At 33.8% G+C, this 133584-nt stretch overlaps 4 protein-coding genes across 6 annotated transcripts in view; 2 read left to right on the top strand and 2 right to left on the bottom strand.

The window, feature by feature from the left end:
* Positions 1-4618, top strand: part of gan (gigaxonin) — a 36349-nt gene extending 31731 nt beyond the window's left edge. The window contains exon 12 of the mRNA XM_073929911.1: positions 1-4618. This exon is cut by the window's left edge and continues 709 nt beyond it. The gene's annotated coding sequence lies outside the window, so the exon portion shown is untranslated.
* Positions 4619-19537: 14919 nt separating this feature from the next.
* Positions 19538-73052, top strand: cmip (c-Maf inducing protein). Its single transcript, XM_073929910.1, has 21 exons — positions 19538-20339; positions 37469-37594; positions 37680-37730; positions 41069-41230; positions 43866-43907; positions 44219-44281; positions 46250-46330; positions 46428-46531; positions 49753-49857; positions 52183-52554; positions 56232-56297; positions 58423-58449; positions 60534-60582; positions 60735-60842; positions 60940-61056; positions 63054-63194; positions 63396-63443; positions 65303-65449; positions 66901-67006; positions 67893-67963; positions 70415-73052. Exons 1-21 carry the CDS (start codon positions 20001-20003, stop codon positions 70466-70468), a joined length of 2379 nt encoding a protein of 792 aa, XP_073786011.1. The 5' UTR covers positions 19538-20000; the 3' UTR covers positions 70469-73052.
* Positions 73053-74468: 1416 nt separating this feature from the next.
* On the bottom strand, positions 74469-99145 carry si:ch211-260p9.3. 3 transcript variants are annotated; one of them, XR_012393983.1, is made up of 32 exons: positions 98575-98881; positions 96220-96431; positions 95686-95877; positions 94326-94419; positions 94173-94220; positions 94006-94090; positions 93753-93836; positions 93579-93622; positions 92676-92748; positions 92359-92460; positions 91877-91995; positions 91703-91788; positions 90182-90299; positions 89924-90092; positions 89805-89840; positions 87464-87544; positions 87276-87347; positions 87081-87161; positions 86865-86996; positions 86214-86420; positions 85943-86062; positions 83844-84024; positions 83684-83722; positions 81846-81912; positions 81575-81732; positions 81354-81444; positions 80939-81160; positions 78225-78349; positions 76910-77027; positions 76656-76826; positions 76131-76213; positions 74469-74693 (listed from the first exon to the last, which is right to left on the bottom strand). XR_012393983.1 is itself a non-coding variant. In XM_068214884.2 (32 exons), the coding sequence occupies exons 2-32, from the start codon at positions 96374-96376 to the stop codon at positions 74688-74690; spliced, it is 3408 nt and encodes a 1135-aa protein (XP_068070985.1). In that variant the 5' UTR covers positions 96377-96431; positions 98575-99145; the 3' UTR covers positions 74469-74687. The 3 variants fall into 3 exon arrangements, 2 of the variants coding, with proteins under 2 accessions (XP_068070985.1, XP_073786005.1); XM_068214884.2 differs by having other exon boundaries at positions 86818-86996; positions 98575-99145; XM_073929904.1 differs by lacking the exon at positions 80939-81160 and having other exon boundaries at positions 86818-86996.
* Positions 99146-102985: 3840 nt separating this feature from the next.
* The window catches only part of plcg2 (phospholipase C, gamma 2), a 38437-nt gene continuing 7838 nt past the window's right edge, over positions 102986-133584 (bottom strand). The window contains 30 exon segments of the mRNA NM_001044968.1: positions 102986-103227; positions 103321-103478; positions 105305-105393; positions 105461-105625; positions 106525-106636; positions 106739-106878; positions 109498-109701; positions 110020-110122; positions 110378-110544; positions 111476-111542; positions 111680-111764; positions 113323-113432; positions 115022-115090; positions 118079-118259; positions 119959-120078; positions 121512-121712; positions 124186-124367; positions 124441-124518; positions 124611-124706; positions 127145-127313; positions 128485-128602; positions 128692-128777; positions 128868-128986; positions 129060-129161; positions 129625-129685; positions 129778-129821; positions 131262-131345; positions 131538-131622; positions 131708-131755; positions 131831-131924. Coding sequence (NP_001038433.1) covers positions 103179-103227; positions 103321-103478; positions 105305-105393; positions 105461-105625; positions 106525-106636; positions 106739-106878; positions 109498-109701; positions 110020-110122; positions 110378-110544; positions 111476-111542; positions 111680-111764; positions 113323-113432; positions 115022-115090; positions 118079-118259; positions 119959-120078; positions 121512-121712; positions 124186-124367; positions 124441-124518; positions 124611-124706; positions 127145-127313; positions 128485-128602; positions 128692-128777; positions 128868-128986; positions 129060-129161; positions 129625-129685; positions 129778-129821; positions 131262-131345; positions 131538-131622; positions 131708-131755; positions 131831-131924 — 3386 coding nt within the window. The 3' untranslated portion in view covers positions 102986-103178.

Below are 133584 nucleotides of genomic sequence, written 5' to 3'. Positions count from 1 at the left end.
TGTCATCCATCCCAGCTGTAAGAGCACCAAATAATAACTTGACTCATTTAGAAAAGTGGCAGAAGGTAGATTTTTCAGATAAATCATCTGTTGAACTGCATAGTATCGGAACCCGCATGGACCCAAAATTCTCACACAAATCAGTCAAGTTTGGTGAAGGAAAAATCATGGTTTGGGGTTACATTCAGTATGGGGATGTGTGAGAGATCTGCAGAGTAGATGGCAAGATCAACAGCTTGAGGTATCAAGACATTTGTTCTGCCCATTACATTACAAACCACAGCAAAGAAGGTCAAAGTGCTTCAAGATTGGCCAGCCTAGTCAACAGACATGAACATTATTGAGCATTCCTGGGGTAAGATGGAGGAGGCAAAGAATCCAAGATGAATTCAAAGAATCTTGATGAACTCTAGGAGTCCTGCAAGAATGCTTTCTTTGCCATTCCAGATGACTTTATTATAAGATATTAAGTTATTGCAGAGATTTATGGATACAGTCCATACGCAATATTAATTTTTTTTGTCCACTGCACCATGACTTTATATTCAAAACTGTACATTATTTCTTTTAAGTGACAAGACTTTTGTCCAAGCAAAGTCAGACCTTACTGTCCTAATTAAATAATTAAATATCAAGGCATGATCACATTTTATTTTGGTAAAATAAGCGTAATCTAGAGGCCTTTGCCTTTCATATAAGCCACTTCATTCCAAATGATCACCTAGAAGTCAAGTTATTATTTGTTGTTCCTAAAACTTGGATAGCCGACAAGACTTTTGTCAGGTAGTGTATATATATAATTTTTTACACATAAAATAAAACGTGGAATTGTACATGTTTGCCTGATGCCTTTTTTTATATCCCATTCTTATTAACGTTTCCATTATAAATTGTAATCTTAATTAACTTTATCATTAAGCAAATTCTGCCTTACAACGTGCAAGTATCATTACTTTGTTTTAAAAAAAGCTCCTTATGTTTCATTTATGCAAAAAAAAATGCTGTTAAAAATCCAGCTATAGGATTATTTGTATTGAACATGAGTATTTTATTTCAAAGAGTGTTTTTAAGGTGAACATGATATAAATAAGCACTTTTAGTGTTAAGTTTGTTTAATAAATGTTAAGCATCTTAAAAGTTAGCCCTTAGTTAAATAGGAAAAAGCAAGATATTTGGAGCTACAAGGGCAAGAATATAACAAGTTTACATTTTTACCTTTTCTGTAGGTGTTATATTGTCAAACTGAAAATAGGCAGCGGTGGATATTTGCATATTTGACGTGTCTGCCTGTCTGAACTGATTCAATTTTGCTGTTGGTCTTGTATCCAGGGACTCAAAACACCACAGCATGTCAGAAATAGCTGCAAGTCGCTGGTCTCACCCTTACGCGGCGAGATGTATTTTGTGAATGACCTCTGAACTGGCTTTCCTGTCAGTGTGGACGGTTTTGGCATCTGGTGACCCCATTTGTTCTGTGCATGATTCAGCTGCTGCTGTCTGTTCTAATTGAAGCGATGAACATTGCATATTCACTACCGTGGAAATGCACACCAATAGCAGGAAGAAATACACTACCCGGTCAAAGGTTTGGGATCAGTTTATATTGTTTAAAAGACGGCTATTCTGCTCACCAATGTTGCATTTATTTGGCCAAAAACACAGTAAAAAATTGGGAAATATTAGAAATGAAATATATATTGCATGTAGTTTAAAATAATATATATTCCTATGATTTAAAAGCTAGATTTTCAGAACTCTTACTACAGTTTAGAGTCACGTGATCTTTCTGATTTGATGATCTGCTGCTCAATTATTATTATTATTATTACAAGTGGTGAAAACTGTTGCGCTGCTTCTTTTTTTTTGTGGAAACTAACATTACTACTCAAAAGTAAGATTAAAAATATAACAAATTAAATTGTTCAATACATTTTAATAGAATTGTTTCATGAATGAAAATAAAGATATTTATAATGTTACATAATTATGAAATAATTAATTAGTGCTGTTATTTTTAGCTTTCTTTTCATTAAAAATATCTTAAAAAGTAGGGCCACATGTTTATTGAAATTATCAAAATATGTACAGTATATCACAATAAACATGATTGCAATATCACAATAAATTAGTGATTTAATACAGGAGTATCCTATGCCATTGATATCCTAAAAAGTAGGGCTGTGCAATATATCAAAATTATTGAAATAATGCAAATGTGCCTATTACGATATACATTTTGCAATGGTTTGCGATAAATTTGTGATTTAATACATGAATATCTTTGTGTGTCTTTGATATATTAAAAAGTATAGCTGAACAATATATCGAAATAATCGCAAATGTGAGTATCCTTGTGTGTCATTTGATATCCTAAATTGCACAATGTATCAAAATTTTTAAAATATCGCAAATGTACTTATCACGATATAACTACCGCAATGCTTTGCGAAAAATGGTGATTCAATGAGTATCTTTCGTCTAAAAAGTATGGCTGAACAATATTTCGAAATATCGCAAATGTACTTATTACGATATTCATATCGCAATGATTTCCGCTGAATTTGTTTTTTAATAGAAGAATTTCTTTGTGTCATTGTCATTGATATCCTAAAAAATATGGTTGAAAAATATATCAAAATGTTTTAAATGTGCTTATCACGAATATCGCAAAACTCTTGCGTTAAATCTCAAATTTATCGCAAATCATTTTAACGTGATTTAACTTGAGAGTATCTCTGAGTGCCATTGGTATCCTAAAAGTTTGGGCTGCGAAATGATCGAAATATAACAAATGTTCATGTCGCTGTGGTTTGCGATTTTTAAATTCGCTAAAAAAAAATTTCTTTTTTTAAAAATCTGTAACAGTTTTAAAATGGATGCTGAAATATGATCAAGCGATGTTAAGAAAACAATAAGTCTGCAAAGAATTAAGAGATTTTTATTTATTTATATATGTTGGTATACATAGTTACAATGCCTGATCTGTTTCATCTTCTAGAAGATTGTAGTTATGCTTTCTTTTTCTTCAAATATTATGAAACGTATGTTGGTTATAACATTCTTTAAAGTAATAATAATAATAATAATAATTTCTTACATTTATGTTGCACTTTTCTGGACACTCAAAGAGCTTTACATATTTTTGGGTGGACTCCCATATTGCACCAGAGCAGCCATATTGCACCAGACCGCACACCAGCTGATTGGTGGAGAGGAGAGAATGTGATGAAGACAGTGTGTTGTTATCATATGGGTATGTTAGATGGCCATAATGGACAGGACAGTGGGCAAATTTGGTCAGGATGCCGGAGTTAAACCCATACTCCTTTTCGAAGGACATCCTGGGCTTTTTAATGACCACAGAGAGTCAGGACCGCAGTTCAACGTCTCATTTGAAAGACGAGACGCTGAAGGACACTGAGCAGTTTAGACTCCTTTTCACTATACTGGGGCGCTAAGACCTACACAGACAGCAGGTTGAGCGCCCCCTGCTGGTCTCACTAACACCACCTCCAGCAGCAACCTAGCTTTCATATATATTCTCCCATCCAGGTACTGACCAGGCACAGCCCTGCTTAGCTTCCGTGGGCGACCATGTGAGAGTTGCAGAGAGCTAGCTGATGGCTAAAAATATCATATCGCATATCGAATATCGCTATACATTTAACATCCTAAAGCATATCACTTTTTTTTCAATATCGTACAGTCCTAAAAAGTCAAATGAATCACAGTCTTCACAAAACTATGAAGCAGATGAAAATTCAACATTGATAATTACTGTATAATAATCATTATTAACGACTGAGTACCAATAATAATTGATCATAGTAGAACAGCAGATCGACATAATTAAATAATTACTGAAGAATCATGTGATGCTGAAGACTGAGGTAAATTCAGTTTTGAATCACAGGAATAAATAACAAAGTATTGTAATAATATTTCCCAATGTTTTACTGTCGTTTTATCATAAGAAATTTAGCCACGGTGAGCTGAATAGGTTTCATTTTTCAAACTTGAAGAAAATTGACTTATCGCAGATTTTTTGAGACTACTAGTGTACATTAATGTAGTAAATACACACTAGGCGACACTAACCTTTCACAAAAATGAATCGAATGTACGCAAAACAATATTTACAGGACCACAATATTTGCAGTGTCTGCACCAAAGCACTAGTCACTATTGAAGATGTCCACTTATCAGCAAACGTTTGTGTTGTAAAAAAAATGCTGTTGTTATTGACATCTAATGTAAAATTGATATGAAGTGCTGTCCAACTATGCATGATATGTGGTGGGTTTTTCTTGCCAAGACTTCACACACTATATGTGCTCTTGAAAATGGTCAACACACTCGCTTGACTGTAAACATTGTCATGACTCCATTTGCACAAACACTAAAACACTTGGTGTCTGCCAGAACATTGAGATGAAATGATTGTAGCACATAATGTTTATGTTATGCAAGGTGATGTTCTGGTATAAAAGGGAGATTTTTTTTTTTTTTTTCACTGTGGATTCTCATTCCATTTTTGTGATGTTCCTTTTTTCGAAGTTTGCCTCTGAGGTGCAGTAATGTTGAAATCTGCCTTGTAATAAAATCTCATGCAGAAGTCTGTGGTGCGTCTTTTATGTCGTTATTGAAATGTGAAGAAATTAAAACTAGCTTTTTTGTTTTTGATGAAAGCAAAACCAAAAATGTGACATTTCTTCCCTTTTTGTTGGGGGAAATCACACTATTTAATAATATAAATCTAAAGATATCACAACTAAATCATTTTTAAATAATCAACAAAATTAAAAACTGTTAAATTAATAAGCATAAAGTTAATAATATAATATTTACAAAAGAAATGTTTAAATATAATTGTAAATCATTTACACTATATTACATGGCAAAAATGATTTAATAGTTATTAGTGGAATATTACAATTAATAAAAAAGTTTATTCAGTTAATTTAAAACATAAATGTTTACAAAACATTATAAATAATAAAAAATATTAATTAAAGTTTTAGTTAACCAGTGATGCCCACTCAACTTCAACAAAATTATATTTGAATTTATTTTTATTGAGAACATGATTATTACATTGTTACAACAATAACAATGATGTTTTTACCCATTATTTTCTATAATTATTTAAATCTGTAAAAAAACATTCCAGTATTTTTGTGTCATTGTTCATTTGTGCTTATTATTTTTTTTCAATTATTTTATATTATGTGTCAATTATGTCAGTAAAATATAGAATTATATTTGTGTTTGCTGATTATTTTTTACAACAAAAATTTTAATTTTCTATAATGATAATAAATGTATTATTATAATTGTGTGGATTATTTACAATTATTATTTAGAATTTTCATAGTAAATTTATATTTATAACTGTCAGTGCTATTTTTTTTCAATTATTTTTAGAGTTTTTTTATAACAATAATTATATAATTAAAATTGTGTGAGTGCTAATAATTTTTTTACACTTATTGTTTAGAATTTAAACAATAATAAATCTATACTTATAATTCTGTGAGTACTGATTAATTATTTAAAATTATTTTATTAGAAATTTCATAATAATAACTATATATTTATGTATGTGTCAGTGTTGATTAATTTTTTACAATTATGTTTAGATTTTCTATTTATTTTTTAAATATGAGAATCCTATCACTTATTTTATTTAAAAAAATAAAGTATATTCATTTTTGTTGATGTGCAATGATGTAATATCAAATGTAATACATTAAACACCAAAAATGTTTATGGATTAATACAGTTACTTGAATTTGATGTTATTTTATTTAAAATATGAAAGTTGAAATTTGGTGTATTGTTGTACACTCACAATAGTAGTAAAAAAAAGTAAACATCTGGGTTTTGAAAGCTTATGTGCTAATTTGTAATAATGTCAAAATAAATGTAAAAATGCAAATTGTGTTAAAATAATGCAGAAAGAATAAGCGTGTTATCATTTCATATCATATCATTATCAAAATTGTGCTTCTGCTTTTACATTTTAATTCATATCCACTACAGTAACTTTAAAACTATTCAGATAAAAAAGAGTGTTGTTATGAAAACTTATGAATTAAAAAATTAAGATCAAACTCAAGATCAATTATATTACCAAATAAACATTTCTTCGCCCAATAAAGGGTTAATATTGATTCCTCTTCATTACAAGGATTAAAAACTTGCAGGTTTACATTCCACGCAGGTAAACACATGATCAGACAGTCAGTATCTGAGTCAGAACTACATCCGTTTACTCACTATGCCATCTCACAAACCTGACACATATTAGGAAATTTAAACTGTCATAAGCACGTCTTGGCTATTGCATAACTCAGGCATGTTAGCAGAGTGGGGATTTTTTTTGTGGTGTCATCATAAATTGTGTCTCATGGGTGTGGAAGACAGGCATGGGATTAACAGGATTACTGAAGATAAAGAGGATGAGGTAAATTCACTCAAACTGAGCGCTCACATGACGGGACTTAAATTTAACCAGAGGTCTTGTGACTTGGGACGTTAAAGGGTCGCTAGTGCTGTTCATAGGGGTTTACTGGGATCTGCTGGTGTTGTTAACGTTTCGCTCATGACTGCAGATTATACCTGCATGACCAACAGCAGGTGTCCATTTTCAGACAAAACAACACTGAATATGTCTGTTGTTTTTAGCTTAATATGATTCTTTTGTTGTTGTTTTGATTTAGCTTGATATTTATTATTTTTTGTCTTCTCGTTAAATTGTGGTTAAGCTATAAAATTGTATTTTAAAACTGTAACTGTTATTATTAGCTATTATTAAATAGCATTTTAATTAAAAAAAAAAGCTTTTATGATGAAATTAAATAATGAAACCTGTGTAATTTAATAGTCCTATATTTACGCATTCATTTTTTTGTCGGCTTAGTCCGTTTATTAATCTGGGGTCGACACAGCGGAATGAACCGCCAACCTATCAAGCACGTTTTTATGCAGCGGATGCCCTTCCAGCCGCAACCCATCTCTGAGAAACATCCACACAAACACTCATTCACACTCATACACTATACGGACAATTTAGCCTACTCAATTCACCTGTACCGCATGTCTTTGGACTGTGGGGGAAATTGGAGCACCAGGAGAAAACCCACGTGAACGCAAGGAGAACATGCAAACTCCACACAGAAACACCAACTGAGCCAAGGATCGAACCAGCAAACCAGCGACCTTCTTGCTGTGAGGCAACAGCACTACCTACTGCGCCAGTAGTACTATCCCTATTTTTACATTTATTATTTAACTTATTCTAAAACTTTACAATGTCCAAATGTATTTATTTATCTTTATTATTGTTTTTTTCACAAATTATTACTCGAGAAGTCCACAAAAAAATTTAAAACTTAACATACTTTAACTTATTCAACTTGTTTTTTGTTGTTGTTGTTGTTGATTTTTAGCTTTTAAAAATGACTTATTACTGATTAATAATTGTAATAAATTAAGTTGAAAATAATAATTCTTGTAAATGTAGCAAGTTGAAGTAATTGGTAAATATAGTTAATCCAGTGTCTTGTTTTTAATCATTTTGAGTAACTGATCTCATTAATTTGAATGCATGTGTGTATTAATATATACATCACACGCACATATATATTGTCAAAAAAATGTTATTTTGGATGTAATTAATTGCAATAAATTTTTGCCCATCACTAATGAATGATGAAATGTGTGGTTCTTTTTTTTCTCAAAAATACTGCATTTTTTACCTGGATTAGCTTGTCGAGTGGTCATCATAACCACACTTTTTGAGGTACCAAAAACACTTTCTACATATGAAAAAAGTACTTATTTTAAAATTACAAATTTATTACACCATATATCACTAAAAAAGTCTGTTAAAAGTTTTAAATGTAAAAAAAAAAGCCTATTGTCATTTATTGGGCAATTAACAAATTGGCCAGCACATTCAACTTTCCTCAGTCAGAATCTGGCCATCTGAATAATAAAAAAATTAAGGCATAATAATATTAATAATGTAGAGCTTCATGATATTTCTAATTTCTTTTGTAAAAAAAAAAGTACATTTTGAAAGTTATATATAACAAAAATAGCCTAATTAGTATTCAAATTTACTTTAATATGGGCCGGTTTTGGTGCTTTGAACCTTTTTATTGGTATTTTTTTCTTTCAAGAATAAGGTTCAAGATACACTGAAAAAAAAAGACTCAAAGATGATTCCTTGGATTTACTAATTTTTTAAGTGGTTGAATTTAAACAAATTAAGTTTAACATTAATACATTTATTAATTTTTGTTTTTAGTTCAACACAAATTGTTTGCAACAATTTTGCATACATGATTTTTTTTTTCAGTGTAGGGCTAGGCGATATGGCAAAATTGAAATCTTGATATTTATTTTCCATATTGAACGATAACAGCATATATTTCGATATATGTTGTTAATGCTCCCAGATTTAAAAAAAAAGAGTACCCCAACATTGACTGAAGCCACAAAAAGTAGAGGGTGCAATAAATGGCATAACAAATTTTCGGCCAATACATTTTCGGTGGCTGAAAATTCAGTACATCTCTAAATAAACACACTTTTAGATTCCCACTGTTGCACATTTCTGCTACGTGATTGGCTCTTAGATCAATATAGAGTAAAAAAAAAGTCCAGAGCTTAGCATTGTTCTTGATATAAATTTGATCGCAATTCGATATGAGCAATTCCAGCGTTATGGATGTGACATTTGCAGTAAAACTCAAAACATAAATTCACAGATTAAGTATATGTTAAAACAAGTATTTGATTAAAACATCTATTTATATATTTTCAAAACAACTAACCACAGAGTTATACGAGCAAAAAAAATATCAATCTGTAAACATGTTACATATTGTAAATGAGGAAAATAAACATGCATTATAGATGTGATAACAAAAGGTAGCGAGTTTACAGTATACAACATACTTTGTAGAAATTCTATGAATTAAACTGCACAACCCAAAAGAAATAATGCTCATTTAAAGCAAAAGAATTGTCTCACTATAGAACAAACATGATTGATTTTATTTTAGTTGGCAATTGTGTGACTTTGGTAAATCAAATATAATAGTAAGAAAATATTAACAGAGACGATTTTAAGTATTTTAAAGCACTATAAAATAGTTGCTTACACAAAAAAAGCAGACATGGTTTCGATATTTTGTGAAAAAATAAAAATTATTCATGGCAAAGTTAACATTTGCATGGAATTTCATAGAATATCGTTTATCTGCCCAAACCTAATTCAAGATTCAGAATAAAAGTTACTTGTAGTGACAGATGACTTCACTTTTGTCAGATTGTATGTTTTCTTGCACACCTCATAAAAAACAATTGTTTCCATTCATTGGAAGCCTTCTTTGATGGGTTATTTTTAGTTTAGGATGGCACAGAAGTCAAAAAAAGACAAATAAGCTTATGTATGGGACAAATTCTGGAACTTTTATCAGTGCGGGTGAGTCTTTCAAAACTCCTGAACCCCCTTTGGCTACGGGCCTGAATTATATGCATGTTTGTGTGTGTTATTAATAATTTTATTTTCTTTTTTTCTGTACAAAAATATTAAAAAGACAATAATACGGATGGGACACCTTAAAACCTAAAACATCTAAATACATAATCGCAATAAAAATATGCTTGATGTTAATGAAAATAATGCTATCATCAGTGGTGTGAAGTACCAAATTACAAATACTCAAATTACTGTATTGAGTATTACAAAAATTGTAGTTTTAAAAGATGTACTTTTACTTTATCTTGAGTAAAATTTTAGTGCAGTATCTTTACTTTTACTCAACTACTTAATTTCTTTCTTGTCTATGGGGACTAGAAAAATTTGTCCTTTGATTCCTGTCCAATCAAATTGCATATAGAAGGTAAATCACATCATAATGAACTACATCAAGACATGTGCCATTTATAATTGCAGCAAACTTAGTTGAAGTATTAAACATTAATCCAACAGTAATCCGATTCCGGCCTACTCACTCTTTAGTACTTTTGAAAGGTCTACGTTTTACTCATACTTTAAATAATATTTACAACAGATACTTTTACTCTATTGGCTCTACATTTTTAGGTAAGTAATGGTACTGTTACTGAAGTTGTTTTTTTTCAGTGCTCCTTCCACCACTGGCTATCAAGTCTCTTAAACCAGACTTTGTATGAACAAAAAGTTACAGATGTTTTACAGACCACTTAATAAATAATGTATACTGACAAAAAAAAAACTTCCATATGAAGGGGTTTTCCTGTAAAAGCCTCATCATAAAAAACTCAAGCAACCAAAGACAGCTGTTTCACTTTCAACTCAAGTTTACAGCATGTGACTCTATTTAGTTTATGACTAACGGTTGCATACAGTATATGCTCCACGCAAGCGGGGTTTTAAAACTGGTGAGCCTGAGTAACGCAAATATGACAGATGAAAAAAAACGTTTTATGATTACAAAACTTCAAAACCTCTTACATCAATCCCATATTCACTCGCTCAGACCGTAAACAAACGACTTCCTCCTTTCCATTTGATTTGTGAATGACTTTGTATGATCTGTTTGAGGCCTGATTCACTTCCTCAGTCTAACAGCTGGTCAGGAGGTTTGCAGATCGCTGCGTTGAGGAGGTTGTCAAGTGATACATTTAGCTTTTTACTAACCATTTCGGTTGCTTACAAAGCACAATGTTACTTACCACGGTATTCCCAGCAGGGTTGTGTGATGCCTTCATCCCAGCAACCAATACATGGAACAGCAGGGTTGTGTGATGCCTTCATCCCAGCAACCAATACATGGAAGAAAAAAATCGTCAGCGAAAAAAAGGCAGGCCAGTGTGAATGTTTATCCATCTCTCCTGGGGTTTATCAGGCTGGTATCAGTCCTTGAGGTTGTGATATCATTGTCTGTACTGACTCTTGCATTACGTTTCATGTATCAGCAGAAAACGCAGTGGAGGATGACAGTCTCGACGTCTACAAGTATGTTGTGACGAATGAATGTGGTCATTTATCATGTGAGGAGGTCTTGAAGGGGTTTATTGTGTGATAAATGGGTAGATGTGTACATCATTACCTTTTTTTATACGAATAAAAACTAGAAGTAAATATAACTACATATATACTTAGGTGAAATTTTTTGTTAATACAGTTTAAAACAAATTCTTGTCGTCTTGAATTTTTGAGTTGAATCAACTTGTCTAGTCATCTCAACTTGCATCAATCAAACTGATTAAAATATTAAGTTACTTAACTTGATTAACTTATTAAAATAAGTTTACGCAACATCAAAATATTTGTTGTCTTGACTTTTTGCATTATATATTTTTTTGCAGTGTACATAATCTACTATAATAACATATTAATCATTGTAAAAAATTAATGACAAAAAGTAAAGACAACAAATATTTTAATACTGCTCTAACTTATTTAATAAGTTAATCTGGTTTGAACTGATTTTTTAAGTTATACAAAGTTTATTAATATTTTACTTGGTTGATGCAAGTTGAGATGACTTGAAAAGTTAATTTGATTCAACTAAAAAAATTAAGGCAGCAAGATTTTTTAGTGTAGTAATATAATAAAATAGCCCAATAATGTAGTTTTCTAAAAAAACAGGATGCATTATGCTACAATACACTAGTTTACTGTAGTAAAAACTAAAGTATACTACAATATTTAATACAGTTTTCCAGTTCAGAATGCTACAGTATGCTGCAGCATTCATTAACAAAGTGTTGAACATACTATAACATGTCCACTTTACTATATTATTATTTTTTTATATACAGTTGAAGTCAGAATTATTATCAGCCCCCAATTGAATTTTTTTCTTTGAGTTTTTATTTTTTTCTTCTTACATTCTCTGGGTGATTTAAAGACACAAACATTTCGACACAATGCCTTCCTCAGTATGTCAATTTTTTTTAATATTTCCCAAATTATGTTTAACAGAGCAAGGAAATTTTCACAGTATGTCTGATAATATTTTTTTTCTGGAGAAAGTCTTATTTGGTTTATTTTAACAAGAATGAAAGCAAATTTAAGTTTAAAAAAACATTTAAGGTCAAAATTATTATCATCTTTAATCTATATATTTTTTGATAGTCTACAGAACAAAACATAACCCTAACCTGCCTAGTTAACCTAATTAATCTAGTTAAGCCTTTAAATGTCACATTAAGCTGTATAGAAGTGTCTTGAAAAATATTTAGTAAAATATTATGTACTGTCATCTTGGCAAAGATAAAATAAATCAGTTATTATAAATGAGTTATTAAAACACTATTAAAACTAAAAATCTCCTTTTCATTGAACAGAAATTGGGGAAAAAATAAAGGGGGTGGTGGGGGTCTAATAATTCTGACTTCAACTTTATATATATATATATATATATATATATATATATATATATATATATATATATATATATATATATAACTAATTTTTAGTATTTACTATATTATTCTTTAAAATCACTAGTATTTACTATACTAATTTGTCACATCTGTGACCATGGTTTTGTTAAATTATTCTTAACCATTAAAATACTCACCAGCTTGTCAAAAAAAAGTTACGAATGAGTAAATAATTTAAACCCGATAAACACAAAAAAAAATAAAAGGAACAACTAGACAATTCTCAAAGATTCAGACCATTCCGTTTCTAGCTTAATGTTTTAAGCTGAAACCAAGAAGTTCATGCAGGACATAAAATATGTAATGAATTAGCTAATACAATTAACTCTTACCAATATTAACAATTGTTAGTAAATATGTAGTAATCATTTATTTTGGTGCATTACATTTGTGTAACAACAGTTTTACTACAAAAATAATTAAAGTAAATGGTGTAATAAAGTCTTGGTGAATTGTGGATTAAACTAAACAAACCCTGTTTTTGGTTTGATGAACATGATTATTTTCTAGATGTTTTCGCTTATTCGTATGAATAATATTTTTTAAATATTTTTGTCTCATAACATTGGGATGTTAAAAATTACACAAGGCAAGTAAATGGTAGGCCACTACCATAGTTTGCATGAAAATTATATTCGTAGAATGAGAAAGTGTATTTGTATATTACCTGACAGTTACTTTTAGTCAAATAAGATTTCTGCTGTAAAATAGTTGTCATTAAATGGGTTAAATACTTCTATTTTAGCTCTCTTAATGCTGAAGTTTCTGTTAAAAGGAAACCCAGCCTTCCTTAATTTGATTGGCCATCTCAATCATTTTAAAGCAAATCTTTAAAATCTGTCAAAACAGTAATGGCTCAAGTAACAAATGAACATTTCAGTAAAGGGGTCATGACATAATTATAATAATATTATTATTATTATTATAAATTATTATACAGTATTATATATGATTTGTTTCTATAATGTTTATATAATAATCCTTGCACATAATAATAATCATAAAAATATAGCTAAAGAGGATGGAGGCTAATATTCACAATACACAGCACAGCCTCCCATACCTTACTGCTAGCAAAAAACATGCGGTGTCATTTACTCACCCTCATGTCAAACCAGTTTGACATGCTTTCTTCCATAGAAGGTAAACTTCTGAAGAATAAGGCCGGCCCACTTTTAACTATAATGAACGTGTGAAATTTTACTATATGGAAAAGAGTGACTTACATAATGTCATATAGTGGCTTGGACTGACTAGCATGAATGACACAGTCAAAACAAATTTGATCCCATAAATATGTCATAATTTGATAGCCTATATAATTTCAGTAATGTCTTTTATGGAAAAGGTTGTAATTTGAGGAGATTTCATGTCAAATAAAAAAGAAAAACAAACACTATTTTAGTTTCAGTTAATAATGTGCTTAAATTAAATATAAGTTAAGTAAAAGTAATCAAGTTTTGTAGCATCCCAATGAAGCTAATAAGAAAAAGAAAATTTTAAACTGAATCTCTGTGTGTCTGAAATCACCAACCAATCCAGAAGAGTAAGTAAAACAAAGAGGCTCTGCTGGTGCATTATAATCTATGACACAACAACAGAGCAGATAAGAATCTCACTTCCCTTTAACTTGCTGATACAACAGACCATTTCATAAGTCATTTTGCATCTGTGCACTGGTGCGATTCAAAGTTGGATTTTACCGCTTAAATTTGGACAAGTAAGAACAAACATCTATCTATGATGGGTTTTTTTTGGTCATCTGCAATGCACTTCCATGGCTCGTTCTGATAAAATATGTAGTCACTAATGCGTAAGCACAATAACAATGTTGTAAGAGGCGGGGGTGAGTTCATTTTTGTGACTGAGTCTTTGTTTAGAATGTGGGTGGCCCCGCTTGCTTCGGCTTCCAAACCTTGTGCACTTTACAGTATATTGGGGAAAGAGAGCAAGCGGTCAGAAGAAGTATCCCAGTTGAATAAATATCCATCTCGATTGTCCAAATGTGGGTCTATTTATTTTCAGACTTTGCTGTTTAAGCCAAACAAAAGTTGGATGGAGGGCTGTGAATTGCAACACAAAGAAGGGATTTTTAAACGTATCATGACATGTTTTGGGAACATTTGGTCATCACAATGTAGGAATGTACACACATACACACACGTCATCATTTGTTACATGGTTGACAAATTTTGCATCTATACAATTACATATTTACAATTAATAACAATGACAATTACTGACAAGTTAACATTTTAGAACATCCACACACACACACACACCAGGCCGCAGGCCAAGTGCCTGACCGTATGTTCACACCGAAAGCGGCGAGAGCATCCAAGGTTGCTCTGGCCGCCCTGGCGACAACGCTGTCTGCCTTCAGCTCCGGCGGCGAGAGCGTCAAAACTCGCTACATTGATCTCATATTTAAAGGAGCCATTGCAGCATATCAGTTACATTTCTGGATAAAACATGTTTCTAGTGTGAAAATGTTGCGCACTTCTTATCAAATTCATATAACATTGAAAGATCAAGTTGCATGTGGTGTGGCTTTGCTTTATTTATCCAATATGTGTCCGTATGTCTGAAATATCCTGAAGCAGCTATACTGTTTTGTACTGTCACGTCGCGCGAGTTTCACGCTTTTTAGAGATAAATTTATATAACTTTAATGAACATCAGTAACTCGCCAGTTACTTATTTAATGCATGTTGCTGTAAGAAAACATTGTAAATCCGGTGACCGCAATTATCAAACCCTTGGGAACAACTGTGGTCAGAACTAAAGTTCACAGTTCTGTGTTCTCTGAACTCCTATCAAGCGGTGGACGTCTTCATACTGATTGCTTGCTGCCGAACCGCGTCATAGCTCATTACCATAAAGTTGATTTGATTTCAACTTTCCTCGACACCCACGCTGGAAAAGATGCGCCGCGCTGCTCCTCGCCGCTGGCTCTCATTGAAAATGAATGACTTCAGGCTACTTTGAAGCTCTCGCCGCTTTCGGTGTGAACATTGGTTAGTTCCCCCTCCAGTGCCGATATACAGCCATATTGCACTGCTACTCATGTGATATTGCGTTTATACAACAGTTTGACGGCATAATTGTGTATATAAAAACAAAATCAAACATGGAGAGTCTCAAACACCCTTTTGTATGAGGAACTACTTTCTTGCGGATTCAAATCATAAGCTGACAGTTAAACAGCTGAGCGTGCATCTTTTAAACTTTAGATCTGTAGTGTCTGCTTTTTGCTGGCTGTATGTGGGCGGAGTAATACACAAAGGGTAAAAAGGCTGTACGGGTGCTGATATTACTTAAATATATCATGGCTATCAGCTATTCAGATTCGAGAACCAGACAGAACTGTTGTGTAAATATGTATATTGGGATAGAAAATTATATATTGGGAACAGAGAGAGGGGAAGGACGGCAAAAAACCTCGAGCCGAGAATCAAACTTGGGTAAACGTGAACTCTATGGTGCTATATGACGGCGCACTTAACCACTAGGCTATTGGTGCTGGCTTAACACAAATTTCTAATCATCTAATCACATGGCAGGACGACCAGCTGCAGTTCAAACCGAGCATCAGAATGGGGAAGAAAGGGGATTTAAGTGACTTTGAACGTGGCATGATTGATAGTGTCAGATGAGTATTTCAGGAGCTGCTGATCTACTTGGATTTTCACACACAACCATCTCTGGGGTTTACAGAGAATGGTTAAAAAAAGAGAAAATATCCAGTGAGCGGCTGTTCTGTGAGCGCAAATGCCTTGCTGACGGCAGAGGTCAGAGGAGATTGGCCAGACTGATTCAAGCTAATAGAAAGGCAATTGATACCTCGTGACAACCGAGGTATGCATAAGAGCAGCAACACATCCACAACACGTCCATCCTTGATGCACAGGCTCACCAAAATTGCAGAAGATTGGAAAAACATTGCCTGGTCTGATGAGTCTCCATTTCTGCTACAACATTTGGATGGTAGGGTCAGAATTTGGCATCAACAACAAGAAAGCATGGATCCATCCTGCCTTGTATCAACGGTTCAGGCTGGTGGTGTAAGGTTGTAGGGGGTATTTCTTTTTGGCACACTTTGGGCCCACTAGTACCAACTGAGCATCGTGTTAAGGCCACAGCCTACCTGATTATTGTTGCTGGCCATGTCTATACTTTTATGACCACAGTGTACCCATCTTCTAATGGCTACTTAAAGCAGGTAACACGCCATGTCATAAAGCGCAAGTCATCTCAGACTGGTTTCTTGAACATGACAATGAGTTTACTCTACTCAAATGGCCTCCACAATCAGCAGATCTAAAACCAATAGAGCACCTTTGGGATGTGGTGGAATGGAAGATTTGCATTATGAATGTGTAGCCGACAAATCTGCAGAAACTGCATGATGCTATCATGTCAATATGGACCAAAATCTCAATACATTACTCAATATTTCCAGTACCTTGTTGAATCTATGCCATAAAGGATTAAGGCAGTTCTGAAAGCAAAAGTAGGTCCAACCCGTTACTAGCAAGGTATACCTAATAAAGTAGCAAAAAATAAATAAATAAATAAATAAATAAATAAATAAATATATATATATATATATATATATTCTTGCCACTTTATTTTATTTATTAATTTTAATTTTAATCCAAGAATCAATTTTTTCGTGAATCACTGTGAATAAATAGCTGGTTCAGCTTGAGGAAATTTTCCCTAGAAAAGACATATGTGTTTTTAGGATCATCGTTTGTGGAATATTATAATCTGATTGTGATCAGTTGAAAGAAACATCTATCTCTGTTTTCATTTTTTATATATTTAATATGATTTTTTTTATTACTAAAACTAATGCAAAAAACTTTTAACTTTATATTTTTCCATCCCCCAAAGAATCAATTTTTTTATTCAACTGGTTTTATATTGCGAAAGCTTGTGAACCACAGGACAGATGGCTCATCTTCAGCAACAAAGAAGCCTTACAGAATGAATGTGTTCAGAAAATGACAGTATGACATAAACTCCTGAGTCCATATGGCAAGCCTCTTTAATATTGATTCTTTCAAATTAAATATTTTTTTTATTACTAATAATTAGGCTTCCCAATAGTATGAAAGTTTAGAAAAAATAAAACGCCCATTTGAGTGATATAACTCAGAAATACAAGAAACTATGTTAAAATGGTGAGTAAACCTATGAATTTGCAATGGCGAATTAAATCCATTAAATTCATATGTGCAGATGCAACCTTAAAATTTGCATTTGCAAGTTTACCTTTAGTATATCTGAGTTTATATCTTGCAAATCTGAATTGTTATTTCACAATTCTCCAAACTGTGATGAACACAAAAAAAATAGTCATAGATAAAAATTGCATTTGGCGACACAGTGGCGCAGTAAGTAGTGGTGTCGCCACACAGCAAGAAGGTCGCTGGTTCGAGTCTTGGCTGGGTCAGTTGGTGTTTCTGTGTGGAGTTTGCATGTTCTCCCTGCGTTTGCACGGATTTCCTCCAGGTGCTCCGGTTTCCCCAACAGTCCAAAGACATGCAGTACAGGTGAATTGGGTTGGCTAAATTGTCCGTAGTGTATGAGTGTGAATGAGTGTGTATGGACGTTTCTCAGTGATGGGTTGCGGCCGGAAGTGCATTCGCTGCGTAAAACATGTGCTGGATAAGTTGGTGGTTCATTCCGCTGTGGCGACCCCGAATTATTAAAGGGACTAAGCTGAAAAGAAAATGAATGAATGAATAAATGAATAACCAGTAGGCAAATATAGTGTCTTAAAACAATGACATCAGGGTTCATATGGTCATGGAAGACCTGGAAAAGTCATGGAATTTTGACTTGGCATTTTCCAGGCCTGGAAAAGTTTAGGGAAAACAGAAAAATCCACAAAGTTTTGGAAAAGTCATGGAAATTAGTTTAACAAATATCCACTTTAATATAAGTTAGTTGTCTTTACCTATTTTCTGTCATTTTCTACCAAAAGCATGCTTTCACATAATATAATATAATAATCACCAGATTATTTGAACAGCTCTACTTAGGAAGATTTCATTCATATAGATCAGGGGTGTAAAATTGGTCCTGAAGGGCCGGTGTCCTGCAGATTTTAGCTCCTACTTGCCTCAACACACTTCCACGGATGTTCTAGAAAGCCTAGACCTTGATTAGCTAGCCCGGGTGTGTCTGATTGGGGTTGGAGCTAAACTTTGCTGGACACCGGCCCTCCAGGACCATGTTTGTGCACCCCTTATATAGATCAACAGGGATATTTAAATCTTTTTCTATGCAGTGCATCTGCATAACATAATAAATTACAAGCATATAAAAAGACAACAGAGCAAAAATAAACAGTGCTTTATGGTGTTCTAAGAAGTGTAAAAGTAATCAAATACAATATAATGTAAAAAAAAAAAAACATCATTGTAAATAACCTAAAAAAATATAAATAAATCTTTAATAGACAATCTAATTTTGTGATGTGGCTATTGTGGATACACATATCGATGCTCACACTATATAGTTTAGCCCTACTCTCTCATTATTAGTGCTGTGTAAACATTACCTAAATACATTTACACTTACATTAATATATATATATATATATATATATATATATATATATATATATATATATATATATATATATATATATATATATATATATATATATTAATACTTAGATAAAAAATATATATTTTAATCTAAAAATACTGTTGAGTGTTTTATTATATGCTGTAATACATTTAAATGTGCATTTCTTTTCTTATTATTTACCACATATGTGTAGACATGAAAAATTAGGTCATAAAATTTACTTGAATTCCTGGAAAAGTCCTGAAAAAGGCATGGAATTTTAGTAGAAAAATATGTATGCATCCTGTTACATGCAACATAAAAATAGATACAACTTAGTTTAAGACATAGTGCACAAAAGCTTGCCATATGCCCTCTTTCTTTTCTCCATTTTGCGCGAGCGAGGGGAAGTGCGCGCTCCCTATCAAACAGCAACGCGCATCCGTTCGCCTCCCCATTGACGTCACTCCAGTATCACATGAACGAGCTGGGACCAATCCACACACAGCCCTATCGAAGCACTCGGTTCCTCCACCGAGATAGGGAGGAAAAAAAGACAGAAAAGGGAACCATGACTCCGAGCATCTGAAGAACAAATAAAATAAGGAGAATTGAACTCGGTGTGGATCTTGTACACGGTAGTTGTTTCGTATTCGGAGCGCGAAGACTGGAATAATATGCTGTGGAGAGAGGCGGAATGGATACGGCAATGGCCCGAACATATTGAATAGCTCGCGACGCTCAAAGGAAAGACATTATAGGCTACTTCAAGCCTTCTTCATCTTGACGGGTTTATTTAATGGCTTCAGCCTTCGCCGCCGCCGACGCTTGGTCTTTTCCGCACCACTGCTGAGGTCGTGTGAGCCTCTATATGCCAAACACTGGAACGACCATTATTCGGCCTCGAAATCAAAAGACAGCCACCTGATCTGATCCAACACCGCCGACTTTCGCAGAGGGGAATCATGGATTTTAACGGGAGCGGTGGAGGAAACGAGCTGCACAACAATCAGTTTTATCCGTCCGAAGAAAGCAAGCCGCTGCTGGGGGAAATGTCAGCGCAGCAGCCGCCGCCACCGCCGCTGGAGGGGAATAATAATCACAAAGCGGGGCCCTGCAGCAAGAGGAGCCTTTTACACAGCAGCAGTGGCATGAGATACAAACTGCTCCAGGAGGGCGACATCCAGGTGTGCGTGGTCAAACACCCGCGGACCTTCCTCAGTAAGATCCTCACCTCCAAATTTTTACGGAGGTGGGAGCCGCACCACCTCACCTTGACGGACAGCAGCCTGGTGTCTGCCACGGTAAGAGCCGCTCTGCAGGGGTCGCTTTGACTTCTGCCTGTTCAATGGCCGTGTTTGAAACTCTTAATCATATTGTGTAGGTTAGCTACATTTTCTTACTAATATATAGGTAATATAACGAGAGCCATACATATGTAACTAATGCCATGGAAATGCGTGAGCAGTAAAGCATAATACTGACTTGTTATAGGATCAGTACTAGTGTAGCCCACCAAGCGTAATTTACAGTTTAACAGTCAGATTAAATTAATGATTAATGTTGGGTTCTTTTTTTCTAATGTACATTTTAGAAATGGAAAGTTTCTTTTTAAAATGGTTTTGTCTTCATATATAATTATAGTAATGAATGGCATTTACCCGGAACCAGTGTGACATTTACAAAGAATTTGCCATACTATCTTGCAGGCAGCATCCTGAAAATAGTATATATTTTAAAACATTTAGGTAACGTTAATTTAGGAGGAAATGAAACGTGCACTCAATTTAATCAAACGTAAGTCCTCAAAAATGTACCTTTTTCAGCGGATGTTTCGAAATGGAGTGGAAACACGCCATGACGTCATAACAACAACAACTTTACAGCTTCCTCCTCGTTGTTTGCCATTTTCCGGGTTTACACGTTACGATTTCTCGTTTAATAAACTTGCAACACATCTCATTTATTATTTCATTTTCAGTGAAAAAAAAGAGTATTTTAGGTGTAAATAAAATATATTACAGTTAAAAGATAATATATCCATGCAATTCACTTGATATGTCTGTCTGTCCATCCATCCATTCAATTTAATTCAATTCATATCTATCTATCTATCTATCTATCTATCTATCTATCTATCTATCTATCTATCTATCTATCTATCTATCTATCTATCTATCTATCTATCTATCTATCTATCTATCTATCTATCTATCTATCTATATCCTTGCATACATACAGAGTCCAGCATAAATGAGTACACCCCTCACATATCTCTCTTTTTAATGTATATTTTTTATATATGCTATACAATAATATATACATATATGTTCAATTTGACAGTTCCAAAGCTAAAACTAATCAAATAACTAGTTTTGATCACTCTCCAAAAAGGGTACAGTAATATGTTAGGGAAAAATATAACTAAAGAAACATAAAAAATCCCTAAAAAATGTATTTTGTAAAATAAAAATTAGCAATAGTTAATTTAAATTTAGTTTTTAAAATATTTCTATTCCTAAAGATTTTCAGTAACCAACAACTTTTATTTGAATGGATGTAACATTTAATTAATATAATGTTTAATTTAATAGTTTTCTTTAAATGCTGTAAAATGTATATTCACTGAGAAATAGATAAAAAAAATATTCATTTTTAAAAGGGTGCACATATTTTTGCTGTCGTCTGTCTGTCTGTCTGTCTGTCTGTCTGTCTGCTTGGATACATACACAGGGTTCAGCATAAATGACTACTGATCTTTCTTTTAAATGTGTTTTTTCTATAGATGCTATACAATAATATATGCATATACGTTTATTTAGACCTTTCCAAAGCCTAAACTAACAAAATAACTTAAGGTCACTCTCCAAAAAACAGTACGGTAATAGGTTAGGGAAAAATATTAAACAAAAAATGTATAAAAAGAAAAAATATCAAAATTAATTTTTTAATTATATTTCTTTTCCTAAAGATGTTTGTTCAGTGATCAACAACTCTTATTTTAATTAATACAACATTTAATTAATATAATGTTTAATTTAATAGTTTTGTTTAATTTCTGTAAAATGTATATATTCACTGAGAAACAGATTAAAATATTAATTTTTAAAAGGGTGCACTCATTCATGCTGTTATCTATCTATCTATCTATCTATCTATCTATCTATCTATCTATCTATCTATCTATCTATCTATCTATCTATCTATCTATCTGTCTGTCTGTCTGTCTGTCTGTCTGTCTGTCTGTCTGTCTGTCTGTCTGTCTGTCTGTCTATATGTGTGTGTGCACTATATATAATATTTGGGTATTTTGGCATTAAACGGTTAATCTATTCTGTTATTTACTGAACAAAATCATATAAAGAAACAAGGAACTTACTTCTCCCTCCCAGCATGGAAGAATGGTGATGTAGTTAGTTATGACAGTTGTTTGTTTCAGGAATTCTTCATCATTTTATTTTAAGGGAGATTTCAAGATGACATGACGCACTTGCTGACATTTGAATGATTCTTAAATGATGTCAACTAAATAATAAGACATTACATACAGAGTCATAACATTAATTTCCATTCAAATATATGCAAGCATTTTACTTTAATTAATCATTTGCCATTTCTAAAGACTATGATCAAGAGTCCAGTGTATTGGTGAAATAACCCTAAATAAAGACAATGTCGATGTTTACAAGGTGTTTTTAACATTATAAAAAACTCAAGCCCACTTTCATTTGGGATGTTGACATTTTACTACATTGTTTATGCTCCTCTGATTAAAAACCTTGGAAATAAGGCAGATTTAAAGTACAGGTTTTTGTCTGTGTAACTAAGAGGAAGGATTTGGGCCTATATGCAGGCATTGAAGGATTTTAAGGCAGCAGAGTTGCTTGAATAATATCTGAGCCTTTTGCAGGTGCATGATCCTTATGAATCACACATGCTGTTTAGATCTTTGAAGTAAAAGACCTAGATATGTCCTAAAATCAATGTATTAATTTACATGTTTTGACACTTAGGGGATGCTCTGAGGAATTTTAATCGGTAAAATTCAGTCATTGCATTCCATTACTAGTAATTCATGCTATCAGGAATGTAAAATTATTAGTACAAGCTGATCGTCATGTGAATCCACAGCTCTGACCAACAATGAAGCTGCATGCTCTGAAAGTGACTTCTGTGCGAGTTGCTCACTACACATTCTCTGCACACGCTATTGACAATAGACTCAATTTGTCTGTGAAATTTCACTAATGTGACCTTTAGCCTCAACACGTCTACGTGTTATTTTCCTCACTGGTGTTTATTTGTATCTCTACAGATTTTAAACCTCATCAGATACTTCGTTATTCAAAAACATAACTGCATACATCTTAATTGCGGCTCAAGAGGCCTGCCAATGGAAAAGTAGTGTCACGGTCACAACGGATTCACCCACCTGGGAGATTTCTAGGAATCCACTCAATGGCGGTCATATTTAAAAAGTAAAAACACACATTTGCACCTAATATCTATCTGTTTTATTTTGCACGTGAAGAAGGCGGCTTTTATTTTACCATTTGTCATTTTTGGATGCGAAATCCCATCTTAGATGCACCAACGGACTCTTGGAGTTTCTCAGTTCAGGATATCCTGCTCATGGAGTCATCATCAAACCGCTGATTGAATTAAAGGTTTAAATTTTACAGCTATATTTCATCGTTGTGATATGATTGAATTAGCCGTTGACTTCTTCCTGAAATGAATGCTTCAGAATGAATTAGATTGCTTGTTTTACAACGGTCTGACTGTCGGATGAAGCTCAGCCGCTGACACTGAGAGGCCCTCGGGATTTCTGAGGCTAGCTGAGATTAACCCAAGCCAAACACAGACCGTATGTTTATGTTTGCAGCTCTATGCGGTCATTTTGCTGAAGTTTATACCATTCCAAAGTGTTTACAGATGAAGGATACTTTTAGTGTTCGACACTCCTGTCACTCAGTATTGGTTTGCTCCTATAGTCAAAAGGTCTCTAAAAGATGTTTAGCTAGTGACCCGTGTTCAGTTGACCATAGCTAATGGAGGTAGTTGTCTGTGGCTAATGTTTTCTTTTGGCAAAGACTGGCCTGTTTGTGATTCTACTGTGCATCGAACCATTGTGCTTCAGAAAGAGGTCAGTATATCAGCAGAAAGGCCTTATTGTTAATACCGAGCATGAAAATCGTTCGATTTTAGGGTTTGCTTTCCTCACCTGGTGACAAACTAGGGTGTCATTTGGGTTGAAATTCCATTATCTCGCCCAGATATTGCTGAAGTATTTGACCTCGTTTGCGTTGGAGATGTAGCACATGACGTCTGTCTGATGATAAATACTTTATTTCCCCCCTTTTTTCACTGTGATTTGGTTAACAAGCCATGTGCTAAGCGAAGACACAACAATTGGCATTTTGATAGCTCGTTTTTCGATAAGTGCAGTCGCTTTGGTGGAAAATGATCTCACTAGAAGGTATGAAAGATGTGACTCACCCTTATTTCTAAGCTCTTGGAGTCTACATCATATTTGCGTAACAGCAAGGCATTATAAATACTTCCTGTCAGTCTTTCGTTTAAACGATCTACCTCTAAAGGCACATTCATGCCAAAATGCCCTCAAGCACACCATTTTGTTTGTATAGTCGCTGTTCAAGTCAGGTCCTGTTAATTAGATGAAGTACCAGATGAGACAGCAGCTCATATAGAACATAACACATCTTTTGTATAAACATTACATAGCTAGGTGAGAACAGCGCGACTGTTTTTGGGTGCCATGTTTTGCTGTTTTGCGATTGGGTTAGGCGCTGAACACCTGGGTACATCTGGATTTAGCTTGAGGACATGTTAGCTACAGTACTGTTCATGCCTGAAGAGTCATCGCAGTTTGAGCAGCACTGATGACTAAAGCTGAACAAGTCTGGTTTTGATGAGTTCTGCTAAATATGACCAGGTCAGGGAAGAAATAAAGTTTGTTTACTTACAAACAAACCATTTTAACGGTACTGTTGGGCTTTCCGCTGTAAACAAACTGGGCTACGGTGATGACTGGGCACATAAACCATTGTGGCTCCCTGAGATCCCCTCGGCTACCATCCAAATATGCTCTGTAATTGAGATGTAGGAGCTGGCTTTGTTTTTGTAGCACAGAAAAGCCATTAGGAGGACATTTTCAAACACTGGCAGGGTTTCAGATGAATTGTTTTGCATGTACTGGGTTGTTTGTGTCTTGATATTGCAGCGATTTTTCATTATCGTCGCTGTAAGGATGGATGGAACTGGGCGATGTTGTTGCATTACAGAGAGATTATTTCAAATATGCAAGAGAAACACACAGTGGAGCCATTTAGATGAAGTATGTTGGAGATATTTTTTCATTAGAGAGTGCCAAACGCAATGTAAAGGGCTTTGTCCGTGGCCATCCACATGATCTGCTCCGGGGCAGTTCGAAGGCATCTTGGAATGGGATTCCCAACATTTTTAAGTCCATTTTAGCTGACAGTGTCAGATTGGTTTAGTGTGTAGTTGATGAACTTTAATAAAGTTAATGTAAGTTAGCACATTGTTTTGCTTATTAACTTTGCTTTTATTTGTAAAAAAACAAACAAACAATATTTTTAAATGTTTAATTAAGTGAAAAATTATAAATAAGTCACATCAGGCTGTCATGTACCATTTGTGTTCGCTTCACTGAATCACACATGGACATTAGTATAAGTTCACCCATTGTCAAATCTGATCTCCGTGTACTGTTTTAGTAAGTGAATAACTTGGGAAATTAGTTTATTTCAAGTCAGAGGGGCTATCAGGCATGTTAAAAAGTAAGTTGTTTATGGACAAGTGCTTACTCAAGACGTGAATTGTTTCAAATGATTCAGTTTGATTTGTAATTTAACTGGTTCACTTAGAAGATCCGGTTAAAAAGAACGATTCGTTCATGATCAGAATTACTTATACAGAAATGAAAGCCATTATTGGACACAAATGTGTTTAATTAATTCTTTTAAGTGTCTGCTCGTATCGTATTATTGTTGTCACCGTGTTGCTGTCATGTCCACTTGTTTTTTGTTTTTTTTTTGTCGTGGAAGCAACAGCGAGGATTGACTGGACGAGGACCGGCTTGATCCGGCCAGTGGCGTTAGGATTACAGACTCCGATGTGCCATACGGGTCAAACACCTGGCGTAAAACTGGCATCGCGAAGTAAATACATTGACTTCTAAAAGGCTTATGTATTAAATACATTTACAAAGACAAAATTTAAGGATGTAATTGTTATAATTTCAGTTAATTTTGTATACACAATACAGGTTCAGTTAGTTCTAGTTTTAAAAACTCTAATTTTAATTTTTATTTCAGATTACAAAATAGTTTTTTCAATTCCAGTTTTATTTTTTTCATTTGTTTTTTGTTAACTATAATAACCTTTTTTAAAAACTGGGTATACTAAAAATTGGCCATGAGTTAAATGGTAAAAAAAAACCTGTAAAGCTCTGTAACCTGTTAAACAGTAAGTTTCCCTAAAACATACAGCGAATCACCATTAGGGTTGTAACGGTATGAATTTTTCACGGTATGATAATCGTCTAAAACAATACCACGGTTTGACGGTTTCGCGGTATACGGTATGTTACAAATGTTACAAAATAATAGAACAGTGAAGCAAATTTGACTTTTTCCAAATAATATATTTTTAGTTACTATAAACAACACCACTTACAATGAACAAATAAAAATAAGAAAATAATAAATAATGTGTCAAAAGTCCAAATAAAGTCCAAATAAACATGGTGCAAATCCTCAGTAAAAAATAGATATAAATATTTACTATACTATAAATAGTTACATAACAAAACTAGATTCAATATGGAACATCCTTAGGTTTTATGTGCCAGCATGGATATGGTTGTCTATCGATATGGATTTGGATATGGTTGTCTGCAATGCAGACAAACAGCTGCACCTTCATTTGCGTCTTTTGAAAACAGCAAGAGCAGCAGTTCGTCTTTGCTGTGTCACTGTTTTGTCATGTTTCTGTGCTGCTGTGCATGCAAAAGTACTTAGTATGAGAATTATTTCATGAAAACCTTTTTTTATGTAGCCGCGCATAAATGTATGCCTATCTCTCATTCCGTGTTGTTCTAAAAGCTTGGTCCACAAACAAAAGCGAAACCTATGCTTATTGGTTGTGATATGGCGAGTTTGAACCAATCTGGGCATGGAGGAGGGACAATGCATCAATGTATCATGTCTGATTTGTCCGGAGACACAGTGACGAGCGTTTCTTTGTCAAATCAGCGTTGTCAAATGTTGATGACGTAACCGCACTGATTCCGGAGCCTCTGAAAGTCCGCGAATGTTATGTGATACAGCACTGGAAAGCTGAGTCTCTCTTCTTTATGCCAATCTTTGAATTGTATGAATCGGATCAGCGGATCAAAAGTTATTAAACATTTAAGAGCAATACTTATTTTTAGCCGCGGGCGGCTGTCTCGGTCTTTAAGGGTTAAAACCGTTGATATGCAATTGTTCATGGTATGATAATCGTGCACGTTCAAATCGTGGTAAACCGTCATACCGGTATATTGTTACAACCCTAATCACCATAAATTGACATTTTATTTCAATGTTTTTTTTTCATTAAGTTATGTTACATCTATTTTTGAAAACAAATTTTCATTCCACAAATGTGTAACAAAAATGTGTAGATGTGAGTACTTCAAAGTATTGGTGTATTAACGGTATAATTTAAAACATAATAATGTACCACAAAACAAAGACATTTATTTTATGGTTTTTACTGAATTTTAACAATAAAATGTTACCAACTACAGCTGCCACTTTGTTGCTATAAATTTGAAAGATTTAAGGCACAGTTATTAATCTCAAAGTTCATCCATTGCATATTAATAGGCAATGTACTACTACAATTAACAAATTAACTTCCACAGACAGTCACTGTAGGGAATACAAAGAGAAACTCATTATGAGGAACAAAACACAGTGTACTTATTTTGACCGCAGATATGTTTGTGGGACTATTGTGAAGTAAAAATACCAGCCGTAACATGTTTTTCAAGATTATACAAAATAAATCCAATTGAACCTCTCTTATTCAGTTTTCAATATGAATTTTGGTTATTTTGGCATAATCTCAAGAGGATTTGTTTGAAATCAATTCAATGTTATAGGCTAATTCATTCTTGCTCAAATGTAATAATTTCTAACTTCTTGATAAATTGAATGTATATTTTCATGAACAAAAGATGTTGATACCCAATCAATTTTCGTCAGTGTTGAATGCAGTAAATTCACTTAAATGAGTAAGCGTTCAAATAACATACAGATCAGCCACCTCAATATTTTTTTTTGACCGGATGTCTGTTTAGTGTTGCCATTGAATTCATAGGTGCAGACACCTTCCAAGTGTGTAATTAAAATGATAAATCTATCATATGATATCAGTTGTGCTAATTAAGTGTGAACAATTTTTTTTTTGCATGCTCGCTTGGCTGTTGAGGTTTTGAAACAGAGCTTATGTTGCCACATCCGTAATGTAGAAGCTGGCCTCCTAATTTCCTTTTGTCTCGCATAAACCATCTAAGATCATCAAGTTTGTGGTTAAGCTGACGCATGAATGGATGACGGTAGCCTCAAATTCGGCTTGTTCAGCTCACCCACACCCAGTGAAGTATTTTTGGTCCCTAGATAGATAAATTACGAAAATACAAAAACGTTTGCTAGTCGCACCACCTATAGTTTAGCAGTTTTAAAATATTCGCTTTATCTTTGTTTTGGCTGCGTTGCAATTTGCATGCCACATTTGCGTCATACTGAGGATTTCTTTGTACTAGATTTCACAAGAAATGTGTTTTTGTTTTTAACTGTATGCAAGTCTATGCGCCACATGTGCTGATCCAAATCCTTGTTGTGTGTGTGTGTGTGTGTGTGTGTGTGTGTGTGTGTGTGTGTGTGTGTGTGTGTGTGTGTGTGTGTGTGTGTGTGTGTGTGTGTGTGTGTGTGTGTGTGTGTGTGTGTGTGTGTGTGTGTGTTGGATTTGCATGACTTTACTGCCGTTTGTGCATGTGGATATTTTAACAGATATATGGCGTTAATTGAAGCCAGCTGTCTTTGGGAATTTAGTGTTGTATTGAGCCAATAGGCATGCAGTCGTGCCTGTCTGTACAGTAACTTGGCTTCTGTGTTGCTTTCTGTTGCTTTTAGCTCTACAGTAAGATCAAGGAGTAAACTATACCGTGAAGTCGGATTAAAAGGCTTTCTTTTTCTTTTCGTTTGGCTTGCGTTGGCTTCCTTCTCCTGGCCTGCCATGGTTTGCTGTTAATATACCATGGGTGAAGAGTTTAACTGGAAGAAGCCGTGTTTACTTTGGGAGAGAGTACATTGTCACAGTTTATTTCGTGCCCATGTTGTAAAATTTTGCTCTATTTGCACACTATTTGCATGGGTTTGAACCTTTTTTTTTTTTTGACATTAACAATTCCTGTAATCTGTTTTAAGATTTTTGAGTCTGCAAATTAATAATAATGATCTCTCAGTCTGGACTTTTAATTGCATTACATTTGGGATTTTTGGTACTGGCCGATAGCTGTGAGTTTATGATTTGCTCTTGATATTTTGCGTTCACACAGACATTTAATGTTTCGGATAATGTAATTTTAAGTATTTAAATGTTTTGTGTCAGTATATTTTTAATATAGTAGATATAAATTTATATATTATATGTTTTATTCTGCAAGCACAATCAAAAGTTACAGTAAATATTTTTAATGAAAACCTTTCTATTTCAGCAAGTCTATTAAATTTATATCTATCAAATATCTTTAAAAAATTTTTTTAACTCTTTTCAAAAAAATATTAAGCAGCACAACTGTTTTAATTGATATATTTCTTGTTCATCATATCAGCACATCGTGTGACTGAAGAGGCTGGAGTAATGATACTGAAAAATGTAGCTTTGTAAACCTAGTAATAAATTATATAATAATTATTAAAATGAATATTAAAACATTAATAATATTTCTAAATTAGTGCCTGGTGATATTCTTTTCCAAATTGACCGATAATGATATATTTCGATATCAGTTGTTAATACTTCCAGATTTAAAAGAGTATCGCAACAATTACCGAAGCCACAAAAATTAGAGGGTTGATTAAATAGCATAACCTATTTTCGGTGGCCGAAAATTTGGTGCATCTCTAATATCAACAAACTTCTAGATTCCCATTGTTGCACATTCCTGCTGTGTGATTTTCTCTTAGATCAATTAGAGTAAAAAAGTCCAAAGCTTGTCATTGTTATTGACATAAAGTTTTTTTGCGTTTATATATAATATTCTTTATTGGCCCAGACTTACTCTAAATATTAGTTTCTTAAAGGTAACAAATGTTAAATTATTGTAAATGTTTTGTGAAAATTATTGTTAAATTTAAAACAAAATTAAATAATAAAACATGAAATTAATGTTAATTTATTATGTGCAGTTTTGTTTATTTTTAAGAATCATGCGCCACTGTAGACTGGATAACACAGGAATAAATGACATTTTAAAATGTATTTAAAGTAGTTGTAATTATGGATAGCGCTGTCGCCTCACAGCAAGAAGTTCCCTGGTTCGAGCCCCGGCTGGAGTTTGCATGTTCTCCCCGTGTTCGCGTGGGTTTCCTTTGGGTGCTCCAGTTTCCCCTACAAGTCCAAAGGCATGCGATATAGGTGAATTGGGTAAGCTAAATTTTCAGCAGTATATGTGTATATGTCCTGGTCCTCCAGGTTAGAGGTAACGACCACTTTGTGAAAATGAGATGTTACGAAACATCAACATTGTGTAGCTAAATATCAACTTCAAAATAAGACTGGGAAGTAAGTTATAATAATATAACCCCTCAAAATAAATTTTCTGTTTAAATGATAAAGATTCAACCTTGGTGAGCTTAAGGTGATTTCATTTAAAGAATAAATAAAAATACTTAACTTAACTACAATCATCTGAAAGGAGTTTTAAAATGAAGAATGGAAAAATAAAATGTTTAAATAGGTTAGTGCAAAATTATCATTCATAACTAGAGGTTGTTTATTATCTGCTGTGATGAAAATAAAGTATTTCCATAATTTAAAATAAAACCAAAATAATGAGCTTCTGGTCCAGTGGTCTTTTTGTGTATGCAGTACTCAGCTTCTGCAAAGAAGTACACCCCTCACAAATGTATCTTTTAAATTCATATTTTTAATAGGAAGCTATACAATATTATATTTGTGTATACTGAAGCCAAATCTGCAGCTTATCTAACAAAATAACTAACAATAATGGTTCAAAAACTGTTTATATGTTATAGAAAAATATTAAATACAAATTTAAAAAAGAGGAAAAATCAAGAGAAGAAAATCTATTTAGTTGAAGTTTTGTAGGTCGTATTTTGTTTCGCAATATTTCACTTGAATTTAATTGTATTGTCCTTCAATTTCTAAATTTGTTTGGTTAAATTATTATTTTAATAAATATATCTGTTTATTAAATCTGTTTTGTTTAAATGCACCAAAATACATTGTCTATATTCACTGAGAAATGGATCAAAATATTCAGTTTCAAAATGGGTTGTACTCAATTATGCTGAGCACTGTATATACCACTGTGTATTCTGATATCTATAACTAGATGCATGGAAAGCAGATCGCCAAATTATATGTGATTGCTGACTAATGCAGTTTAATTAAATGCTTGGAAATGAATTAGTCTCAAGCTATATTGATTATTGATATAATAAATACTTAATTTAATTTCCATCAAAATAGTAGCAAATTTTGCCCTCTCCATCAAGAGTGCTGTCAGTCAATTATGCAACATATTTAATCAGCTGTTTGGATCGTTTATTGTTTGATATCATAATGAACAGATATGATTGGAAGTATCCATATGTCACTATTTTACATATCATCATAACATCACCAGTGGCTTGAGGAACCAATGCTTTTCTCACGGTTTAGTGGCTTCAATGCTGACAGGAGCTCTCTCAGATCAGTTTGTCAGTTATAGAGATGCCACCTGAACACACTGATGTTTTTCTCCACATCGTTTTCCATCTGGATCTCCCTGGTAACAAAAAAAAAAAAAAAACATATGTCTCTATTTCATCTCTTTGTTTCCATGGCAACATAGCAATGGTGGAGAGAAGAGCTATTCAACTCCTCCTTAAGGAAGAATTGCACCATGAAAAACAGACTGAATGAGAAGAAAGAAGGACTTCTTGGAATGAGAAGGAAGGGTAGAGAGAGAGAGAGAGAGAGAGGACAGTAAGTGACATGAAGATAAGCAGATTGAACATCAGGCTCGGTGCAAGTTCACTTATCACATCGTCATACAGGATATCGTAGCCATGACAACCTTTAAAGAGGTTGCACTGTGCTGTAGATTTTTACAAAGAAAAAGACCCATGGTGAGAGATTTACCATGATTATATGAGCGACAGCTAGACTAGAGCCATTTATCTGGGTTTTTGGCATTTTCGGGAACTTGTTTTGCTTCACGTGTGGCACATGATTCATTATACACAAGCCTGCTAATGGAGTTGTGATTCATTATATGAAAAAATGTAGTATCATGGTATGGATCTACAGTTGAAGTCAGAATTATTAATTATTTTTATTTTCTTCTTGTTTAAATATTTAATAAATTATGTTTAACAGAGCAAGGACATTTTCACAGTATGTCTGATAATATCTTTTCTTCTATAGAAAGTCTTATTTGTTTTATTTCAGCTAGAATAAAAGCAGTTTTTAATTTTTTAAAAGCCATTTTAAGGACAAAATTATTAGCCCCTTTAATCTATTTTTTTCCTTATAGTCTACAGAACAAACCATCATTATACAATAACTTGCCTAATTACCCTAACCTGCGTAGTCACTTTAAGCTGTATAGAAGTGTCCTGAAAAATATGTAGGCAATATTATTTACTGTAATCATGGTAAAGATAATGTAAATCAGTTATTAGAAATGAGCTATTAAAACTATTATGTTTAAAAATGTGTGGAAAATTTTTTTTCTCTCTGTTAAACAGGAATTGGGGAAAAAATAAACGGGGGCTAATAATTCAGGGGGGCTAATAATTCTGACTTCAACTGTATATCCTCTTATGAATGAAGGGTAAAAATGATGATATTTGAAGCAATGACTGGGGGTTTACAATGTTTAAAATGCTACAGACAGTCTGATGTCATCATCTTTATGCGAGGGACTACATTAAAAAAGAAAAGACGTTTATATTGAAGACAGTGATAATTAAATTATATTTATTATGTAAAGACCCAATTTATACTTAAAATGATTAATAATATATTATAATAATAATAATGTATTAATAAAGGCATCCTGGTGGCGCAGTTGGTAGCACGATCGCCTCACATCTAGAAGGTCGCTGGTTCGAGCCCCGCCTGAGTCGGTTATCATTTCTGTGGAGTTTGCATGTTCTCCCCGTGTTCATGTAGGTTTCCTCCGGGTGCTCTGGTTTCACCCACAGTCCAAAGACATGCGCTGTAGGTGAATTGAGTAAGCTAAATTGGCCGTTTGTTGCGTTTGGCTGCTGCGTAAAAATCATGCTGGATAAGATGGCAGTTCAATCCGCTGTGGTGACACCAGATTAATAAAGGGACTTAATAATAACTTAATAATTAACTTCAATTCATAATAATTAATAAGCTAACTTAATTTTTTCATATTGTCCCAGCACAAATAGACAGTGTGGAAACCAGCATTTATTTTTACAGTGAAGATGAATTCCTGAATGGACCAATTTGACGTCCGAAGTCAGTTTCAGTGATTTAAAGAGCCTATTGTGCAATGAATCCTAAAAATATATCATGGAATCATTAATGCCAATAAAGAACATTCATATTTACTAATTCATCTATAACACCGACTCTTAAAAGAGGAAGATGAATCTGAGATCTGCAACAGAGGGTGCAATGGCCTCAGTGCAGAACAGCCACCTAAGAGTGGGGGATGTAAATAAAAGACAGGCCTGTTTTATTGGCTTATACAGAGACGAGCTGCCTGTTTGTTTGAGCGAGCGAGAGACGCAAAGAGGACGAGTCAAAGAAAGGAACAGCTTGTTTGCTCTGCTGAACTGGGTGGCTGACACAAATACAGGAACTGTGGTTTGGTTCGAGTCTAGAGGGAGAGCAGCGCAAATAAAGCAATAGCCTGTTTGTGCAAAGAAGCTGAGGGAGGGTGCTGCTAATAATGGAAGAGCCTGTTGCCGGGCGGCGGAGGGGGGAGGGCCGGCTAATAAAGGAAGAGCCGCAGTTTGCTATTGTAGAGGGAAGGAGATGGGGAACAGCCTGTTGACATTTGACGTCATGTGACCAGCGACACTTCAGTCAGGAGTGGAACTGAGAAATGAGCGGACTTGAGTGTGACAAATAGTGGAAACTGAGAAGCTTCTGTAGCCATTTAAAAATCGCAGAGAAGAGGAACCACCAGTTCACTGTAAATTTGTGGCCTGAATGGAGAAGGAAATGTGAGAGGTTTTATTTATATACCATTGTCCACTATCTAGGTCTGTTGATGGAATAAGAACATGCAATGTCAGACTTCTTTGAAACTTAATGCTGTTTTGTGAAGCAAAAACGCGTGCTAATGCCTAATGCTTAGGGTTGTTATGGCTAAAATAAATTCATTTTTTAATTGGAATATAACAGTAAACCCTAAATTATGTTTAAACGTAATAGATTTAATAAATAATTTATTTTGTCTTTTTAAATCGTTTCAAAGATTATATAGTCATTTTCCAAGATGCTAATGTTCAGCTTAAGGCTGATTCATACTTCTGCATCAAACTGACACGTATGCTACGGCACAGCCTAGCCGTGAATGCATAGCCCTCACAGTGGCCGTCGGCATCGCTGTTGTGCACCTCTCAAAAAATACACAAAATCAAAATCAGCAAGTTTGAACCACTTGCACATAAAGGAAGCGTTCAGAAAAAACAAAACACCGGCGAAGAAACTCGACGCAGGATCATAAACACCTACCTCCAGCTAGCGTTTGGGAAGTGTTATCGCAGAGCTACAGAAACAGCGCGCAGAAGTATGAATGCACAGCTATGCGCACTGCATGCGCCGTGGGTCACGCCGATCACTTGACGCAGAAGTATAAACCAGGCTTTAAAGTGCAATTTACAGGCTTAACTGCAATAATTAGGTTAACTAGGCAAGTTTAGCCTGGTTTATACAACTGCGTCGAGTAATTGCCGTGACCCACAATGCCTGCCTTGCGCGTAGTCGTGCATTTATACTTCTGCACACTGTTTGTATTGCTCTGCAATGACACTTCCGAAACGCTGTAGCTGGCAGTGAGGTTTTTATGTTCTTCTGTGTTCTTCAAAAGGTGTTTTGTTTTTACTGAACAATACATTCATGTACAAAACTCACCCATTTAGAGGCGGTAACCAGCAGACATGCAATGACTTTAATCATATGGTAAACACAAAACAAAAGTTTCCATCTGGAGCTTCTTCACGAGACTGTACATTTGTGAACACTAGTTCCATCTAGCTTAAGGCTCTTAGCACAGCCCACACTTGTCACTGCTAGCAGGCTGACCAATCACAGAGCTTGCACTACGTGTCGTTACTCAATTTTTTTTAAAGGTGCTTGTCAGCCAAGGCAAGGGCTTGCATATGCATGTGTTTGACGCAGAAGTATAAATCAGCCTTTAGGGCAGAGTTGCCCAAACTAGGACCCGCAGGCCAAAGTTGGTCCATGGTAACCTTTGATTGGCCTGAAATCCCATCTGAGAAGAGAGGGAGAGGGGTTTTATTATGCTTTAAACAACAAATACATGACAATAGAACAAACAAAATAAAATGATGCCTGGGTGATAGAAGGTAAATAACACAAAAAAATAAGAAATAAAATGAACACAATAAACAAGAGTATGAATAAAATTCCTACAAACAAGCAGGACCTTTACTTTATGCAAAAACTTTGAAAATAGAGCACAAATGGACCGTTTTAATGGCCTTTTTATTAGCTTTATTTTGAAAAGTACCAAACTAAATTTTCAGTTCCTTATTAGGCAAATTAAAACAGGGTTTTTGTTGGAAAATGTACACTTATCAATATGAAGCTTAATCAACAAAATAAATAGATGAGAGGGAGAAGGTTGGGGTGAATGCCTTTTAACAGAGATTGTCATATCTAGTTTAAAGTAATCTTTTGTTTGTTTGTTTGTTTGTTAGTTTGTTTTATTGTTGAGTAGCAAAAAGCAAACTGAAATTAAATGTTTAAGTTAAATGTGCATAAATCAGATTTATTTTGTGTGTAAATTCTGTCACTCGAAGATAGAAGCAAGACAGCAATAAGCAAATCAATAAAAAACATTTACATTAGGATGTTAAAATATATATATTTAATTATTAATATGATTAAAGTATTTTTTCTATTTATTTTAAAATCTAAATAAATTAAGACATCACCATGGCAATTTTAATGTAAAAGTTTTAGCCCACCACCCTCAATCAAGTTTGGTTTTTGGCCCTTTTATAAGGAAAGTTTGGACACTTCTGCTTTAGGGTAATTAGGCAAGTCATTGGGACTAATAGCATTGACCTTAAAATATTTGTTTTATTATTATTATTAAGAGCTTTTGTTCTTGCCAGAATAAAACAAATAATAATTTCTCTAGAAGAAAATATGTTATAGGTAAATTTATTATAGTTATTTGTTAAACATAAATGTTTAAAAAAAGAAGGTTATTCTAATATTTCTGTACATTCACAGCAGGAATAAAGTACAACTACAACAGGCCTTTAGTTTTGTGTTTTTCCATCTGTCATGATTAAAATAATGTAATTATTTTTATAGAAATACTATAAAACTGATACTTCTCCCGTGCTGAACTCAGTTTAATTTCAAAATTAAACTGAAGTATACCTGAAGTATCATCATGGGTGATGCTTGCACAGAGAAAGTACATTAAGAGCTGGACGATGCATCTTTGAAAGCATGTTGACATCCAGAGATCAGCCATCATATTATTTCCATATGATATTCTATGCAAATGATTAAACGGCACATTTTGCAAGATACTAGTATTCAGCTTAAAGTGCAACTTATTGGCATAAATGGGTTAATTTTGGTAATTTTGGCAAGTCATTTTATAACACTGGTTTGTTTTATAGCCAATTGAAAAATAGGGGGCTAATAATATTGACCTTAAAATGCTTTTTGCTTTTATTCTAGCCAAAATAAAACAAATAAGACTTTCTCTAGAAGACAAACAAAACCTTTTTCTCCTTCCCTTATAATGACGAAACCAACCGAGCTTTTATAAATGCGGTATACAAAGCTCATTTTAAGAGGTGTTAAAGCCATGAGTCATTTTCTGCAAACTTAAACGTGTCTCTTCCTGTTTCTGCAGCCCACAGGATACATGGAGGCCCCTCTGTCCTACAGCACCATAGAAGACCTGCAGCTGCTGTCCTGGGACAATGCTCCCAAATACTGTGTCCAGCTCAGCTTCCCTGGAGGAACGGTTCTGCTGCAGGTACATCCAGCCCCCTCATGTTTCATGACACCTATGTTGCGATGACACTCTGACTCATTTTGTGAATGTTTGTGTGCGCTCACAGGCTGCTAACAGCTATCTGCGGGACCAGTGGTTTCACTCTATACAGTGGAAGGTAAGGTCATATGTCTAGGAAGGCTCGATTTGCAAAAAGCATTGGCGTAATGACATTCTGCATGGTTTAAAGTGAGAGTATTATTTTATAAGTATGTGGGTGTTCTTAAGATGCTCCCGCTTTGATGATCGACAAGATGATTTCAGAGTTTTAGCTTTGCGGTGTGAATTTTTCTTTCTGTAAAGGAAGAATGAAACTTTTATAGTGTGAATAGATTTAAAGGTCATATTGTGCATATGCATAGTATTTATGCTTAACACATAACGTGTGTATCGTGTGTAACTTTCAAGTGTAAACGTTATTTGCATTTAAAGAGACACAGAAAAACTGATTTTGTTTCTATCCAAAAAGGGCCATTTATAGCATAGTATAGTACAGCAGGGAAAATAAGAATTGAAACTGTCAACGTTTCTCGGAAAACTTATTTCTAAAAGTTCTGTTGACTTGAAATTTCCCCGGATGTTGATAACAACCAAAAAAATCCATATATGCTATGTAAACAAATCTGATTAGTTTACCATTTAAGTTATGCAAAATAAACAATGAAAGAAAAGTATTGAGCACACGAAGAAACAAAGGCATTGAAGTGCAGTGAAAGCCCAGACAGCATCTGAAATCTCTCAGTAGTTATTCAGCAACCCTCTGCCCTTCGTCAGTGTAAATTAATATTCGCTGCTTCAGTTCAACATCTACATAAGCAGGATGATGAAGATGAAACCAGGCTGGACATTTTAGCAAAACACTGAGCCAAAACACAACCAAGGAAACTCTCAAATGTTTTCAGCGAAAGAAAATCAAGCTGTAGAATGGCCTAGCCAATCACCTGACTCGAATCCAATAGAAAATAAAAAGCAAATATCAGATTTGCTAGATGAGAACCACAGAACCATCAAGATTTTTACACTCTTTGTTGAAGTCTTTGGAAAAACTCACACCTGAGCAATGCATTATGGCGTTTCATTGTTATTACACATAACTCAGCTTTCAGTTTTTTTTTTGTTTGTTTAATTTTTGTGTTTGTATTGTTGGAGTTTTTACCAAAATCTGGTTCAATTCCATGTCAACAGCTCCTTTAGAAATATTATTCACAGGAAATAACATGACGTGTTCAATACTTATTTTTCCTGCTATATATAATCTGTATTTTGCTGTATTATATAATATATGCTGTATTTTGGGTTTCTTGGGATACCAGAGACAACATGCCCCCTTTAATATTAGTTTATTGGCTACCAATTTATTTGCGTCAATTTATTTTGCTTCAGTTGTGGTGGCATTTCCACCAAAAACTTAATTTTTTTTTAATATAATGATTTTACAAAGTATATACTTTGTTTCCGGCGACGCGGTGGCGCAGTGGATAGCGCTGTCGCCTCCAAGAAAGAAGGTCGCTGATTCGAGCTTCGGGTGGTTCAGTTGGCATCTCTGTCTGGAGTTTGCATGTTCTCCCCGTGTTCGCGTGGGTTTCCTCCAGGTGTTCCAGTTTCTCCCACAGTCCAAATACATGTGGTACAGGTGAATTGGGTAAGCTAAAATTGTCCGTAGTGTATATGTGTGAATGGGAGTGTATGGGTGTTTCCCAGTGATAGATTGCAGCTGGAAGGGCATTCACTGCATAAACATATGCTGGATAAGTTGGCGGTTCATTCCGCTGTGGCAACCCCAGATTAACAAAGGGACTAAGCAGAAAAAAAAAATTAAAGAATAAATACTTTGCTTTCAAGCAGTTAAGTCATTTAAGATAAGTTATAGGAGATTTATGAAATAATAAACATAACTTGTGAGCAGTAGTTTTTATTCTGTGCACTGCCCAGATCAACTTTGTCAGATTGTATTTTTTTTTAATCTTATAAAAATAGTTATCTGTGAAATTAGCACCTTACCAAGACAAAGAAGTCACTGACTTGTGTAACTTGAAGTATAAATATCTTTTACGATTTTGTTATTGTGCATCATAACCAGTTAAGCTGTAATTTAGTTTTATTGTGCACAATTATGTTCATTTGACATAAAATTAGCCAGCTATGATATTGCCCTCAGCCAGGCTGAGACATTACCAGCAACATTTTCACATTTAAATGTTTTTCAAAGACATTTACGATAATCTTATGTTTTTTCTACAGTTTATGACCTTAGTTGTGGCGTCATTTTCATCAAAAACAGTTTTCCCCATTAAAGATTTATAAAAGTATATCTTAAGTTACCAAGGAGACCGCCAAGTCGAATCAAGAGATGATGTTTGAAGGAAACAATAAACATGCAGGCAGCCGTTCTTATTGTACATCATGTTCAATCAAGTCACATTATGTGAAAGATTTTTCACAGAAGTCAGCACTGTCATTTCACCATTTAAGTATGTTAGAAAGTAAAAAAAAAATCTGTATATTAAACTGTGACCTCAGTTGTGACTTCTTTTCCATCAAAAAAAACGTTGTCCCCATTATATATTGGTAATGGTTATCAAGGGAACAAACATCTCAGTGCGGCTCATCCTTGATTTGAAATTTGAGACATGATGATGTATGTAGCGGAAACAATAAAACCTCACTTGTAACCAGAAATTTGTATGCGTCAAGTAGTTTCTAGTCATATTTTGAGAGCGATGGGAAAGGTTTAAATGATGTAAAAAAAACACCAAAAAAATAAATAACTAGTGAGAAAGTAAAGTGTGATTTTAAAGAAATAATAAAAAATAAGGAAAACACTTTTGTTTAGTTCACAATTCATGCTGTACTCACTTATCACCTGCCCATTACTAGGATTGTTTATTAGTAGTTCTAAAGCAATGTTAACCACGTTCCAGGAGGACCACTAGCTCTGCACATTTTCCATGTTTTCTCACCTAATTTAGATCACCAGCTCATTAGATATAGAGACTGATCGACCTGTGATGGGTGTGACAAAGGAGACATCCAAAACATGCAATGTTGTTGGTCCTCCAGGAACGTGGTTGAGAAACACTGATCTAAAATATAGTCTAATCCTACCCAAAACCTAAACCCAACTTATTACCTTATTAACTATTAATAAACAGCTAATTAGTAGTTTATTAAGCTATTAGTGCTAATTAATGGTTTGTTATGGTTTAGTATCATGATCTAAATATCTAAAAATGTTGCCAAATGAAGTCTATGTGGTTGTAAACAAACTAAAATCAATTAATTCACATTCAAACCCCATAAACCCATCATTTCTGGATAAAAATTGCTGTGATACTTCACGCAGTAATGTAATCAGAATGTGACTACTGCTGCATTCTGCTGATCAAATGTGTGTCAGTTTCATAACTGTTGGTTACATCGGTAAAAGGCAGGTGTGTGTGTGTGACTCATTTGCAGAAAAAGATCTACAAGTACCGCAAGGTTCTGAATAACCCGAGCCGCTGGGATGTTGTTCTGAAGGAGATTCGCTCTCTGGTGGACATGGCCCTCACTTCGCCCCTCCAGGACGAGTCCATCCATCAGGCCCCGCTGCACATCATCTCCACCCTGCTGGCTGAGGTACACTCAAAAGATTAAGTTTACTGTTTGTTTGAACTACTCACCTAAAATAGGCTGAAACAACACAATGCACAAAGACTTCATTTTCAGCCCAAAAGTTTTTATAGTCAGCCCAAATGCTTCTGGTGAACTGTCTTGCCATTACAAATCATCGCATTTTTGCCTTTTTTTAAAAATGGATTAAATTAATTTATTTTTTTAAAGTTCTACAAACAATCCTCCAAAATGACAATGTGAAAAAATATTTTTTTAAATTGTTGAATATTTATTAAAAATAAAAAACCTGACAAACCACATGTACATAAGTATAAGTATGTACATATAATTTTCCACTGATCGTTCTTGAGATGTTTCAGCAACTTAAATGGAGTTCACCTGTGGTAAATTCAGTTGATTGGACATGATTTGAAAGGGCATACACCTGTCTATATAAGGTCCCAGGGTTGACAGTGCATGACAAAGCACAAACAAAGCATGAAGACAAGAGAATTGTCTGTAGACCTTGTCCTTGTCTTGTTTAGTGCATACTTTAAGAAAAAAAAATTGAAGATAAGTGAGCTATTACTTTTTGATGTGGTTATAGTTACCAAATCCCCTGTATATATTATTTCTACACTATATTATTTACTTGGATTTTTGAATATATTTTATTTGATATTTAAATAATTTTTTTACACAAAATAAAAAATATATATATAATAATAAGGGTGCAGTATATGATTATTTAAATGACATTTCAGATATTTCAGATTTACTCTAAAGTTGTAAATAAAAATGCTCTAAAATTGTTAAATACTTTAAAATTGTATTATTCAATAATATTTTCAGCTTATGCATTCTTTCTTTAAAGTTAAACGTAGTTTCATTTAGGCATGGGCTGGTATCTGGCGTTTCTGACAGTGTGATATCCTTGGATAAAAATATCATGGTATCACAGTGTTGTGATTACTGCCTCTAAAATAAGTTCTTCTTAAATGACTGGGTTAAAAAAAAAACAGCTTTTGATGAAATTGAACAAAAGACGTTTTATTTTAGGAAACATTTATGATATTTTGAAACGGTAAACATGTCAGGCTTAATTCATTCATTTTCTTTTCGGCTTAGTCCCTTTATTAATCTAGGGTCGCCACAGAGGAATGATCCGCCAACTCATCCAGCATATGTTTTATGCGGTGGATGCCACCATCCCAGCTGCAACCATCACTGGGAAATTTCCATACACACTCATTCACACACATACAATTTAGCCTACCCAATTTACCCATACCACATGTTTTTAGACTTGTGGGGAACACCGGAGCACCCATAGGAAACCCACACGAACACGGGGAGAACATGCAAACTCCACACAAAAATGCCAACTGACCATCAGGGGCTCGAACCAGCGACCTTCTTTCTGTGAGGCGATTGTGCCACCCACTGCACCACCGTGCTGCCCCATGTCAGGCTTCATAAAAAACACATTAAAAACCTTACAAATACCTTAAGAACGGTATATTAGACCAGTGGTTCTTAAACTTTTTTCATCAAGTACCACCTCAGAAAAAAATTGTCTCTCCAAGTACCACCAAAATGAGCAGTATTGAAATACAGTAGCAAAGTAGGCCCAGTAAAGCAGCTACAACTCTGCAAGGTAAAAAAAATTGTGGCAGATTACCTCAGAAATATAGGCTGTATGTCATATATGGCATATTATATACATCATTTTTGATACATTTTGAAATGTGTATAGCATGTACATGACATATTTAATTCCCCCGCGTACCACTAGAAGGAAGCCTGCGTACCACTAGTGGTACACGTACCACAGTTTGAGAACCACTGTATTAGACAATTTTAGCTATTTTAAAAATTGTGACTTTTCTAAACTGTGGTAAACCTTGAAACCAGTTATCATCCCATGCCTAGTTTCATTTTATTGCTTTATTTTTAATGTTCAAGGTAATTTGTCTTGCTTTAATGCGATTAGTCAAAAGAGCAAATGGTCAAGTAGCACCTCAAAAAAAGCCATTATTACATCAATAAAATATTAACGAATAGCTATTTTACCAAAAAAAAACATCTATATTACATGTCCAAATCTAGAGGATTTTGTTTAGAAAATATTTCCGTTGTATGTTTTTTGTCAAGTGTAAAAAAAAATCATTCACTTTCTAACATGGTGTTGTCAGATCTCTTGCAGCGTTCTGTTTTTCTTTTCATTATGAGTGTCATTTGTGAATTGAGGTGTACATTGCATCTCATTTTGAGTTTAATTAATTTATAAAAGTTACCTCTGCATGCGTGTGCGTGTGTGTGTGTGTGTAGCTGTGGTTTAGCTAGACTTTCTTTTTCACATGGCAATGCTGTGATCTTCTTCAGAACAAAGACCTCCAGTGTTTGCATATAGGGAAATATCGGTTGCATCTGCACTCTGGTTTGCAGATGAAGATTATATCTTTGAATCCCACCTATAGCGAGCATGTGAATCTTTTAAAAAGGACTTCCAGTCAAATGGCTGATGTATCCTTGAATCACACAGGCTTTCCCAAAAAGAGTTTGAACGTTTTAAAAACAGGGATTGAGCTATTTAGCTATGGCATTGCTGGCCAATGAATTCTCAACCATTTTTTTTGTCGTGTCATTTCCTTCCCAGAACACTAACCTCAGCGCTCAGGACCACGAAAACATCATTGTGGTGAGTAGGGCTGCTTTTAGTTTTTTTTTTTTTGTAACTTAGAAAATATGAAGACGCATGTTGCATTCAAATAAGAGCCTGTTAAACTGCATTGCTAACAAGGCAGGGTTACGTAATCTATCTTGAGGCTCATGCTCTGGAATAAAATTGATTTGAAAGTGGAGCGAACTCCCATAGAAACAGGGCTTGACTGCCTAGATGTGCTGGATGGGGCGCTGAAGGTTGCGCACTTCCTTAAAGCATGGCTGAAAAAGCAGCAAGACTCTTCATGTCTGTGGGGAAGGTGACTAATGGGTCAAATCTGTCTGTAGGCCATCGCACCCCTGCTGGAGAATAACCACCCTCCCCCTGACCTGTGCGAATTCTTCTGCAAGGTAAATACAAGTGTTCATAATTATTATTACTATTAGTTTTATTTAACAAATAGATTTTTTATTGCTGGTTGTAATTTTTCATTTTTGTATATATGAGGGCTGCGCAATATATCGTTTCTTCATTGATATCGCAATGTGCCAATCCGCAATAGTCACATCACAGGATATGCAATGTTGAGTCTGAATTAAAGTTGACCAGAAGCTATAAAATTATATTTAATTACTGTATTTATTGACTTATGCAACATAAATAAAGATTCTTACTTATAGATTTATAGATTCTTCTATAAAGTTTCTACTTTTCAAAGCGTTAATAAGATTATTTTACTTACCCCTGTGACAGAAAATGTAGCTTGTTTTATTAACTCTTATTTTTGACTAATTTCTTCTGAAGTTAAAAACAAAACAATAGTTTTACTTGCTGCAAGAATTTTTTGATGTTTGGATTAGAAAAAAAAAAACAAACAAAGTAAGAAAAGTATTGTTTTGTATTGTGATTTATTCAATTTCTGTACCGAAATACTGTTTAGACTCCCCAGAAAACCATTGAATAGTGCTATTTAAACTATATTGGAAACTGTATTTATATCACAATATTTATCGCTGAAATCTAAAATACCGCAAAATCAGATTTTTCCAATATCTTGCAGCCCTAGTTCATTTATTTATTTATTCTGTTCATGAAATTACAGTTCAAGAAGAAGTTGGTTGCATTAGAAGTTTCATCTATTTCAGATTTTCACATTTTTTTAATGAATAAATGTGCCAAAATCTAGTTTAAATTTAAAAATAGATAATATTAGCTAATAGCGTATGGTTATACATTTTAAGAAACTAAAAATATACAAAACAAATAGACACACTAGCCTTCAAGAATCAGTAGTTTATAATTTTTTCCTTTTTTAAATAATTATTTATTTTAATCACAGGCGAATCTTACAAAGTATTTCTATTTCAAATAAATGCTGTTCTTTTTAAAGTCTGAAAGTTTTATGCAGTTTTTTAGAAAAAAAAAAGTTAAGCGTTTCAACTGTGTTCAACATTGATAATGAGAATCACCAGAAAGGCTTTTTTTTTTTATATATATATTTTATATTTTATACTTTATATTTTTTAATGTATATTTTTATTATAGTTTTTGCAGACAAGGAAAAGACAGACAAACCTGTCATGTAACAATAATCTTTGCAAAATATAAAATACAGCATGAAACCAGGGAAAATGGCGACTTACAAGACTTGTATGACCTACAAAAAGACATTGCAATGGATGTAAAGAGGGGAAAAAAACTTAAAATCTTCTTTAAGTCTTTATGTTGTGTTGGAAATAAAAAACTAGATCCCTCATTTGATCAAATTTTGCAAAATCCCCAGAGATGGCATATAATTCTTTCTTTCCAAATTTAAAGTAAAGGCAAGTCCAAGAAGCCAGTCAGAAAAGAAAGGAATAACCTTTTTTCCCCAGAAACAAAGGATAACTTTCTTAGCCATGATCATGCCATCATGAACAAGTAGCCGTACATTTCAGTTGAGATTAGAAAAGCTTTTTAAAATAAAAATATAACCTAAATGTTATGAAAATAATTTAAAGTATATTTAAATATAAGGATTTTTTTAACTTCTTGAGGTATATGAACAAAATAATATTCCTATTTTTACTACATGTGTGATCAAATAAATGCAGCCTTGATAAACACATATATATATATATATATATATATACACATATATATATATATATATATATACACATATATAATATTCCAATTTTTATTATATTTTATATGTAATCAAGTAAATGCAGCCTTATGAATGTAAGAGACTCAAAAAAATAAAAACAAATCTGACTGACCCCAGACATATGAATGATAGTGCATTGTGTAATGTTATTGTTTGATATCATCCGTCTCTCAAGTAATTTCTTCTAATGGTTTACATATATTAATATGAAATGTGTTCCTCTGTGCAGCACTGTAGAGAGCGTCCTCGGTCAATGGTGGTGATTGAAGTGTTCACTCCTGTGGTTCAGAGAATCCTCAAACACAACATGGTGGGTGCTCAAATTTCACTAGCTATACTCTTGAATTCACACATACTGTATCTGCTCCCTCGTCTTCTAACTCTCCTTGTCTTTTGTTTTGTTCCAGGACTTCGGGAAATGCCCCAGACTCCGTCTCTTTACTCAGGAGTATATTTTGGCTCTGAATGAGCTTAACGCCGGCATGGAAGTGGTCAAGAAGTTCATTCACAGGTGAGTGACAATTTTTTTTTCGTTTCCTTTTTCAAACAGACTCCTGCCAGCAAAACAGTGTATTAATGAAAACAAATTTGTGCTTTAACCCTTATAACAACCCATTAATATGAGTGGCTTTTTAAAAATGGCTTGTTGTGGTATATTATCACCAAATACAAGATTCAATGTTTTAATCTAGTTTTCCTTCTATTACGACTGATTTTGTTTTTATTTTTGAACCTGCTTGGTCATAGATATCATTGATTTGAAACTGATGCTCCTCAGTTCTTTGAATAACAAGAAAAGAAAACCATTTGTCAACAAGTTTGTCAGTTTAAAATAAAATATAAACTTTATTATCAATATTTTTAATGTTTATCATTTTTAGCAGAAATCGTGATTCTTGTTGACTTATTTGAGTTAATGTAAGTATCAAATACAAAAAATATTCACAGGGTGTCTTAAAGTCCTAAAATGTCTTCAGTTTCAAACACAAAATTGTACATCTTAAACATCTTAAATTCACTGTAATATGCTGTTGTAGGTCTTTTTTTAACAGGTCTTACTTTATGTAAAGCTACCCAATCAAACAAGCACACATCCATACACCAACAATACATTAGCTAAACTCTATTTAAAACAGTCTTTATTATAACAGTCGGTTGTGCATACATTTAGTTTATTAAAGTTTTAAAGAGTTTTTTTGTTAAGATATGCAAAACAATATATGCAATATATATTTTACTAGGGTCTGGTTGTTTTGACTTTATTTAAAATATGTGGCTAAGACATAACTAATTTGTTTTTGATGAGGCAAAAAAAAATAATTCTGCTTAGCAATTAAAAAAAATTGCAATAAGCCCTATATTAGCTTAAATTTTCATTCTTGATGGTCTTAAAAGGTCTTTAAAAGCACCCTGATGCAGAAATCCTAATACAAAATAGTATAATAAATAGTAAATATTCAGATTTTCGCTTATACTAGGGGTGTCCAAACTCGCTCCTGGAGGGTCAGTGTCCTGAAGAGATTAGCTCCAACCCTAATCAAACACACCTAAACCAGCTAATCAAGCTTTTACTAGATATACTAGAATCTAGTATATCTAGATTCCTGGCAGGTGTGTTGAAGCAAGTTGGAGCTAAACTCAGTAGGACACCAGCCCTTCAGGACTGAGTTTGGACAGCCCTAGTGTATACAGTGATCCCTTGTTATTCACGGAAGTTATGTTTTAAAAATAACCCTCAATGGGCAAAATCCGCGAAGTAGTCAGCTTTATTTTCTACAATTATTTTAGAAGTTTTAGGGCTGTGAAACCTCTCGCTACACAATTTATACACTTTTTTTTCAGACAGGCATTTTCACACTTTTCTCTCTTGTTTAAACTCTCTCAAAGTTTAAACCTTCATAGAATAATAAGCCCAGTATTATAGAATAAAACCAAAGATCAAAACCTGTTGTCAGAAGCAAACATTCTTTGCTGTCAGCAAAAGATGACGCTTTTTAGCTTTTGTGCGGATATTGTTGCCATCTAGCATAATGTTCTTTATCCTGCAGTCTCTGATCCACAAAGCTAAAGCAGACTCCATCTTTAGGGGGGTCACACACCGGATGTGCCGCACACATGACAGTTGGAAGTAACATACATTGGACATACAAATTCAAAGTTATTCTGCTGATGCTCAGTGGCACAGTAGAAATATCAGCTGTGTTAGAAGATCTGTGCACATCCGGTTTAGGACCCCCTTTACGATGGTCTTGCTGCCGAGAGTTACAACCCTTTTTGCATCCTTGTTGAAACTCGCACGGCTAGCGATCCAAGATTTATGTTAATTTAGCAAGCTGAACACATTCTGTTCTGTAAGGAGACACAGAGGAGATTGATTGACAATGGTCTACAGCCAATCAGGATGCAGAACACAATGAGCTGTAAAAAAAAAAAAAAGAAAAGCATGTCGAATTACACAAAAAATCGGTGAAACTTGCGAAAGGAACCACATTATATCGAGGGACCCCTGTACATAATACCTTAATATATCATCAGAAATTTTGAGTATTAGCCCTGTATATGTTTCTTTTGACTTTTGAAGTGCCATTAACCATTGATTACATTTTATGAATCACCAATAACCATAATTCCAGCTAAAAATCCTTTTTTAATATTATTTTCTTGTGACTAAAGTAGTCTTCTGCATCTTGCATTTAGTAAATTACAGCAAAAAATTAAATTTTGGTGTGAGCTATTCCTTTTATTTGATGTACTATGTCAGAGCTTGGAATCTTATTGCGTTGTGACTAGTTATGACTGTGTGTTTACATGGACTTCAGTAATCAAATTATTTGCATTAATCTGAACACGACAAGATTAAGGTGTTGCTTTTTGAATGTTTCTTTTTTGATCCCGTTTTACACTTTGTAGCACATAAATCGTTTAACATCATTGCGTCACCATGCTATCCGCATTTTCTTCGGAGATTCGTGTAATTTCGGGTGTTTTATTTTTAGTTTGTCGACTTTAACTGCACTTTGGCACTTTCACTTTCATTCAGGAACATTTCATGCATACCCCCATGACAAACGAGATATTGGATGCGAGTATGAACTGCTGGAAGAGTGTAGTTTTAAAGGAATTTGATACCGCACGCAGTATGGGAGACAAACTCTGCATATAGCGATGCAGGTGTCTGTATTCCTTCACTGACTCAGTAGGTGCAGAGAATAGTGTCAAACAGCCGTGTGTGTATAGACTATCCTGTAGCAAAATGTGGCGAAAATCCTACATGACGGTAATAGTTTAATCATGTCTGTACTGCACTTTAATAATGCGACTAAAATCGGCATACGCCACATGTCTTAATGCGGCAATGTCTGAGCATATCTTAATTGTTTGGTTCAATTATGACTTTATTCGGATTAAGAAAATCAAAAATGGCTGTTTACATGGTAGATTCTAATTCAGAATATTGTCTTGATCATGTTAAAATCAGATTATTGGTGTCCATGTAAACATACTCAGTGTTACCTAATTTTAGCTCCACCTTGCTTATGTACAACGAACAGGGCTTCACATTATGTACACAAACGAACATATTTTAATGCATCAGTTTGTGTCAGTTTAATGGTCTGTTTAGGACCAAACCCTGTGCAGACTTCCTGCGTAAGCTTTGTTTTCTTTCAGCTGTCATTCTCAAACACAGAAGCTATGCTAACCTGACCTTTTCTTCACATGTTGTGATTGTAGCATGCACGGTCCCACCGGACAGTGCCCTCATCCTCGGGTTCTCCCAAATCTCGTAGCGGTTTGCCTGGCTGCCATCTACTCCTGCTACGAAGAGTTCATCAACAGGTGCGTCCGATTCTCTGTTTACCCCATGTGTTTACCACAGAGACTTGAGCTCAAAACATTTCCCTGAATCATGTTTGCCAATTCAACTGCATCATATCTACCTAAAATACTCGCACTTTAATTTCCATTAGCTTGTATTTGTCTGGATGTTTGGCGACAAACAATAGTGACGTGGTTGAAATGACATTATTCGGTCTCACTTGTCCTGTTTGTGTGATCATTTTGGGCCTCTGGGCCGCGGTTCACCCACCTGAGAGGAATAAGGCACTATTTTCAAACAATTCCATGATTCATGATGACTCAAGAGAATGAGACGTGTCTAAAATCACTCCCCAGGCTTCCTTGCACCACTTTTTTTTATTGCTCTCATTCACTCTCTAATGGCTTAAATTTCCATAACTACAGTTTAGGCATGTTTTACAGGCGCACATTTACAGGTGTGGCCATTGCGTGTGTCATTTGTCATCTCTTCTGAATCAGATGACTAGTTTTTAGTCAAATAATGGCTTTCAAATTCTGTGGTTTTGTAGCAAATGACACTGCTGGGGTTTTGTGTATGCCTGCGATGCAAATCTAAAAATTTCCATAGAAAGGGCCTGGAACTACTATACAAATGTTTTTAACAAATGTAGAATGAAAGGATGTGGTTAATCAAAAATGTATTATACTATATGAAAAATGTATTCCCGATAAAACAGAAGAGAGATATAAATAGTGTGGGGTTGAACACTATTTACACTTACTTTATTTAATGTAGTTGCCAAAAACAATTGTAAATTTCATTTAGTTAAATAATAAAAAAGTTGTAACACTATATTTTTATGGTCTATTTAGTATTAGAAGAGTGTCGGCTTAATATCTGTTGATACTGCTCCTTCAACAGTATAATATATATATATATATATATATATATATATATATATATATATATATATATATATATATATATATACACACACACACACACACACACAGTTGAAATTTACAGAATTATTAGACCTTCTGTTTATTTTTTTCCCCAATTTCTGTTTAACGGAGATATTTTTTTCAACACATTTCTAAACATAATGGTTTTAATAACTCATTTCTAATAACTGATTTATTTTATCTTTGCCATGATGACATTAAATAATATTTGACTGTATATTTTCAAGACACTTCTATACAGCTTAAAGTGACATTTAAAGACTTCATTCATTCATTCATTTTCTTGTCGGCTTAGTCCCTTTATTAATGCGGGGTAGCCACAGCGGAATGAACCGCCAACTTATCCAGCAAGTTTTTACGCAGCGGATGCCCTTCCAGCCGCAACCCATCCCTGGGAAACATTTAAAGACTTAACTAGGTTAATTAGGTTAACTAGGCAGGTTAGGGTAATTAGGCAACTTATTGTATAATGATGATTTGTTCTGTAGAGAGTTGGGAAAAATAGCTTAAAGGAACTAATAGTTTTGTCCTTAAAATGGTGTTTAAAAAATTGAAAACTGCTTTTATTCTAGCTGAAATAAAACAAATAGGACTCTCTCCAGAAGAAAAAACATTATCAGACATGCTGAGAAAATTTCCTTGCTCTGTTCAACATCATTTGGGAAATATCTTAAAAAGAAAAAGAAAAAAAAAGAAAAATCAAAGGGGGGCTAATAATTCTGACTTCAACTGTGTCTGTGTGTATGTATTTATGTATATATAAACAATACAATAGGAAATGCCCGATTGTCGTGGGCCAGACAGTACGGGACAGTAAACAGGAACGTTACTGGCCCGATCAGGTCAATGCTGCCCTGCCACTGAAGTTTAATTTGTCTCAGAATCAACAAACAGTTTGTGTTTTTAAGCCTTGAAATGCTACCTCCTCTGTCACGTTGTAAACACCAAATTGCTTTTCGGTTCCTCTTATCTGATTGAATGTGGTGAGCACATTCTTTTTTATATATAACCTGGTAACAGTCAGTACAACAAAGATATGGCAACATCAAATTATGAGGCTAAAAGAAATTGTCTGTTTCAAAAGTCTTGGTAGCAGACATTTAAGTTGGTACAACATGACAAAACAGTTTTGCACAGTTTGCCTTCAGTTTCCAGGAAAAGCAGACGGGAGCCATTTTCTTTGCAACAAGCAATTACTAAAAACAAAACCTCGAAGCTCACAATAAAAGCTGATTAATTTTTAGCTATTATATATTTTTTTGTTGAGGCTAGTGAAAGTTTTGGCAGGGAAAGTAAAAATCTTAAACCACAGAAAAAATCCTTAATGTTGAGCCCTGATATTAAAGTATTTCACAGAGAGTGACATATGTCTTTTTCATTTATATCTCTTTCTATTAGTCGGGACAACTCTCCGAGCCTCAAGGAAATCCGAAACGGTTGTCAGCAGCAAAGCGATAGGAAGCCACCCATGCCCATGCGTCTGCTGAGGACCGAGCCGCCGACACCACCGCCGAACACCACCCTTTCCCCACCGCCTGCCCTGCCACTCTCACCTCCACCGTCCATCGTGAACTCGAGCGAGATCCTGGTGGAGCTCGAGCGCAACAACAACACTGCAAACACGCTGCGAAAGGCCCCTGCAGAGGGCGACAGTGAGCCTAACCTGATCGACTGTCTGCTGGTCAGTCCTGCTCTCAACGCCCTGTCCATCCAGCTGCCCGCGCACGCCGACAGAGTGCTGGGCTGCTTCGCCCTCATCCTCAAGATGCTGTAAGAATCTTTCTGTTATTATTCTACTCTTATATCTTTCCAATTCCATCCAGTGTCATGATGGAAATAAATAATGCTAAATATGTTTTCTGTCCATTGATTAGCTTGTAAAAGTACATTCTGTGATTTCACTAAAGTCTATGGGCTCTATTTTGACGGTCCATGCGCAGAGCGCAAAACGCAGGGCGCAAGCGCTTTCAGGGCGTGTCAGAACACATTTTTGCTAATTTAAGGACGGGAAAATCCGCTTTGCACCGTGCTGCATGGTCTAAAAGGGTTGAGTTTATTTTCTTAATGAGTTTTAGGTGTGTTTTGAGAATAAACCAATTAGAGTCTCATCTCCCATTCCCTTTTAGAGCCAGCTGCATCGCGCCATAAGCGCATTTCCTATTTACAGGACGTAAAGTAAGTCTAAGTGTAAAAACTGAGCATTTCACAAGCAAACAGTTAACAGTTTTTTTAAGAGAAAACTGTTAAACGGAGCATCTACTGCGTAAGAATTTCAGATAATGGATCTACTTTCACTTTCGCTCTTGGATAGGGAAACCTTTACGCACAGACATCAATTAGTCTATAAATAATTAATTGCATTTGTTAAGCGCAAATATTCGTTTCAAAACTATTTCTAAATTCAGTTCTAATTTCCAGCAAACGAATAAATGAACAATAATAATGAAGTGTGCTCAAAAACCTGAGTTATATCCTAAAACACATGCTGTGCCCCATATGGTCTAAAACCTGACAGGTGGGCAAATCTAAGCTTGTTTTTAATAAAACAAATATAAATATGGATATAATAAATAATACTGTTAATAATAATAACATTATACAAAAGCAAATTGTTATGAATGAACTGAAAAAGCCTCCCGAGATGAAGAAGACATAAAAGCAGTGGTTTTTCATATTTATGTAGGCTAGAAAATAATATGTTTTGTAATACTTTAATCCTTTATATTTATATCCTATATCTATTATTATTATATCCTATGTATATAATTAATATTTAACATTTTTTCATATGTGAATATATTTGCCTATTGCTCTCTTGTGCGTATTAATCAGTGCGTAAGCGAGGCGCAAATCTGCGCTGGAGTTTAGATTGGGTTTGTTTTGGGCTAATGAAAATCAATAATAATCTATTTTAGTTTGTTAAAATAGCAACGCGCCAGCAGTGCGCCTCAGAACGCCTTCCTTTTTAGACCAGAACGCCTATGGGCGCACATATGAGCTCTAATGCATTTGCTATTTAAACAGCGTAGCGCAACGCCTCAAAACGACTCTTGTGCCAAGCTGAAACTAGCAAAAGACTATTGTGCCACATTGTGCCGAGTGTATAATAGGGCCCATTATATTGGCTTCACAAAATAGCTATATGTGTTTGTGTGTGAGTGTCTGCATACATGTATGTGTATTTGTGTGTGTATATGTATACATGTATGTTTATGTGTATTTGAAGTTGTGAAGAGCAGTTTTTTCAAGCTTTGATTGGTGGCAAAAGTTAAACTGTTTCTTTCTAAAAAAGATTTAGAAATCGTAACGCATGCTTTAATCTCTTCTCGGTTAGACTACAACAACTCTTTGTACATTGGTCTACCTCAGTCAACACTCTCTTGGCTACTCTCTTGGCCCTGTCCTCGCCTCATTGCAATGGCTACCTATAAAATTCAGAGTTGGTTTTAAAATACTTCTTTTCATTTGTAAACCATTGCACAATTCTTGTAGACCGTTAAAATCCCATGACCAGTTTCTGTTGTCTGTCCTCATCTCGCCGCGAATTAAAAGGTGATCGAGCTTTCTGTGTTGCGGCCCAAGGCTCTGGAACAGTCTCCCTCTGATCATCAGGATTTCTCCTTCATTGGATGCTTTTAAATCTAACTTAAAGACTTATTTTTACTCTCTTGCCTTTAAGTGATGCATGCATGTTATTTTTTTTATTTGTATTTTGGTATTACTTTTATACATATATATTTCCTTGTAATTTTAATACCAGTTTTTATTTTTATTTTCTAGTTTATTTTATTGTAAATTACTTTGGATCAACTATAGTTGTGTAAAATTGTGCTCTATAAATAAAGTTAGCCTTTCCTTGCCTATATATAGTAATTAAAAAGTTGGTTAATTAAACAAAGTTAGTGAAATTACTAAATAAAAAGTGAATTACTTACTACAGTATAGTTACAGGGTGTCTGCTGGGTCTTAAGGTATTAAAAGTTTATGATAAAGTATTTAAAAGGCTTAAATGCTATTTTGCAAGGTATTAAAATCTTTAAATTTTTTAATATAGAATGTATGCTAAAGTTTGCCTGAATTAAATCTGTGATATCAGGATGCTGTGTAGTTTATGAAATCAATGAAATCCTACTAGATTTGACATCATGCTGCTGTGTTTACTGCAGTAGCCAAGGCAACGCCATTATTTCTGCAGTTTTATAGGCATCAACCTGCTGAATTAGCTAGATTTATTATATTTTCATACAGTGTATGAATAATGTTTTAGTTTTGGATTAGTTTCTTACATTAATATTTAGTAAATATATTGCGAGTTAAAATCCCTCCAGTGTTTCCATTTGAAACCTAAAGTGGTTATTAGGTCTTAAAACATTTGAAAAGAGTCTTAAAGTCTTAAAAGTTACTGAATTTCACTCTGATTCCTCTATATACTCTGAATTAATGTACTATAGTATACAATATTAAGTTGTGTATGATATGAATTGTTGTAAGTGTGTATACCACATGTACTGTAATTACCTACGACCTAATTTTTCTTTTGAGAAAGTTTTTTTAACTAAAAAACAAGGAGCCAGATAATAATGTCACCACATTATTATTAAATTATACCATACAGTCGGCGCAGAAGCACGTCAGGGCGTCCCGAGGTCGAATCCCGGCTCGAGGACATTTGCCAACCCTTTTCCCCTCTCTCACCATTCGCTTCCTGTCCTATCTAATAAAGGTAAAAAGGCCAAAAATAAATCTTTAAAAGAATAATAATATTAAAAATATACAATACAAAATATATAATGGGTGTAATAAAAAAATACATAATGTATGTTTAAGTTAAAATATAATTCATCTTTTCAAAAAGATAGTAGTAGTATCTGTTTAATTGCATGATTGTAAAATATAATCTAAAAATATGTATTATATATTCATACACAGTAACTTAAGTATGTACATTTGAAAAAAAGCTTCGACCAATTTTCAACAATAAATGATCTGAAGCCACATGTTTTGCTGAAATTAAATGGACATGCTATCACTGTTTGAGTCACAGAAAATGAGTATTTTGTTTGACTGGTTGTGCTAGTTGTTTGAGGTAGTCTATTCAAACTGTTCCAGTACAAATGTTGTGTGCCATTGCTACTTTTTTTATTTCTATTTCAACACTGCTAATTGTCCCACGTTGTGTATAAATGTTCATTTTCGGATCTAAAAAAAAAGCCAACTCCACTATACCGACACACAGGCGTGACCTTAGGCCAGTCTGCCTATTTCTAACAGATTCATTGAGCTGAATCTGTTTTTAGCCTTTCCCACCTCCACCTGATCCTATTGTGAAGCATCCTCTTGCAGAGCCTCAGAGGTTTCAGCTTTCACTGGCCGATCTTATATAAGATTCCTATTTTCTTCCCGTCTCTGAATCTCTAATTTCTCCATCTGGCCTTTTCTCTCTTCAGATCCGACTATGATGACTGGAGACCAGCACTGGCCAGCCTGCTTCAACCCATCCCCTTCCCCAAAGAGTAAGAGCTTTTACATCCTTCTCACCCTGATCACCATTGTTTTTTTTTTTCTTCTTGACTTTAATTTAGGGGAAACAATATCATATCGATATATATCATATCATATCATATCAATAAAATGTATGTCGATAACAATGATAAGTTCTGGTCATTTTTACTCTATTGATTCAAAGAGCTAAACACACAGTAGAAATATGCAACAACAGGAATCTTTAATTATGTTGATTAGATATTCCTTGAATTTTTGGTCGCCAAAAATTTATAGGTTAATTTTTTATTACAGGTCATGCTGCGTCACCCAGTATTGTTTAGCACGCTCTCTTCACTTTCCCGCCAGAAGTATCCACCTTCAGTCATGGTTGAGATACTCTTTTAAAAGTGAAAGCATTAAGAACTCATATCGAAATATATAGTGTTATCGTTGAGGAGAGAAAATAATTATCAAGATTGCATTTTTGCCATTTTGCCCAGCCCTTTACTTATAGCTATCAACCAATGCCACATGATTTGAAATTAGAATTAAATAAAGATCCATTACAATCAAAGCTGCAAGAAGTTTTCAAATTAATAATAATTATAACTTTCAAATAAAACATTTTAATGAATAATGGTGTTGTTCTTCCATGTTTTAATTTAAACAGGATTAAACTCGAACATGAGGAAAAATAAGTTCATAAAGAATTCATAAAGCTTAAATAAATGTAAAAAATCTTAATTAAATTCTTAATAATTTGTTGTAAAATTGATGTTTCATGATTTTATAATCTTAATAAAAGGGTTAATTGGTTGTAAAAAAAAATATATATATATATATATATATATATATATATATATATATATATATATATATATATATATATATGTATATATATGTATGGGCTGAATTTACACAAACAAATTAAGTTGAACATTACTGAATTTATTTTTTTTGTTTAAATTCAACACATAAACTGTTAGCAACAATTTTGCAAACATTGTTTTAGCCTATTATTAAATTTATTAAATTATATATATTATGTATATTCAAAAAAAGTTAGATAGTGCAAATAGAAATCTTTTCCAACTGGGCCATTTGAAAAACTCTTAGCGTTTAGCCCTGTAGTCTGAGTCTAACATTTCATTCATAATAATCTTAAAACTGTCTTAAAGTCTTACATTTTATTTAAATTTCTGTTTATAAGGCACCTATAAATATGTAATATTATAGTTTACTAAAACTGTTAAACCAACATTTTAAAGTGTAAAGGCAACATGAAATTTATAATGTTGAAAAACATTCAAATAAATTTAAATTAAAAATTTCCATTCATCAGAATCCTGAAAAAGTGCATGACTGATTTCACTAAACTGTTAAGTAGCTCAATTGTTTTTAACATCGATTGCATAATCAATACATTTTTTCATGAATCCAAATCAGGATATTAGAAAATGTTCTTAAAGATCTGAGGTAATGATGCTGCAAAATTTGCAGGAATAAATTAATAATTTTAAAGTTAATATAAAATTTAAAACATTTATTTAGACTTTGCAATATGTTGTACTATTTTACAATATTTAAAGAAACTTCTTCCAAAATCCAAATGTATAAATAAGTCGTTCCAGCCTTTTGAACTTTTAAACACAAGTATGTGAAATATGAATTGGAGTTCATATTTTGAATGCGAAGCCTGCATAGTGCTGCCGGGGCTCTGTGTGTACATGCGGTGCACTGGTCTCCCAGGAGAGAGAGGTCTGACGCGGAATTGTGCCTCTGCTGTGGGATTGTGGGTGTTGGGTGAGGCATCTCTGGTCCTCTGTGGCTCCTGTAATTGGCCCTGCAGGACACAGAACAACAGGTGGCGGGGGCTCACCTGTGCTCATACACCACGCTGAGCTTCCAGCCATCATTAGAAAAAGTTAACAGCATCCCAGAGCACTTGTGAAATACATGTAAAGAACATTTGATGAGGTCCTTCCAGACGCACACACGAGACACTTGAAACTGTAGCATCGTGTGTGCCGAGGCAAACGCAACCGCATATAGACTCAGAAAGCAACTTGTGTAATTATGTGGAATGACAACACTGTCTTTTTCTTGAGTGCCTGAGTTGAGTCAATGTTTTTCACGCTTTGCTTTTTCTTCCAGGGCCCTCGCACATGCCAAATTCACAAAGTAAGTGATGGTTTTGATCCTACTGTTTAAAGAATTGCTTGAATAAGGGTTTAAGGCAGACACTGTAGGCTCGTTTTTTTCGTGCATTTATCAGTTTTGAGAATTTAAACTTTGTATAAATTGTTTTTTATCATTCAAATTTAAAGAAAACATAACAAAATATATTTTAAAGTGTTTCTTTTGTCCCACTTTATCAATTTATGTCTTTAGATATCGCTTGAAAACAAAAATTTAAAGCTCATCACAAATTATATTAGTTTCTTCTGCACTCAAAATACATATTAAGTGTTTCTTTTGTCCCACTTTATCAATTTATGTCTTTAGATATCAATTAAAATGCATAGTTTAAAAGCTTTTAACAAATTATTTTATTTTCTCCTGGACTCGAAATACATTTTAAGTGTTTCTTTTGTCCCGCTTTATCAATTTGTCTTTAGGTATCAATTAAAATACATAGTTTTAAAGCTTTTAACAAATGATTTTATTTTCTTCAACACTCAAGGCATTTTAAGTGTTTATTTTGTCTCACTTTATCAATTTATGTCTTTATATATCGATTAAAATGCTGAATTTTAAAGCTTTTCACAAATTATTTTAGTTTAATTACTTAATAAATCTCTACTTAAGCAGCACTTACACACCACACTTCAATTTTATAAACATTTTATTTTACAAACTTTACCATTGTATTCTTTAAAAAAATTTTTTAGAATTATGAAGTTATCAAAAGATATTCCCAAAATCCCTTCTGTAAAAAAAACAAAAAAAATTTATGTTCTGATGTTCAGATTTTTATACTAGAAAAGTTAGCAAATTGATGCACAAATGATTAAAAAACTGCCTAATTTGCATATTTAGACACACATTCTTTGTATACTTGTAATACAATAAAAATAATTGCTTTTTCTGATCAAAATGCATGATGGCAACTATTCTTTAATTATTTTAAGCTATTCACTTGCAAAGTCATTGTAAATATATAATAACAAGTAATAGCATGTATAATATGAAAATGACTAACCGTCTGATTGGCTTGAATAGGGATAGTTGACCTAGAAGTGAAACTAATGTCATCGTTTACTCATTCTCAATGACGTTTTTCTGTGGAACATAAAGGAAGACTAAATATATAATTACATATAAAAAATAATGTGTCGGTGATTTTTCTTTATGTGTTCTTTTGAATATATTTTATTTTCCATGGAAGAAACCGTGCAAGGGTGAGTAAATGATCATACGTAAAACATAGAGGAAGATATTTGGAAAATAATATTATTTGGTTCCCAAATTTCTTTAACACTTTTTCAAGAAGAATTTCACAGAAGATTTCACAGAAGAAATTCAGATTTTTCATTTTTGGCTGAACTGCTCCTTTAAGAGTTGTGATGAAGATTTGAAAGTTAGGTGTAGTCATTATGATACCTCAGTGTAGTTCACACAAAAAAATCTAATTCACTCATCGTTTTCCCACCCTATTTTCAAACATGTAAGTCTTTCTTAGTCCTGTGTAACAACTGCAAAAGAAAATGTCCTGACTCGTCACTTTAATAAACATTTCCGAGCTCCAATTTGACAAAATACACCAAGAAAATGGTCTATACAACATTTCAAGCCTTCTAAATTCATACTAGTGAATATGGTAAATCAAATGTGGATCAAAAAATGGTGGCTCAAAAATAGAAAGTGGATCAAATATTTAATAGTCAAGCTATTTTATGGCCAAGAATGTATCTGAATGCCTCATTTGTAGATTTGTTTCGCAAAACTTACTCATATTCTAGATTTGCATTGCGTGATTTCCCAGTATTGATCAATAATAGGTTGTTAAACGTAACATTTTGACATTTGAATATCTGCAAAAATAATGAATACTTGTAAACCATTTCTTAATATACCTTATGGTTCTTTTCATTTATTTAAAACTTTCAGTCCCCTTTAAATGTAACTGCATGAAAAAAGTGAGCCAGAAATAAGGGTTTATAGCAATACACAATGAATAAGTGATGCCAGAATCGTTACTAAAAGTGTTTGAGTCAAATACGCCTCATGTCTTCTAACAGCTCTTGTTTTTCTCATTTTAACAGAGAGCTGAAATATGTCATTCAGAGGTTTGCTGAAGATCCCAGACAAGAGGTGAGACAGGAAAACCGCTGTTTGCTGAAAGGGTGTTGTTTGCTTTACAGTTTCAAACGCATGCTTGCTTAAAGTTGCCACTGTAGGCTTAGTAAACAATGGCTTGTTGAGCTTCAGCCATTGTAAACCGTATGTACACGTGTCTCTTTAAGGTCCACTCCTGTTTGCTCAGCGTGCGCTCTGGAAAAGATGGCTGGTTCCAGCTCTACAGTCCTGGAGGCGTAGCTTGCGACGATGATGGAGAGTTGTTTGCTAGCATGGTATGAAAGTGTTTGAATGAAATCCGAAATGTTGCATTTGGTCGTTTGTTTTACCACTATATTTACATTTATGGTCTGATATTACTCGTCCTTACAGGTCCACATCCTCATGGGTTCCTGCTACAAGACGAAGAAATTTCTGCTGTCGCTGGCTGAAAATAAACTGGGACCCTGCATGCTCTTGGCCCTGCGGGGGAACCAGACCATGGTGGAGGTACATATGACTGAATATATTGCTTGGTTTAAATTGATATATTGCTTGGTTTAAAGCTGCACACCAAAGTAACATGTTTAGGACAGTTCAACTCAAGGACTTTTCCAACTGGCAGACTTTAAGCTTCTGACGCCACTAGTTTTGCTAGTCTTATGCCAAATTCAAAGTGCACAATTTTCAAAGTAGTTGTGTCACAGATGTTTTCAAACTGCATGGCCCCTAGCCCTCTGGTCACGCCCGCTACGCCACTGTCGCCAATGTTATTTTCAATCACACATACCGCATGATTTCAATCACTGATAGCCCCAGATTATATTTTTCTCACAGGCGTTAAAGACTCATAAGCGATTCGTCTTTGATAGTTGTGTGATTTGTTACTCATGTGAGCGAGTTCCGAGTTGCCTGTGATTTCAGGCATATATGTCTGTGATTTCTTAAAACCTGTCGGCGAGTCAAAATCAGGGCTAAAATCATTCAGTCTAAACTCTGCATTAGCCTAAAAGGACACATCCAGAATCACCCACAGTCTAGTCAGACCATGACTATTGCATAAAAAAACTGAAAATTAAATAATATGTGTAATTACATACAGAAATTATATCTGCTCATTTATTCCATGTTTTCTCAATTTTTTTTTTGCATTTTTTCCACTTCATTAGCCATTTTATCTTCTATAACTTGTTTTAGTGGGCCTTGATCAGCAAATAAACATAATAAAAGGTAGCCAATTAATTAACATTTTGCTAAAGCCTAAAATACACCTCAGTTTTTCATATTTTCCACAGATTTTGTGGCATTTTAGGCCCGTTTACACTAATACGTTTTAGTTTGAAAAAGCTTTGCTACGGTTACGCCATTTGTCCACACTAAACTATGGAGTTTTCGAGCGCCAAAAATTCAAGTGGTGCTCGCTGCAGAGCCATTTGAGGAGAGCTGAGCTCCAGCGAGGGGGAGCTTAAGCTTGAGCTCCACCTTTTTTGAACTTCTTCTACGAGTGATGTCACTGGGGGTAGGGTTAGGGGTGGGGTTGGTGTACGCATTAAAACAGCTTACAGGAGGAGGAGCGACAGCTCATGCTCCCACTCGCTGGAGCTCAGCTCTCCTCAAATGGCTCTGCAACGAGCACCCTCTCCAAAAATTGAACTTTTTGATATAGAAAACACACTCGGAAACAATGGAAAACAAAATCTTTAAAGGAAACAGTGTACTTTATAACATAATTTTCAGCCTATTTTCATTTTGATAATAATTTAACAGACACTAAAAATTTTGAGGCGTCATGTAGCTTCATATTTATATGATCATCATTTTCACTGTATGCATAACAAAATGGAGCCTGTAACATATAGGCCTCCTTTCATTTTCATTGAAAATGCGAAACATAGGCCTACCTTCTCTTTTGCTGAATATTAGTTTTAATAATCAATGCTGATCATTATAAAACCATAACGTACAATAATCTTATACAATATAGTAAATAAATGCAAGCAATCAGTCAAATGTGCAGAATAAGTGTATGCGGTTACATTACAAGCACCGAAGAATTTTTTGAGTGCATGTTTTAGGGCCTTAAAAGGCAAACATTTGAAAAAGATATTGTTCTCGAATCTGAATAAACTATACAAATTCTGTGAAAGTAGCAAGACATGAAGATAGATGTTATGTGCTCGGTGTATAGGCTTGTGAGCACTTTACAGTAATGCTTATTTGGCACTATTATGAATGTCACAATAACTTTGATATCATTTCGACTATTATTAATGTCACAGTAACTTTATAAATGTAACTAACCTTTTTTAACCATTTTTGAGGAATTTACATGCAACAAACTGCGTGTTGTTGAATAAAATCGACAGTTTTAGCAATTTAGAATAGTCCCACAGAGTCCATTAATACAGTATATGTGTAATATTATCTACAGTATGTGTTGAAAATTAAGTCCTGGTGACCTTGCACATAGGACACAACATTCATCCTTGTGTGTGTATGTTGTGCAGATCTTGTGTTTGATGCTGGAGTATAACATCATCGAGAACAAGGACACCCAGCTTCAGATCATCTCCACCCTAGAGAGTACCCAGGTCGGCTTGCGCATGTACGAGCAGCTGTGCGACAGACAGAGGGAGCTTAAAGAACTGGTGAGCGTGCAAATGGAGACTTCGATAAGACCACGCACAGCCACTGCTGGCGTCACAGTCTGAGATCAGACTCTTAGTTAAAAGCGGTGCTCCCATTAACACAGAAAGACACAAGTGACCCATTTACAAACTTTCTAGTTTTACTCTTGTAACTCACAAGCTCCACCTGCTGTTTAAATGAATCTCTATTTCTCTGTTTAGCAAAGAAAAGGAGGACCTACTCGACTCACTCTGCCCTCAAAATCTACGGTGAGTCTGTGTTTGTGGAAACTGCAATGTGTATTTGTGGATGTTGTTGTTTTCCTTGTGAAACCATAAAGGGCTGGGTGATTTTACAAAAATCTCCTCACATATAAGTCAATTTATATCCTGATAACGATATATATCATTATATGGTACCATTTGTATATATATATATATATATATATATATATATATATATATATATATATATATATATATATATATATATATACATTTGAAGTCAGTATTATTAGCCCCCCTTTGATTTTTAAAAAAATATATTTTCCTAATGATGTTTAACAGATTCAGGAAATTTTCACAGTATGTCTGATAATATTTTTTCTTCTGGAGAAAGTCTGATTTGTTTTATTTTGGCTAGAATAAAAGCAGTTATTTTTTTATTAAAATTATTATGTTTAGAAATGTGTTGAAGAAATCAGTGAAACAGAAATTGGGGAAAAATAAACGGGGGGGGGGGGGGGTGAATAATTCTGACTTCAAATGTATGTTTACGTGTACGTATATGTAGAAAATGTCATACATTTCTAAAACAATATTTTAGCCCTTAAAAAGTCTTAAATTTACTGATATGTTGTCTAGTAGGTCTTAAATTATTTTTAACTGGTCTAAATTTTTCTCTGTCCAAATAAACAGGCCGAAATCCATTGAATCATCAACAATCCATCTCAATAAAACTTTTTTTTATATTTAAGTTTTTATTTTTATTGCAAAAAGATCCAATTTACAATAGCTATTTGACTTTTTTTTTACAGCATTTTCTCTAAATTGAATTTTCTTATCAGGGAAAGAAACCTTAAAACTATTACACAATTCCTTATTATAATAACAGAGCCACTTATCACTTTGCGTGATACATTATACTCGGTCAATTTGGACCAAAAGTTAACAAATGTATATTTTTGATCATTTATGTCATTGTCTCCATAATAAATATACTTTTAACAATGTTAAATTTGTTATAAAAGAAAGTGTTTACAACTAGAGTTTTCTTGTTTTGACACATTAAAATATGTTGCTAAGAAATAATTACATTAGATTTATTTATTTTTGGCAACCAACCGGGCAAATAGAAATAATTATTATTGTTTAGCCCTGTATAAGTCTAAAATTTTATTTATAATGGTCTTAAAAGGGTCTTTAAAAGTCTTAAGTTTGACTTGATTAAACCTGCGGAAACCCTAATAAAGGACTGTTTCTTTTTTGTTTTACATTTTAAAGTATATACTCAGAAATATACTTACTTTATTTAAAAAATATAAAAAAAAAAACTTAAAAAAAAAATTATCATTACAGGTCCAACATAAATAAATAAATATATAAATAAATATATAAATAAAATAGATTACTGGCAAGACGTCTTATTCTCTTTAAGTGTTAAAAATCTTTAACAAGATGTAGCGATCCTTTTTAGATTATCTGCTGGCTAACTCTCTTGATCCTTAAAGCTGAGCACTTATTCATACATTCATTTTGTTCACATTTTTTATTGATTTAATTAATTTTTTTCTTGTTGTTAAACTGTTTATTTGTTTACTCAATTTATTCTATTTATTTATTTTATTTATTCTTCCCATTAAAAAGAGAGAGGAGAGCGTTCATAAGGGCAGTGTTGTTAAACAATAATACAAAATGAATGTTATCATGCAGAAAATCCGATAAATAAAAAAGAAAGAAAAAGTATTACCATAACAATGTATTTTGTAACATCATGAAATAAACGATCATAGTATGAAACGGCAGAGCTTTTATTTTGTCCATATGATACAGTATGTGTCGTCATATTGCACAGCTCTAAAACCATGCCATAAAATCCATCCTCAAGGGCTTTGTTTTTTTGACTCTAGGATGCTGACTTGGCCCGTCTGCTGAGCTCTGGTTCTTTTGGTAACCTGGAGAACCTCAGTTTGGCCTTCACCAACGTCACTAGTGCCTGCGCCGAACAGCTCATCAAACTGCCATCTCTTAAACAGCTCAACCTGTGGTCCACTCAGGTCTGTTTTTCATCTGCTTGGTTACACCGTTTAAGAAAATCTTTACTATTGTGGGTCACACTTTATTTTAAGTAAGTGTTCTTGCTATTTAAAAACCATTAACTAATGCTTTTGTCTCAAACTCCTAAATTGCTTCTTAATAGTTAAGAATGTGGTAGTTGGGTTTAGATAAAGGAGTAGGACTAGGGATGTAGAATAATATTATGCAGATTATGTACTTGATGAGTATTAACAAACAACTCAGATCTTATTAATATACAGTTAATAAGCCACTAGTTAGAACTGAAGTTAAGTGTGACCCTATTCTAGCACGCTTCAAAGAATGAGCATGAAGAAACATCATATACAATTTACATAAGCGGGACATAGACAAGATTGCAATGTCTGCATCAAAAAAGTAGTTTTATATACATAAAAGTATATTAAATGTAAGTAAAGTGTCTGTTTTGATGTCTGTGAAAATGAAATGTCAAAATATTGGTCAAATAATGTTACATCCTCATTCATTGTAAAAGATATATTCATCTAAAAATGAAACTATGTTCTTATTTTAATCTGTTCTTAATTAAATATATAAAAGAAGTAGTCATTAAATTTGATTGTTTTAGAGTATTAAAAACGGCTTATGATGATAAACTGGTAAAACCAATTAGTTTGAAGGATGCTGGTGAGGTATAATAATTTAAAATTGCAGTATTTTGCCACTGTCAATTTTTAAATAGAGTCTTGTGATTGGTCATTAAGTTATTATTATTATAAATATGCCTGACAAGATTTTTGAATAACATTGAGATGACCAAAAGAATAAACTAATGGTAAAATAGTAAGAGAAACTCAGAACATCAAGTTTGCACCGCAAAAGAGTTATTGCTCACACAAACCATATATTTACAGTTTGTGCAAATAATGTTTGAATGATTTTTTAGTTTGTCTTCTGTAAGATGGTTTTATTTTTGTTCAGAAAAAACTAATGCGGTCCACATTAGCTAACACTGATTTACCAATCAGACGACTCCTTAACCACTATAAATAACCAGAGTATCTTACCTCAGCCATCTTCGTCTTGAAGAATCCCCCCTTCCACCCCTATTCCTCCCATTTCCTTGTCAGGGCAGCACGGAGGCCTAATGGTTAACACCACGGCCACACAGCAAGAATGTCACCGGCTCAGACAATACCTGGCCAAGTCAGCCAAATACATTAAATAAACTCTTTATACTTAAATATATTTTAAAAGTTTATTCTTTACTTTGATGCTCAAGAAGCATTTCTTATTATCTGTTTCAAAAAAAGTATGAATGAACAGCATTTATGTAAAATAGAAATATTTTAGAACAGTATAAATGTCCTTGCTGTCACTTTTGAGCAATTTCATGCCTTCTTGCTGACGAAAAAAGAAAGTTTTATTCTGCAAATGAAATGTTTTTATTGATTTGATTTGTGTGTTTTAGTTTGGAGACGCGGGTCTTCGTTTGCTATCCGAGCATCTGGCCTGTCTGCAGGTTTTGAACTTGTGTGAGACTCCTGTGACAGACGCGGGCCTGCTTTCCCTCAGCTGTAAGAGCACATTCACGCACATCTTACATCCAATTATCTACAAACTAAAAGAGAAACAGCTGCTGCCATAATGAAACCAATTAGATTTATAACCTCTTGATCTAAATCAATTCCAACCGCCTTCTCAGTTCTGTCATGATTTACAGTCCATGATTTCCTTCCATACCAGTATGGCTGACTTTCTTTCTTCTGTGGAACACAAAGAACACAATGTCCGAGCTCCTGTTTTTCATACACTCTTACAGAAGTTGCTGATTTATACCATTGAGCTCCCCACTATCATCAAATATGACTCGCGTCTTCTGAAGCCAGTCATTGTTCGAGAATGATCTCGCTCTCCACCGCAGATCTCCAATGTCATTTTCAGTGGTCACGTCGCATAACGCGCGATAACCAGTGGTTTTTAACATCAGTGAAGTTAAGGAAATGTGGTTATGTGTCTGAAGGGGACAGAGGAAAATTTAGACCTGTTAAAAATAATTTAAGACCTACAAGACAACATATCAGTAAATTTAAGACTTTTTAAGGCCTAAAATATTGTTTTAGAAATTTATGACATTTTATACATATACGTACACGTATGCATACATACAGTTGAAATCAGAATTATTCGCCCCCCCTGATGTGTTTTTTAATGAACACAAGCACAAATGAGATGTAATAGAAGATGAGCTTTCAGCTTTCAGTAGCTCCTATTTTTTAAGATGCAATGTGAATCATATAAACCATCATCTGCTTTTGTTGTGAAGGTCTGAGGAGATGTGTAAATGATGACAGAATCTATTTTTCTAATTGACCCTTTTTATTACGTTTTGGTTGCATTAATAAGTGGTTTGTATTAGTTAACATGTTGAACAGATAATTTATTGTAACATTTGCCTTGCAGCAATGAAAAGTCTGTGCAGTCTGAATATGAACAGCACTAAACTCACCGCAGACACCTATGAGGACCTGAAGGTAAGAGGATAATGACTTTAGCAGAAACTTGAATTTGAAGTTGAAATGTATGATATTACATCTCCTATCTCAGTTTAATATGCAAAAAGGGAAACTGCTTTTTAAAGGTTTAGGGTCAGTAAGGTTTTTTTTTTTTTTTTTTGCATTTAACAAGACCATACATACTCTACCTGACAAAAGTCTTGTTGTCGATACCAGATGTAAGAGCAACAAAAAATGACTTGACTTCTAGTTGATCATTTGGAAAAGTGGCTGAAGGACTATTTTTCTGATGAGTCATCTGTTGAACTGCATCCCAATCATCACAAATACTGCAGAAGACCTATTGGAACCTGCATGGACCCAAGATTCTCACAGTTTGCTGAAGAAAAAAAATCATGATTTGGGGTTACATTCAGTTTGGAGACATGCGAGAGATCTGCATCAAAGTTCCTGAAAGCAAAGCAGATCAAGGTGCTCCAGGATTGGCCAGCCCAGTCACCATATATGAACATTATTAAGCATGTCTGGAGTAAAATAAAGGAGGTGACATTGAAGATAAACCCATCTTGATGAATCTTGATGAACTCTGGGAGTCCTGCAAGAACACTTTGGTTCCCATTTCAGATGACTTTATTAATTGTGCTATTTGAGTCATTGCAGAGATGTATGGATGCAGTCCTCCAAGCTCATGGGAGTCATAGACATTATTCATTATTTTTCCATTGCACTGCACCATGACATAGTAATTAAAAATCAAGGCATGATCATATTTTATTTTGGTAAAACAAGCCTAATCTAGAGGTCTTTGTCTTTCATATACGGCACTTCTGATATCAAATGATCAACTTGAAGTCAAGACCTTTGTCAGGTAGTGTAGCATACAGAATAAAAAAATCATAGACTGTCTTCCCCTCAAAATAAAAATAAAATTAATTTAAAACAAACATATTCTCTGAAAAAATAAGATAGGTTATAAATAAATGAGAATATAAGAGTAAAAATAAACTGTTTAAATAGGTGAAAAGATCAAGAGTCGAAATTCCCTCTGTCTAGTAGTGTATTAGATCTAGTATCAACAGAACAGGATAACCCTTTGATATAGTCTTAAACAGGATTCCGGGTTTTGACAAAAGATTTGAGAGATCCTGAAAGTAACATAACAATTTCTTAAGTTTTCTGCAGCTAAAGATTTCTCAGTTCCACATGTTATGTGATGGAGGAATGACCTGTTTTCATTTGAGAAGAAGCTAGCTAAAAGATTTTGTTTGTGTTTTTTAATACTGCAATAAATTCTGCTAAATCAAAGACAGGAAAGGTTTTTGTTACAAAACATTTCAAAATAAAATTGTACTAATTAAGAAAAAGGTAACGCAGTGTGCAAGTTATGATCTTTTTGCTGCCATTATGCAAAACTTTACAAAATCCCTTTCATTTACACACTAAGAACATTTTTTTTACCCATTTATTTGTGTCCCTGACACCATACTGAGCAACTTTTTATTTTAGTAAACTTATCAGGATGAATGTACAATATGCTTCCAGAAATCTAATCAGAGTCAAGTTTTACTTAGAATGTGCGATTAGGTTATAGTCCAAATGTACTCCAAAAGCAAATCATGAACAATAACAGCAAAAATATCCACTAATCGTTTACTAGATAAATAAAAGCAACATTTTTTAAAGAGCAAAATAATAATAAAAAATATCATAATTTATAATAAAATATAATTAAATCTGGTCTATAATTAAGTTGGATGGATGGATGGATTAGATAGATACAGTAGATAGATAGATAGATAGATAGATAGATAGATAGATAGATAGATAGATAGATAGATAGATAGATAGATAGATAGATAGATAGATAGATAGATAGATAGATAGATGTAAAGAAAAAAACTTTTAAAAATCGTAATTGTAATAATATTTTAAAAAATGGTTGTTTTACTCTGTTTTGTATCAAATAAATGCAACTTCACACAGATCCAAACTTTTGAACAGCTGTGCAAGTTCATTGGTTAATTTCACCCAAATATGATGCTCTAGACATCTGTTTTTCAGTTTATTACAGTCATTACAGCCAGCACAAAACAGCAACTTTAACCTGACCAAAAGTATGAGTTTGCATACTTTACAATAGCCGAGTGGGGGAGAGGAGTGTTCAAAAAACAAATCTGAACTGTCAATTTTTCCACTTCCATTTGCTCTTTCTAATGGAGCAGAAGCGACACGCTTCACCTTTAACTCTTATCACGCTCACAGTATTTTATTGCCCATATGCATATAGTGATTTACACAAGCACAACATGTTCCTGGTTCAGCTATCAATCGATGGTAACCTTGACTCTAAAATCAGAGTGGAATGATGGGTCGATAGGAATGCTGTTCCAGGAACAGATGTTGAACCAGGAACATGTCACATTATAAACATCTCACCATCTAAACCTCTCTCTCTCTCTCTTCCCAAAGGCCAAACTACCCAATCTAAAGGAAGTGGATGTTCGCTACACAGAGGCGTGGTGAACGCAACGCATCAAGGAGATTTTAAGTCGCTTATACATCATCCGAATACGACATAATCAAGAAAAGGACGACTGTATTTATTCAAACAAGGACCTTGTGATATCATAAATGCTCAAAAATCATCTAGTGTGTCATCAGAAAACAAGGACGCTCTTTAAAGCGGCATATCTGAATGCCAGAACACGTTTCATGACATCATCAAACAGCACAGAAACCTTTCTAATGACATCATCAGGGGACTTTCTCTCAAACTCCCTCAGAGGAGCAACGGCCCTCGTTTTAACCTGTACCTTTTTTCGTCCCCTAAAAAGACAAGTTGATTCGTCCCTTTTCTCCTTGAACCACCTGGAGCCATTTCCCCTGTGGCACCAGCATCTGGTGAAGGCCTGAATATTCAGAGCCACATTCCAGTACACTTTTGATATCACCTTCTGTGTGGAAAGCCATTTCCACGTCATGTTATTATTTTTCGTTCTTGTTACATGTGTGCTTGGTCCTCTCGGTTCAGAGTTCGTCATTTAGTGCATTCTCTCAAGAGAGAGAGGATTCTGGTGTAAAACATGAGAAGTGTTGACTTCTCGACATGTCATCTCTATATCGCTATCGCTCTGAAAATCATTTTTATCGACTTGAATAAGCATATTTTTCCATACACTGCTTTCATAAATGTGTGTTTGTATAGAAAATCGACCCCATTTTTAATGCGGACTTTTCAGGGGCTTTGCTCAGAAAACAAATCTATTTTGTTCGTCATTTCCTTTCTCCTCTTCTTTATTTTTTAGCCACATTGTACAGCTTAATTTTAATTTTACACCCATATTTAAGAGAACATCGTCCAGGAAGTAGACTGGGACTACTTCCCCTTTTTTCTGGTCCTTTTAAGAACTTTTGTCAAGCATACTGAACCAAGATGGTGCCTAAAACATTGTTTTTCTGTAAAGATAGCATCACCTAGCAACTCAAGTCCGCTAAAGTTGTACATAGAAACATGGACTTTTAAAACAGGCTTTATTATTCTCTGTAAACTTCGCCTCTAGTGGTCAATAGGAGTCCACCACGAGCGTCCTGCCACAACGGTCGACAATGTTCGCATATTTATATCAAATCGAGCCAAGATTTGTGCTATGTTATGCAGTTCAACCTTTTTATATTTCGTTTTTCTCGCTTTTGTGATCGGCGTATAGTTTATGACCACTGTAATAAGTTACAGTCAATCGCTCGACTAATGAGGTGGAAGAAAAACAATTGGAAGTAAACAATCGATTGCCGTAGTAACTTAAATCGAGAAGTTTTCTTATGTTTACAAAGGCGCGTCTGTCTCAACTCCCACTTTGAAATATATCTAGACAGAGTCGCCGCCCCTTCTTGAAAGTAGCAGTTTTCATAGGTCCAGCTTGTGTGTGTGTGTGCGCGCGTGTGTGTTCGGTTTCATACAGATATAGATGCCGTCCGGAGATGGGGGTGGTGGGGCGATTCGTACTGGGTGCCATAAGGGCGCCAACTTGTGTTCTGCCATCTTGCGTAGTTGCATACTGTATAATGTACATATGAGTGTATATATAATTTCCCGAGTTCTCTTTCTCTCAAGATTTTGAGAGACTCATTGTTGCCTTCATTTTCGTTTTTGAGATTCATGCATACGGTCACCTATATATATTTTTTGGTTCCCTTTTCCCGCTCCCAGACCAAGTGCACTGTTATTGTATTTGAATTCTTCTTTTTTTTCTGTCGTTTTATCCACTTTTGTTGGTTGTTTGTTTGTTAATTCTCTTTTTGCATGTTGCAATTTGATCATACAGATTTTAATATAAGGGTAAAATCACTAGCCCCCCTTCAGCCACTTACCACATGGATCAATATGTGTTTCTTAAAGTGAAAGATGGACAGAGTTGGTGTGCGTGAAGTAAACGGATGGATTCAATTTGAGAATGTGTGCGTTATTTAGGTGCGTTTGTGAGTGGACTTGAACCTGTGCCATCTTGTACACTGGTGAAACTCAAGCCGTGGTAATGTGACTGACATTTCGTAATGGTCTTCGTTTTTAACAGCGGACCATTTTTCGGGAAGGATTTAGGGGGCTGGGTTTCCCCCAGCCTTCATTTTGTTAAAAAAAAAAAAAACCAAAGCCATCTCTTTGGATGATGGCTGATCTATTGGATACTTCAGTCAGCGGATTATTAATTTGTAATATCCTGTGGAGCTCACTGTGCTATCTGTGTTTTCAGTGTCTCGTTATCAACAACATATTATGACGTTTCATTATTTTCATCATCTTCTTTTTCTTTAAAGCGCGCTTTTTGCTATGTTGAGTTGAGACTGAGTCTTAATGAGATGTGAGTGGGGTCCCCGTGGCCCAGTGGTGTACATACAGAACGAACTACATTTCCCATGACTCCTGGAGTTTCTGCAGATAAAACTGCTGCCCTTGTTTCTTCTGTGTTTTTCTGCTTCTATCTTCAGCTGGGTTGCTGCTGCTGCTGCTCTGTGGCTGTTGTAATGAGAACACACAACCTTCAACAGGAAAATAAGCCTAATATGTGAACCAGTTTCAATCAAAATAAACTGTCTGTGAATATGTTTCAAATAGAACGCTTCCAACGTATGTTTATTGGCGAGTTTTACTTGAACACTCAGTAGTTAGGTTAAAGTTTATATATTTTATATATATATATATATATATATATATATATATATATATATATATATATATATATATATATACATATATATATATATATATATATATAATTTTCTAAAGTTTACATCAAATTATAAATACACATTTATATGTAATAGACCATTTCAATGTGGTGATGCCATTGGCCCATGAACAAATCCTAATCGTTGTCAAACTATTTTAATAACTGTTACAAAAGGTAATTCAATCATATCTCAATGTTAAAACAGCTGTCGTAATGTTGTTTATAAAGATATGGACCCGTTTAGAATTCTAGGGGGCTATGGAAATGAAAAATGTAAAGCAGGGAAGTACATTAGGACCATTGTTATTGTTTACATCCCTCAAAATGGTCTACAGAAATACAGTCAGGTCAGTAAATATTGGCACAAAGACAATTCTAACATTTTTGGCTCTATACACCAACACGATAGATTTGAAATAAAATGAAATCAAGATGTGCGTTAACTGCAGGCAGTCAGCTTTTATTTGAGGGTATTTACATCCAAATCAGGTGAACGCTGTAGAAATTACAACAGTTTGCATATGTGCCTCCCACTTGTTTAGGGACCAAAAAATAATGGGACAATTGGCTTCTCAGCTGTTTTATGGCCAGGTGTGTGTTATTCCCTTATTTCCTCAAATCCATTGTGTTGGTGTAAAGAGCTAAACATGTTTAGTGTATAGACTTCAAGAATAAATTGTGTATAGTGCCAAGAATTGTGTTCCTATATACCAGACTGTATATACCATATGTCTCAAACTCAATTTTGAGGACTGCAGCTCTGCACAGTTTTGCTCCAACTCTAATCAAACACAGCTGATCCATCTTATCACGGTGTTCAAGACTTCTAAATTAGCTGTGTTTGATTAGGGTTGGAGCAAAACTGTTCAGAGCTGTGGCCCTCCAGGAATTGAGTTTGAGACATATCTTATGCTTGCAGTGCATTAGATCTGCATGATTCTGGATAAAATGAGAATCAGGATTGTTTACATTTAGATCATGATTTTGACTATACAACAGAATAAATAATTGTATTAAAAATCTAATTTACTAGAGATTTTGACAAAATCTTATTTGCTGTAATCTATTTTTTTATATCGTATGAAAACATTATTTCATTCCAATATCAATTAAAAAAAACATGCAAATCAAGAACATTTAAAATTAAGATTGCTTTTAAATTAATCAAATATTTTTTATGCAATCCTGATAGTATATGTGATGTAAATTTTATCCTTGGTGTAGTATGTGAACCATAACTGCACATAGAATTTACAAATGAAGTATTGCAAAAACAATTCAAATGCATTGATGTGCTACACTTCTGCCAAAATTCTTTATTAAAACTATTGAAATATTCCTGCATGCGCAACTTAAGTCAGTTTACTGAGTTTATCAAGGCAAAACATATGTATGTGATGATCCAGAACCTGGAATGTGGCCTCCAAAAAGCAGAAGACAAAAAACCACATCCTGCTTTACAGCATTTTCACACACTGACAGGTCTGCTAGTTCCTTGTGGTTAAGGCATGTTTATTTTACACCTGTTGACAAAATAGATTAGACATTACTGACCGGAATGAGGAAATGGTGTTATTTTAGATTAGGCTGCTATACGTTTCTGGTGATGATTCTGTTCTCATATCAGCGGGATTGTGGTTAATGTTAACTAATCTAAAAGAAAAATGACCCTTATAAGTTCCAAATGCGTTCCAAATCCAGGATACAGGTATAGCTCATTGCAAAAATCTCTGGATTTCTAACACTACTGTAACGCTGAATACATACTTTACATAAGTTTGGCTCATTCAGACGTCTAATTTAGTGCTCTAAGTATATACCATGTGCTACATTAATGATAGTAAAAACAATCAAATTATTGGCCCTCATTCACCAATATCTTCTTAAAAATGTTTTTTAAAGAAACTTAATAAGAACAATCTACGCTACATTCACAACATGTTCTTAAGCAGAGGAATTGATTATTTTATGATTATTATTTTAATTGGTAGTGAATTCAATGTCTTAATTGAAAGCATATGCCAATTTTTCCAAATTACCATAGGAAAAACCCTACAATATCCCATAAGACTGGGATAGTCCAGGATTGGCCAACCTAGTCACCAGATATGAACATTATTGAGCATGTCTAGGGTAAGATGAAGGAGCGATTGAAGATGAATCCAAAGAATCTTGATGAACTCTGGGAGTCCTGCAAGAACGCTTTCTTTGCTATTTCAGTTGAGTTTATTAATACGTTATTTGAGGCATTGCAGAGATGTGTGGATGCAGTCCTCCAAGCTCGTGGGAGTCATACACAATATTAATTGTTTTTCCACTGCACTATGACTTTATATTTTATACTGCACGTTATTTCTGTTAAGTGACAAGACTTTTGTCTAAGCAAAGTCAGACCTTACTGTCCTAATTAAATCATTAAAAATCAAGGCATAATCATATTTTATTTTGGTAAAATAAGCGTAATCTAGAGGCCTTTGCCTTTCAAGCCACGTGTGATACCAAATAATCAACTAGAAGTCAAGTAATTATTTGTTGTTCCTAAAACTTGGATAGGCGACAAGACTTTTGTCAGGTAGTGTATATATATTTTTACAGCCATATATCTTATTCAGCATACAAATAAATAATAAATAAATCAGCAATAACTGATCATTCTGAGCGAACTATCATCACTTATATGTATATGAGTGTTTGGAGATTCTGTTCTTGGTTAAAAGCAAATTTCAGATCAGAAAACATGTCAGATTCTTAATTTAAAAAAAGCGTGTAACTGTGGGGTTTATTAACAGAATTGTTCATAACAATGGTTGGTGAATGAGGCCCATTGTCTTTTAATAAATATTTGGATCAGGCATTCTTCATATTGTGTTTTATGTTTAACAGAAGAAAGCCAGACATATTTGGAATAATGGGAATGTGAACAGGTTTTTTGGGGGTGAACTCAACTGGTTCTTTCTCACCTCATATTGCTGTACATGCACCAGAAGAGATGCAAGCTCCAGATTTTCACTAAACCTGTTCTTCAGTGGGACAGACCGATAACCTAATAAAATAATAATAAAAACGGACCAGATAAGACATTAGTTTGTGAAAATAATTAGCAAACTACAAGACTATTTAAATATCATAGTTCATCCCAAAAATATAAAGTAAATATAATAGTAAATGCATTTTAAATCATTACTCTGGTTTGCCAAAGAACTGGGATTTGCCTATTAGTCAGCCATTTAAAAATCATAAAATATAATAAAACGGTGTAAGGTTACTTAATCTTTTTCTTATTTAAAAGGTATATGAGACAAAGTATGGTGTATAATATTTAAATGAATCTGTTGCACTGAATCATCACATTTACCTATATTTTGACATTTTATGTGACTTTATTTTCATGCAAACACCAAAATGTGACGTCTCATTCAACTGAATAATCAAATTAAAACATGTTAAATATTTGTAAGCTCAAATTTGTATTCGGATGGATTTACCTGAGCAAATACATCTGAAAGGAAAAGTGGCCTGTGCAAGAAACTTGGCATCAGAGAACATGTCCTCTTCGAAAACCACAAAGCGCAGGAAGGCCAAGTCTGGCTCATTTACTTCAAAGGATTTGGGTGGATTCATTGGGCCCAACCACACTGGATTCAGTCCATTATCCTCTGGAAAGATACCAGCAGTCATCAACAGAGCCATCAACTAAAAGTAATGCTGCTTATAATAACCCTTGTTTCCACTTTCTTACTAAAGAGCGTAGTTTTGAAAGTGTAGTCTTCAGCTTGACCTGAATTTGGCCACAACTCAACCTGGACAAACGGACTGACGATGTGGTCTGGATTGGGCAGATGTCTGGCTGCTAACACCTGCAGAAAACCAAAGTAAATTCATAATCTTTTTGACAATTGTTGTGGCCTCTCACAGATATGGATAGCCAGCAATGATTTACACACCCTGTAGTCAATCAAAACCTTTAGAAATATTTATGTGGAGCTAGAAAGGAAATGTTTCCGCATGATGAAAGTGAATGGAATCTGCTGAGCTACTACAGGAAATTAATTTCCCCCTTTGGAGTCCTCAAATAAAATAGTTTTGATAGGACATGAGGGTGAGAAACTTAACAAAACTTCGAATAGCCACAAAAATACAAATATGCCTCATAAATGTAATACAAGGGGCAAAAACGACTATGCACAATTAAACTAAACTATATTACGTGATGTAAAATGTGAAAATGCGCTGAGCCTTAAAAAACAGTCGCATACGTTTCTGTTGAGCTTCTGAGCGCAAGAGCCAATCAGACGCGTTTCGATTATTCATCGCTAGTCATCACTGTAGTTTTGTTGATAAGGCACGCGGTTGGTCGTTAACGTAAATTCTGATATCATAAACAACAAACGAAGCTGAAACGAAACAAGTAAGAGATTAATTTCGCTGCTTCAGTGATAATAACAAGAATTTCTGCACAATTTGCCCTTGACTAACCCTTCGGACAAGCATTTTCGGTCTGTGACCGACTCTGTGTAAGTTATAACGTAGCCGCCAAACACTTAAGTTAACGTTAAAGTTTTACGTAACGTTATTCTATTATTCGATGTTAATAATCCACAATACCATGACAAATAATGCACAATAATACGTTTTTGGAAGAAATTTGGCACTCCTACTCTGTTCCTCCTTTTTTGTTTTTTTAAATAACGTTGATTATATATTTACACATTTATTACATTTGTAATTGGTAAAGTTAACTGTATGATTGAGTGAATTATTAGACATAAAACCCATATACAATATACAGTTAAACATGTATAGAAAATGCAATTGTGATGATAAAAAGACCCTGGAGAGACTAATTTTATTGAAACTGAATCAACAGAAAATATAGTGTGAAACAGTATCATACAGTATTGTGATTGTGTGAGGTAATTGGATAAATTTTAGCTTTAGATATTAAAGACAACACATGTTCAATAAGGTAAAAAATCAACCCTGAAAATCAATAACCTCTTTATTGAATCTGAATGAAGATGAACTGCAGTGTGAAGCAAATAAAGGTGATTTACTCTGATTCTGATGCTTTGTTTTGCAGGCTTCCTCCTGGTTGGATCTCGCATCCACTCTGGTTTAAGCACATAACCTGCACCTCCATTCAGACTGAAGAGAGCACTGTTCAGCTGCATAAAGTTATCTAAAGAGAGGGTAAGATTTATTAGATGTGTTTACTGGAGAACGATGCTTGAGTTTAACAATCATATAGGGACACTGTAGCAGACTTTCATGTAAACTCTTCCTCTAAGGTCAAGTAGAGTCATGGTGGAGCAATAGTTTCAAGAGAAAGTCAAGATGTTTATAGCTAGCTTTCCCAAAAATGTCTTATAATGGGACGTGGGGTTAATGGCTCAGATATTTAAAGAGAGCTCTTGACATGATTGATCTTTAATCTATTTTTCGTATTCAAATATCCTCGATGTGATGCTTGATGCGATAAGCAAATTAATCTGGTTTATTAAAGGCCACGTTTGCAACATTTTGCATCCAAGCAGAATTATGGTAACATACTATAGCCCTCTGTCACCCCCTTGTGTCCTGAGATTTGTTGGTGTTACAGGAAATTAATGAACAGTCAAATATAACATCCATATTTAAATTATATGAACATCCTCTTTTTTTCATATTAAAATTAAAACTCATATTCTGTGATAAGCTTTAGCTTGCCTTTTATTGCCAAATGATTAAATTAACAGCTTAAAGGGACAGTTTACCCAAAAATTTTAATGTACTTACTATTTACTCTTTTATGAGTTTCTTTCTTAAACACTATTATTTATTTATTTATTTATTATTATTTTATTTATTTATTTTTAAGAAAGATAAAAAACCAGTAACAAGTATTAAGTCAATGCTTACAGGTTTTCAGCTTTCTTCAAATGATCGCTTTTTTGTGTACAACAGAAGAAAGAAACTCGGATTGGTTTGTAACATGTAAAAGGTGAGTAAAGTTTTGGGTGAACTACCCCATAACCAGTTTAATGTTTTCCACTTCCCAATATAATTCCTTTTGTTTCATTGATTTCATTAAACTTATAAGGCTCTATCATACAACATATATTATATACTGTACACCCGGCGCAATAAGGAGCAAGATGTGTTTAGCGCAATTTGTTGCTATTTTCAGCACAATCCTAATTTTCACGTTTTGTGCCACATTGTTTAAATAGCAAATCCATTTGCCCCACTTTGTGGACTCATGGGTGTACTGGTCTATAAAGGAGGTGTGTTAAGGCGCATTGTTGGTGTGTTGCTTTTTTGAGAAACTGATATAGACAGTTCCATTGGCCAAGTAAAAGCTGGTCTAAAGTTCAGCGCAGAGCATGTTAGTTATGCGCCTATCCAGGTCCAAATGCTTAGACATTTCTTATTACACATAGGATGTACAGCAATACACAAATATCTTTACATGTGAAAAACATTAAAGAATTAAAATGTTACAAAAATGATTATTTTCTATATAGATATAAAAACACTTTTAGTGAACACTTTTTTCAGTTTATTCATGACAATTGCTTAGAGAAACCTTTATGATTAATCAACTGTGGCGATTTACAGCACCGTTAATAGTGAAATCGACTAATCGTTGGATCCCTAATAACAATATCAGTGCATTGTACAAAAAGCCTTTTCTACAAACATATCCAAATGTGCCCACGCCACTCGGTTATGGTGACTCACGCTCTGTGCAGCCTTTTCAGCTCGCGCTGTATTGAACAGACGCACATCCCTTTTTAACTAGCGGCCGTTTTTCAACTGAAAGAAATTTTTTTTTTGATGTCTTGGTCGCAGTGTTTGGAGGGCCAGAACTAATTGCCTCGGGGGCCGGGTTCGGCCCGCGGGCCGCCAATTGAATAACCCTGCTCTAATTGGTTTAAAGCACGTTATACTCAAAACACACCTATAACTTGGGCCAGACGGAATCTGCGGATGTTTTTTGCTATTTCTGCGAAGAATTTTGGTAAAAATCTGCGGATTTCTGCGGAATTATTTTGGGAGTATCCAGCAGAGTATCATAACTAAAACCTTAATATATGAAATAAAAAGTAATAAATTACTGAATAAAAACTTAATAAATTCAGATTTACCCATTTACTCAAGTAAATAAACAGAATTAATGATGGGCTAAAAATCTGCAGAAATCTGCGGAAAATCTGCGGAATTCTGCGCGCGCAGATTCCGTGTGGGCCTACCTATAACTCATTAAGAGAATAAGCACAACCCTGTTAGACCATGTGCTGCAGTGCAAACTGCATTTTTCCATCCTTAAAATAGCGGACATGCTCTCAGTGGTTTTGCACTATTCGCTTTAGACTCTAGATTGTTAAAATAGAGCCTATAGTGTGATTCTAAGCAAATAATGTGCAAAATAAGTGTCGCCTCTGGATATCAGTTCTGGCTACTACCGTACACAATACAGTTCAAAATGTGGGAATTTAAATTATTTCTGATTTAACAGAAGTTAAGAAATGTATACCTTTATCCAGAAATTAAAAGTGAGAGAAATTTTGAAAAAAAAAGTAAATGTTTTTACTCATCGTCTTTTGTCATTTACTCATTTTCGACTCAATGTCATTTATCACAGAATCACCAAAATAATCCACAAAAATATATATGGCTGATTGGCGGTTCAATATGCTGTGGTGACATCTGCTATATCAAGGACTTAGCCAAACCATAGTGAGTGAGGAATTAAATGAGACTTTAAAAACATTCTAATCTAACCTACCATCCGTTTGGAAGTTAAGAGCCACCATTTGGCAGCCTAATTTCCACGCAGGACAGGGGTCAAAGTTGGAGGAATCAACTCTGGCTCCACTGGGATAAACACGGGTCAGTGCTGTGCGGTTGTACTCCAAAATGCAGTCTGATTTCTCCATGCCACTTTCATTCCCCTCTTTTGGAATTATGTTATCTGGAAGTGAGCGGACCTCTTTGTAGTTGTAATTTTCTGAGAGGTCAGAAAAAGTGCAGAATGCAATTATAAATGAATGAAATGTCCAGTTCAATCACCTTTCTAAAATGTTTTGAGTGTGGCCTGGAATTGTTTTGTTGATGTGTGTGATACTGTACAGCTGCTTTTAATTTTAGTTTCTTTCATTTTTTCGGGAGGGTTCGATTTTCTTGGAAATTACAGTACATACCGAAGGTCTTTTTTTTGATAGATTGGCAGTAAACCACCATGTTTGACATCTCAATGGCTATTTTGGTTTTAGACTCCACTTCTGCTTTTCTCTGTTTTGAGAAGTTAGGGAGATATTGTCAGTGCATAGATGCAGATAATTCAATCATGTGTAAATCTAGACAGAAAGACACACTATATATCGGTAATTTGTGTGGAATCTCAGATAACAGTTCAACTGACCGATTTCTCCAAGCTTTGCTCTCTTTGGATGATGTTCAGAATGACCAGGTACCATTCGTCCAACTGCTCCACGATCTCACATGTGAACTCAGTTAGCTTTTGGTTCTCCTTATTCAACAGGGTCACTACAAGGGGTCTGCCATGTTTGGCTTTGCGTGCTGTAAAGAATGGTCAACAAGAGAGTCTTTTGTTGTTTTGATATTCAGTGAAGATTTTGTTAAAGAATGCAAACTATTGTAAAAAAGCCTTAATTTTATTCTTTAAACCTTACCAGCATTACATTTCAATATGTCCACCACACCTTTACATTGATCACCTAATGGATTATCTTCAATAACCTGAAAAAAATATATAAAATTTTATTAAAAAAAAATTTAAAATCTGTTTTGAATAATTACATAAAAACATACACAATTGCATATTTACAAGCAATTTCATTAAATAGTAAATTAAATTAACAATTAAAATAATTGTGTATTTGGTACTTAAATTATATGTAAATAAAATATTACATTTTAGTAAATTATTATCTTGCATAAACATCTTTAAGCATTCAATATATGATTGCTGTTCTTATTTATACAATTTATTTATCTATACAAAATATTATGAATAATGATACATTAAGTGAAGTTTAATATGTTAAACTAATTGCGAGAGGAGTCTCGCTCATGATTGACCCAGCTGGCTCAAATTAGCTAATCACAATTCTCCAATCAAAGGATCCTAACTTACTATTCACCTTATTCTCCGCCGACGAGCAGGCGCTGCCATTTGAATCTTTTTGGCTCGAGACTTCCGATCTCATTCACTTCCATTCATTTTTTGACGTTAAAAACTGCTTGTTACGCTGCTTGATGTTGCAATTTGATATTTTCTTAATATATTATTCTACTTGGTCTGTATAGTCATGCAAACATTTGTTTGTAGAGCAAGTAGTTTTCTGCCATTTATTATTCCTAGTCATTTCTCCCATCCATAGGCGACTGAATCGGAAGTTCTAAGACAATCGCGAAAACAGGCGCACTTCCGCATTTTAGAATAAGGTCAATAAATAAATATATATATATATATATATATATATATATATATATATATATATATATATATATATATATATATATATATATATATCCTCTTTTTCTCTCTATAACAAATCTACAATCTTCGTCTTAAAGAAAACACCCCTCCTCCCCTCTTCCACCTTTACCCAGAACGGGCGGCATCTTGGCCCAGCTACCAGCAAGAATTCCAATGGCTCTGGCTCCTTGTTGGAACATCTGATGTTTCTGCGCGAAGCTGGTGCGTTCTCCCCCTGTCCACGTGGGTTTCCCCCAGGTTTCCCGTTTTCCTCTTAAGACCCAAATACGCTCTACATTATAGACCATTATTTCATTCATTCATTTTCTTTTCAGCTTAGTCCCTTTATTAATCCGGGATCGCCACAGTGGAATGAACCCCCAACTTATCCAGCACGTTTTTACACAGTGGATGCCCTTCCATACACACTCATTCACACTCATACACTACAGACAATTTAGCCTACCCAATTCACCTGTACCACATGTCTTTGGACTGTGGGGAAACCGGAGCAATGGAGGAAACCCTCGCGAACGCAGGGAGAACATGCAAACTCCACACAGAAACACCAACTGAACCAGCCGAGGCTCGAACCAGCAACCTTTTTGCTGTGATGCGACAGCACTACATACTGCGCCATTGTGTCGCCCTCATTATAGACCAAATAAACCTAAGTCTCTTTTTACCAGACGTCTTGCTCTCAGGAAGTTAATCTTGGCCTAAGCTGGGGGGAGTTTTAAGATCGTCCTGAGCTCCTTCTCCCCTCGCCCCAGGAAGGATCCCTTGAGCTCAGGGCTCTCTCTTGGGACAGCATGCCAAACAAGCTTTTGTAAATCATAAGTTAAGTGTGAACTCTTGAAATAAAAATCATTGTAGAAAGCTGAGATAATATGCAAATTGGATTGATAGTTCATCATTTGAAACATTTAATACGTTTTAAGGGTGTCTTAAAATGTAGACTAGTATAATATCCAAATAATCTTTTAGTCAAGTATATTTACAAGTAGAAACAAGTACCACAGTACTTACCTCACTGTCCTGCTCACTATCGTATGTTGAGAGATCCTCCTGAAAAATAAGAAGTTATCAAATACATTTTGTAAATGGTCAAAGCTGTTGTATTTCTTTAAGGAATAATTCATATATCTGGCTAATTTCTTTCTCTCCTTCACACTTTCTCTTCTCTTACCATACAGAAGCGCTCCACTAACTGTGGCGTTACCGGGTAGCGTAGTTTTGTCTTGCCGGCGAATTGCTGATTTCTAAAACAGCTGACCATATCCTCAAGACTAAAAAACTCATAGGCATCTGCTAACACATATTTACTGCTTTTTCTGAAAATCTTGTAATGCTTGATGTCACCTTCAGATCTGGGTAACAAATAAACACAATATACATTACATAATAAACAAATAAAATTACATATAGAGAGGTAAGGACTTGTTTACGCTTAATATAAAAATGTGTGTTGTAGATCTGATCATGAGAGGGTAAAAATAATTACTCAAACAGAACACTCACAACACGCCACCTACTGTTTGGCTGCTAACCTAAATCTCAAACATTACTTGTGAACTTTCCTTCCTTTGTTCCCTCTTGGGCAGGGGTCACCAAACTTGTTCCTGGAGGGCCGGTGTTCTGCAGACTTTAGCTCCAACCCTAATCAAACACACCTGAACAAGCTAATCAAGGTCTTACTAGGTATACTTAAAACACCCAGGCACGTGTGTTGAGGCATGTTGGAGCTAAACCCTGCAGGGACACCGGCCCTCCAGGACCTAGATTAGTGACCCCTGCTCTAGGAAATCCCCGGCGCCAAAGTGAGTTTTACTTCATCAAGTGAACGAGAGAAGCTTACATGGACATACCCTCGATCCCTCAATTTTGAAATAATATGTCAACTCCAGCACCTCTATGTCCCAGAATGCAACGCAATTGTGATGTCACAATAATGTAGTTTCCAAGTGCCAAGTGTAGTTCTCAAGAGTTTTTAGGCCATTCCATTTAAACCCATTCAAATGGTCCACCAGTACAGGACACTTTCGTAAAATAATCAATGACGTAAAAACAGGAGAAAATTTTGCAGGTGAAGGGCATTAAAATTGGAGTGGAATGGAGCCGAGATTTTAATTTTGCCATCTAAAATCATACTCAAATCATCAATTTGTAAAAAAAGTCTTACCAGCCCCAATTCTAATAATTTTATTAGAGAATTGTAAAAATAAACAAACAAACAAATAAATAAATAAATAAAAGCTCTGCATGAATTTTCTCATTTCCTGTTCATATGCAAATTCTTTAAGTTTAAATAACAATATTTTCAAAAATAATATCAGAAAAAGCTCACATATATCATTGAAGTCAGAATAATTAGCCCCCTTTGATTTTTTGTCTTTTTAAAATAGTTCCTAAATGATGTTTAACAGAGCAAGGAAATTTTCACATTATGTCTGATAATATTTTTTCATCTGGAGAAAGTCTTATTTATTTCATTTCAGCTAGAGTAAAAGCAGTTTTAACATTATAAAAGCCATTTTAAGGACAAAATTATTAGCCCCTTTAAGCTATTTATTTTTTGATAGTCTACAAAACAAACCATAATTACCCTAACCTTAACCTAATGAACCTAGTTAAGCCTTTAAATGTCACTTTAAGCTGTATAGAAGTGTTTTGAAAAATATCTAGTGAAGTATTATTTACTGTCATTGTGGCAAAGATAAAATAATCATATAGTTATTAGAAATGAGTTAATAAAACTATTATGTTTAGAAATGTGTTGAAAAAAAATCCCTCCTTTAAACAGAAATTGGGGGAAAAAATAAACAGGGGGGGCTAATAATTCTGACTTGAACTGTACTCTTATTCACAGACTCTCCATTTAAATAAACAAGAAAAGACTTATTAACTTTTAAACACTGTACGAATGAGACAGAAAAAAATAATTTCTTATAAACACTTGATGTTCCTGCAAATACACTGCAGTTCTGAGTGTGCTTCACACAGGTGAGTGGGCTTAACAATGACAAACTACCTGTAGCAAACACTTTCAACTTTCTCTATATGCACCAGACATTTACTTACAAACACTCTGTTACAACACTCTGTAAAGATGTGATAATAATAAATTATAAAAAGTCCTTTTTATCCTCATTTTTAAGTCACTTTGAATAAAAGCATCTGCTAAATTAATGTTATGTAATGCAAATCGATTAAAACAGCTGTAAACAGCCTATACTGTAAATGTCAGAGGACTATAAAGAAAATGTAAAGGAAATAAACTAAGGGAACCTGATGGAAAGGGCAAAGGTGTCACGCTCGTTTCTTTTTCTGATGAGGAAGGCTCCATCTCGAGGGATCCTTAAAAGACAGTCTTCAGCTTCAGCTCGACTCATGTTACTGTAAAACCACCTAACAACAATTATAAAACAATTACATGAGAGCATATGTGTGTGTCCTCACAAGTATATCAATACCAGTAAATTTCAAACTTGTGAGTGTGTTTTTGGAATATTTGTGCATTAGTTAAATAGTTTAAAATGTAATCGAAAAACTGTGTTACCCCATGTGGTGGAGAGGCTCGAAATTTAGCCGTGGCAAGAAATTCTTGAGGCACAAGTTGAATCTGTCATAGTCGATACTCTGTTGTCTGTAATAATCGATCAAGGCACACATACTAGGAAAGCACTCTTTGCTTTTCAAGAAGAAGATTTTGTGACCATTTTCTGGGAAGCAGAAGATTCTGTAGTGCTGAATTCTCCCACGTGTCCTACAGAAATCATATAATATCATATCATATAATATAATGCTCACCAAAGCTGCATTTACTTGATCCCAATACAGCATGATTATGAATGAAATACTACTAGAGTTTGAAGTAACATTTGTTCCTGTAATTTGGTCATTTGTTCCAGTGATGTACCAATAAATTTTTAGAAATCCGTCTAATTTGTTGCTTAATTGTTGTTAGGTTGAGTTATTAATAATAACATTATCGACAGTATATCATATGAAAAGTTTCTTGAGCAGCCAAAACTTTGGTTCACATAAAGAAAATACTGTATTATACACGTCTGGTTGTACATTTTGTGGCACAGATGTGTCAGAAAATGTAATTGTTATCCAAATTCAAACTTTTCAAAAGCAGAAGAGTGCCGAAAGGTTACCAGAGGGAGATACAGTAGTTTCCAATGAACGTGTTACTCTCCCGCACCAGGAAGGTTTCATCATTTCCATCCGTCCCTTTGCAGTAATCACGCAGGAGTTTTTCAGCAGTTATTCTGCCCTCGGCCAAACGTCCATGAAACCAGGGCTCTGACAGGTGCAGCTCTGAACTGTCCTTAATCTTTCAGAAAGAATTCAAACGCTGATATTAAAGAGTACAAATGAGTTTACCAACACAAAGTCTGTAATCTCCATCATGACTTACCTGTGTACTCTGTTCTTCCCACTTCTCTTCAGAATAATACAGCTTATTATCTGAGATTACACAGTCATGCTTGTAAAACCTCTGTTTAAAAAAAAAAAAGAGAGAGAGAGAGAGAGATTATAACTGATGATCTCATTAGGAATACGTTGGTAGTAAAAAAAAAAAGCAAATCAAATTTCAATTAATTTAAAGCACCTTATCTATTGGATCCCAGATGGAAAGCTCTCCCTCCTTCTCCACTAAACTGATTTCTTTTGATTTTCTTATCTGTTTTTAAAAAAGAAAAATTCGCTGACCAAAAACTGGATTTGTTAATGGAAAATTGAGAAAATATGGAAAATAAAAATGCAAATGAGAAAGACAGATTTGTACAACATATCAACCTTCTCCCTGTAAGTGTTTGCAATTTTCCTGAAGTTGTCTAATTTTATTTTCACAGCAGTGTTTTCCTCTTCTTCCTCTGGCTGTTCAGGGAAATGAGAAAATTACATACATTATGATACACAAAAAACTAATGGAAACAAACTCACATATGCATTTATTTTGTTAGAGTGAAGACAAGATATTAGTAGCCTGTCATCATTTTAATGATATTACAATATTGCACTCACTTTCCAATAAACAAAAAAAATTGAAATGTAATTTTGTTTACTAGAGCAATATTTTAAGATCTACTCAGTGTTTTAAGCATTCAACGGGTACACAAAATGATCTCCAAGTGAATCAAATTATATTTTCCTCTGTGGTGTCATCGTATGTCACCGGTGTTGGGGGTAACGCGTTAGAAGTAACGCACGTTATAATATTACTTCTTTTAGAGTAACGAGTAATATAGAGCATTACATTTAAAAATATGTAATAATATTTGAGTTACTTTTAGAAAAATGTAACACAAGTTACTTTTTACCTTGCTTAACTGGCTTTTTAAAAATATATTAAGGAATAAAAAGGACCTTAATCAGATTAAATCACACAGGAAATGTGAGTGTGCACTCATCATCATAAGGTCTCTTTTTGCACAGCAGATAAGTCAGTGTACTGTTCTAGTAACTGAAGAACTCAGGATATTGGTTTGTTTCAAGTCAGGGGGTGTATGTTAAAAAGTAAGTATTTAGCCAACTGAAGATGCAACTATTTCATCCCGACTCAGTTCAATTTGGTGAACTGGTTCGACCGGTTCACTTAGAAGATCCGGTTAAAACAAACAATTCAATCGTGAATCATTTTTCACCATTACAGACAGTCAGAAACAGAAACAATGGCAGGCCAGAGTCTTACATTTTTGCAATGGATTTTTGTTATTTTTAACTCATCGCAGAAAAGAAATGGATTGTTATTAAGTGTGGATTATGTGTAAGTAAAACTTTTGACCACTGCAAGAAACACAACATTGAAAACCTCCAGCTAAACAACAAATGATTGACATCAGTTTACGTTCTCTAGGTAAAACAATTAATTTAACTAAATTTAAAAAAGGGGCGAGGCAGTGGTGCAGTAGGTAGTGCTGTCGCCTCACAGCAAGAAGGTCACTGGGTCACTGGTTTGAACCTCGTCTCAGTTGGCGTTTCTGTGTGGAGTTTGCATGTTCTCCCTGCCTTCACGTGGGTTTCCTCCGGGTGCTTCGGTTTCCCCCACAGTCCAAAGACATGCGGTACAGGTGAATTGGGTAGGCTAAATTGTCCGTAGTGTATGAGTGTGTGTGTGAATGTGTGTGTGGATGTTTCCCAGAGATGGATTGTGGCTGGAAGGGCATCCCCTGCGTAAAAACTTGCTGGATAAGTTGGCGGTTCATTCCGCTGTGGCGACCCCGGATTAATAAAGGGACTGGGAATGAATTAAATTTAAATTAAAGTTATGTCTTTATTGTTGAGGAGATGCAGCCACTGTCTACTGTAGAAGCGACTACTTCATATTTTTTGTTTATTTTAACAGTTTTGTAATAAAGTAAGATTGTTTTCTCTTTTGGGAAATGATTTACACATTTGTTAAGGCCACGTGAAGAAATTTATTCAATGTATAAACCTCAAAGGTTTATTTTGATTTAGGGAAGTTTTTTATCGTCTTACTTTATATTTTGTTATTAAACATTTTAAAGGTTTAAAGTTTTTAAAGATTTTTTGCCTTAATATAAATTACTTCATGTTAGCACTCATAGGCTTTATTGCAATCTTTATCTCAATGGACAGTGAATTTACTTACTAACTAATACAAAACTTTCAAACGTAGCAAACACAATACTTTACAAGCTTTCATTAATCTGTATATACAGCACATATAGCTCTGGACTCTGGAAAATATAATATCCTACATTTTTTAATGGTAAGTAAAGGTGTAGGTTATATAGTTAGCTTGTTAAATGCAGAGCTTTTCTATTAAAAAGGTGAAAAACACCTGCAAGTTCAGAAAGAGATCAAACCAAAGCCAGGTATAGAAAAGTATCACAGAAGTACTGTATCAAATTACTTTTTATAAAAAGTAATTAAGTAACGCAATTAGTTACTTTTTTGGGGGTTTAACTTAATATTAATATCAATGTAATATTGTAATGCATTACTTTCACAAGTAACTATCCCCAACACTGTTTGTTACAATACAGGACTTTCCTGTTGTTAAATCAGATTATTATTTAAAGAGTGTATAGTTATTGTTATTGCTGAGAAAAGGCCTTTAGTGTGTGCTATTTTGACATGGTTGTGATTAGCAGCTGTTGTGTTTTGTGAATACCTTAATGGTGTGGTCATTCTCTTTTATTTTTTGGTGCTGTCAAAGAGAATAAAATAGACTGAAGCAATTGAAAGAGCTTTTTAGTTTCAAAATAGGTAAAACAGCTGGTTTGTTTCTACCTTGATGATGATCTTGCCCTTTAGCTGGTTTGGTGAGGGTAGATGTTCTGCTTCTGGATCTAGAGGTTCAGTCAGGAGCTTGTCCTGGAAAACATCTCGTAATGTCTGAGCCATCATTTTCTGTTGCTTGATATCACAGTGTTCTTCTATAGACAGAACCACAGGATACCTGCCAAAAAAAGATGTAAAATAATAATGCTGAATTTACAACGCAAAATTATAATGGCATTAAATGTGTTTGTGTTTTTGATGACTAACTGTGATGTTGCGAAAGCATGATTGTTGATGGCCTTCACCACATCCTTAAACTTTATCTTGGAGGTCATGGTTCGACCATGGAATATAACAGGTTCATCTGGACCATTCCAGCAGTCCACTGATATGGATAAAAAACAATATTAAAGGTGATGTTAGATTGATATTAGAGCTGGGCAATATTGCAAACAATTAAATCTTGATAATTATTTTCAATATTTAACAATAATGATATATATTTCAATATAAGTTGTTAATGCTTTCAGATTTAAAAGAGTACCCCAACATTAATATTTATATGCACAAAAATCTACAAAAAGTAGAGTGTCCATTAAATGGCATAACATTTTCAGTGGTCAAAAATTCAGTACATCTCTAATATCAACACACTTTAAGATTAACATTGTTGAACATTTCTGCTGTGTGATTGGCTCTTAGATCAATATAGAGTAAAAAAGTTCAGAGCTTATCATTGTTATTGACATAAATTTTATTGTGTTTTGATATAATATCGTTTATCGGGCCAGCCCTATTTGATATGTCAAAATAAATTAACTTAAAAATTAACTGCCCATTGACTACTATAATCTTGCCATTCATGAGATTTTCACCACTAAAAAAAGTAAACTTGAGCCTCTTTGGTATCATCAAAACATTGAGAGTGGTCAACTCAAGATCAGTAAAGTATTTTTTAACTTGAGCAATAAAGAGAGTTTGGGGTATGGCTATAGTGGCAGGCAGGTTAAGCCAGGGGGTGATTATGGCTGGTGTATAACATGGGAAAAGAATTTCAGATTTGCTTATTAGCAGGCAGAAAAAATTGGTCATCGCACACATAAGGGCCTTACCTTATTTTCTTAATGAGTTTTGGGTTAGGGTTAGGTTTAGGCATAGGGTAAGGGTTGTGTTGGGCATAATGTGCATTAGTCTCACCTCCCGTTCCTTTTAAGAGTGAGTTGTCATGCAATTGCGCATTCATTATATTTATGGAGACAATCATAATCTTTTACATTTGAATACTTTCATTTTTCTATTTTTAAAGAGATTTGTGTGCTGCTGCGAATCCATGTGTGTAATAAGCACTAACGCACTTTCAAATAACAATAACTACTCCACTGACTTACGTTGGTCAATTAAGCAGGCAAGATGCCAACAATGAGCATTTTCTACTGAAACAACATGACACAGGGTGTGAAAAAAATACCTGCGATGGGCTAAAACTAGCAAAAAACACTTGCGTCATGCTTGGCTATGCATTGTGCCACATGTAAAATTACTCTAAACAGTTAGTTAGAATCAAGTTTTGCCACATATTAGCTCTTTTCTGTCAACAAGACATACGTGTTCAGTTAACACATCAGTAGTTTTTAAAGAGAGCTTGTCAAAAATTTTAAAAGCTTATTTTTGTACATTTTTAAATGCTATTTTTATGCAAGGACTATTTTTGCACACAGGTTTTTAAAACATTGCATTATCAGAAAAGTAAAATCTTTATGGAGAAAAAAGAAACTGTGGTCCACTGACACTCAATACAGCGACAGCCCAGTCTCAGACAGCGCACATACGCTTCTGTTGAAGACTCACTACGCAGCTGATCTCCAGTCAGATATCTGTGGGGAAAAAAGAGCAAAACACATAAAGTAACACAGGAAGTAGATGATGATGAGGAGAAGCAACATGAAGAGCAGCAGCACTGACGTGTTGTGAGACGAGTTGATCCAGTAGTGAGACAGAGGATTGTTCATGTCCAGTGGGCAAATCTCAGAAAACTTGTCATCGCAAATTTGGTTTTCTTTAGAGAAGAGAAAACTGAGGAACTGGCAAAATAAAAAAAAAGAAATGCATGTGTTTATTTATTTGTATGTTTGTTTGTTTGTTTGTCCGTCCGTCCGTCTTTCTATCTATCTATCTATCTATCTATCTATCTATCTATCTATCTATCTATCTATCTATCTATCTATCCATCCATCCATCCATCCATCCATCCATCCATCCATCCATCCATCCATCCATCCATCCATCCATCCATCCATCCATCCATCCATCCATCCATCCATCCATCCATCCATCCATCCATCCATCCATCTATCTATCTATCTATCTATCTATCTATCTATCTATCAAACTATCACCTTGATGGACATTTATTTGATGCAATGAGAGATCTTTATAACCTCTACCTCTCCAATAGTAAAGGCTGGATCTTTTGTCCTCCTTGTGGGGTCATCGATGAAGATGGTCATTAAATTTTGTACCTTAATTAAATCTGTGGCCCAGGCCTCCTACAGACAGAAAAAAAACTGTACTTAAAAACTTTGTTTTTAAATATTGATATTAACCAGAACAGCTTTAGGACTGTTTTTGAAGTGCCATTGGACACTTAAGACTGGAGTAATACTGCTCAATGTTCTGCTGTGCATCCATCACAGGAGTACATCACATTTAAAAAACTTATTCATTATTTGAATAAAACAAGCTTTTGAACATTAGGTCTTACCTTCTGTTGATATAAAAGAAAATTTTGAAAATCGTAGAGGGCAACTACAGAAGAGTCAGGTCTATCAATATTACTGCAGAGAAATGCATGGCAAATGAATGATTTATAGTGTAACCTCTAAATAAACAAGTAAACTGTATTTTCTTAAAACAGTTTTTTTCATGTAATATTGTGCACCTTTTTTTGTAAATCTGCTTTGGAATAATAATTATTGTGAAAAGTGCTACAATACACTTCAGGGCTGCACAATATATCATTTCAGCATTGATATCGCAATGTGTGTATTCGCAATACTCACATGTGGAGTTATCAGCAATGAAGAATGTACAGTATTTACATTTTACATTAGATTTAATTATGCAAAAAAAAAAAAGGCAGGACAAAAGTGATATGCATGAGGTGGCGCTTCTCGTAAAGGTGGATCGAACATATCAATGTTGCAGTTATAAGAAATATATGAGCTGTTTATTAAAGAAATACATCTTATAACCTTTTGATGCAGTTTACCCTCTTCATTTACAAATATCATGATATTTTGTGGATGGTTTTCTTGTCATGTATCGTCGATATCGTGATCTATCATCATCGGGGGAAAAATATCATAATATCGTATCATATTACTGTAACTGAATGTCCGACTACTTATTTTACTTTTATCTTATTTATTAATTCTTGCAATTTCTTTGATTCACTCATCTACAAGATTATTTCGATCTAAATGAATCCAATCTAATATCCAATATCCAGTCTTAATTAATGATTTTACTTTGAACAGAGCTATTCAAGTCATCTGCCGCAATGTCAGATTTTTCCAATATCATGCAGCCCTAATACACTGAATTGAAATCAATGATATGGCCCATTTAAAGCACAAAATGAAACCAAAGCATTGAATAATTGTACCTCATTATGGAGCGTGCAGGCCCTTTTTCAAACTCCTCCATCAGCTAATAAAATGGGAATAATATTATATTATAATAAAGGATTGATATTGCTAAACAAATTAATATGGCATGATAATAATCCTCAAAAACATGAAAATGAAATGTTACACTGAATGTTACACTGCACACTCACCAATGTCTGGTTTTCAAATATTAAAATTTCATACAATTTGTGAAACTGCAGAAAATCGAGGACATAATCATTTGCTTCAACCTCCTGAAAACAAAACACAACATTCAAACATGTAAAATGTGTTATAAGTGCTTCTAAACGAGCAAATCTAGTCATTAGTAGATGAAATGGACATCTTGAATAACAAAATCAACATTTATACTAATTTATGTAAAACCAAAATTCAATGATAAACTTTCAGTATTGTTTGCACCTTAAATCTGTCCTCCAGAAAACGTCCACTTGGCACATTGAAGTTCATCTGTGGCAAAAGAGACTTGAGCTCTTTTAGGGTGATGCTGTGAGAGACATTAAATGGCGTGAAACAGTGGTAAATGAGTTACAGTGAATGAGATGTAATTAAAAGAGAAAGAGGAAAACCTGTTTTTCTTTGTCAGATCAACCGAATACATCTGTTTCCTCAGCCAACTACAATAGTTGGAAAAACAGAGAAAACAAGTATTTGATTCGCTTTACAGTTACTGTAAAAGTACAGTAACTCTACAGTTACAGTTAAAGATTCTCTGTGTGTACCTCTTTATAATAACTGGTGTGTGAGCTGCCAGTGTCTCCTGTTTGAGTAACTCCAGTCCCGTCAGCCATTTTTCCGCATCCTCCACTGAATGAGCTATGAAACAGCAAACCTCAGAATAAGCACACCATTATCATATAAAGACATGTGGTGAGACAGTTGCAAAAAGCAGGTCAAGATTGTTCACCACAGTACACTTTAGGCATTTACAGTCTGTTCCATAGGGACTATTCCAGTAAGTGTACAATTGCCAGCATAGCTGTTTACCAGCATATGTTATGTTCAGTGATGTATATGTGCTGCTGGCATCTTTAAGTTTTTTTAGGAAGCTTAACTGGCAAGTTGGCATAATACTTGCTTCATTAGTGAATTGTGTGTTGATCCACCTCCTGCTAAACAAGCTTGGATCAGCACAAAAAAAAAAAAAAAAAAATATATATATATATATATATATATATATATATATATATATATATATATATATATATATATATATATATATATATGTGTGTGTGTGTGTATGTAAGTATATTATGTATATAATATTTTTTTTATATTTCCCATAATATGTTTTACAGAGCAAGGAAATTTTCACAGTATGTCTAATAATATTTTTTCTTCTGGACTTTACCTATTAAAAAGTGAGTAAACCCATTGCTTTTAAAGCGATTAGTTGACTACTTTAAAATAGTGAGCAAGCTCACCACTTTTGAAGCGATTGGTTTTACTTTTTAAAAAGTGAGTAAACCCTTTGCTTTTAAAGTGATTAGTTGACTTTACCTTTTAACAATGCAGTAAACCCATTACTTTTAAAGCAGTTAGTTGACTTTACTTTAAAAAAAAAGTGAATAAATCTCTAGCTTTTAAAGCAATTTTTTGACTTTAGTTTAAAAAAGTGAGTAAACCCATTGCCTTAAAATCAAGTATAAAGCATAATTATAAAAATAAAGTCAACTTAACAGTTCCAACTTACAATGGTTTTACTCACTTTAATATAGTAAACATATAAAAGTTATATAAAAGTTTAAACATAAAAGTTTACTTTTTTTATGAAGTAAACTTCTCGCTTTTAAGGAAACGGATTTATAAACATTTTATGTGAAGTAAACATTACAGTGTAATGACAAAGATAAACATTTTATATTCTAACTTGCTGCTTAAGATACAGTTAAAGTCAGAATTATTAGACTAAGTTTGGTGAACTGAAAAATTTAAGTATGATCTAATATGCAAGTTTTGGAACACCGCATTACAAACATGCTTCTTTGGTAAATTAAAGTTTATAAAATGTATTTTTTGAGCAGTAGTATGGCTACCAGCTATTACAGTATCCATTTCAAATAAATTAAAGTTATTGCATACCATTTAGACTCAGTGACTTTAAAGTAAAATCAGATCCATAGAAGATGGTGAAACAGGTTTTCCTGTCCTGTTGAACGTCTTTTTCAGATTGGCAAAAAATTCTTCGAAATGCACTCCCCCTGTTTTCGTTAAATCGCTGGAAATCCTTGAATGTCTCCCACTGGCGAACCTCCTTGAGCTCAGAAATGTCCACTGCAAATGCACATTGAACATTTAAATAAGCTCAGTATTCATTCGAAGGACACCATGCAGCAAATCTTCTAAAAACTGAATCCAGAACTAGTGCATATGAGGAACACTTTAGTTTACAAATTGCACTATTTTGTACTGGCTTAATACCAGCCCATTATTATGATATTAACTGTTTATTAGTAGTTATAAAGTATGATCTTATTCTACATCACTGTACCCAAACCTAAATACCAAATAAAGCATGTTCCCAAATAGAGTGTGACTGGAACTTAAAACCTTAACACTGATACAAGGTATTTATTTATTCATCTGTTAAAATCTAGTGTCAAGAAAGTGACTTACCCACTTTGACTATCCTGTCACCTGAGCGTGTTAAAGCCACTTGCATGGTCTCCATAATGACCTGAACAGTGATTCTCTCAGTCCTTTTCTGATACACCGTCATTTCAGATCCCATCTGGAGTTGCTCAATAATCTTACGTTGCTTGACATCATCCATCAGCTCGTTCCACTTACTGACTCCCTTCAACACTGGATCCCATACAAAAATCTGCCTTAGATGTTAATGACAGAGATTAGAACAAACTATCCCAAGTGAATAGTGAAATGACTGAGATGGCTAATCAAATCAGAAACAGGCTTTACTATTCACATATATGAATAAAGTCAATTTATGCTTCATAAATTCATGCTTTAGTTTTAAATGGTGAACGAGAGTCAGGTGTAAATAATAGATAAACAGATATACAGTGACCTCAACTGTAAATATATTACATATCTGACAGATGTTTATACATTTAAAAAGACCAATACTTTCAGTGATGGAAGCAGGATAAATTTTGCTGTTTTGAACTGAAAGTATTAGATGAATCATTTACTCTCCCTGGTTTGTTTACAAGTCCTTTATTTTAGAAAAGACCCTTGCACTAATTCACAATGATAGTGAAAAGAGACCAACATTAAGCTTAAAAAAGAATGGTCATAATTAGGGATGCACCGATCGATCGGTATCGGTTGATAATTATAGTTCATGACTTGATCAGTACTCGCTAATCTGGTCCATCCCATGAACTGATTACAGTTGTTTGTTTACAAATTTACAAGCAGAGGACATATAAGAACTGAAATCTTTTAAAATATCAAAACATTTTTAACTTATTGTAATAATATAACTTATCTTACTTATTGCAATAAACAGTAGTTTATGGAACTATTTCCTTTCAGTAAAGAAGCAATGGATTTATAGGTGTGCATTTTAACTTCTTATGCATCAAACATGCACCCTAAACTTCATTGAGACATGTTGAATTTTTCTTTCATCTTTAGAAAAGTTTCTAAATCGCTTTGTTAGTGATTTTCCTTATCAATTTTTTTGTATCTGCTTATCTATTATTTTCTGTAAAGCTGCTTCCATTACATATCCACATTAAATGGATATAAGAGACATGTTTGAGGAATTATATGCAACATCTTTATTTTCTGATGTAAGGATCATACGTATGTGCTTTATGCTTTATAAAGCTTAAAGCAGGAATGTCCAAACTTGGTCCTGGAGGGGCAGTGTGCTGGAGAGTTTAGCTAGTCAAACACACATAAACCAGCTAATTAAGCTTTTACTAGATATACTAGAAACTTCCTGGCAGGTGTATTGAAGCAAGCTGAAGCTAAACTCAGCAGGACACCGGCCCTCCAGGACCGAGTTTGGACACCCCTGGCTCAAAGCATCAGATTTGGTGGTATCGGCAGTTCACCATTATAAGGAACTGGTACTCAGTATCGGCTGCAAAATTCCTGATTGGAGCATCACTAGTCAGAATGGTTCCATGTAGTATTTTCAATGTGTTCTGCTATTATATTATAGGGTTTGATGGTAAAACAAACCAAAATGTGCTATATTTATATTTTGTATTTTATATTTAACAATTTTTAAAAATATTTTTGACAACTAGTTTTGGTGTATAACTGCTTGTTCATGAGACTATGCTGTAAAAAAAAAATCCTGGTTGCCTTAAATTTATTTTTTTTTAATCAAATTAACCTTATGAGTCCGTTGACACTGATTTAAAACTGCTTGCTTAACTTACAGTATAATATTAAGTTAGAACATGATTAACTTAGTTTAATAAGTTACAATGAATTAAAAACATTAACTGTCATGACTATAGATCATATAATTTTTTACAGTGTGTAAGCTTGGTTGTTAAAACCCGTCTGACTCGCCTAGAAAAATTTAAAAAATTGCAGATTTAAGATTAATGCAACATGAAATACAACACCTAGAAATTCATTACCATTTACATTTAGCTTTGTTTTTCCTCCAAAAACAATAACCACAATAATCAAATAATCCCTATAATACTTAAAATTTCAGACCATCCCGGGATAGGCCTACGCATCTTTTTGAAAAAGGGATGATTAATTTCATGATAAATAAATTTAGACAATATGATTTTTATTCAGCATTTTATGGTCTGAAAAAAACAAGACAAAGGCTGAACGGTTATATATTGTAATTTCATTTCCTTTTTTTTTTTTTTCCTGTGAATTAACTAGATATTATTCCCATGTGAATTTTAAAAACACAGACAAGAAACATTTTCATTAAATATAAAAAGTCTTTAAAGTAAAGAAGATTTTTCAACCATATATTATCGAAAGCAATAACTGTGTTAAAATATAAATGTAATGCACACTTACCTTTTAGCTTCAGAGCTCAACACAAAATTAGAAATGACGAGGAACTTCCATATAGTGGTTATTTTTGTGACAAGTTCTTTTGAAAAACCATATCATGTGACATAAACCAACATAGCTCATGTCCTGTGGTGAAAAGCAAGCATTTCCAGAAAAAAAAAAAAGTCGCAATTACGATAATACAAGTTACCTGTCAATACCTTTAAACATATAAATACTTCAGTATATATAATTAAGTAAATACCTGTATTTATGATTTATGCCACAGGCTTCTAAACCATTAAAGAAAACTATCTCTTGGTAAAAATAAGAGACAAACATGACACAGACGTTGTTTTAAAGCAAAGGGGTGTACTTTTTTAAAGATCTGAAAAGAGACTTTACTGGAAAGAGAGAGATTGAGAGAGATATTTCTGAGGTGCTATTTCTTTAGCTTAACAGTTATCCCAAAATAAGACTTTGGGTTTCTAGCTTCAGTTAGAATAAAACAATATTTTAAGATGCAATTTATAAACCCCTATCATTTGCTTGTCCATTTTAAAAGTTTTTTTAAGCTACAATGCCATTTAAAACTAGTGGAGAAAATTACTAGTAGAGAAACAGTGAAAAGTCTGTTGGATTGCTTCATGTAAATGTTGCTCAAACTGTTTGCCCAGTTGCAAAATGAAGGCAGATTATGCCAGACATAAGCCAAGGTCATATTTTAAAGTATTCGCAATCTGAAGTAAAAAACAACATATTTAACATATAAATACAGCATGATTGATAAAACATTTAAGACTCTGTACTTTTTTTCTACACTACTCATGACAAAAAAGATAAGTGATGTGTACTTAACAGCTTACATAAAGTTTTTTTTCCAAATTTTAGTAAATTGAACATAAAACATTTAAATTGTCCCAAAAAATTGTGTTATTTCAACTCATTTTAAATAAGTTGTTTGAACGAGCAGCAAAAAAACTTTTTCAGTGAATAAAAGTACAATCCTATAAAAATATGTAAATAACACAATCAAATTAATATAAGTGAGGGACAAATGTAAATCTGTTCATTTTAAATTGTGATTGTATTTATAGCAGCTATATATTCAGGTGTAATGAAAAAAATATGCATATATAAACAAACATTTAAGTACAGTAACACTCATTCATTATGTCATTCATGTTACTTCATTTGAGTGGGTAGAGATGTGCTTTGCTTGCTGCCATTTTTAATGGTGGTATTGTAATATTAATCCAGGCTGATATAGTCTGAAATTTTGTACAGTGTACATTTTTTCCAAGTGAACACTAGATCAGGGATTACCCAACTTTTTTAATCCGGGACCCACCTAGGCAAGTAATTCAATCTCAAGACTCACCATAATATTTTAATATGGAAAAATGGGTATAAAAAATGCATCCATTCAAAGCAGTCAAGAATATATGGTGTTTGGCTTTTTGGATTTTGCGATTTGATCTGCACAAAATGAGGCTCGAAGTGCTTTTTTGTGGGATGCTGGCTGTAACTGTGATAATTTTTTTTGTTGAAAAAGATACTCTTCTTTTTTCAGAAGAGAATATGATCAACCTTTGATCAAGCACCTTGATTATGATCAAGCCCTGTCACATCGCAGTAAATTCCACTGCTAGTGTAGTCATAAGAAACTAAATAGCTTTTTGATCGACTAATACAAGCTGGGAAAACGTCAGATAAATATGCCAATGCAATTAACGTTATTGCTGAATAGATCTAATATTTACACATTTGCTTGAGGAAGGAATGATGGGGTAGTTACATTACTATTACTATTTTCCATATAACGTCTATGCCCTTCCATAAAATTAGGTGACGTTAAAACTAACAAATAGCACAATAGATATTTATTGATCAGCGATCTGTCAACGTTGGGATGTAAAAAATATGGGACAACAAAAAGCTTCAAATGATAGAATACATAGCAAACATTAGAAAATATTGACAATAAAATAAAAGGTTTAGCCTATTAAAATCAATGGCCTATCCAGAAATTAAATAAAGCTATAAAATCTACTTCACTTTTAATTGTATTTGCATATTCATTAAAGTTACTATAGTTATTTAGTGAAGAGCAGCAGATGAATCTCTCATTGTGTTTTGTTTGATAACAGAGGTGTTAATGTAAGAATGCACAGATCTATAATAAAGCATTCGACTACTTTAGTAACTGTTTGTGCTCATTTAAGAGAAAATTAGTAGTGTTTTAAATAAAACACAGGACGGAGCAAAAAAAAAAAAAAAAAAAAAAAGCACTTTTCCGATGGTCTCTTACTGAGAGCTCCGCATACATAACCAGCTTTGTCTTTTTGTAGGAAACACACTTTAGATATTTTTAGGGTAAGAGGTTTTTGAGTTATTGCCATCTATCGTACTGGTTTTGATTCGCCGCAATGTAAATATAGCTGCAGCTATGTGACGTTGCGTGACCTACCTTTGTTCACTGTGCGACCCACAGTTTGAAAACACTTGCGCTATGTAATGCAAAAACTTTAAAGCTCAATATCTCAAAATCTTTCAGAATGCAGATAGAACCTTATAATTCCAATGTGACAGTGTTAACCCTTTAATATACTGCCTGAGACCTTAAAACCAGAGAAAACTATTTAACTGCTAGCTTAAAATATAGTGAAACAGTTGATGCGGACAAAATCAAAAGCTTAAAATACAGCAGAGGAAAAAAGTACAAGGTGAATTGTTTTAGAATAGATAATAAAAATACAATAATAAAACTCTAATTAATATTTGATGCCCATATTTATTTATTTGGTGAGTAGCCATGACATAATCAAGATAATCCATAGGTAAATGGTCATTATAATTATTTTCTGACAATCCATTGGCTGTATCCATATGCATATTAAAACTAGAAAGAAACAAAATAAATAACATGTCTTGATTGTTATTTTAAACTTAGAGACGGAAAAACAAGTTTAGCACAGCTGCAAATGAAAAAAAAAACATCTAGATAACAGCACTTTTATAAAACAATGATGTACCAAAAAGTGAAAGAATTCTGTTTAGGTGACAATCATTTATGATCCCAATGATATCTATTACCAGTAAATTGACTAAAAACATGCTAGGCCAATAGTTGGTGATGTCACTTCTTGAAGAAACACACTTCTTGAAGAAGCACATACTGTCCTGTAGTCCACCATTGTTGATTTGGTTGTCAGGTCGTCACACATATAAACTGAAGATGTTGCATATGCATAACATCACAGATACAATAGCAGTAGCATTTTCAAAAACATACACTTTCACACTGTTGAGGAAACAAATGAGCAAAACTCATAGTACTGTATGTGACACTGGACCACAAAACCTGTCAGTGTTTTAAAATTGAGATTTATACATCACGTGATACTTTATCAGAATAGAACATTAGAAATTAGGACTATTAAAATCTAAGTTAAAAAAAATTTGAGTTGAGAAAATTATTTTTAAATTTGTAAAAATTATTCGATTAGCCATGCATATTACTTAATTAAGTTTTGATATTTTTGCAGTAGGAAATGTACAAATATAATTGTGGAAAATGATCTATACTTAATATTCAAATGGTTTTTGACATAAAAAAATCTGTATTTTTCATTAACTAATGTTAACAAATATGAACAAATACTGCCCTAAATGTATTGTTCATTGTTCATGCTAGTAAACAGATAAAAAAAAAAACATTTAGTAGTACAACCTGTGATAAATGACGTTTACTAAATGCTCAAATGATTTTTTTTTAAATAAAAGAAAAATCGATCATTTTTGACCCATTCATTGATTATTTAAGGTGGTCCAGAATGCTTACTGTGCTGCAATTTAAGAAAACGCATGTAATTACAAAAAACACCAGCAAATTGAGAAGAGCAAACAATAAAACGTGCAGCATTTTCTCACAACGCAACAGAAATGTATTAAATAGACTTTAAAACGTGACGGACCCAGCTATTTAGGTTATGAATGTTAAGGCTAATGAAATACAGAAGACAAGGAAATCAGGACGTTAAAATAAACAAACAAAAAACTCACTTTTTTAAAGATCACCTACAACTTGCAGCATATTTTATTAATTTGTTTGCGTTGTGGGAAATTGCAGCACATTTTTTAACGTGTATGCAGCACATTAAGCTCTCTCGGCCACTTTAATTATTGACTTTTTCCAAAAATATAAACATAAGATTTTGTGGTCCAGAATCACATACAAATCTCAATTTTAATAAGAAACGGTGTCGTGTAAAAAATTTGAATAAAAAAGCATAACATACTAACAATTATCACAGTTAACATACACAAAAAAAACCTTCATGCACTTTTTAATTTAAATTAATTTCAGCTTCTGTGGTCTGGGTCGAACATCTAGCTGACGGATTACACTTACTACATAGATTTTTTTTTTTTTTCTGATGAGCATTTCTCAAACGCTCTCTCCAATTTGGTCCTTTGTGACCACAGAAGTGAAAAACTGCAACTTCCTGTCTTTGTGGCCTGTTGGGGAACCAGTAGTACTAGAGCAGCAGAATCAAGAGGAAGAGACCCTTAAAAATGTTCAATGCAGTTTGAGAGGGAACTAGACTTAGAGGCGCCCGTTTCCCTCACGAGTAGAACTTGCTGTTGTTTATCTTTTGCTGTGGTTTATTTATCCTGTATGGATAAGAAGAAATGGATAGAGGTAAATATCTTCATTGAGGCTGTGATGTATCTTTTTATTCACACACACAAAAACCATGAACTCACTTTTTTTCAGAGTAAGTGAACTGCGAGAGGTCTTCGCGGCGTTGAGGGCCACTGGAGCGCAGGTTGGAGTGAGTGTCGTAAAGGCAGAACTCGCTGCTCATCTCCGCCTGCTTCTTTTGCAACTGTTTCGAGGAGGAGTAAAGTTCCTCCTGTGCTTTCTAAAGAAACAAGTCAGACAGGGGATTTCCATTAGATCTACATAGTATTCTTATTAAGGGATGACACCTCAGGTGATCCATTAATTCATTACATATGCACTAGTTTGCATATATTTCTATTAGGGCATTTCTATTATAAGTGAACTATCGCTTGAAGTAGTCTATTTGATCAGATTCAATAACTAAAAAGTTAGTTTATATGATGCATTTCAGTTTCGAATATTTTTGTTTTGAATTATTTGCATTTGTGAACTTACATTATTCATATGTGCTGTTCAGAGGGATATTCTGTGCATTTTGCATTGAGGATATGAAGCATGTTAAAAATTGTGTGCAGGCTCTTTATTTAGAATTGCGTCTGTTAAGTCTGACGGCACTGCGTTCTCTAAAAGTGGAGTCACACAGTGTTCTTTACCACATCCGTGATGTTTGAAATTTGATGTTATATTTTGATTATTTTTATTTGTTTATGTATCTCTGAGTGAAGATTAAAAGACAACATCTGACAAGAGACTACATAGATTTCTTTATTGGACACGGAGTGAGTAAGAATGAAACTGAAACCATGATGCGCACTCACATCGCTCATGCGAGGAGGTATTTGTAATGATGAGTAGGATAGTAAATTTGACATTTTTCTCTCTTCTGGCTGCCGTTATCAATCTCACACTCCTTTTTTGAAAGTCTTGATAACATCATCGACAAGTTTTTCTTTTATTATTTCAGCAAATAAGACAAAAAAAAATTAGTTGTACTCTTCCATTTATTGTGCTCTAAGTTTGCTCAACTATGATGACATCATCTGCTGGATCTATACTGTGTAAGTAACTAAAGTAACGCATTATTTTTATATAATAAGATAATATTTGAGTTCCTTTGAAAATATAATGCGAGTTACTTTTTAGTTTAATAAATTAGCTTTTAAAAAATAAACTGCTGAATTAAAAATGAAAGTAGTCACAATGAATCATGCAGTCAATGAGAGAATGTGTTTATTATTTTGAATGCATCAAAGAAAAAGAAAAGGTGATTGTCTCAATGGACAGTGAGTTTACTTAAGACAAATAGTATAAAAGTAGAAAACACATTGCTCTTTAACGTTTAATATTCTGTATATTGGCGAGGCAGTGGCGCAGTAGGTAGTGCTGTCGCCTCACAGCAAGAAGGTCGCTGGTTCGAACCTCGGCTCAGTTGGTGTTTCTGTGTTTGCATGTTCTCCCTGCCTTCGCAGGGGTTTCCTCCGGGTGCTCCGGTTTCCCCCACAGTCCAAAGACATGTGGTACAGGTGAATTGGGTAGGCTAAATTGTCCGTAGTGTATGAGTGTGTGTGTGAATGTGTGTGTGGATGTTTTTCCACAGATGGGTTGCGGCTGGAAAGGCATCCGCTGCGTAAAAACTAGCTGGATAAGTTGGCGGTTCATTCCGCTGTGGCGACCCCGGATTAATAAAGGGACTAAGCCGACAAGAAAATGAATGAATAATCTGTTTATAAGGCGTGTAGAGCTCTGAGGTCAGGAAGTTCTGGGATAACATCCTAAAATATTTTTTTTATGTGTTTTTAAAAGTTAAATGTAGCTGTAGGTTATACAGTGCTTTGTTAATAGCAGAGCTCCTCTATTCAAAAGAGAAAGAAAAACAAATCAAGTTCTCAAAAAGATCAAGCCTCAGCCAGGTAATAAAAGAAACGCAAAAGTAACGTAACACATTACTTACCATACAAAGTAACGAAGTTACTAACACTTAAAAAGAAAAAAAATCATCTTTTTATTCAGTTATTTTCTACTGAAATAAATAATATCTCCAAGAAAAAGCCACTTGTTTCTTACCTCCACCTGCTGTACATCAACACAGACCAGTAGAGATGCCAGCTCCAGATTTTCACTAAAGCCATTCTTTAAAGGAACCGATCTGTAGCCTGTGAAAACATCACGCTCAGTTTTGGAGCTTAAATATGCATGTTGTTAAAATGTCGACAAGCTTACCTGAGCGGACACCTTTCACTGGGAATGTAGCCTGGGCAAGGAAATTTGGGTCAGAGAACATGTCCTCTTCAAAGACCACAAAGCGTAGAAAGGTGAGGTCCGGCTCATACACGCTGAAAACAAACATCTCTGAAGGCTGCCATATAGGGTTCAGCCCATTGTCATCTGTAGATACATGTATTTCATTAAAACCGCTGAATGGGAATACTTATCGGAATAGTTACTCCAAACATGAATGTTCTGTCAGCATTTACTCATCATTCTCTTGCTCCAAACCTGTTTGAGTGCCTTTCTTCTGCTGAACACAAAGGAAGATATACTGAAGAGCCATTGACTTCCATATTATTTTGGTTCATACTATGGATGTCAGTAACAGCTTTTTTCCAACATTGTTTAGAGCATCATGTTTTGTGTTCACCACAAGAAATTCCAAAAAGTTTAGAGCCACTTGAATGCAAGTAAATGGTGAGGAAATTGTATTTTTTGGGTGAACTATCCCTTTAATAACACCAGACAAAATCATTTATTAAAAATAATAATTGTATTATCATTATTATATTTAATATTATTATGTATTAATAATTTGTTCATACTGTATATAATGCTCAGGGGATAAGCAGTTTATGTAGCTACCAGTTAGATGAGAAGTATGATAGAATATTATAGAATATCATATTACATATATAGAATATTATATTGGTTACTTCTGTTACTTGTAGTTCTAAATATTTAGCTTTTTATAGGGTCAAATTCTCATAAAATAATACAAATGATTCTTTAAATAGGTTTGGAAAAAAAAATAAGCCTCTCTCACCACTTTTCACATTTCTTAGTTAACTAAAACTATACATATAAAACAAATACATATAATACATATAACAATAATTTTATTTAGACAATTCAGTTAAATTTGATGTTTAAACTGTGTAAAATCTAATATAGACAACAAAAAAGTACAACACGATTACTAAAATGTAACTAAAAATAAATAAAACTGCTAAATAGTAATTAAAAATGAATAAAACTATGGTAGCATTTCTGTGACAACAAATGATGCTGCTTACGGCAAACGGTAGTCTTGAATTTGCTCTCATCTGTTTGGCCACACAGCTCAATCTCCACAAAGGGGCTGGCAATACTTCGTCCTGGTTTGGGAAGATGCCGTGCTCCAATCACCTAAGCATCAGGAAAATAATACATTAGGAATGATATGCTTTTATTCAAATAGCACAGTTCCAAAACAGACTGTATTCTGTTCACACGAAGATCATGTCTCACTCTGATTCCGATAGTATATTTGATGTTCTTCCTCTCCTGTTGAGGGTCATATGAATCTCTGCGCATCAGCTCAGGTTGCAGTACATATCCTGTGCTTCCATTTAGACTGAAGAGGGCGCTGTTCAGCTGAGTGTACTTATCTGAAAAGAGAAGAAGTGCTGTTATGTTATATTTATTTATTAGCTGAGTGAAAAATATTAAAGATTTTTTTCTTTGTAAATATACACTCAGTCTTAGCACTAGTTAAGGCATGTTCACACTGAGCATGATACCTATAGATATAATGATAAAGATAGTGTTCTAAAAATCATTCTGAAAGTAAAACACCCAGACCACAAGTGTAATAATAAAGATGTGAAGAAACGATATTGATAGGATCAAATTCAGAACTTCCTCCAGTAATAAATGATAAAACACTGACAGCCAGTCAGAATACACTGCAATTTAAAGCTACAGACAACACTGTGGAGAAGCACACTGCTTGATGTTAATTGAAGTCAAGTTAAACATATGTATAGCTAACACAAAGTTCTTTTTTCAAAGATTAATTAAAGAAAAATGATGATTATCTAGAAAACAATTGGTTATGGAAAAGAATGATAAATTATACGAGCTGGATTCACTGGTCAAATGCGCTAGTAGCTCACTGAGGACATCTGATGGTTGCAAAAGGGGAATTTGTTTATCATTGTCATGTTTAAGATTTGAAATACTACAAATACTTTGATGTCTTTGACAATTCAAATATGAGCTGGAAACACAGAGACAATTGTATCCACCCAACCAGGTGGGAATGTGGGAAAGCTAGCTCCTCTCCTTTCCTTCATTTTCATTTGAAACTCTCCCGAAAACCCCCACTGTTCACTCACTCCCTTTTCACCCAAATCACACAGAGTGGTCATTTCAAAGTATGAGTGTTCTATATCAATCCAAGTGACTTTATCTATCATATATCTATCATGTATCATATCATTTGAAATGTCTCAGTGTGACTGGTACAATGGTCTCATTCCCTCAGAAATAGACATAATCAAAATAGACATATAGCTTCAGATATCTTCTGAAGCCCTGCGAAGGGTGTGCCTTTACCTAGGGGCTTCTATTCAAATGCCTATAGGCAGAAACTCCTCCACTAAATGCTAATGCCTTTTGTTATTCAACACACCTCTTTCCTCGTGGAGATTTTTGTACTGACTACTTAAGGAAAAGCTTCTAAATATTCGAGGCGATTCTGTAATCAGATTAGCCCGTAGTGTGGACCTTCATGTTCCATGCTATGCACTGTATGTTTTGAGGTCAGGTATGTATCTTTTAATCTTGGATTTATCTTTGAAAATTTGATGTATTGATCGTTTATGAATTGACTAAATGAATTTGCATAACAAACATTTACCTGAATAATAAATTATGTTTTGAATTATTCAAACAGAGTTCGTGTTATTATCTCTAGTAAATTATGTTAAGTCCATAGCACCACAAGCCCCTTTACAGGTTAGTAAAAGACTAAAATACGATAAACGGAGCAGCGTGGCACGCTATACAATGTTCTTAGAGCTCCAACTAACACATTGGCATTAATTTAAGTATACTTATACTGTAAAAGGCTATCTAAGATAGATAGACCTTCATCTTTAAACTTATAATACTATTTGAATCGTATAGTGATTACTTTTAATAGTTTAAAGTTAGTTTTAAGTTATTAATAGTTTAAATTTAAGTCTGCTTAATTCTATAGTAATGATCATAGTATGACTAAACAGCTTTGTTTGATTTAATAGATAGCAGATCTATGAGGACCACACAAAAAATAATCTAATCTGAGTAAGTACGGTTCTGCCTTTTTAGAATAGCGGTTAATCGCCTCTGTTTAGTGACCAAGACTGACATGCTTGTGCTTAAGAGATTGTATACTCGGCTGGTACAAGACTCAAGATGTTATAAGAATCCGAATGAACTAGAATAATATAAAATAATGAATCAAAGAGAATATTAAATCATAATCTAAACTAATATTAAAAGAAACAAAATAATCTTATCTATGTTTTATAATTGGAGTCACATAAAACAAGAATACATATATTAATATTCTAAACCACCTCATACCTAAAATTGGAGTCAGATATGAGTTAAATTTAAAGTAAATTAACATTGTGCACTGGAAAGACTGAACATGCAGTGAACCTTCGTTCACCAGTAGACACCGTCCTTGGACTAACCGGCTGTACCTTACACATGCTTTGTGTGAATAGGCCTTTATTCTTTTATCACATTTTTATCATTAAAGGTTGATATTAAGGGTTGATTAAAGATCAATTATATGTTGCCAGTGTTTGAACAGCTTGAAATGAAACTTAAAAAAACATGACCTTTCCCCACTTCTTGATTATCTATGATTGACTTATTTTAATGTTAAGGACATTTCTGTTAATGCTGCACCCAAGATCCTAGATCTTCTGTTTGTAAAGAATGATTTGTAATAAGTCTATAGGGTTACTATTGACCAAAGGTATGTAATAGTGCATGTATACTTTTCCTGCGCAACAATAGTCTAATGGCTCGGCAAGTGCAATTCACTGTTATTCCTAAAGGTAGTAGTATACTATGTTAAAGTGTTTATAATTCTATTTAGTGTTGTCGATATCTGGCCTGTTTTGAGGGGTGTAGTGGGAGCAGAAATAGCCACAAATACAATAATTTGTAGGAAAAAGTTAATGTTAATAGGATGCATTACTCCATGCGTTGCAGACACTTCATCTTACCAGCCGTCTGGAAGTTGAGCGCCACCATGTGACAGCCACACATCCACAGCGGATACGGGTCATAGTTGGAGGAATCCACCCGCTGGCCTTTAGGATAGATGCGGCTTAAAGCCTTGCGGTTATACAACATGAACTGAGTCAGCTTGTTTCTGGAGGGCGTCTTATTCTCTACGAAGGAGCGGACTTCTTTGTAGGTATAATTATCTTAATGGGAAAGAAAATACATTTATAGTTGATTTATCTTTGGGTCAGTAATTCTTCAGTGTCACATGATTTCTGAAAGAATTGCTGTTCAAGAAGCATTTATGACTGTCAGTGTTGAAAATAGTTGTGCTGCTTATTGTTTTTTAGAAAAAACTGTAATCTTTTTTATCAGTCATAGTATTAGTTCATTTATTTCAGATAGACTTCAGCTACATTTTTTGATATTTAAAATGAAAGCATTTATTAGAAAAAAAGATTTTATAACATTATAATACACAAAAAGATTAATTTCTTTAAAAAAATATTGATTTTCTATACCAAAGCCGTCCTTTTCTTTGCTGCGTGGCTGGCAGTAAACAACCAGTTCTGACATCTCACTGGCCACTTCATCTCTGGTCTCCACTTCCTTCGTTTTTTCTTTCTGCAAAAGAATTGTCACCATTTATAAACCCCACCTCAACCTTACACTCAAAATACTTGACTATACTGCATTTTTAGAACGTCTCTATAGTTAAATCTTCTCTCTATGGCTACACCTAGTATTTAAACACCCCCGAATTTGTCTGGCTAAACTAAATAATACTGTATTTACCAGACAAGTGACTCAAAACTTCCCCTTTGTGACAACTAGCCCCAGTCGGCCCCATTTAGAAAAAAAAATGTGAACGAGACAGACCTCAAACACTAGGTTTTCCTCTCTCTGCGTAATGTCCCAGGCCACCTGATACCACTCGTACAGCTCTTCAGTGGTCTCGGTGGCCAAATCAAATGGCATCATGTTCTCTTTATCCTCCTTATACTGCAGAGTTACCACCACTTGCTTGCCATGTTTGGCAGAGCGAACTGGAAACAAAGAAATTAGTGAGAAAAACAAGCAAAATTCCCACGATCGACCAATCGATTTACAGGAACAAAATGTAAAATGTTTTCATTAAAATATCCAGAAACTATTAGAAGAGTGTTAAATAATTTGCTGACATGTACTTAACATTATTCAAAGGTTTTTATGAATGTTAACACCGTGGTCTACAGTATGTATGACCATGCTACTGATGTCATACACCCTCGATTTCTGGATTGGTTTTATAGAAAACAATGAAACACCGATGGCGCTTTAATATGTTGTGTGTTTTATTAGACTGCACAGAGCGCAGATTTCGCCTATTGCGTGTTATGTAACTCCCGCAAACATCGAGGGACCACTGTACAAGCATTTAATGTTTAATGAACAATACACATTGTATTATAAATGTCTTCTCAGACCTAAACATTGGCAAATGATGCCTGCATGATTTCATGTGAGATAATATTTTTTATTACTGTACATATATTAGTTTATTCCCAAATGTTAAACATAAGCTGCAAGCATCTCAAAACTGTTAATGATGTCCCTGCTTAACTGACCATTGAAATGCTGTGCGAATAGAAAGGATCAAAGTTATACATGTAGTTCACCCAAAAAAGGAACATTTAAGTGGTTCTAAACTTTTAGAAATGCAATTCTTCTCTTGAACACAATACTATATATTCTGCAGAATGTTATAAACCAGCATCCATTGACATCCACCGTAAAAACAAAGAAATACAATGGAAGTTTTTCAGTCTACTGTATATTAATTTGTGTTCAACAGAAGAAATTCAAAAAGGTGTGGAACAATAGAGTAAATGATGACAGAAGTTACTTTTTGAGACGAACTACCCCTTTAATTAATTGTTAATTAAGTCAAAGTCTTAAAGTTCATTTAAAAAACATATAAAAATGATGTACTCTTACCAACAGTGCACTTTGAGATGTCCACTGTGCCTTTACACAATTCACCTAATGGATTTTCCTCTTCGGGCTGAAAGAGAACATCTAATGTTGATGTTCAAGACACTCTCTGTGTATGTAAGCAAATCGGCATGCAAAATACTGCACTAACTAGCACCAAATGGCATATCTGGAATGCTGAATATCCAAATGTTTTATATGCTTTACCTGGTAATTGGCATCAGATTGGACTTCTTCTACGTAATTTGAAGGGAAATAGTGCTGGAGTTTTCCACCATAGTCTCCTTTCCACCTGTACGGATCAGAAGATAGACAGGGAAAAAATGTAATGCTGGTGAAATCATCATTTGGTATTTAAAAAATTAAAAATCACCCTGTGGCTTTTAAGACACTTGATGAATGTTTCATTTCAGTAAATAAGATAATTGTTTTTGACAGAATTGTGTGTTGATGCATTTATTAAGATGCGGTCTTGTCAGCCTGATCACAAGTAGATGACAAAAAATACAGGTGTGAATGTTTTTTTTTTATGTTTTCAAGTTTGTCTACTTTTGACCACTTCCAGAGGCAGTCAAAAACACATGTGACATGATTGCTGTCGTAATTTGAAGGATTGTGTGGTCAAGTGTGTTCAAACAGCCACTCAAAAAAAAAAAAGAAAAAGAAAAAGAAATGACCTACTCTCCGCCTACTGACCTAATTTTTAAACATTATGAGATGTGTTGTTGAAGCGTTTAAAACCAGACAGAATTTAAACTTCTTATTTGAATTATGTTTGGCTCGCAGGTGAATTTCTATTTAACGGAGAGCAGATTTTTTTCAAGACATTTTTGAACATAATAGTTTTAATATCTCATTTCTAATAACGGATTTATTTTATCTTTGCCATCATGACAGTAAATAATATTTGACCAGATATTTTTCAAGACACATCTATATAGCTTAAAGTGACATTTAAAGGCTAAACTAGGTTAATTAGGTTAACTAGGCAGGTTAGGGTAATTAGGCAAATTATTGTATAATGATGTTTTTTCTGTAGACTATCGAAAAAAATTGCCTAAAGGGGCTAATAATTTTGTCCTTAAAATAGTGTTTAAAAAAATTAAAACTGCTTTTATTCTAGCCGAAATAAAACATATAAGACTTTCTCCAGAAGAAAAAATATTATCAAACATACTGTGAAAATTTCCTTGCTCTGTTAAACATCATTTGGGAAATATTTAAAAAAGAAAAAAAATTAAAGGGGGCCTAATAATTCTGACTTAGACTGTATATATATTAATTTCATTTATTAATTAAATTTTATACACATTTATATTTGTAACTATAATAATTGTATTTGTCAGTTAATGTCTTTTAGACGGTTTAATTTTTTATATTTATTAATTAACTAATAATAAATAATTTTTTGCATTCATGGTCATCAAATAATTCAGAAAATGCCAGGTTTAATAAAATAAAAAAATTAAAATAAATTCTACAACAGCACATCATAATATTAGCATGATGAAGGCTGATTAATGATGCTGAAAATTCCACTTTGAATCACAGGAATAAACTGCCTTTTTGAACATAACAAAACAGCTATTTTAAAGTATTATACCTATACATATGGTTATGGGACTAGTTAAAAACACGTTACATAATTGTATAGAATATAATATAATCGTTTGAACAGTAGTGCACTCTGTAGTGGTGCACAGTATCTAATAGTCTTCCATTGTATTTATGAAAATTGTGTGGCATTATCATTTAATAAGTCACCGTATCATTGCACTGCTGCAGCTTATTTGCAAAAATAAATATTGCATTTATTACATTTTATCAACAGAACTTGCTCAGAATCTCACCATCCATTTGTGTCCCTGGTCACATTATGGATCAAAACACCTTTTGAAAAGGTGAGCTCATCAGGACGCATTGCCCTGTAGTCATAAAGAGCCTTCACTGTGTTCTGGGGCTGCAACACATCAAAATAAACTCAGTTTTAAGAGAGCAATGAAAAAGACAACACAACACTCTCAGCTGTTCAAAGTAAATACATTAAATGGACTTCAATATTAAAGGAACACTCCACTTTTTTTGAAAAACTGTTGGATTTGACCATTTTGACCCTTTGAGCTAATCTCCGGGTCTAGTGGATGCACTTTTAGCTTAGCTTAGCATAAATCATTGAATCCGATTAGACCGTTAGCATCTCGCTCAAAAATGACCACAGAGTTTTTGATAATTTTCCTAATTAAAGCTTTACTGTTTTGGCATTAGATTCTGTACTAATAACAAAAAAAGAAGTAAAATTGCTATTTTCTAAATTGATATGTCTAGGAACTATACCTTTTAATTCTAGCAGAATAATCAAGGAACTTTGCTGCCGTACCATGGCTGCAGCCGGTACAATGATATTATGCAGCGCCTGTATTACATTACAACCCAAAACAGGAAAAAGTTTTAAAGTTGTAAAAGATTGACTCTACAGTTATCACACATAACTATTTTAACAATCTAGGCGCAAAGTCTAAAGTGCATGGTTCAAAAGCAATAAGAGTGTATCTGAACCCACTGTTGCTATTTTAAGGATGGAATAATTCGCTTTGCACCCCGGCGCATGGTCTAACAGAGTTGTGCTTATTCTTGTAATGAGTTATGGGTGTGTTTTGAGCATAACGTGCATTAAACCAATAGAGTCTCATCTCCCATTCTCCCAAGAGTCAGTTTTGTTGTGCCGTGGCGCATTTGCTGTTTACATAGCAGACTTTGTGAGTGGAAAAGCCTAACGCTTCACTAGCGGGAAAACAGTTAAACAGTTAAATCTTTACTTTCTTTTTACTTTTAGGCCGCAGTTACACTGCACTGTTCAAGTGACTCAATTCCGATTTTTTTCTCCCATGTGGCACAGATCGGATATGGCCCATGTACATGTAAGCAGGAACAAATCACATGGATTGTGATATTAAAAAAATACCATAGTAATTTGTTATTAATACTGTAGCGTTTTGAACTGTAAAACTGTACTTGAATTAGTGTTGGTGTAATTCAACAGTTGCTAAAGTAATATAACAACTATAAAGCTGAATAAATTACCCAATATACTACTACTATACAAACACTTTTCTGTAGTAAAAACTGAATTAGACAGTGTCGTAAATACTATAATTCTTACAGTATAATACACTTTAATATAGTATTGTTTAAAACCACTTTAGTATTTATTATAAATTAATATAGTATTTGTTTCATACAGGAATAAAAAGAATATTCTAAAAGCAACTTCATAATCGTAATTGTGTCTTACTTAGAATAATGTTAATAATTGTATTGCTGATATCCATGTAAACGTACCCAGTGTAAAAAGTCTAAAATAAACGAGTGCACTAGCATTAGAAACACATATATGTCATACAGGCTAAAATGACATAGCTGTTTTTAAGCCAGGCGGTGTTTCCTCTTTCGAGACGATCAGCTTCCTCTGTGAGAAAGATAGCCAGCAACACCACTTCCTCCCCAGCCCACAGCAAATGACCTGCGTTTGTGCATGTTCAAAGAGCTTACCAGAGACGGCTCGATCTCGTTAGCCTCAACATACTGCTTAGAGTCATACAGCGAACCTGTTTTGTTTATCTGAAAGAAAGAAAGATGTTTCTGTCAGCATGATAGACTTGGACATCAAGGACAATCTATAATCTAGACATTGTAAGCGATACGTCGGAGTAGTCTTGAGTTGTAGATTAGTGGTGGACAACGGATTCTGCTTCAGTAAAAGAAACAATGAAAAGTTTATTGAAACTTAACAAAATAAATTAATTAATTTAAAAGTAATATAATATATACAGTGCTTAGCATAATTCATTTTGAAAATTAATATTTTTATCAATTTCTCAGTGAATATAGGCAATGTATTTTGTTGCATTTAAACAAAACTGATATATTTATTAAAATAATAGTTTCGTCACTAAACATATTTACAAATTGAAGGATAATACAATTAAATTCAAGAAAACTATTTAAATAAAAAATTACAACTTACAAAACTAACTAAATTTTTCAATGTTTTTGCTTCTCTTGAGTTTTCCTTTTTTTAAAGTTTGTATTTAATATTTTTCTATAACATATACATTTGGCTGTACTAGATTTTTGGACCGTTATCATAAGTTATTGTGTTAGATAAGCTCCAAATTCGGCTTCATGTACAGTCTATGCACAAATGTAATATTGTATAACTTCCTATTGAAAATATGAATTTAAAAGAGAGATTTGTGAGGGGTGTACTAATATATGCTGAGCTCTGTATTCATATAATAGACACATACATACATACACACATACACACACACACACACACACACACACACACACACACACACACACACACACACACACACACACACACACACACAGAGTTGAGGGCAAAATTATTAAAGATAAAACACTCACATCTATTAATGGTACCATGATAAAGGCAAACTATGTTCTGGGGGTAATGCCTGATTGTGTTACATATGAACATAATGTGTGCCATTAATTAATTTACACTCTACAACTATATAACATGGAAAAACTCACATGAATAAATATTTATTTGTTATAGATACTATAAATACAGTGTTTTAAACTGTACAAAAGTACTTAAATTATTGTAATACAATAGTTGCTATTTTAATACAACAACTTAAAAAATAAAGATGTTTACTTAACGTCTTAACTCTAAATTAAAAGTTTGAAACTTAACAATAATAATACATTTATTCATATATACATACATACTTACATACATACATACAAAAAGTTGAGGGCAAAACTGTCAGCTCTCCTGTACAATATTTATTCTTTTTCAAATATTTGTAATATATGTGATATTTAATAGATTAAGGAATTTTTCACAGTATTTCCTATAATATTTTGTCTTCTGGAGAAAGTCTTATTATTTTTATTTCGGCTAGAATAAAAGCAGATTTAAAATTTTTTTAAACCATTTTACGGTCAATATTATTAGCCCCATAATGCAATGTTTTTTATGATTGTCTACAGAACAAATTATTGTTGTACAATGACTTCCCTAATTACCCTAACTTGCCCAATTAACCTAGTTAAGCCTTTAAATTGCACTTTAACCCTTTAACTGCCTGCTCTACCAAATAGTTGACCATATTTTCACTGTTTTAAATAATGATTTACACTAAACAGCATTGTTGGTTTACAAAAAAAAATACAGTTGCACTACAACACTTGACTTGGGTTTTATTTAAAAAAAAACAAGAAGAAAACATGTTAAAGGAAAATTAAGATAATTTAGTATTTAAAAATGTTTTATTTTGATTATGTTTTAAAATAAATTGGTCTCACAGTTAATATTTTCAGACATTTCATAGTATACAGTATGTATTATATCTGGTAGAGGCAGATATTTTATAAATGATTGGATGTGTTTTGCATTGATGCATTAAGTGTGTTAACTAATGATATTAAAATTAATTAAATGCAATCCAAAAACTTTTTTCTTGGTTGGGTAATTAAATGGTTAAGCTGAATACTAGTATCTTGAAAAATATCCAGTAAAATAAGATGTACTATAATCATGGTAAAGATAAAATAAATCACTTATTACAAATATGGGATTCAAAATATTATATTTACTGTAGAAGTGTGATGAAAAAAAATATTTCCAGGAAACAGAACTTATATAAATAAAAAAAGTTCAATAATTAAATTTTAACAGGTGGGCTAAAAATGTTGACTTCAACTCTATATATTAATGAAAAATCACAATCATGTCTGGTATAAAATGAAAAATTAAAATTTATAAAACTCAACACATAATTAATCAATCATATGTGGTATACAAAATAAATATTGAAATACAATAAGTAAACAGATTAGATTTTAACAATCACAATAATGTTTGGTGCAGTTGTAGTCTGGTTTTTAGATGGAGACAACAAAACATGCTTCTTGTGGTGGAAGGCGGCAGACATTTAGCATTAATGTTATACTAGTCACAGGAAGACGGGGGAAAAACATTAGCAGAGTCACAGAAAGTGAATAACCAAATGCATAAATCTGATTTACTGACCATTTATCCAAAAACAAATAATCAGTTAATCATATTTGGTATACAAAATAAATATTAAAAATACAATTAAAGAGTAAACAGATTGGATTTTACTAATCACAATTGTGTTTGGTGCAGTTATAGTCTGGTTTAAAGGTGAAGACAACAAAAGATGCATCTTGTGGTGGAAGGCGGCAGACATTTAGCTTGAATGTTATACTAGCCACAGGAAGACAGGAGGAAAAAAACATTAGCACAGCCACAGAAAGTGAAAAACCAAACGCTTAAAACTGTTTTACTGACCGTTTATCCAAAAACAAATGTGCATTTTATACACGTGCTAATAAATCAAAACTATTATGTCGAGCTCTGATTGCAAAAAGGAGAAGAGGCTAATAGAGCAACTCGAGATGAAAACTTGTGAGTGTAACATGCAAACTGTGGCCTGAGCAAAGGAAGAAGTGCACAAGCTCTTGATTACTTTGAAGAGTGAATGCAGTCGCTGCACGCAAACACTAACAGTGTGTAGTGAAGACAGAAGGTGGAGTGCTTTTTCTTACCGAACTGAAGCGCTCTACTAGTTCTGGTGTAACAGGATAGCGCAGTTTGGTTTTTCGATACAGCGGCTTCTTTCGGAAATAGTCCACTAGTTCCACCAGGCTGTCAAACTCACTAGAAGTGCCCAGAATGTACATAGAGCCGTCTTTGTGTATCCGGCAGTGCTTCACCAAGCCTTCCCCTCTGTTTCAGACCATGAAAGCCAAGAAAACGATGTTACTGGCAATAATTACAATCACTATTATATAAAATATTAAAAACTCAAAAATGCTTATGTGGGTTTTCCGATAAAGTTTTAAAAAAATAATACATAAATATTAATAATTTAATAATAATTATTATTATTCAAGATTTTTTTAAATATTTATTAAAAAAATTTATTTAAATAACTGCTTTTATATTATATGTAGTTTCAGATGAAATTATTACTCCAGTCATTACTGCTTTTATTAGTATTACCATAAATAAAGTGATTTCTGAAGGATCGTGTGACTTTGAAGACTGGAGTAATTAAGCTAAAAATTCATCATTAAAACCACTGGAATAAATTATTAAATTAAAAGATAAATGAAAACCTTTGGACGGTTATTTTATAGTGCAATGACATTTCACAATTTTAATATTTTTACTGTATTTTTGATTAAATAAATGCAGCCTTGCTGAACAGGATAAGCTTATTTTAAATCATTTAAAAATTCTACTAACCTAAACACTTTTGACCAATTTTTATTTTTATTTTTTATACAGAAATAATATTAAGTGCATAATTAAGTTGTTGTGAAAATAAATAATATGTGAAATAATTAATTCTATTAATCTGACTTAAACCCTCATTAAAATACAGAAAACAATAAGTAGTTATACAATTTGCATTGAATTTTCAATAATTAAAAACAGTTTACATGGTAAACTCAATCATAAAACAAAATAAAATATAAACTATGGTATATTAAGTATATACTATATACTAAATACAACTTTAATATTTCAATAAAACTTTAATATACATGTTTTCTTGCACTTGAAATCAACTAATTAGATTTCAAACACAATTCATATTTTTAACCATTTTTTTACACATATTCTCAAAATGAGTTTTTTCCCCTGCACTGAGCCATAAATCTCTATCTCAGAGGATCCTACATACTGTAAACCAAACTTTATCAGTTTATTCATATCTGTATTGTATAATTATATTATGTTTATTTTATACATTACATTCATTCATTCATTCATTCATTTTCTTTTCGGCTTAGTCCCTAATCCGGGGTCGCCACAGCGAAATGAACCACCAATTTATCCAGCACGTTTTTACGCAGCGAATGCCCTTCCAGCTGCAACCCATCACTGGGAAATACATTATATTCAATATTATATTTTTACTGAGGGATTTCTGCATACATAATTTACCTGATTATATGCCACATTTTAATCAACAAAACAAAATGAAAATTGTATAGTATGTCTGTCTGTTTGCATAATTCTGAATTAAAAGAAGAGATTTCCAAAAATTATTTTTTTAAAAAACAACCTTTGACTCCAATGTTAAAAAAAATGTTCACATGTTTGAACCCAACTTTATTTAATGTTTAGATTTCTGCGCTAATAATGTATGCAAATTAGTGCATTCTTAAAGAAATAATAATAAATAATTTGCATATTCAAACGTAACATTTTAGAAAATCAAATACTAAGTTTTTGTTAGAATACTAAAAATGTGTGCAATTTGTTCATGTGAACAATTAAAAATTAGGAATAACTGGAAAAATCTGGAAATAGACTTTTTGTTTTACCTATTCACCTGCAACCTGCCTTAAATTCACATTTAATTCAAAGCATTTTCTGCCGTATATTTGCATTGAGGATTTGTAAAGAGTAGCACCTGAATGTGATGGCATACGAGTCTGAATCCTCTCTCTGTCTGATGAGGAAGGCTCCGTCTCGAGGGATCCGCATTAGATAGTCCTCCGCCTCACCCCGACTCAAGTTACTGTAAAACCACCTATAGACAACAAAACCACAGCTTCATGTCAGTGCTGCGCCTGCAGATGCTTGTTTGTAAGCGTGAGCTTGACCACGTGCTCTTCTGCAGCCCTGTTGGCCGGGATGTGGTGAACACCATCAGGCTGTTTATGAGTGCCAAGCAGAAGAAGACCTAAAACAACACTCCGAAAAACAACACCTGCTGACGGACACAAACTCTGATTGTGAATGTACTGGCCTGGGATCATTTTTTGCGGGTCGTGAAAGTAAATATGCATTTATTTAAAGAGAGAGAGAGAGAGACAGAGAGAGAAAGAAAGAGAGAGATAATAGCAGAATAATAAGTAGAATAATTTGGTTAAATGCATGTAAATTATTAAAAAATTAACAAATTAGTAATCCGCTACAATACTGTTAGCCATTTCACAGTAATGCTTTTTAATTAATATAATGCTAAATATCTAGGCCTTAATAAACTATTACTGTTTATAACTATTAGACTTTAATCAATAAAGATACTGTACATATTTTACAATAATAATAGTAATTTACATAATCATATTCATAAAAATAAATGCATTATTATTATTATTATTATTATTCATGACAATAGTTAATAATATTAATATTAATTATGTTGTTAAGATTAAATTAATAAACATTTTAAAATACTACTTAACTGTATTTAACATTATTAAATGTTTAATATAATCATAGTCGGATAAATAAAATAAATTGCATTATTATATTTATTATCATCACTATTCAAATTCTGAATGCAAATAATATAATTTAATATAATAACAATAAAATAATAATAGTTATGAATTAAATCTATGAAGAAATATCACTGTATAATGTATAGAGTACACTGTAAACTGTATAGAGAACGGAGAATAATTTTATTCTATATAATCATAGTATGAAGAATTATTGACATTTTTAATTAATATTTGATCAAATAATAAAATTACAAAAATCAAAGAAAAATATCGCAAAAACTATTGTAAAGTAGAACAACTTTATTATGATAATATTATTATTATTATTATTATTATTATTAATAATAATAATAATAACAATAATTATAATAATAACACAAATTATACATATTATTATATTATATTTTATTATGATTTTTGTTATGTATATGTATATATTAATATTATTATTATTACTAATATTATTATTATTTTATCCAATAACAGTAAAATTACAAAACTAATATTATTGTTTTTTAAATGATAAAAGACTCATAACCTTTCACGAAAAACATGGTATAATATTTGAATCGAAAACATACTGTGTTGTCATGCATTATTAGACTTATTAAAATAATTATCAGCAAACTCCCAAGCAACTCTGTTTCATACACTTGCCAAGACCTATTTTTGTTATCATCGGGTTCATATGAATGTTAATTTTAGTCTCTGGTATCAAGTTTTGACTCACCCTTCCAACTGGTGCGTGTCTGGTTTAGGCACATATTCGGTGAGGCGCAGGTTGAAATCCTGACAGCGGAGCAGGTTGTCTCTGTAATAATAGATGAGAGCATACACGCTGGGGAAGTGCAGGTTTTCTGTCAGGAAATAAACTGTGTGTCCTCCTTCCAAGCAGGAACGGATTCGACAATGCTGAACTCGTCCGCTGCGCCTAGAAGCAGCAAACAGACAATTCTAGAAAAAAAATCTGTGCATGACCAAAGAATACAGTCATTAAAAAGAATCAATAGGGACATTCTTTTCATACAGGACCTTATGATATATATAGTGCTCAGCATATATGAGTACACCACTCACAAGTCTTTCATTTAAATACATTTTTTATAGGATGCTCTGCATTATATATGTGCATATACATACATTAGTTTAGTCAGTGCGAAAACCAAATCTGGAGCTTATCTAACAGAATAACTTACAATAACAGTTTATAAATTAGTAGCCCATTTTTTTATAGGGAAAATATTAAATAACATTTTCAAAAATAGCAATACAATTTTGTTAAAATGTTGTATTTTGTAAACTTTTTGCAATATTTTGTATGAATTGAAATGAATTTTGAAATTATCTTTCCATTTCTAAAAATGTTCTGTGACTAAAATATAATTTTAATAAATATCTCTGCTCAATAAATCTGCTTGGTTCAAATGCACTAATATGCAATATATTAGTTTTATATTACTAATATAAGTTACCTATATTCACGTAGAAATTGATTTAAAAAAATACTCATTTTCAGGTGGTGTACTCAATAATGCTGAGCACTGTATAACAATTATATGCTATCTATACAAATCTTCAAAAATATACAACATTTCCTTTAAAAAGACACTATAGTAGTTAGTCAAAGCATACTATTATGTCAGTTTAAACTTAATTTCTGTTTTTCCCCACTTATTTTTAATGTATCTAATAATACAGTTTGCTGTCATTTTAGTATTTTTTTTTCAATACATTAATTGATTGTTTAAAACAATAAGCAAAGTTCAAACAAATAGACAATTTTGTAAAAGAAAAGGGAAATAATTAAATTAGCAAATAGGATTTTTTGTATATACGAATATATAATTCAAATTAAATGTGACAATGTGTTTATTCTGTGGTTTTACCAAATCAAATATAATGTCAGGGTGATAAAAAAAGAGAAATGAAAATGTACTCACCCTCTAGTGGTTCCAAACTATTATTTCTTTCTTCTGTTGAACACAAAAGTAGAAATTTTGAAGAATGTTGGTAATCAGTACCCATTGACTGCCATTTTAGGGGACAAAATCTCTATAAAAGTTAACAACTGCGAGTTACCAACTCATTCAAAATATCACCTTTTATGTTCAACAGCAACCCCCAAAAAAGTAAACTCTAAAGGCTTTGAGGATGAGTACATTTTATTTTACTCAATTCATGATAACAATTAGATTTTTATTTTATTTTTCAAGATTTTCAGATCATTCATATTTTGTTTCTCTTAGTATAAGTATTCTATCCAGTCCCTCCAGGATTTCACCAAAAAGGCAAAACAAAACAGATTTTTAGCGACTAAAATGATCAATTAAGTGTCAAGTTTGCAGCAAATTTCACAGCATTTATTTTATTGTTTTTCTGAGAATATATACACAAATTGACACTTCTTAAATCTTTATACAGTTTTGGACCTTGACAATCATTGATTTCTGTAATTTATCTAAACAGAGAAACTAGACTTTACCACTAAAGCTGCTGTATCATATTTGAAAATTAAACCAAAAGGAAAATAATGCATCCGTGTTGTTGGACAGCTGTTTGAACACATTGGAGGACATGATGCAGAGCATACATGCTTACAGTATGTGTGTCTGTGTGTGTGTGTGAGCGAGGGAGGAAGAAAGAGAGAGTGGGGTTGGGGGGGGCTACACATATGACAACAGGATGCATATATATACAATATGTAGAAGTTTAGCAAGTGATAAACTCATGTGGCCTAGTTCAAACAGGCTTTGAATGTACGGTACGATAATGTCACATGACACGGATCACACGCTAGATGACAAGCGTGTATTAACAGCTTGAGGCTTTGTACACCCGGCACGCATTTTCTATTCATGAATACTTTGTTTTTAATGTTAAACTATACAGATGGTGCACTGTGGTGTGGCAGGAATTTGAACAGTGTCCCGACCATCCAAAATATGTGGCAATAAAAAACAATACTACACAAAATTTTGCGACATTTGCTTGATTGGAGAATCACAGAATTATGGAGGCTCTGTCTGTCTATATGATGATAAATGCTAACACTTATCACTTACTATATATATATATATATAAGCAATTCCGTGCAAATGTCGACTTTGCCATGAAAAAATTTTTTTCACCAAGTTACATAAAAAACGCAGAAACTGTTTCTGTAAGCAAGTATTTTACAGTACTTTAAAAATACTCATTAATGTCTCTGTCAGTGTTTTAAACTCTACTTTTTAATTTGCCAAAATAACACAAGTGGCAATTTCACAGCTGTCACATCCATAACGGAAAAGTGTCACATCCATAACGACACTTTTTCCTTATAAATTTGAAAATATTAAATAAAATAAAACCAATATTTGCAAATGCAAACAAACAAACATCTTCTTATATGAGATCTACATTACCAGAATGAAAGTGTGCAATCATTTACGAAGGTGTCACTCTCCCGAACCAGAAATGTTCCATCAACTCCACCCGATTCAGCACAGTATTCCTGCAGCAGTCTTTCTGCAGTCATTCGGCCCTCGGACATCCGGCCATGAAACCACGGCTCAGACTGATGAAGCTCCGTGCAAGACTGGACCGACTGAGAAGAAGTCTCAATCAGACTTCATTTGTGCCACTGTTAACCTGAATCTCATTCTGAAGTGCAGACTCACCTTTTCTTCCTCTTCATCATTCTCCTCCGCATAATAGAGCGTTTTATTCTCAATCACACAGTAGTGCCTGTACCACCTCTGAACACAAACACAGTTCAGCAGAAATGATAATATTAATAGTGATGAAACTGAAAGCCAAGATGAAACAATCAGAGAAGGAAGTTTAGAACCTCATCTATTGGATCCCAGATGAAGAGCTCTCCTTGCTTATCTCCTTTTCGAAGGTCCTTTCTGCCAAAGGTCTGATCGATGTTCAGTTTTTTGTGCTGTTAAAGAAACTCTGATTCAGAATTGTATAAAGAAAGGGATCCTAGTAAGTTTTTATACTTTCAATCTCTTTTAGTTAATAATGCTGTTGGAACTAGGGCTGCACAATATATCGATTCCAGGGCCAGAGTGGGACTTCTTTTCAGCCCTGGAGTTTCAAGCCTCGAGTTTCAAGACCGGCCCACCTCAGTTCACGACTATACTAAAAAACATCATTTCCAATTCAGTTTCTAATGAAAAAAACTGTTCTTCATCATTCTAGTCAGCAAAAAACAAGATTTTACTCCACTCGCAAATAATTTTGCTTGTTTTAAGGAAAAACTTATAATTTTGCCTTATTTCTTCTTTCTTTTGTCTTCTGACAAAACTGATCTACAATTTTTTAGATATTTGGACAAGAAACGAGACAAAGCAAATAAGTAAAGCATTTTTTGCATTGTGATTATTCAATTTCTGTACCTGAATACTGTTAGACTGCCCGGAAACCATCAAATAGTGCCATTTTAACTATCTTGTGAAACTGTATTCATATCGCAATATTTATTGCAGAAAAATAAAATATTGCAATATAAGATTTTTCCAATACCGTGCAGCCCTGGTTGGAACTATAAAATGATCTGCAAAGCACAAAGTAACTCCTAAACAAGTTATTTCTTACATCTTTTATTTTATTGCTAGTTAAGGTGTTCAAAAAATCGTTTCACTATATTTATTTGCAAATTTTAGATTTGGTAATCAATTTCTGACATAAATTATATCAAGTTTTGTGTTTAGCAGCCAAAGTATTGGTATTCGGTCTTTAAATGTAGTTCTTGGTTATCAGTATCGGCCAGAATTCATCATAATATTGCAGTTCTAGACATTGCCTTTCACAGACCTAAAAGAGAGATCAGTTTAGCGCTCATGTGATGTGCTTTTTGTGCTCGCACATTTAATCTTTGTTACCAGTGTTACCAACTATTTTCAAAGACAAAGCACTAAGCTCTGCCGAAAAAGTCGCTAAAAGTCGCTAGATTACAACATACATTAATTTGCATATTACTGATGTCATCACGTTCTACCGTTTTTGTTTGTTCAAGAGCCTATGGTTAATAAAGGAACATTTATATAATATAGATGTTTATTGAATTTGCAGTATTTCCCAGGGATAATAAAGTTTAGAAACTGCCACTAAAATATCTGATTGTAAACAAGAAATGAATAAATGGTCAAATTAAATTATTTAAATAAGGGAGAAGCAGATTGGTTTGTCTCTAAAATAGAAATATCTCACACCGGTGCTAAATCATTTACTGTCAGTACGCAGAGGAGTGATCTGCTCTCAGGCTGCAGGTAGGAGAGACTCATAAATAAGGACTGGGCCGCATGTCAGTGCTCTGAGGCGGGGGAAGGGCTGATGGCATCACCTGCAGCTCGTTGATAAGAGTAATGACGGTACAGTATGGACACATGAGAGTCTACAAAAATCTCCAGTAACACACAAAGTCGCTAGATTTGTCGCTAGTCGCTTTTTAAAAATTTGTCGCTAAGAGGGTTGTTAAGTTGCTAAGTTGGCAACACTGTTACATTTAATACATTTTAGAGCAATTATTGATCTTTTTGTGCAGGATTATTTGTTAGCTTTTCACTCTTTTGAATTGTTTTCCTAGGTACCTATGTTTTTTCAAGTGTGATGAGTTTGAATCGATTCAGTGTTTGTTTGCTAAAAATTTGCTATAATATATCAAGAGCTTAAACCGACAAGACTTTAAAATGCATTTAAGTGTGTTGTTTGTTGCTGCTAATGCACAAGCTGTAAAGGCACCGCCCTCTACTGAAAAAGGGGTGTGGAGCAACAGCTCATTTGCATTTAAAGAGACACACAAATGGAGTGTTTTTGCTTCCGGACAATTTACTGGCCATTGACAGTGCGGTATAGTTAATAATCTGTGGTTTAATTTGAGCCAAATTTCCACAGACAGATTCTGGGTACACCTTACAATACATCGAATAAAAATAATCATAATACAACCCTTTCATTCTTTATGAAAAATCTATCATTTGTTTGCATTAATAACATGCAAAAAAAAGTTGCGTTATCTTGTTGTCAGAGGCAAAGGTATAGGTTGGAGCACACATTCTTTTTCAAGTCTGCAAAGTTGTTTAAGCAAATAATTTTGATGATAGATTTTAGCTCAGGGACCTAAAAACATGTTAGTCCAGTTATGCAATCACATGATTTGCCAAAACAGCTTTGAGGAACTGCTTTTCGAGGAATTTATTTGTTACATCCGTTTCCATTGTAGTTTATTTGAAGGTCTTTCTGTATAATTGTGCACAAATTATCTATTCATGTATTTGCAATCCACGTGATATCCCAAAATGCAAATTAAAATTATGTGAATATAAATATGGCTAGAGGTATGTGTCACATTGCAAACAGAAAGAGCTTTTTTACCTTAATGATGATCTTGCCCTTGAGCTGGGTTGGTGATGGCAGTTGTTCTGCTTCTGGTTCCAGAGGTTCCATCAGGATTTTGTCCTGGAAAACATCTTTGAACACCTGAGCCATCATTTTCTGTTGCTTGACGTCACAGTGTTCTTCTATGGACAGCACCACAGGATACCTGACAACAGTGGACACCGAAAACAATTTGCATTTCCAGAAATACGAAAATGGTATGTAAATAGCTTGTTATTTTTATTATCATGAGGAATACCAGTAATTGTATTCACAGTTGTTTAAGTACCCAATGGTACTGTTAACTAGTAGCTTTTTACTTGCCTATTATTAAGATATTACTGTTTATTAGTACTTATAAAACTTTTTGCATCAAAACTATTTTTTCCTACATCCCTAATACCAAAATCATTTACCAATATCAAAACTTTTACATTAATAGTTATTTACTATTAATACTGTTAACAAACAGCAAATTAGGAGTCTATTAAGACAAAAGTCATAGTTATTGGTTATTAATACTGAGAATTGTACATTAATACTGTGTATAAAAATAACTGAATTACCATAGGCATGCAAGTCATACTTATGCAAGTCACATTTATTCTCCAAATCAAATAAATCAATGAATAATAAAATCTGCCAGTGCATAAAGAAAATGAAGGCTATTTTAGGAACATTAAGATTTATATAAATTGTGATTGCAATTTAATTAGAAATGAGAAAACCCAAAATACTTACTTCAACCCAAATTTGTTATATTTAAGACATTATTGCTACAACAACGCAAACTTAAGGGGAGAAACTAGCTTTTTACTATATAAATTGTGTGACAATCCAAAAATAAATCCAAAAATAAATGTAAATCATTCATTCATTTTCTTTTTAGTTTAGTCCCTTTATTAATCAGGGGTCGCCAAAGAGGAATGAACCGCCAACTTATCCAGCATCTGTTTTACGCAGTGGATGCTCTTCCAGCCACAACCCAACACTGAAAAAAACCCATACACACTCATTCACACACATACGGCCAATTTAGCTCATTCAATTAAACTATAGCGCATATCTTTGGACAGAGCACCTGAAGGAAACCCACATGAACACTGGAGAATATGCAAACTCCACACAGAAATGCTGTGAGGCAATTGTGCTACCCACTGCGCCACCAGGACACTCAATATACAGTTGAAGTCAGATATATTAGTCCTCCTTTGAATTTTTTATTTTTTTTGGTAGAATATACAGTAACTAGGACGTGTTCTTGAAAGGCTTTGTAAAACTGACCCACTTAACACAAAACAACACAGAAAAAGTGTTTGTGTATGTGTTTGACTAACTCAGATGTTGCGAAAGCGTGATCATTGATGGCCTTCACCACATCTTTAAACTTTATCTTGGAGGTTCTGGTCCAGCCGTGATATATAATAGGTTCCTCTGGACCATTCCAGCAGTCCACTGAAATAAAGAAAGCAACATGAACATGAACACTTAGTTTGACAGAATAATAAATAATATTTTATTAAGAATTAGTGAGATCCACTGACATTCAACACAGCGACAGCCCAGCCTCAGACAGCGCACATACGCTTCTGTTGAAGACTCACTACGCAGCTGATCTCCAGTTAAATATCTGTGAGCAAAAAAAAAAGAGCAACACATAAAGTAACACAGGAAGTAGATGACGATGAGGAGAAGCAGCATGAAGAGCAGCAGCACTGACGTGTTGTGAGACGAGTTGATCCAGTAGTGAGACAGAGGATTGTTCATGTCCAGTGGGCAAATCTCGGAAAACTTGTCATCCCAAATTTGGTTTTCTTTGGAGAAGAGAAAACTGAGGAACTGAAGAGACAGAAACACGTCAGCTACCAGTATAAATGAATATAAGATAAATAAATCTGTCAAGAAGCTGTACCTCTTCAAGGATAAATGCAGGATCATTGGTTTCCCTCATGGTGTCGTCGATGAAGATGGTCATTAACTCTCGGACTTGATTCAGATTGTTAGCCCAAGTCTCCTGCAAAATACAGCATTTTTAATAACAGTGAGTGTCTGAATGAAGCAGGTATACAGTAGTTGACAATCTGTGTTTTGTGGTTTACAAGGACAGTTTTTTTGTAGAATGACATGGGTATGACCTAGTTGTACACTTTTACAGTGGTTTACGAGGACATGCCTGATGTCCTTGTAATTCTGAATGCTTAAAAATTATACTTAAAGTTTCTGACATTCAAATTTGGCCACAGGTTTTCTGTGAGTATTGGGTTTAGGGGCTAGGTTATATAACTGTATTGTATTGGGCTATATATTGTATTATGCTTTTTACTGTATAAAATACATTACGCCAATGGAAAGTCCCTGTAAATCACCAATATCAACATATACTGTACATGTGTGTGTGTGTGTGTGTGTGTGTGTGTGTGTGTGTGTGTGTGTGTGTGTGAGAAAGATGAACAGACATGAATATTTGTCAGCCTTACTCTTTGCTGATATAAAAGGAACCTTTGGAAATCACTGAGTTGAATAGGCTGATCACCATTACTGCAGATAAAAATATAGAAAACACATAACATTAGTAGAATATATTACATGTTTATAAAGATTATTGAAAAAATGAAAATTTAATTTCTTACCCCAGTATGAAAGCACACGTCTCCTTTTTAAACTCATCTAAAATCTAACAAGACCGACAACATAAATTAATTATGATACACAATCAAAAATAACTGTACAGATTTTAACATTGTTTAAAAAGCTTGTTTAAATATATGCTATTATTTTAAGCTTTTCATTCATCAAAATTTACAGAAAAAAACTATTTTGATGCTGAAAATTCTATTTAAAAAATAATTATATAAAATAAAAAAAATAATAATAATTGACATCTTAAAATATATTGTAAAAATCCTTTTTAATTGCATAATATAGAGTTTACATTAGTTTATATTCATGTAGGAGAAATATATATTTTAGGTAAAAAAAATAAAATTGCTCTACTGCAAATTATTGTAGCAGTACTGTATTCAAATAAATGCAGTTTATTTAAATGACATGTTAATATATATATATTGCAGGCACGTAGCCAGGGGGGTTCGGGTGGTTTGGAAGAACTCTGTTAGCTGTTGCTTCAGTGTGACTTCAGCTAATCAGTTTTGGCCAATGCTAAAAAATATTTTCATTTTACAATCTGACATAGGAGAAGTCGCTACTGCATTGTTTTTAAAACAGAGAAAACCTTTTACATGTAACTTTTATTCTAAATCTTTTCAAGACCTATTCTTGGAACAAAAAATGAGCAATAATAAGGTGTGAAGCACCAAAAGCGGCTAGTATTAATATTGATATGATATATTGATAAATATATGATTAATTTTGATAAATAATATTGATTTGAACACTACTTTGTTTATTGTTGTTATCCAAGAATTTTTAAATGTAATTTTTTAGAAGAAAAATTGTGAAACTACATTATTATTACTTTGTTTTAATTTTTTTTTTTAAATTTAAATGGCCAAATTCTGACGGGGAAAGGTTGATTGTGCTGGCCAGTTTGTTATTTGCCTAATAAATGACACAATAGGCTACAGTTTCTAATTTAAAACTTTAACAGATTCCTTTTTTAATAATATATGATGTAATAAATTTGTATTTTAAAAATGAGTAGTATTTCACATTTATTTATCATAAATCTTTCGGAAGTATTTTTGGTATATTAAAAAGTGTGGTTATGATGACCATCCAACAAGGTAATGCAGCTAAAAATAGTGCTTAAAATGTATTTTAATCTCTTAATTAAATAGAAAAAGATAACTGCAAAAAGGTCCACTTTTTGAGAAAAAATAACCATTCCTCTTACCAGGCTGGCTACGAGCCTAACAATCTTTTGTTTTTTCATTGTAAAATTTCACTATTTTAGTATAGTGTTTTTATTATGCTATTTGTATAGACTAAAATGTATATAATACTGTTTGCAAATGTCCATTCTTCTTGAGAATAGTTTTAACTTTATTTAAATAAAAAAATACAGCACTGGCAGTAGAAATGTCTATAAAAATATTTTGAACAAATTGCATTTAACTGTAACTGCATTACATACAGAGCTAAACTGCACTCTTACCGACTTTTGGTTCTCAAATATCAAAGAATTGTAAAATTTGTGAAATTGCTCAAAATCCAGGACCTCCTTCTTTGCTCCCAATGCCTGAAAGAAAATATTTGAAAACACTAATATTGAGTTTTACAAGAAAATATTACAACTTGTGTATAAACACAGACCATTATCCAAACCTAAGGGAAGATAAAGTTCCTGCTCTGCAGCCCTACAATTTTCCATAAGATGCAAAGCATGTACAGTACTTCCGTTAAGATAATGTATACAATGTTTCATTCATACCGCAAATTTGTCCTTCAAAAAGCGTCCACAAGGTACTTTAAAGTTCATCTGTGGCAAAAGGGACTTCAGCTCTTTCATGGTGATGCTGTGAGAGATGGAAACAGCGTGAAGGAAGAAACAGAAACTACAGTGATACCGGTGGAAAATATATGAAAGAGAAAGAGGAGAACCTGTTTTTCTTCGTCTGATCAACTGAATACATCTGTTTCCTCAGCCAACTACAGAAGAGAAAAAGAAACCAGTACATGATTTGTTTTACAGATTAAGGATACACTATCTGTAAGTGTGTGTACCTCTCTATAATCTCTGGTGTGTGAGCTGCCAGTGTCTCATCTCTGAGTAACTCCAATCCTGTCAGCCATTTTTCTGCATCTTCCACCGAATCAGCTGTGAAAAAAACAAACAGCGTTAGCTAGCTTTTGCTCCTCTGATTTAAGGACTACATCAAGTTCTTCATTTGACGGTCAATTTTAACCAGCAAAGAAGAGAATACATGTTTTTCACAAGTAAGCAAAATGCATTTCTATAAGCCTTAAAGGGTAAATAAACTGATTTTACAACTCCACTAGAGTTAAACCGTTTGTCATTTTGCCATTTTTTAATGCGATCTTCAGGACTGGAGGGAGCACTTTTAGCTTAGCTTAGCGTAAATCCTTGAATCCGATTAGAACATTAGCATCTCTCTCAAATTGAAAAAATGTTTTGATAACTTTTGTCATTTTAAAGCTTGACTCTTCTGTATTTACATCATGTACTAAGACCGACATAAAATGAATGTGTGCTATTTTCTGGGTTGATGTAGCTAGAAACTATACTATTTATAATTAAGCAACCTTGCTGCTGTACCATGCCTGCAGGCACAATGATTTTAGGCACAGTGTTAGCTAGCTTTTGTTCCATTGATTTAAGGATTCCATCAAGTTCGTCATTTGACAGTCATTTTTAACCAGACAAAGAAGAGAATACTTGTTTTTTCACAAGAAAGCAAAATGCATTTCCATAAGCTTTAAATGAATGATTTTTGGGCAAATAGACTGATTTTACAACTCCACTAGAGACTGTGTGTCATTTTGCCCTTTTTTAATGCATTCAGCCAATCTTAAGGTCTGAAGAGCACTTTTAGCTTAGCTTAGCATAAATCATTGAATCAGATTAGACCGTTAGCATCTCTCTCGAATTTCAAAAACATTTTGACAATTTTTGCATCTTTAAAGCTTGACTCTTGTGTATTTATATTGTGTACTAAGACTGAAGGAAAATGAAAGGTTGCAATTTTCTAGGCCGATGTACAGTAGCTAGAAACTATACTATATAACCAAGCAACTTTGCTGCCATACCATAGCTGCAGGCACAATGATATTACCCACAACATTAAACAAATGCTAAGTTCTTCATTTGACAGTCAATTTTAACCAGACAAAGAAGAGAATACCTGTTTTATTTAACAAGAAAGCAAAATGCATTTACATACTGTAAGCCTTAAAAGAACGTTTTACTTTTTTGGGTAAATGGACTGATTTTACAACTGTACTAGAGTAAAACTGTTAAACTGACTGCAAGCCCAATGATATTAAGCAATGCCTGAAAATAGTCCCCAGCTAAGTAAAGCCTGGTTTATACTTCTGCGTCAAGTGACCGGCATAACCAAAAGCGCATGCAACGCGCGTAGCTGTGCATTTATACTTCTGCGCGCTGTCTCTGTTGGTCTGCATTAACACTTCCAAAACGCTAGTTGGCAGTGAGGTGTTAATGTGTCTCTGTATCGAGTTTCTTCGCCTGTGTTTTGTTCTTTCTGACCGCTTCTGGGATGTACAAGTGGTTCAAACTCGCTCATTTTGAGGCAGGAACCGGCGGACATGCAACAACTTTAACTATGAGGTAAACACTAAACAAAACTTTCCATCCGGAGCTCCTTCACGGGACTCCACACTTGTAAACAATCGCTCCATCGGGCTCGCACAACTCGCACGGCTCTCGGCCCCGCCCAGACTCGTCAGCGATACCAAGCGGACCAATCACAGAGCTTGCGTTGCGTTGCGCGTCGTTG

Source organism: Danio rerio, chromosome 18 (genome assembly GCF_049306965.1).
Source record: "Danio rerio strain Tuebingen ecotype United States chromosome 18, GRCz12tu, whole genome shotgun sequence".
Taxonomy (NCBI): domain Eukaryota; kingdom Metazoa; phylum Chordata; class Actinopteri; order Cypriniformes; family Danionidae; genus Danio; species Danio rerio.
The sequence above is the reverse complement of the archived record's forward strand: the minus strand, read 5'-3'. Positions and strand labels throughout refer to the sequence as shown.

Bases quoted from the DNA above. Each gene is read 5' to 3' on its own strand.
- cmip (XM_073929910.1), top strand. From the start codon at position 20,001: ATGGATTTTAACGGGAGCGGTGGAGGAAACGAGCTGCACAACAATCAG. The intron at 37,595-37,679 runs GTACATCCAGCC...GTGCGCTCACAG, and splicing joins GAGGAACGGTTCTGCTGCAG to GCTGCTAACAGCTATCTGCG. The intron at 65,450-66,900 runs GTCTGTTTTTCA...TGTGTGTTTTAG, and splicing joins TCAACCTGTGGTCCACTCAG to TTTGGAGACGCGGGTCTTCG.
- si:ch211-260p9.3 (XM_068214884.2), bottom strand. From the start codon at position 96,376: ATGGATGATGTCAAGCAACGTAAGATTATTGAGCAACTCCAGATGGGA. The intron at 95,878-96,219 runs GTAAGTCACTTT...GTGCATTTGCAG, and splicing joins TGACAGGATAGTCAAAGTGG to TGGACATTTCTGAGCTCAAG. The intron at 83,723-83,843 runs GTAAGAGAAGAG...CTTATTTTTCAG, and splicing joins TAGTGGAGCGCTTCTGTATG to GAGGATCTCTCAACATACGA.